The 144179-nt window shown below is 41.5% G+C and overlaps 1 protein-coding gene and 1 long non-coding RNA gene across 2 annotated transcripts; one reads left to right on the top strand and one right to left on the bottom strand.

Annotated features, from left to right (window-relative positions):
- Positions 1–32671: 32671 nt before the first annotated feature.
- On the bottom strand, positions 32672–83060 carry LOC140906585 (uncharacterized). The gene is made up of 3 exons (XR_012157159.1): positions 82976–83060; positions 35892–35917; positions 32672–33171 (listed from the first exon to the last, which is right to left on the bottom strand). It is a non-coding gene; the product is annotated as an uncharacterized lncRNA (long non-coding RNA).
- A 1607-nt stretch (positions 83061–84667) lies between these two features.
- On the top strand, positions 84668–141005 carry STMN2 (stathmin 2). The gene is given in 6 exon segments (XM_073330755.1): positions 84668–84880; positions 119715–119810; positions 120487–120659; positions 135573–135764; positions 139645–139678; positions 139681–141005. Coding segments are annotated over 6 exon segments (576 nt in total). The 5' UTR covers positions 84668–84861; the 3' UTR covers positions 139743–141005.
- Positions 141006–144179: the final 3174 nt, after the last annotated feature.

The following is a 144179-nucleotide window of genomic DNA, read 5'->3' as shown; positions in this document are numbered from 1 at the left end:
GCATGTTGGCAAGTGAATATAAATCTGTACTAGTCTAAGGGAGTCTAAGTAGGTATGATATACAGGTTGGAGGGAAGGGAAGAAGGTATAATGTACACCTGCATAGACTCCCTCTAGTTTTATCATTATAACTGTCTGACAGAATTTAATAGAAATGGAACTAACAAGGACCTACAGAAATATAATGTGGCTGTATATAAGTTACTGATAAATTCAATAGGTTTTAATAGATAATTATATTATTCTACTGGCTTCTTTAACCATCCTTTACAATTCTATACTGGGGATAGAACAGGATAAATGAATCTATAGCCTACTTTAAAAATACACACACATACTATAGACAGGTTATGTCCATTCAATTCTGTGGGACTTCTCTATATAGGTTTCTACATTCACTAAGGCAATGTCTACACTATGGGTATTACAGTGGCATTGCTGCCGTGCTGCAGCTGTGCCATAGTGTAGATGCTTTCTACATCGATAGAGGAACTTATTCTCTTTATGTAGGTAATCCAGCTCCCTCCCGGAGTGCCGGTAACTTGTTTCATGGAAGAATTTTTCCATCAACCTACCTGCCTCTACACTGGGAGTTAGGTCGGCTTAAGTACAGTGCTCAAGGATGTGAATTTTTCATACCCCTCAACGCTGTAGCTAGGTTGATCTGAATTTTATGTATAGATCAGGCCTTCGCTTCACCATTGAGTTTGGCCCATAGTCTGCAATAGAGACTTTCACTTATGTATCCTAGTCACACCCAGAGCGCCATTGTTAAGATGACCTAACCCCGGTGTAGAATTCTTCCACTGACCTAGCTACCACCAATCTGGGATGGGACAGAGGGGTGAATTACCCACATTGATGGAAAACCCCTTCTATTGATGTAGGGAGTGTCTACACTACAGTGCTATATCAGCACAGCTGCAGCACTGGTTCTGTAGTGCACACATGGCCTAAAAGTCTCCCCATACCTTTTCCCTAATGGAAGTATGTACTTATCCATGAGTAGGGTAGGTATTTTACTATGCCTGCCACATACAAAGCCATAATCATGGCAAGGTCCAGCCTAATCAAATTCATCCCGCAATTTTCAAATTTTGCATCATGAGTCTAGAACACTTTACAAGTCCATTTACAAATTAATAACCTTTTATCTGTCAGCGCTACTTTAATGAAATGTACATGAAAGTTTTGAAATTTAGACAAATTTGATCTATAATTTAGATGCTTTCTCCAATTAAATATGTTTTTGCTTATCAAATGAACAGAATATATTTACCTTTGTAAATATACCAAGGAAAGTGTCACAAGTCCCATCATTTAAAACTAAACTGGACAGAGCACTGGATAATACATCATAGGGAACAATACTGCCTTAGAAGGGGAATTAGCTAGATGATCAACTAGGTTTTATTTTATCACTAATTCTCTGAATCTCTGTCCATCTGCCTGCAGCTATCGCCATTTTTAATACATGCAGATACCTATATTTCCTCCCTAAAGACTGCAGTATTGTTGAACATATCTATTGTACAATTTATTTATTTTCACAGAAATGTAGGGCTGGAAGGGATCTGAACAAGCCACCTAGTCCATCCTCCTGTGCTGAGGCAGGATTAAGTATACCTAGACCATTCCTGACAGGTGTTTGTCTAACCTATTCTTACAAACTTCAAATGGTGGGGATTTCCCAGTCTCCCTATGTAAACTGTTCCCATACCTAACTATCCTTATCATTCAAAAGATTTTCTTAATATCCAACCTGAACCTCTCTTATTGCAAACTAAGCCATTTCTTTTTGTCCTATCTTTGATGGACGTAGAGAAAAATTGGTCACCATCCTCTTTATAACAGCCTTTTACATATTTGAAGACTGCTAATGTCTCTTCTCAGCCTTCCGTTCTCTAGACTAAACATGTCCAATTATTCATACTTTCCTCACTGGTCATGTTTTCTAAACCTCTTGTCATTTTTGTTGCTGTCCTCTAGATTCTCTCCATTTTGTTCATATCTTTCTTAAAATGTGGTACCCAAAGCTGGACACAAGTACTCCAACTAAGGCCTCACCAGTGTTGAGTGGAGCAAATCAATTACCTACAGTGTCTTACATATGACACTTCCGTTATACACCCCAGAATTTAGACTTACAGAAGAACTAAAAACGATACCATCCATATGCTCTAAGTGACCTTGACACAGTTTAAAAATACATGTGCTGGAAATTAACATAATCCACCACAAATCCCCTCTCCCTCCCTCTCAAATAATTCCCCATCCTTAGTTCCTCCCCCATTTTCAAGTGAGAAAAAGGATCAACCTTGTAATGAGCCCTGAAGATCATAAAATCATAAGGCACAAGTTGCATATGTACCTGTAAATTTAGTGGTTTCATCAACTTGATTAAAACACTGCACAATGCTTTGAAAATTCAATACTTTTGTTTCCTTCATTACTTTTATGAATATATAGAAAAAAAAGTCTGCACAAAAATACATGACCCCAAAAAACCATGACTCACCTGAATAAATTCCATTTCTGCGAATTACAAAAGCCAAAAATGTTTAACAGTGGCTAGGAAAGTAATTCACCAACATTTGCTGAGAGATGCATATATAATATAAAATGAAATTATATATAACATTTCTTCTTTAGAAGACATTCTGTGATTATGTAGCAAGATGTAGGTCACATAATAAGAACACTGTGGGCCAGACACTTAGCTGGTGTAAATCAGAAAAACTGCATGAACCCAGTGGAACAGTACCACTGTATACAGCTGAGAATCTTGCCCTTTGTCTTTAAATGTTTATTCCTGAACACGTACTAATTCCAGGGCTTTGTCAACTGATCTATTATATTATCTTAGTTCATCTCACAGCCAGTATATGACTTTTCCATGCACTATGTCCTTCCACTTTAAGCCCAGCCTAGCTTAAAATGCAACTAGCAAATGGATTTTCCACCACTTCCTTTGGGAGTCTCAGACTTCATTGTTAAAAATTGGTTCCTAGTATTCAGTCCAACTTTTCCTTTACTCAGTTTCATCTCACGCCCTTAATTATGTGTTCAAAGTTAGCACATCTCTTTAATAATAGGGATATTATTTTTGCTGCCTTTCTGTAAAAGAAGGTGTATACTACAACTAAGTGGTTTACACATGAGCTGGGGAGGAAACCATTTTCTCAGCTTATGACACTTTAATTTAGAAGAAGGATGAAACTGAGACTTTTAGAAGTTTTTCATCAAAAAAAATCAAGAGATAGACCACCACCCCAGAAAAGCCAAGAGCTGAGCACATTTACTTAATATGTGGGAGACCCAGGTTCAAGTCCCTGTTCTGTTTGAACCCAGGTCTTTGCATATCCTAGGTAAGTGCCCTAACCAATTGGTTATTGTGGAGTGGGTCTCTCCAGTTGGAGATGTTCCACTTTGTATTAAATATTCAGCGGGCCACAAAAACAGAGAGGCTGACTCTATACCCCAGATATTATGGCACTCACTTGGAATGTGGGTGTAATGGGGTGCACTCACCTCTCACAAGAACTCCCTTTTTCAGTGCAGTGTGCCTGTACACTCACTCCATTTGTGGTGGGTTTTCGCTGACTCAGCCCTCCAGCCACGTCACACATAGTCTGTTGTGAAATAAAAAATGAAGCAAACCCCTTCCAGAGTACAAGTCCAACAGGGGCCTCACTCCGTGCCCTCTGTAACATCTCTCTGAAGTTGTCTCTGCTTCAAAAAAAATAGTGTGGTGCCCCAGGGCTCCCTCCCTGGGGGCAATGTCTTCACCCTCTCAGGGTCTTTCTGGCTGCAACTCTCCAGCTGGGCCACTATAGTTCAGTTCCCCTTCTGGGGTGCTTAAAAGTCCAGGCCACTTTCCCAGTGGCTGGTGGGGGGGACCCAATCCCACCCTCTATTCCAGGACCCAGCCAAGGGACCCTACAGATAGCAGCCATGCCATGTCCCTTTCTCTAAGTTGCACTGCTATTCTAATTCCCTGGGACACTTCCCTATGGCTCCAGCACATTCTTCACCATTATCTCAGGGCCTTGTCCTGGTGAAGTCCCAGCAGCCAGCCCAGAGCTCCATCTTGCTCTCCATGGCTTCTGACAGCACTGCCCTGTCCAAAGTTCTGCAACTCCCTCAGCCAGCCAGGTGCACCATCCACTCTCCTCCAGGTCTAGCAAGGAACTGATCTCCCACTGCCCCTGCAGCTCTTCTTATACTAGCCTGCTGTGCTCTGATTGGCTGCTTCCCCCACAGCCACTGTAGGCAGCTTGAAGGATCTCTCTACTGCCTTTTTCTGGGAGGGGGTGCAGCAGGGGGCTTCCAGATCTAGTCCACCCCATCACACATGGGTTCAAGTCCTGGTTCCAAATCAAGCAGAGCAGAGACAAGACTTAAAAAAGGTGAATGCTCGACTCACCAGGATCTCTCTCTCTCTCTCTCTCTCACACACACACACACACACACAAACACAATCACTCTCATTTGGACCAAAAACTCCATCCTGGACCTGAGAAACCTTTCCTAGATAAAGTTTAATTGAAATTGGTAAATTCCCGTAAAAAGTTTGTTTTGATGAAACAGTATTTTCCAACTAAAAACCATTTAGTCAAAGACTTTCCAGCCAGCTCTATTCACAAACTGTGAGTGTATGTGTTTATAAGCTCATTAATGACAACAATTTTATCAGAAAGCCACTAAGTAAGAATGAATATGCAAACTAATTTTAAATGTCAAGTGAACTCTAAAGCATACACAGGTATCGATTTTATATGCTGACAATGAGACAAGTACTAGTCGGTCACTGACAAAGACTAGTATATAATCACAGCGCCTTACTAAATCTTTTAATTGGCCTTTTGATAGTTATAAGTCTCCCTGATGATGTTCTGGAAATTATCCAGGTCATCAATCTTAGTGAGATGATGCTGAACCTTCTTCCTACTTAGGTGCTAGGTATGTAAGCTGGGGAACAAATGGATGATTCCGCATCAAAAATTATTAGGGGATTGGACAGACTGGTACATGAAGAAAGATTAACGACCCAAACAACTTGGCTTAGGGGGGACTAAGGGAGTTAGAAAATAATTGATTAAAATATTCGAAGCATGTAAACACTATGAAGAAGAGGAAGAAGAAGGAATTATTTAGTTTTATAGATGAAGATGTAATTTGATCTGCAGACATTAAGTTAACAAAAAGCAAAATGAGGCGATATATCAGAAAGAACCTTCTGACAAAGAGATCTTATAGTCTCCTAAATGTAGCAGTGAAAGTCCAATGCCTTGAGTCATTTAAAACTGAAGTGGACAAAAATCCAGAATATACATCTGTAGATCAATCCTTCACTAGGCCAGGATGTATTAGGTATCCTGAGAGGCCTCTTCTCTCTCTAATGTCTTCCATTATGTGGGAGCACATTTGTTTTTAGGGTGCTTTAAATGTAATTTATTTCAAAGACTAAAGCTGATCTTGTGCATGCCTTGCCTTTCCTATCATATAGGTAGATAATTGATTGTGAACAGTTCAAATGGAATTTCCTTGACATTAAAGGTGGGGTTTTCAAAAGCACCTAAGGGAGTTAGATGCCCAATTTCCTTAGGCATATTTGAAAATCCCACCTTAAATCCTATACAAAATTTGAGAGGCCACCTAAGAAGGAGCTCTTGAGCTGATGTTACTAAATAACAGGTAAGATTGCATGCAATACCTACTGCCCCATCTGCCATGATTCACCTTATTATGACTTTCAATTTGTCAAGGAAGAAGTCAGATTGTGCGAATGTTTTTTAAAATCCCATAGAAGTAGTTATGGTAATATTGCCATTTTACCTTGAAATGAAACTCAAGGAAAATTATTCACAGCACAGGCAGATGAATATTCACTGATTTTATAATTGCACATTTTGCTGAAGCACAAAGTAGATTTCTCTTGCATTACATTTCTTTCACTGGAAAAATGGCAAACTACAAAAGATATTCACCCATCAGAAGTAATGTCGCCTTCCCTAGAAGCAATAGCACCCTCCTCTTTTTTGCCTCAAAGCACTGTTTATAATGAGAGCAATGGCTTGACAACTGTCAAGGTTCCTCCCCCACTCTGAACTCTAGGGTACAGATGTGGGGACCTGCATGAAAAACCTCCTAAGCTTATCTTTACCAGCTTAGGTCAAAACTTCCCCAAGGTACAAAATATTACACCCGTTATCCTTGGACTGGCCGCTACCACCACCAAACTAATACTGGTTACTGGGGAAGAGCTGTTTGGACGCGTCCTTCCCCCCAAAATACTTCCCAAAACCTTGCACCCCACTTCCTGGACAAGGTTTGGTAAAAAGCCTCACCAATTTGCATAGGTGACCACAGACCCAAACCCTTGGATCTGAGAACAATGAAAAAGCATTCAGTGTTTTACAAGAAGACTTTTAATAAAAAATAGAAGTAAATAGAAATAAAGAAATCCCCCCTGTAAAATCAGGATGGTAGATATCTTACAGGGTAATTAGATTCAAAAACATAGAGAACCCCTCTAGGCAAAACCTTAAGTTACAAAAAAGATACACAGACAGAAATAGTTATTCTATTCAGCACAATTCTTTTCTCAGCCATTTAAAGAAATCATAATCTAACACATACCTAGCTAGATTACTTACTAAAAGTTCTAAGGCTCCATTCCTGGTCTATCCCTGGCAGAAACCAGCATACAGACAGACACAGACCCTTAGTTTCTCTCCCTCCTCCCAGCTTTTGAAAGTATCTTGTCTCCTCATTGGTCATTTTGGTCAGGTGCCAGCGAGGTTACCTTTAGCTTCTTAACCCTTTACAGGTGAGAGGAGCTTTCCCCTGGCCAGGAGGGATTTCCAAGGGGTTTACCCTTCCCTTTATATTTATGACAACAGCTTTGACTCTTTGCACTTTCAGTGCATGCCAAACAGCCCTTTCATAGTCATGTATGTTGCATGTGGTCCTTATAGTCAAATGTTACGACCAAGAATAATTTAAGAAGACATGATATGTCACTTCAAAAACATCAGGAATCTATTGGGACCATGAAAGGATACATCTTATTGTTATTGAGGTTCTCGCATACCTATTTATTTTCCTAAAATCTCAAATAGTATTGCAAGAACTAAAGCATCTAACAATTCCCAGTGTGACTAATAGATTTCCATATCTTCCAGGATTACAGATTGAAAGCAAATCATAGTAAGAAGTTTTCTCTGGTAAAAAAGAGAAGCAGCATACAAAGACACAGTAAATATAAAAACTCATCACATTCACAAAGCACAGAGACAAATTCCACATCCTACAGGTTAAGAAAGCATGTACTATGGAACTATCATTTCAGTATTGTCATATTTTGTGAAACTATATGTGTGTAAAGTGTAAACTAGTGGAAGAGCGGAGTGGAAATCAGGTCTCCTGGGTTCCATTCCTGCCTTTCCCAATTACTCAGCATGATTTTTTGGCAATTCTTTCATTTTGTCTCTCTGTATTTCAGTTTCTTTTTACACAATGGTTATAATACTGTAATAAAAGCTAATGCTGGTGATGTGCACATAAATGTTTGTAAAGTGCTTTGAGATCCTTGGATAAATGCCAGTTATTAATTATTATGTTAGGTAGGTATTAAATAAAGCATCCAAGCCACAAACCTTTTCATAAAAAAAGTGAATGGAAGGGGATAGATTGCATCTTCCAGCTCCCTATTCTTTGATAAATTAAGCCAAATCTAGGGCTCAATCCTCCAAAGACTTACAGAGGTGAGTAACTTCACTGCCAGGTTACTGCCAATTTAACCTTTGAAGGAAAAAAATGAATATATTGTTGATAGACATTTCATAGTGCACACACACACACCACACACATACCAGATTCCTGCTGTGAACCAGAAAGAAACAAACCAAAAGTTTCACGTCTACAGGGCACAATTCTTCTTGTTTTCTGGTTGGGATTTTTGTTTCTCCTCAACTTTAAATGTAACTACTGAAGGATGGAAGTGCTAGTGACAAGGAGACAACAGGTCTGAATTTACAAAATCGCTAAGCCTATTTGTAAGAATAAATCAAAGCTTAAACATTTTAATAATCCAACACAGGATAAAGTAAGTGCTTGATCCAGCTCCCATTGAAATCAAAACCAGAAGGTAAATAATTTTTGAGGTGGTCACATATTAGTAAATTGTAGCTGCCCTTTCTACTGGCAAATAATGGAAGTTCTTACCAACTGACATTCTCGCAGTACATTTCAAATGCACACATTTCCAGGGCATCTTAGACATCTGTTCAAGCCCATTTTCCCATCCCTAACTGACAGTAAGAGTTTTACCTTCCTGGTCATGTTCTGTAAGAAGACAAGCAAGCAGTAAAGCAGTTTCTGTGTTTGGCAAGACAAGGTGCAACTTCGGCATGAAGCAAGCATCACATTTTTCTAATGACAGCTCTTGGATACACTGCATCCCTGTGCAAGCATTGCTCACTTAGGAGAGGAACTGAATGAATGTGGGGATGAAAAACAATTTGTCTGTCTCCATGGCACAGCAATGCAACCCAAAAAATCTACAGGGCTGCTTTCCCACAACACCAATAATTTGCTTAGAAAAATATTTCCATGCGTCGTCTTGTGCCTTTGTATTGGACAAAATGTCAACAAGTGTGAATATTTTCGGCTTCCCCATCCAATTCCATAATAACAAAAGAGAAGAGCACTGAGTTCATTATTCCAGTGACATGTAAAATTTGCTTGTGTCTTCTCAGTACATGTCATGAATATAATTGCTGTAGCAAAAGCCTGATGTGACAAAATAGCTGAAGAAAAATAAAAAGAATGTGAAAGCAATGTTCAGCCTGATAATCAAACATGTATTTTACTCAGTGTTTCTTAGCAAACTGTCTGCAAGCATAACTGACAGTTAGGCTATTAGAAACTTTACATACTGTAATTATCTTTCCCTTCAAATCCTTATCGGAGAAGATGTTAGCTTGGTACTGGAATTTGGTTTCTATAAGTTTGAAACTAATTTAGTACCAAAGGAAACTGCTGGATCGACAGCCCCAACAAATGAAATCCTCTCTTCATCTGTAGTATCATGTGCCATACATAACAGGCAGAAGCAGTATACGATTCCTCAGGCTGTCATGGCAGTGGGTCTCACTTAGGGGTGAAATTCTCATTCGCCTTTCTGTGGAGACTGCCAAATGGAGAGAGTCATCTGTAGTGGAGGCTGTAAGTAACACAGCATATAACTGAGTTCATATAAGATTCTTCAGATGGAGCTCACATAGCATATTATAGTTGGCCATGCTGAGAATCACAAACATAAAGGCCTATTCAAAACTCACTTAAGTCAATGGGCGTCTTTCCATCAACTTCAATACGCTTTAGCAAGCAACAAGCTTCCATAGATGCTGATATTGCAAAGAACAGGATAGGTACTCTCAGGTGGCTAAGTCCAGCTCCAAAACCTAAAACACTGCACAGAAAACTCCCTGCACTTATAGCAGGGGAACAGACATAGCGATACCAGATTACTAGTTCTGTGAATTTCTATCCGATTTTGTTTTCTGCCTGTCCCAGGGGAAATCCAGTTCAATTAGAGAATGTAAATGGGGTCACCTCTCACCTGTGCCTTAATGGAATTGCTCAGCAGGATCCCAGAAATATTTGTGTGCCCTTAAATGTGTCAGTTTGAACATTTTCTAAAGAACAGTGAAATACCTGCCCTGAAGTGATTAATAAATGTTTGAGATGATTCTCATTATTAATGCACTCGGGCATCATGGCAAAGTTTTGTCTTGAACAAAGTTACCAAGCAAACACTCGGAGGAAGTAAGCAGGAAAAGAGGTTGTCAAATAATTTAGCTGGATGACATCTTTTTACACTGAGCATAGTCCTGTAAAACATACAACCTGCTCATAACAATATAAATATATTTTAAAACCTCCATTAAAATAGTACCAAGGGATTGATTTAAAGTTAATTAACACAAGCAAAACATTTCCAAGTTAAGTCTTTCATGCCATCCTTTATCGTTGTTCCTGGGTATTGCTACATGGTATGACTGGGAACCTCAAGAATCACTCTGAGACCTCTCTAGTATCTGTGCACAGAGCAGGTGAAGGTTAAGGCTTTAGCCATAACTATGATTTTAATTACTTGCAATAGTATAAGTCAAATCCCAAGCTTCATTTCACTGTAGCTTTTAAAGATTTAATTTCCCTTTTCTTTTTAAAGCTAATACAGCATTTTTAAAAAGGGATTATGACCAGCATTTTCCTTAGGACTTGTCTACACAGTGCCTTACGCTCACCCGAAAGTGCATTTTAATGGCACATGCGGTTTTCACCCCAATGTCATTCTAGCCTAAACCCAATTCAAAATAAGGGCATTCTTAGTGTCTACCATGCCACTGGCCTGGAACACCAGATAGGTGAGTTTACCCACTTCGTTTTTTACTACTACAAAACTGGGTCCCTATCGTTAGGAGTTCATACTGTCAGAGAGACAATCAGGTAGACAGAGGTTAAGGGAACAGGGTGCAGTTAGATCAGCGTACATGGTGCCGCACCCGGTAGGGTGTAAATTCTAATTCACAGTCACTGACCCTGCTGGCATGCACTGAAAGTTCCCTAGTGCATGTTACTGTAGTGCGGTTTGAAACAGGACTACAATAATGTCCACTAGGGAACTTCTAGTGCACAGCAGCAGGGCCCACATGGGCCAGTTATTGCACAACACTCTGGTGTGCATTAGAATTTAAACAAGCCCTTAGTCTATGTTCCACCCACTTCTGTTCAGTCTCTATAATAGTGTTTGGAGCTATGAAGCAATGCAATGAGACAGTCATACTACTGGGCAGATGCCATTGGCATCTATATGGCTGCAGCAGTTCCATTAAGAGGAGAACTTGCCCATTAATGTATCTCCAGATGTATATCCTCAACAACACACACTGGAAGCAAACAATATAATGGACTCTTACATGCATTGGGTCAGTGCCTGGCAGACAGCTCCTGAGGGGCACATTTTCAAAGGAGACTATAACAAATGTTCACACATTGTGCGGGGACAGTTGCCACTGTTATATAAGGGAGCTGGGGTTGGGAAGTTTAGGGAGATCACTCTTCACGTAGCAATGATGGATTCTTGACTGCTGATCAGAACAGAGAGCTGCCTGCTGCAACTAGGAGCTCTGGGTTTTGCGGTTTAAGGCGTTTGCAAAGTTAAAATAAAACAACTTATTTAACATAAGCTCCCCTGGCATTAGCGTAAAGAACACCACACACTGAACCCACATATGCTGGCAAGTGCACAGACTAGGGACAGATTGTGACAAGCATCCCCACATTTAAGGCCTGCAGAAGACCATCCACATTTGCATTCCCCGCACTCAGAAGAGAGAAGGGCCTGTTCCTACAGTGAGCTCCAGAGGAGCAGCGCACCCCAAAAGAGGCAGAAGGGTAGGGAAGAAAGGGGCCAAAGGTCCAGCCCACTCCACCCTTCTCAGAGTGGTCTGGCTGCACTAAAGACAGTGTAGCCTGTGACATCTCCCTATTCACCAGGCTTCGTGGAGAGGGATCATCTCCCCCAGATACCATCGTATCTAAGCACCCTGTGAGTAAGAGCTGCAGAACTGAGCTGATATTATAGACAAGGCCTTGGTTTGAAAGCTAATTCTGTTCTCTGCACATTCCAGTTAACAATCATTATGGTCTCCCATCCAGATTTTAATTTGGGCCTCCTGATTTTCTTTTACATTCTCCCACTTGCTAGCAGGTCTTTTTTTACTGGATATTAGATACAAATGCTGTCTCTAATGTTTCCTACAATCTTTTAAAGCCCTGTTACCCCATTGTGACAAACACCTTGTAACAGAATGAAACAAATGGATGAGCCACTATTATATAGAGTTTGGTCAAAAAGAAAATTACCCACTTTCTTCTAATGTCTTTTCAAACCTCCTGTAATTACTGGGCCATGTGCAAACTTCATCATTTTTGCTTGTGTTAATCTGGGCCTAAAGTGAAACGTTAATTTTCATGGAAATTACACAGGAAATGGAATGCTGTCCCTGGAGCCAACAAGGAATCGTGCAAAAGAAAATAGCTTCTTATTTTGGGATAAAACAAAGAGGGAGCGAGAGGAAGAAGGACGTTGCAGACTGTCAGAACCTTATCTCCTACATAGTGCTGATCTGCATTGCCATTCTCACTTGGCCAGATTCTGATTCCTTTATTCATGTTGTGCAGCCCCTGATTCCAGGAATGGTTCTGCTGATTTCCGTGGGCCCTTAGCTTCAGTAAGTGTACCAGAATCTCAATCATTTTCTTTGCCTTTTGCTGTAGCATTATGACAATATGACCAGTGGGGAAAAAACTGTACTGACTGACACCTTAATATCTAGCTATTGAAGGAAACAAAGAAGAACATGTTTCAGAGTAGCAGCCGTGTTAGTCTGTATTCGCAAAAAGAAAAAGAGTACTTGTGGCACCTTAGAGACTAACCAATTTACTTGAGCATAAGCTTTTGTGAGCTACAGCTCACTTCATCGGATGCATGCAGTGGAAAATACAGTGAGGAGATTTATATACACACAGAACATGAAAAAATGGGTGTTATCATACACACTGTAAAGAGAGGTTTTAGTTGGGGTTCTACTTGCACTATATTGATGACATCTTCATCATCTGGACCCATGGAAAAGAAGCCATTGAGGAATTCCACCATGATTTCAACAATTTCCATCCCACCATCAACCTCAGCCTGGACCAGTCCACACAAGAGATCCACTTCCTGGACACTAAGGTGCTAATAAGCGATGGTCACATAAACACCACCCTATACCAGAAACCTACTGACCGCTATTCCTACCTACATGCCTCCAGCTTTCATCCAGACCACACCACACGATCCATTGTCTACAGCCAAGTTCTACGATACAACCGCATTTGCACCAACCCCTCAGACAGAGACAAACACCAACCAGATCTCTATCAAGCATTCTTACAACTACCGTACCCACCTGCTGAAGTGAAAATACAAATTGACAGAGCCAGAAGAGTACCCAGAAGTCACCTACTACAGGACAGGCCCAACAAAGAAAATAACAGAACGCCACTAGCTATCACCTTCAGCCCCCAAGTAAAACCTCTCCAATGCATCATCAAGGATCTACAACATATCCTGAAGGACGACCCATCACTCTCAGAAATCTTGGGAGACAGGCCAGTCCTTGCCTACAGAAAGACCCCCCAACCTGAAACAAATACTTACCAGCAACCACACACCACACAACAGAACCACTAACCCAGGAACCTATCCTTGCAACAAAGCCCGTTGCCAACTGTGTCCGCATATCTATTCAGGGGACATCATCATAGAGCCTAATCACATCAGCCACACTATCAGAGGTTCGTTCACCTGCACATCTACCAATGTGATATATGCCATCATGTGCCAGCAATGTCCCTCTGCCATGTACATTGGCCAAACTGGACAGTCTCTACGTAAAAGAATAAATGGACACAAATCAGATGTCAAGAATTATAACATTCAAAAACCAGTCGGAGAATCATAGAATCATAGAATATCAGGGTTGGAAGGGACCTCAGGAGGTCATCTAGTCCAACCCCCTGCTCAAAGCAGGACCAATCCCCAATTAAATCATCCCAGCCAGGGCTTTGTCAAGCCTGACCTTAAAAACTTCTAAGGAAGGAGATTCTACCACCTCCCTAGGTAACGCATTCCAGTGTTTCACCACCCTCCTAGTGAAAAAGTTTTTCCTAATATCCAACCTAAACCTCCCCCACTGCAACTTGAGACCATTACTCCTTGTCCTGTCCTCTTCTACCACTGAGAATAGTCTAGAACCATCCTCTCTGGAACCACCTCTCAGGTAGTTGAAAGCAGCTATCAAATCCCCCCTCATTCTTCTCTTCTGCAGACTAAACAATCCCAGTTCCCTCAGCCTCTCCTCATAAGTCATGTGTTCCAGACCCCTAATCATTTTTGTTGCCCTTCCGTTCTGTGGCGACCTAGAATCCTATTTTCAACGTCTCCAACTCAAGGAATATTTCCAACACACCTCTGAACAACATACTATTCCACAGAGACCTTCCTACCAAGACTACAAAAAGAAGGACTCTGGGTGGACTCCTCCTGAAGGTCGAAACAACAGACTGGACTTCTACATAGAGTGCTTCCACCAACGTGCACGGGCTGAAATTGTGGAAAAGCAGCATCACTTGCACCATAACCTCAGCCATGCAGAACACAGTGCCGTCCACAGCCTCAGAAACAACTCTGACATCATAATCAAAAAGGCTGACAAAGGAGGTGCTGTTGTCATCATGAATAGGTCAGAATATGAACAAGAGGCTGCTAGGCAGCTCTCCAACACCACTTGCTACAAGCCATTACGCTCTGATCCCACTGAGGGTTACCAAAAGAAACTACACCATTTGCTCAAGAAACTCCCTGAAAAAGCACAAGGTGGTGGAGTAGCATAAGTAATAAATATAAGTATAAGTAGCATAGAAATAAGAAGCGATAAAATGGATAAGACAGAGTCCGTCTGGGCAAAAATTACATTGGGGAAGAAAACTATTAGAGCCTCCCCTGGGATAGTGCTTGGGATGTGCTATAGACTGCCAGGATCTAATTTGGATATGGATAGAGTCCTTTTTAATGATTTTAATAAAGTAAATACTAATGGAAATTGTGTGATCATGGGAGACTTTAACTTCCCAGATATAGACTGGAGGATGAGTGCTAGTAATAATAATAGGGCTCAGATTTTCCTAGATGCGATAGCTGATGGATTCCTTTATCAAGTAGTTGCTGAACGGACTAGAGAGGATGCCATTTAGATTTGGTTTTGGTGAGTAGTGACGACCTCATAGAAGAAATGGCTGTAGGGGATAATTTTGGCTCAAGTGATCATGAGCTAATTCAGTTCAAACTGAACGGAAGGATTAACAAAAATAAATCTGCAACTAGGGTTTTTGATTTCAAAAGGGCTGATTTTCAAAAATTAAGGAAATTAGTTAGCGAAGTGGATTGGAGTGAAGAATTTATGGATCTAAAGGTAGAGGAGGCCTGGGATTATTTTAAAGCAAAGCTGCAGAAGCTATCGGAAGCCTGCATCCCAAGAAAAGGGAAAAAATTCATAGGCAGGAGTTGTAGACCAAGCTGGATGAGCAAGCATCTCAGAGAGGTGATTAAGAAAAAGCAGAAAGCATACAGGCAGTGGAAGAAGGGAGGGATCAGCAAGGGAAGCTACCTTATTGAGGTGAGAACATGTAGGGATAAGGTGAAAAAGGCTAAAAGTCAAGTAGAGTTGGACCTTGCAAAGGGAATTAAAACCAATAGTAAAAGGTTCTATAGCCATATAAATAAGAAGAAAACAAAGAAAGAAGAAGTGGGACCGCTAAACACTGAGGATGGAGTGGAGGTCAAGGATAATCTAGGCATGGTCCAATATCTAAACAAATACTTTGCCTCAGTCTTTAATAAGACTAAAGAGGATCTTAGGGATAATGGTAGCATGACAAATGGGAATGAGGATATGGAGGTAGATATTACCATATCTGAGGTAGAAGCGAAACTCAAACAGCTTAATGGGATTAAATCAGGGGGCCCAGATAATCTTCATCCAAGAATATTAAAGGAATTGGCACATGAAATTGCAATTTTTAATTTTTAATGAATCTGTAAACTCAGGGGTTGTACCGTATGATTGGAGAATTGCTAACATAGTTCCTATTTTTAAGAAAGGGAAAAAAAGTGATCCGGGTAACTATAGGCCTGTTAGTTTGACATCTGTAGTATGCAAGGTCTTGGAAAAAAATTTGAAGGAGAAGGTAGTTAAGGACATTGAAGTCAATGGTAAATGGGACAAAATACAACATGGTTTTACAAAAGGTAGATCGGGCCAAACCAACCTGATCTCCTTCTTTGAGAAAGTAACAGATTTTTTAGACAAAGGAAATGCAGTGGATCTAATTTACCTAGATTTCAGTAAGGCATTTGATACCGTACCACATGGGGAATTATTAGTTAAATTGGGTAAGATGGGGATCAATAGGAAAATTGAAAGGTGGATAAGGAATTGGTTAAAGGGGAGACTACAATGGCTCCTATTGAAAGCTGAGCTGTCAGGCTGGAGGGAGGTTACCAGTGGAGTTCCTCAAGGATCGGTTTTGGGACCAATCTTATTTAATCTTTTTGTTACTGACCTCAGCACAAAAAGTGTGAGTGTGCTAATAAAGTTTGCGGATGATACAAAGCTGGAAGGTATTGCCAATTTAGAGAAGGACAGAGATATCCTACAGGAGGATCTGGATGACCGTGTAAACTGGAGTAATAGTAATAGGATGAAATTTAATAGTGAGAAGTGTAAGGTCATGCATTTAGGGATTAATAACAAGAATTTTAGTTAGAAGCTGGGGACGCATCAATTAGAAGTAACACAGGAGGAGAAGGACCTTGGAGTATTGGTTGATCATAGGATGACTATGAGCTGCCAATGTGATATGGCCATGAAAAAAGCTAATGCGGTCTTGGGATGCATCAGGAGAGGTATTTCCAGTAGGATAAGGAGGTTTTAGTACCGTTATACAAGGCACTGGTGAGACCTCACCTGAAATACTGTATGCAGTTCTGGTCTCCCATGTTTAGGAAGGATGAATTCAAACTGGAACAGGTACAGAGAAGGGCTACTAGGATGATCCGAGGAATAGAAAACTTGTCTTATGAAAGGAGACTCAGGGAGCTTGGCTTGTTTAGCCTAACTAAAAGAAGGTTGAGGGGAGATATGATTGCTCTCTATAAATATATCAAAGGGATAAATACTGGAGAGGGAGAGGAATTATTTAAGCTCAGTACCAATGTGGACACAAGAACAAATGGATATAAACTGGCCACCAGGAAATTTAGACTAGAAATTAGACAAAGGTTTCTAACCATCAGAGGAGTGAAGTTTTGGAACAGCCTTCCAAGGGAAGCAGTGGGGGCAAAAGATCTATCTGGCTTTAAGATTAAACTCGATAAGTTTATGGAGGAGATGTTATGATGGGATAACATGGTTTTGGTAATTAAATATTCATGGTAAATAGGCCCAATGGCCTGTGATGGGATATTAGATGGGGTGGGATCTGAGTTACCCAGGAAAGCATTTTCTGTAGTATCTGGCTGATGAATCTTGCCCATATGCTCAGGGTTTAGCTGATCGCCATATTTGGGGTCAGGAAAGAATTTTCCTCCAGGGTAGATTGGAAGAGGCCCTGGAGGTTTTTCGCCTTCCTCTGTAGCATGGGGCACGGGTCACTTGCTGGAGGATTCTCTGCTCCTTGAAGTCTTTAAACCACGATTTGAGGACTTCAATAGTACAGACATAGGTGAGAGGTTTTTTGCAGGAGTGGTGGGTGAAATTCTGTGGCCTGCGTTGTGCAGGAGGTCAGACTAGATGATCATAATGGTCCCTTCTGACCTAAATATCTATGAATCTATGACTGCTGAATTGGAATTAATTTGCAAACTGGATACAATTAACTTAGGCTTGAATAGAGACTGGGCGTGGATGGGTCATTACACAAAGTAAAACTATTTCCCCATGTTTATTCCCCCCACCCACCCACCCACCCGCACTGTTCCTCAGACGTTCTTCTTAACTGCTGGAAATGGCCCACCTTGATTATCACTACAAAAAGTTTTCTCCCCCCCCCACCCCCGCTCTCCTGCTGGTATTAGCTCACCTTAAGTGATCACTCTCCTTACAGTGTGTACGATAACACCCATTTTTTCATGTTCTGTGTGTATATAAATCTCCTCACTGTATTTTCCACTGAATGCATCCGATGAAGGGAGCTGTAGTTCACGAAAGGTTATGCTCAAATAAATTGGTTAGTCTCTAAGGTGCCACCAGTACTCCTTTTTTTAAAGAAGAACATGGAGAATCTCAGACGCTGTTATAGGTCATCACAACTGCCTCTGCAAAAAGAAACAAGGCACTCTACAAATGGAGAGGTGAGAGCTGTGCAAGCCAAAAAGAGGGATAGGGACTAAGGGAAGTGAAGAAATAGCAAGCTTTTGCAAAAAAAAAAAACCCTGCTGATTCATGAATGAATAACATTTCTTTAAAACTAGCTGGTTTGTTAGTGAAAGTTGCTGCATGATTTCCAAGCAGCTTTAACTCATGTGACTGCTATTTCTGCAATGACTAACACCTGCACACAATGCTTCTAGCAGCATTACAAAGGTAATTCCCACAGGCACTTAGTAATACAGTTTTAGGTTTAAGGGTGACAACAGCATATGATGGGTCTGTGCTGTAAATTCTGACATGCAAATAGAACTGTGACTACTAAAGCCTAAGAGACGATGCAGTAGATTTTTTAAACAAGGGAATAGTAATTTTCTTACAATATAACATCTAGGTGTTATATTTTTCTTACTTCTCCTTCCTCCTCTCTTTCCTGCCTGTTTCCCCTCACCTCGCCCATTCCAGCTCAGCTCCCTTATGAGAGTAAATCTAGTTTTGTGGAATTTCCCCAGTTTCTTTCTTGTTTCTTTAGCTTCTCAGTCAAATGTGCTCTCCTGCAAACTCAGACATGATTGTTCCTCTTACTTTTTTTCTGTGTAAACCCAGTGACATCCAGTATAAATGATTAATTATTATACTGTTCAAGACGGAGACTTATTGTTCGCTTTGTAAATAGCCTTGCGTATTGGGGCCAGATTTTCTAAAGAGCTCAGAGCCAGATTTTTTTGTACTCTGAACTCACACTCATGATCAGATTTTCCTAAGACTCCAGCACACTGCTCATTTCAGTACCTAAAAGGAAGGTGTGTTCTTTGAAATGCTGAGCATGTTAGAAAATCTGGCCCAGATGGTCTCATATAAAGGCTCAGTGATGATACTCTGGTATTTTTATAACACCTTTCTTCCAAATGGATCCCAAAACACATTACCAACTTTACAGACTGGCTGTACATGTTCAATTATGGAATTGTGGTGACGGCTCTAGAGTTAGGGTGTTGGTCACCTTCCATTACTGTGTAACCACAGTTACACCTAACAGCTTCAAAAACCCTTAGAACTGAGGGACCTTAGAAATTTGGCTCCATCCTCATGACCCCCTGGAAAATCCATGGAGGGAACAGCCACCCTGCACCTCTTGAAGACACAGTTTGTGTGGAGGGTACGGAACCACTGAGGCCCTACAGCACAGAGAGGGTAGGGAATTCTGTCCCTCAGGTTACCTCAGTGGCATCAAAATTAAAAGGTCTGTTGTGGAGAAAGGCCAGCTGAGAACCTCAGCCCATATTTTATTAGGGATGTAATATGCCTCAGGTGGCAACTGAGCCAGTCATGAGTGACAGTCCCTATACGCCACTATCCAGTTGCTAGGGAAACTGCTATAACCAGGTACAATAGTATGTGCAGCATCTTCAGTGTGTACCCAGAGTCTGATCCCCTTTGGGGCATATGATTTCCCTCCTTCAAAAATAAATCACCACAACTCATTGATAATTTGCGCACTAATCACTTTTCCTAGGAGATGGAATCCTGGAAGAAGAGAAGGACAGCTGGCCACATGTCCATAGGATCCATAGTTCTATGTGTGTACAGCCAATCAGGCCATTGAGCTGAGATCTCTTACATATATTTGTTTTTCTTGTCTTTATTTTAAGCCATAAAACAGATGCAAACTAATCTAGTTACAATCACTGGGCAAAATATTGCCACAAGGTGTGCAATGCATAACTCTGCAAAAATGAGTAAGATCTGCGTATATTGACGAATATAAACACAAATGATTGAGAAATCTTGCCATGAAGCACAAAGTGTCTGTGTTAACATATGCAGGACTTTTACTTGTGAGTGCCTGGATATGCAAAAATATGCAGATCTAGGCCAAAAGTGGGCAGAGTTGCCAAAACAAATGAATTTAATCAGCACAGGCTGCCTTCACCAACTGATATACCACATCCATAAAGAAAATGAATAACTCTCTGCTGGCCCTGCCAGGTATATAATATTCACATCTGAACAATGCCTTGGGACTTGGCGTGACTGTATATACTAGTCCAGTGGTTCCCAAACTTGTTCCTCCACTTGTGCAGGGAAAGCCCCTGGCAGGCTGGGACGGCTTGTTTACCTGCCACGTCCGCAGGTTCGGCCGATCGCGGCTCCCAGTGGCCGCGGTTCGCCGCTCCAGGCCAATGGGAGCTGCTGGAAGCAGCGGCCAGTACGTCCCCAGGCCTGCACCTCTTCCAGCAGCTCCCATTGGCCTGGAGCAGTGAACCGCAGCCACTGGGAGCTGCGTTCGGCCGAACCTGCAGACGCGGCAGGTAAACAAACCGGCCCGGCTCACCAGAGGCTTTCCCTGCACAAGCGGCAGAACAAGTTTGGGAACCACTGTACTAGTCTATAAATATTTTTAGTAAAGAACTCTATACACACCTCCCTTATGCACTCCAACAACATGGTATGTTGGTAAAGACTACTACAAGAAGAAAATTCACCCTCGCATGTAACCAATATTGTATTATACAATCAAAACTTAAAGGGATTGCTCTAGCAATTCATCTTTTCACTAGGATGCTGATGTCCTCCTTAGAGTCAGTGCAACAGGCTAGATATCCCACATACACAGTGCATCAGAGTTCAATAAGGGACACTGTCCTTCTGTGAGATGTGTGGACGTGTGTGTATCTGAACTGGCACCTTGTAAATGCTAAATGCAGCCCTTTATATATTAGAATTTCTTGTATTATATTTTCTTTCATCACCGGGGTTGTATTTGGGTGGCTATACAGCATTCACCAGCTCAGACACAAACTAAGTTGAACCTGTCAAAAAAAGAAGCACATCTAGTAACTATGCTGAACTGTATGAAATAAATTCCTCAGAAATCATCTTCCTGCCAACCCTGCAGCGAATAAGTTACATATTATCCTGTTTTTGTGTTTCACAGAATGCACACTCCAAATGCGTAGCCTATTCTCACATCTGTTAGGGCAACTTTCCCTGGTTGCCTAGCGTAAAGCGGTCCTATTGCCAGCTCAGTCATCTAGTGGAGGATTCCCCATACCATGCAGAGCCACCATAGCAACTTCTATGGCCCCACTTCCAAATCTCTGGTGAGGGGATATGCTCAAGTCATCCCTATGTCCCAGCAATCCCCAGCTGCCAGATCCACTTCCAGGGGCTGTTAGAGCAAACATAAGCTGGAGTAGCCCTGAAGTTGCTCTAAGCTTTGCCAGAAACTGAACCAGTGCAGCATTAGCCCCAGGGTTTTTTAAACAGCCTAAGTCAACAATAGTGTTTCTGCCACATAGGCTACGTCAGAGTACATACACTGCACACACCCCAAGCCTGGGTATAACGAGCAGTGTAGACGGTGAGGCGCTATTCAGGCAAGTAGAGTAAAAACACTCCAGAACCTGTATGTATCTACCCTGCATGACTCTAGACCTGCCTGTAGTGGGGTGGCTGCCCCACTCCTGCAGAAAAGGGGTTAAAAGCAGCCCTGGAGAGGACAGCTTTACCAAGGCTTGCAGCCTGGTAAACCCCCAGGCTGCAGGCCTTGGTAAAGGCCCAGAAAGGTACTGGGGCTGCAGACGGGCAGCTTGGGAATAGGCAGAGAGAGCTCATCCTACCCCTTGCCAATGATGAGTGGCCATTATAGACTGCAGTCTGCCCCAGAGAGGGTGGTTAGATGATGACTGTCAGTAGCCACTGAGGCAAGGTGGGTTTAGAGGGTTGGGGGTTCCCGTGGGAGGGGAAACCCAGAGCGAGGGGGTACTGCTGAGGCAGAACCCCGAGGTAAAGGGCACCGGGGTCCGAGAGGGACATGGGGCCAGCAGCAGGCGAGACACCAGCCTGCGGATGGCTCTCCTTAAGCTGGAGAGCTAATTCCCAGGATGATTAGCAGGGGGTGCTGCCATGGTGAGTCATCTCCTCGCTACAATGCCCAAGCAGCGCCTTCCACTTCTACACGGATATTTGTAGCAGTGTAGTCTCCTGCAGGAGGTAGGCATCAGGGAAAGGTGCCCACCGGGGGACTTTTCACTGCCACTTGTAGCTATGCACAACAGTATGGACACAGCTGCTTTTCACTGGAGCATGTAGTGACAAGTACCCTACATGCAACCACCAGTGTGGACATGGGTAGATCTGCTCTAGGAGTATTTGGGGGATGTTCTGTGGCCTGTCTTATGCAGGAGGTCAGACTAAATTATCACAATGGTCCTTTCTGGCCTTGGAATCTATGAAACCCAAGAATAAATGCTAAAAGAATAGAGACTAGAGCCCAGAATATTAAAGTTTGTGAAAACGATAAAAAAATAACCATTTTATTTCTCTTTTCTCTGATGGCAACTGTATGCATATCACATCACTTTTTGGTTCCACAGATATGCAATATCAGCCAGTCAGTCTGAAGACATCACATGAATCTAAAATCAGATAGGTGATTTTTAGTTGCTAATTGAGTACAGGAAAAGTCAAGCTCTTAAATGTCTTTGTCAAAGGACAAATGGGAGGTGTGTGTAAAAGCAACAAGTTCAACAAATTGCAACCCTGGAGGGGTTGTGGTGATCGGCTGAAGAGTCATACAAATCTGGAGCTAGGACCGTATCACTTTACAAAGTTTCCTTTAAATTCCCCTTGTTTTTTCCAATCCTATCTGTGTATATTATACTTCGGCCACATCACCGCATCCTGGCTACTTGTTGCCATTAGGTTTTGCTGGTTTGTTTTTTCTAATGGAGATCTGCCAGTTCACTGTTGTGGCCTGAACACTGTGGGAGAGCGAAATAGCAGAGATCAGAATTCTCACAGAGTTATTTATATGTGTTGCATGTTCCAAAAACCACACTGCCTGCTATGATTTGACCTAGACTCTTTCTGTATACCTTGTACTTAGAGTACAGCATAGCTTCATGCACTGCGTTACTACTCAACCTAGAACCCTGTTAAAGTTACACTGTCAAAATGAAACTCCTCAATCCTGATTCTGTAATTGACTGTGCTTATGCATACCCTTGCACCTATACGTAGTCAACTGCAGGATCAGAGCTATATATTGGACTGTTAAAAATAACGACGTTCCTCTTTTTCATGTTCATAGTACTTCTGAAAAACTCATTCCATTGGTTGTTTTTTCCTGGTTCATTAAGAAAATCTATTTCCATTAAGTTTTTATCTCCCATATTAGGGTTTTTGAAAATAATTTTTAAATTTCTTTTACAAGATCTATGAAATTTTGAGCTTGCAACAATTTGACACTGTCCGTAATTTCCTTCTGGAGAGATTTTATGCCTCCAAAAACTAATGAAAAAGGAAAAATAATCAAGATGAATTATTTATACTCAAAGCAGAGATATTAAGAAAGCCTTCTTTTAAAAGGAAGCAAGAATAGTCGTGTGGGTTAAGGCAACAGTGTGGACATGAGAAGTCCTGGGTTCTCTTCCTGGCTTTACCACATACTTTGTGTACAATCTTAGACAAATCACAATCTCCCTGTTCCTCGTTTCTAAAATAGGAATAACAATACTTGCATACCCGTTGGTGCATAGGTGCCAAAACAGCTCAGTCTCTCTGTGTTCTCATTCCTTTTACTCACAATTTGCATTGTATTATGTGTTGCATTATCTGATGTGATACATTGTTTCTGTCTGATTTCACCAGCATCCGTGGCTCTAGAAATTCAGAAACAATAGTTACTCCTGGGGGAATTCTACCCCATTGCACATGCACAGAATTCATGTCCCCTGCAGATTTCTTTGCTCCCACACAGAAAAATTACTTTCTGGTGAGGAAGCAAAGTCTCTGAGTCTCACCCTCCCACACACACCCATACCCTCTCCTGCCGAGCACACTCCACCTGTACCTGGATCCTCTGTCCCACTTCTCCACCATCTGGACCCCCCCCACAGAAAGACCCCCCCCCCTGCCAAGCACTATTCCCCCACACCCAGATTCCCCACTCTTGCTGAGTTCCAACCACCTTCTCTTGGACCCCCTACAGAGTCCCATTACCCTTGCACCCAGAACCTGTCACAACAAATTCCTGTCCATCCAGATTCCTCCCTCCGTCACTGCACCCAGATCCCCCACTGAGCTGCCTGCACTCAGATTGCCCCACACTGAGTCCTCTTAACCCCACACCTGGATCCCCCAACACTAAGCCCCACCACACTTGATCCTGATGGGCTGAGCCTGCCTGCCCACACCTGGTGCACCTGACATGGAGGGGAAGGGCCCTGGGGTGTTTCTGTAGCAAGACTGGTCCTTGTACTGTGTCAGGGTTGGGTGCAGCCTGACCACTGAATCCGTGTTCCGGTGGTGGGGGCAGGGGGAGCTGAAGAGTGATCTCTGTCTGTGCAGACAGTGGCTTGTGCTCCCCAGTGCCATGCTGGAGCCTCCACATTTATCTGACAATTTGAATTTGCAGAATTTTGCAGTATTTTAAAATATTGTGCTCAGAATTTTTTTGTGTGTGTGTGTGTAGAATGCCCTCAGGAGTAAAATAGTTATCAGCCAATAATATATACAGATATCCAAAGAGGCCATTTAAAGATCTTTAGGTTCTTCAGTTTTAAAAAATGTAGCAGGAGAAATTAAAGTTCTCTATTAACCTTGTTCTGTGCCTTATTCACAAGAATAGTGTTTCCCCTTTTGGCCTGAGTGGCTAGCCAATATTCGGGGCTTTGCCAAATTGTTTCCAGGAGGAGAAGAAATTGACTGTATGAGTCATGTATTTCTTTGGTGCAATCCTGTTTACTTACAAAGGATGAACACAAAAATCCTGTTTCCCCAAACAAACCACAGAGACCATTTCCTTGCTCAGAAATCCATTTCTGCATTTCCAGCAAGTACCCAAAAGAAGCTTCCACCCAGGACTAATATCACCACTGCTCCTCTTGCTTTCTCCTGGCTTTCTGCCTCACACACAACCACAGCCGATCAATCCCCTATCCCCTCCTTTCCAATCAACCCTGAGAAACCTCTCAGCAAACACAGTTTAGCTTCTAATCAGCTTTGCCATGCACCCAGTGCCTTCGCACCCAGTAATTTCTTGTTGTTTCTAGCTATCACTACATAAAAGGGAATTTAATCGCACCTTCCATCTATCCTGAAAGAAGCATGGTTAGCACATCCGTCAGCTTTAACAAGGTCTGTGATTGTTTACAGATCAAAATACTGCTTGTATTTTACTGATAATATTCATTAACACCTTCCAGCATAATATTATCTTCTTAAATCTGCTCTTTTGAATGCCATAATTTGCAGAAGTAACACCCTCAGGAGTCACACCAGTGTTTCAGATGGATGAGGTGTCTCAGCATTCCTCCATTGTTCACTCACTCAGCCAACATGCTTAAGAAAATAGTGATCCTATAGAAAAATAACCCTTTGCATTATATTGTTGACATGAATCAGACGAAAGACACTTTAAGCTATGATCACAAATTCTCACTCTCTACCCTGACCTGGCAATGATGTTGGCTCATAGACAATGAAACCTACAACTAGATAAAAAGCTGAAAGGCTCTATTGGTGTTGGAGGGAGTCAGGAGATAGCTGTCTTCACATACACTCCCAGCCAGTGTATAACAGATGCAGCTCACAGTTGGAGACTGAGTCATTTCAAGAAAAAATCCAGACAGTTCCAAGCAAAATGAAAATATGAGATGGACTACCCTGCGTTGTTCACAAAAGATTCATATCAGGACAATTTTTAAGTTCAAATACTAAAGAGGACAGTTAGGGAGCTAATAACAGCTAAAATAAACAGCATCCATCAGTTTAATGTTATGTTTAAAAAATCAAAAAATCATGTTTGGACAACATCAGCCAGTCACTAATTGATCCAGAGAGAAATTTACCCTAAAACAAGTATAATCAACATGTGACATCCCACCAGATGCAGAAGGACATTGTGATGCAAAGTAGCGCACCCACCCAAATCAGTAATTACAATTTGCTGGAAATGTGCTCCTGGGTGAATCACCACCAGCTGACATTCACAGGATTATATTATCAGTGCAGCTCTAATGAGAAGAATGATTTCGCAACTGGAAACCCAAAGTAAGACATAGACTCTTGCTGAGGGAATTGTTTAGCTTTGGGATATTTTCCAGTCTAATATTCCACTTACAAGTTGCTGTCACTGTTGATTCACAGCTTCATAGAGTCCAAGAACAGAAAGGATCATTGTGATCCCCTAGTCTGACCTCCTGTATAACACAAGCCATAAAACTTCCCCAAAATCATTTCTGTTTGAACTAGTGCATATCTTTTTAAAAAATCTATGCGCAGCTCTATTTCTGGGAATGACTTCATAGCACCATATGTTGGAGAGTTTCCCATTTCTGGTTCTATAATTTAATGCTCCTAAGTCCTATCTTTTTCCAGAGACTGCACTTCTGAGAAAGATGATAACAAATACGTTCTTTCCCTCTTAGATTCATAAAGATACCAATATCCACATCCCTTCCATATTCAGATATCAGTGGGTAACACCTGTTTGTAAGTGGCCTCTGCAAAATGTTTAGCAATAGTATGATATCACATGGGATCACCAAAAATCACCCATTCGCTTAGCAGGATGCACACTACCTATTTCTAACCAAAGCCAGCCATCCTTTCAACATAACAGTATTGCTTTATGGTTTGTCAAAAAAAATTCTGACCTAAACAACCATCTGGGAAAGTTCACTAGTTCCACTGAAATCACTGTATTCAGTCAGGGTCCTGGACAAAATTAACCAAATAAATATTTATTCAAATGTTATGTTAACTAAGTAAGGACAGTGCAGACCGCTGAAAAGTAGCAGAGTCTCACAGGCTAGAGGAGTGAGATTATGTGTGATCTTGTATTTGATATCTGAGTTATGGCATTAATAAATGTATAGGATATTCTTTGTATTATTATATATTTGTTTTGTCATTGTTCCGGGTGCCCCAGTCATGGACCATGACCTTATTGTGCTACAAACACCTAACAAAAAAATAGAGTATACGATTCTTGAGACAGGAGGAACTAAGTATAAGGCTAAGTAACTATGTAAATTGCTTTCTGGAATCACTGGGTCAATTTGTGAAAATGAGGCTGCATTCATTTTTATGCTGTGGCTCCACTTTGGCTCCATTTCAGCAAAACACTTAAGCATATCCTTAAACGTCCTGCGTAAAGTTAAGTACATGTTAAACGCTTTGCTGGATCAAGGCCTTTAGGGCTCCAAAGGAACCATACTGCTAGAGGCCATAGGACCTCATGATAGATCCCCATGTGACTCTTACACATTTTGGAAGGAGGAGTAGGATGTTTGGGGGAATCCCATCCTTCCAATGGAAGAGTTCAGAGAAAACTCCACAAAGGGAAATTCATGGAGTTTTCCTCTTTTTCCTGGTCTGTTCCCGTGGGTTTCTCCAGGGCTTAGTAGTGGTAATTTGTCCTGGGAATTGTGAGATAATATAATCAATTGTTTTAAATTAAAAACTAATTTCACATTATGTCAATTTTCCTTCCTCTCACCATGTTATCATGACTACTCACGAAGCTCAGGCAGGCTACCAACTCAGCAAGTCTTCGCTTCCACAAACACTTCTCCGCTGACAAGTATTCTAAGGCTTGGTCTACACTAGAAAATTAGGTCAGCTTAACTATTTCACTCAAGGGTCTGAAAAATCCACATCCCTGAACAGTGTAGTTAAGCTGACCTCAGTCCCATGTAGACAGTACGAGTTCAACAGAAGAATTCTCCGTCGACCTAGCTACTGCCTCTCGGGGAGGTGGATTACCTACGCTGATGTACGGACCCTTCCTGTTGGAGTAGGTCGTGTCTACACCGAAGCACCACAGCTGTGCAAATGCAGTGATGCAGTTGTGGAACTATAGCATTTCAAGTGCAGACAAGCCCCGTTACGTTACACCTGCGTGCTATCCAAAAAAAAAATAATAATAATCACAAAGCACTTGAAACGGACCTCGAAAGATCAGGTTGGTGGTGAATGTCAGTAGAAGGGGTCAAGGACCTGCCAGTGCCGCAATGGGAGCACTGCATACATTTTCATCCTGTTAAGTGAAGATGAGTAATGGAATGTGTAGACCTTATGTTTTCATTGGGGCTTTGTAATCTTTTCTGATTTATTAGTCTTTCTGGTGTTTTTTCTTTCTTGTCCACAGTTGTACGTCCTTCATTATTTAGTCCAGAATTATCAGCTCTTCTCCAGATTTGGGAGTTTATTTGGTTTTTTTCTTTCTTGATGCAAGATATTAATGTGATTAAAATCACTCATATGTAAAGCAATCACAGGAATTTCTTTGGAGGGATACTAACGGCATTTCTGATTCTCACCACTGTCAGGAACTTCAGCTTCTTTTTCATTTTCCTTTCAAGAGTCTTGCATAATAAAAAAACTTCGCAAATCATAAGTGCATAGAGAAACAGAGGTTATTTGGTCAAAGCTTTGTAAATTTTTGCCTGCTTGGAGAATTATGGTAGTTATTATTTTAGTATTTGCTTATATTTCAGAGAGATAAATCTCAGTGGAGCCCAATCCTGGAATCCTGAGGAGTAAGAACAGCCCTATGAAGCCTGATTCAGCATAATTGAAGCCAATTTGAGTTTTACAAATTACTCTGGTGGATGCAAGACCAGGATCTTGGACTGGAGGTTAAGTTCATTCCAAATGAACCTACAGGAATTAAGATACTTATCTAATTCTTATCCAAATTGCTGTGACCTATTTTTCCAGACAATTAGGCTATAGATCTCAGAAAACTGCCTTTCTCATGCATTTGCCATATTGCCTGCTTTCAGATGAGCTAGAAATAATGTCAGAAGTGCCTTTTTTATGTCATTTTGGTCATTTTATTTCTGGTTCTGACTGAAAGCAGAAAATGCATGTGTATGCAATTTTAAAGAGAGAGATTTGGGAACTTATTGGAAATCAGAAAAGGCTGGAGGTCAGTTTGGTTCAAGTTTTGAATGAAGGCTCAGACAATTCTGATTTTATTAGAACCAGTTCATTCCTATCTGTGCTTACATTCCAGTTTTTATTAGCTTGGTCCCCTTTCTAATCATCAGCACTGAACGTCATCCTGCACGCGGATCACCCAACAGGGTTCTTCCATTGCCCCATATCACTGCCAGTACTGAAGATGTTGCCAGCCACCTTCTGCCCTTCATTACATGGTGCAACTCCATAGTCTTCAGGTTCTCCTCTGATACCTGTGTAACCCAGTTAGCCTTCACTCTATGGTAGGTACTTATTGGGCTTTATGATTTGAGTGTTTCACAGTCTTTAATTTGTTTATCCTCCCAATACCACATGAGCTAGAGAAGTACTATTATCCCCATTTTACAGACTGGGGAACTGAGGCATGGAGAGGCTAAGTGATTGCCCAAGGCCATAAAGGAAGTCTGCAGTGGAGCAGGGAATTGAACTTGGGTATCCTAAATCCCAGGCTAGCACCCTAATCACCAACTTTCTTCTTTAAAAATGGTTACAAAATTAACCAAGGGCAGAATTTGGCCTGTAGCATCTGTATTAGCAAAATGATGTGGGAGAAGGCAAGAATCCAGTTGACCCTCAGGGTATGTCTAGACAGTAATTAAACACCCATGACTGGCTCAGGTCAGCTGACTCCGGCTCATGGGGCTCAAACTGCAGGGCTGTAAAACTGCTATGTGGACTTTCAAGCTCGGGCTGGGGCCCGAGCTTTGGGATCCTACAAAGGGGGAGGGTCCCTGACCCCAAACCTCTACACAGCAATTTTTAGCCCTGCAGCTTAGCCCCATGAGCCAAAGTCAGTTGACCTGGGCCAGCCACAGCCATGTAGTGGGTCTTTCATTTCTATGTAGATGTACCCGCAAAATCCAGGGTAATTTTACAGAATGGACTTATGGGAAAACCATCCCTTTCTTTGTAAAGTGAGCACATCTGCTGAGAGACATAAGAAACAGGGATTTAGCTGAATCACATTTTAATTTCTCCAATCTACGCCTCTATGTCCCCATCTGTGAACTGAGAATAAGAATACTTACCTGCTACACAGGTCTGTGGTGAGGCTCAATGAACGGATCTTTGTAAAGCTTTGAGATCCTCAGATTGAATCAAACTGATCCGCAGGTTTTGTGTTTCACCCTGAACTAGTTAACAGTAAGCTTATTGTGAGGTTCTTCAAAGATTCTTCAAATACTAATTTAGCTTCTAATTATCTTACGTAATCTTTCTATCACTTAATATACTCCAAATACATTAAGGTACTAATTCAGTAAACTGATGATTCAGTAAGCTGTGCATGCTTAATATAGCTTATATCTTTCTACTGAATTTTTAGTCTATTATTCAGACAATATTGGGCTAAAGTTTAATCCTCTTCCCACTGTTAATTAGCTGCTTCAATAGGGAAAAGTCATGTGACCTAGAAACGTGTGAATTTGACCCACTCTTTCAGCCCATGTCTCTAAGCCCCTAATTTTTAGTTCCACATCATCTCTTTTGAGAGATTCTATCCCATCAGTAGCTTTCTCAGCAAACTCAGTCTTGCTTTGCAGAGCCCCTTAAAGATGTACACTATCCACCCAACCCCCAAAACTTGAGCGCTCAAGCTGCAATATCCACATTGCTATTTTTAGCATGCAAGCTGGAGCCCCACTAGAGCGAGTCTGTCTACCCAGGCTAGGAGGCTCATTCCCAGCTGCACTGTGGACACATCCTTAATATACAGCAGAGTAACAGGAGTCCAATTCTCTGTTGCTCTGCACCGGTTGTAGTCATTAACACCAGTATAAAGTGTAAAGGGGGTGCAAAAACACTACTAGATCAGAACAGTGGTGTTTTCTGCTGCTTTGCACTACCGTAAATGACTATACAAGCAGGGCATTTGAGAATAAGACCTTGTCTGCACTGCAGAATTTTGCCGAAGCAAGTTAGGCTGACGATCAAAACCCGGTATAATTACATCACTTGTGCATGTTCACACAATGCTCCTTCTGTAGGCAGAGCGCATCCACGGTTTGGTACTCTAGCATCAACAGAGAAAGCAGTGCACTGTGGGTAGCTATCCCACTGTGCTACTCGCTACCTTCTGCAGCTAGTAGTTTGGGGAAGGAAGAGTGGATCGCAGTGCATCATGGGTGCATGCTCAACATCCCATGATGCAGTTTTTTCCATCCCATCATTCCAGGGGTTTCTGACTGCATTTTCCTGCATTTTTCAATGGCCTCTGTTTACTGTGCGCCTGCCCTCTCTGTCTGAAAGGGCCAGATCCTGCACTGCTCTCTACTGTTGTGGTCACTGTTATGAACACATCATGGCTGGTCATGCATTATATCATGAGCACTCAATCTGAACAGGAATCAGAGGTGTCTGACCTGTTGTGTCATGGAAAGAAACAACACCAGATTATTTTTAGCATTCACAGAGCAGCTGCACATGGTGGACTTTTGCTTCTAGGCTCAGGAAACAAGCACTGAGTGGTGGGATCACATAGTTATGCAGGTCTGGGATAAAGAGTAGTGGCTGCAGAAATCTACCTTCCTGGAATTGTGTGCAGAGCTTGGCCCCAGCACTGCAGCACAAGGACACCAAAATGAGAGCTGCACTTTTGGTGGAGAAGTGTGTGGTGATCGCTGTGTGGAAGCTGGCAACTCCAGACTGCTACTGGTCAGTCATGAATCAGTTTGGAGTTGGGAAGTCCACTGCTGGGACTGCATTAATGCAAGGGTGCAGGGCCATTAATCGCATCCTGCTACAAAGGACTGTGACTCTTGGAAATGTGAGTGATATAGTGGATGGCTTTGCAGCAATGGGATTCCTTAACTGTGGTGGCGTGATAGATGGCATGCATATCCCAATTTTGGCCCCAGACCACCTTGTGACAGAGTACATCAATAGAAAGGGGTATGGTATTGCAAGTGCTTGTGAATCACTGTGGGCATTTCACTGACATCAACACAGGGTGGTCCGGGAAGGTGTATGATGCACGCATCTTCAGGAACACTGGCCTGTGCAGAAAGCTTCAAGCAGGGACTGTCTTTCCAGACCAGAAGATTCCAGTGGGGGATGTTGAAATGCCCATAGTGATCCTGGGAAACCCAGCGTACCCCTCACTCCCATGGCTCATGAAGACTTACACAGGAAAGCAGCAAGGAGCTCTTCAATGATAGGCTAAGCAGGTGCAGAATGATCGTAAAATATGTCTTTGGCAGATTAAAAGCATGCTGGTGCTGTCTTTATGGCAGGTTAGATCTAAATGAGGAAAATATTCCTGTGGTCATAGCATCCTGCTGTGCACTCCATAATATTTGTGAGGCTAAGGTGAAAAGTTTCCTCTGGGGTCGAGCACAGAGGCGGATCGCCTGGTGGCTGATTTTGAGCAGCCAGATACCAGGGCCATTCGAAGGGCACAACTGGGGACTATTCGAAAAAGGGATGCTTTGAGGCACCATTTTGACAATGAGCTCCAATAATGTATCTTTCTATATAGCATTCTGCCATGCTTTGTTAATTTGCCGTCTTGTCTGAATATTTTGATGATCCTGATCTGTACTCAGCAAATGATCAAATTGCCACTGTGTATTAATTCTAGCAGCAACTACCACGTGTAGGAGACAAATAAAGATTGGTTATTTTTCAGAGAGTATATTTTTATTAAATACCAAGTAACAACACACCCAAAAGGCTTGGTTGGAAAGGAGATAACAATGAAGGGCTGTGTGATAGCTCTATGTAAGTCCAGCTATCATTTTTGAAGCTGTCTGAAGGGGTGGAGTGAACAGGGTACTGAGATGGGCCAGGAAGTTGCAAGGAATGTGTGGGAGGGCATGGAAAACAGTTCCATATTGGCTGCAGGGGGGGAGCAACCACACATGAATTCAGCTGGCAGTGTAATTAGAAACTTCAACATCTCCGTTTGCTCCTCTATCACTTTTATCATCTGCTCCTGGCCATTAAAATTCACTCCTGGCTCTCTTTTCTGTCCAGACTATTTTATCATTTTATTTTAAAGTCCCTCTCCATGCCCTGCAGTCTTGTTTTTTGGCCTCTGAGGATTGTAGCACATCTCAAAACATGTTCTCCTTGCTCCTCCTTGTAGGAGGCAATCCACCAGTGTGTAAGGGGGTTCCCCTGAAGGTCACATCTGAAGAAGCACAAGAAAGAATAAACAGAAGCATGATTGTTAGTGCACACACAGCATTGAATCATTATAATAAAATGCACCTCTTTTTAAATATGAATCAGTTTCTCACTGTCCCTTGGCAAGCATACAACTTGACGAATGCCTTAAACATGGTGAGAATGGCCTGTGTGGGGGTTGGGCACAAAGGATCAAGATGTTTCTAAGGGGATCAGTGCAGGCGACTAGGGACAATATTGTAAATCCTGCCACCATTTTCCACAGGTGGGGGGTCACTGAAGCCGATATCTCACTCCTGAGGGTAAGCAAGGATGCAAGGGTGCATTTTCTGCATGTGTGCGGCTTCAGAAAGGATTTCTGTGCTGCTCTCCTATGTGCCGCTTTGGTCCCTGCACAAGTGATTGCTGATTGGCACAGGAATTCCTACAAGGGAAGGAACAAAGCAGTTTTGCGAAGGAACCTTCAGCAGAGGATTGGCGAGTCCCTCCAGGAAAGTTTCCTAGTCTTGTACATTTTTATCCCTTCATCCCCTTCTAGCATATACAAAGCAAAGGGCAGCTCTACCTCATATAACTGAGCAGCATCAACTCAAAAAGGTCACTTTCCAGAGCTCTCCTCTACTGCATCATGCCCATCAGAGACAGACTGCTTGGACTGACTAGACCCCTCTGGAGTGGAAAAGAAGTCCTGCCTTGCCACGCCACTGGATAACCCTGCTGTGTGCTCCACATCATTCTCAACTTGATCTCCTCATTAACAACTTCATCCTCGGGGTTGATTACACTGTCCACTGTCTCCAATCCTGCCAAAGTATCCACGGGGCTCTTGGCAGTGGAGGTGGGGTCACCACCACAGATGGCATCCATCCCTTCCCTTCAGTTATGCCTGACTCAGCTCCTTTATCTTCACATGGCACTGATGTGTGTCCTGTTCGTAGCCCTTATCCAACATGCCATGAGAAATCTGACCGAAGGTACCAAAGTTCCTACAGCTGTAGTGGAGCTGGGATTGCACAGACTCCTCTCCCCACAGTGCCCGCAGATCCAACAACTGTGCTCCGAGCGGGAGAGCGCTTGCTGTGTAGAGACACCATGGTCAGCTGGGAAGATGAGGTGTGAGCTGTCCATGCTGAGCAAACAGGAAGTGGAATTTCAAAAATTCCCAGGCTTTTAAAGGGGGTGGGGAGATGCCTGTGTATCTGGGTGCAGGGCAGTGGAGTTCAAACTGCTGACCACAGCAGTCCGAATGGGCATTGTGGGACACCTCCTGGAAGCCATTTACAGTGACATAACCAACCATGTTTTCTATACTGACACTTTGACAATCTAACTTTTCCGCAAAAAGCTCTATGCCTCTCATTGAGGGGGTTTTATTTTGTCAGCAAAGCCTGAGAGTTTTGTCGGCGGAAGGAGTATTGTAGCGTGTATACCTCCACTGTTTTGTCCATGAAAGCTGACTTTTGTCGACAAAACTCTGTAGTATAGACATGGCCTTAATCTCCAAAGGTGACATCCTGGCTCCATTTAAGTCAGTTGCAAAACTCCCCCTGGCTTCAACAGGATTAGGGTTACCATAATTCAGGTTCCCAAAAAAGAGGACACCACCAGGGAGCAGAGGGCTGGAGAGGGGTACAGTTGAGGGTGCTGGAGGGGGTACCTACAGTGGGGGTACTCACTGGAGGTGAGGGGCAATGCCACTCCCTGACATGGTGGCAGGGCGGCCAGTGCAAGCCCAGGATGCAGCGCCAGCCCATCAGCCAGTACCTTGCTGCGGGACCCCCCTTCCCAGGGCTGTGAGCCAGGGCCTGGGGAGGGCGGAGGGATCTGGCAGCTGTGGGACCAATTAGCTGCAGATGCAGGGGAGGGACCAGTCAGGAAGTGGACCAATTGGGGCTCTTTCTGAGCTGTAATGTCTGCTCTGCAGGCCATTTCCTGTTATTTGAAAACTTCCCCCAGACAGAACATGGAGACTCAAAAAAGAGGCAATGTTTGGGAAAACCTAGACATCTGGTAACCTAAACAGGGTAGGTGTTTCACCCCAAGTGTTTAGTGCTAAGGTTTGCACTATATATCCTCTCAGAGCTGCATCCTCCATTACAAGTGATAGATCTGTGTGCGCCAAGGGAAATGGCAATCACAAAGATTAAAACAGTCTCTTGCAATCAAATTTCAAACCCATTACATTACCTAACATTGAATTCAATTACTGTGTACAAAACTGAAATTCCAAAGCATCCCACAGAAATTTTACATGAGCCATTTTAATAGAAATTTGAGCTATTAACTTTCAGAGGGGTCTAAAACTCAAGTTGTTATTGCAAAATCTGTTATCTGTCAAGAAGCACTGAGGACGGGAGAGCACAGGTGAGATGGACAATATTGGTAATTAGCAAATGGATCAGATAGCAAATGGATCACAAATTAAAAATCATGAGAAACGTTGGCCAGACTATCCTGCAAAGAGACTGCCCAGAGAGAAGGATTATCTCTAATGAGATTATTCACTTGTGAATTTATGCTGTGAAGGTTAGACCTGAAAGACAATTCTAAAAATAATATAATAAAGGTTAAATTACAGAGATGGGTCTCCTCTCTCTACTTGCTTTTCAGATATTGTAGTGATCAAGAGGGGGTTGGTAAGAATGTGTTCGTACAAAACAACTGCATCAGAATTCAAAGCACAGTAGAACCTCAGAGTTATGAATATCAGAGTTATGAACTGACCTGTCAACCACACTCCTCATTTGGAACTGGAAGTATGCAATCAGGCAGCAGCAGAGACAAATAAAAAAAGCAAATACAGTACAGCACTGTGTTAAATGTAAACCACTAAAAATAGACAAATTTTAACAAAAGATTTGACAAGATAAGGAAACTGTTTCTGTGCTTGTTTCATTTAAATTAAGATGATTAAAAGTAGCATTTTTCTTCTGCATAGTAAAATTTCAAAGCTGTATTCAGTCAATGTTCAGTTGTAAACTTTTGAAAGAACAACCATAACGTATTGTTCAGTTACAAACATTTCACAGTTATGAACAACCTCCATTCCTGAGGTGTTCAAAACTCTGAGGCTGTACTGTAAACCTCCAATTAATTCAAATTTATTATCTTTCTGTTTTCTGAAGACAATTTTTAAAGGCTTCCTACCCATCTATGGATGATTTTTTGTGGGATTCACAAAATGACATGGGGTTAGGCTGCAGTGGACAATATTACTAGTTGATCAAACATAGTGACTCTAGTACAGTATATTGATCTGATGCATGTGATCTAAATAATTACTTCCTTTATTCATTTAGGCCCCAGTTTGGCAAGTTCCTTAAGAACATGCCTAAATTTACGCATGTGAATAGTTCAGGTGCAGCAATATGCAGAAGGTGTAGCAATCATTTCAAGGTTTAATATACAGCACTTGTGAGACTTTAGTTTTATATGGCAGGAGAATGCTAGTTCCTCAGAATCAGAAGTAGGTCTTGGACAACAGGTGTCTTGAAGGACTGGCAGCCAATAGTCTAGGGTTTCTCAACCAGAGGGTTGTGACCACCAACAAGGTCATGAAAGGCAATCAGGAAAATGGGAGGGAGGTCATAAAGCAGTGAAAATGTTATAACCTAACGCGAAGAAAATTCCACTGCCTACACTCTCTTACCCTTCAAGGTCAATTGTTATAATTCATATAATTTTTACTCTTATTTTGTAGTTAATGTAAGCAGGGGGAGGTCACAAAACAGGTTGACTTTGAATAAAAAGTGACCAACCTGAAAAGGTTGAGAAATCCTGTTCTACCCAGTGTCTGGCATCAGTATAATCTGATGATCTAAGAACTACCTAGCAAGTCATTATATAGAATAATTTTTTTATAGCTTGGCATCTGTGTTCTCCCATGAACAGAGAGGCTTAGATAGTCTGAATAACATCTCACGATCAATCCACAGCAGCCAGTGTCTTTATGGTATTTTTAAATATAAAATTAAACTATTCCAAATTAAACATTGTCACTTCAATAAACACAAATCTTAGTTATAAATCAATCTAGGACCAGATTTCAGAGTACCCACACCTCTTGCTGACTTTTGTGTTTATTTACTTTTACTGTTAAGGTGGACTACCGTAAGTAGATTTGTCTATGTAAGTGGTAAATGTCCAGTTTTCAATGCTTTATTCTGTTTGTACATATATCGCCTCCTTAATCCGCACAACATTTCTGTGAGGTAAACAGGTATTATTAATGCCATTTCACCACAGTGAAACCAAGAGAGAGAAGTCAAGCAATTTACCCACGACCACACAGAGATGCGCTGGCAGAACCAGGATTAGGAAACAGGACCTCCTCTCTTCCAACCTTGTACTCATTTCTCCAACCACAGAGCAGGCCAGTGCTCTGCTGCCTTCTTCCAGCTAAATGCTAGTGACCCTCATGGGGCTAGCTACTCACTGTTTGAGACCTGGCACACTACTTTATAATGGAAACATTATTCTTAGCTGAAACTGTTCAACACACTTTTACTCTGTGTTTATTCACTGCTACCCATTTTTTACACTAATCTATAGAAAAAGACATGCAATTATTTGGCTGATTTGTCTATATTCTGAGAGCCAAATCTTGACTCCTTCTACAGGTATATAAAGCTCTAAACACAACAGAAATTCTATGGTTCTACTGGAGGGGAGAGCAGAGTTCAGAGAAGTAGTGCAGGGGAACTCCACGCTCACTGGAGCAGCACAAATGGGAATTCAAGGGGTGAAACAAAGAGGGGCTGGGTGGGGTCAATGGGTTTGCTGAGATGGGAAGTATCAGTCAAAACTCCTATGAGGGAAGGGATGAGCAGTCATCACATCTGCTACTTCTTATAGGCTGCACTACACATCTGAAGTAACTGCTGGTGTCCCCGGTCCAACAAGGGGAGATCAGGCATATTCTTCCAGACCCCATGGAGTTACCATGCTCACAGCCTGTTTATTCTTGTTCCAGGACTTATGTGGCTGGGCCATGGGCCAGGTGAGACAGGTCTGTATCTCAGTGAGGGCCATGTGGCTCTGATTCTTGGGTCTTTTGATCAGCCCAGGCATTTGAACTTTCTGAATGGTTAATCACTCCCTGTTGTTGAGGGGGTAGAGACGAGCAGTGAGGCTTAGTATGTAAGTCAGTTGACAGGTGAACTCATGAGTAGCAAACAGGAGCAGCAAACTGGGGAGTTTCAGAGAGAGTTCAGATAGGGTATGTGTGACGCTCTCTTTCTGTGTACCATTGTACACTTAATATAAAGATGGAACAGGGTTCTGTCCTACAACATATTTCTCATGTTTTCTTTCCTAATGGAAGTCAAAAGGGATTTCCTCTGTATGAAGTGCAAGCTGGTAGCTATGCTTGAAGAAAAGATTCATGGTCTGGAAGGCCAAGTGCAGACATCTCAGAGAATCAGAGAGGCTGAGGAGTTCTCAGACCACCAGATTTGGGAAGCATCACCCTCCCAGATTCAAAAAAGAAAGGAAGGAACTGGCCACCAAGGGACAAAAGAGAGTGGAAACAGAGAGGAGACCTGGCAAAACATGCTTGGAATTTCTAAAAATTATAGATGAGAATTTTCTAACTCAAAGGTGCCGCAACCAACGTGGGGGAACGCTATGTTAGACCTCATCTTGAAAGATGAAGAGAAATTGATCACACAACAATATGGTAGTGGTTGCTTAAGTGCATGTGTGATGTCATCCCCGAGGTGCAACCTGGACTGTGGGACAGCTGGTCCCTCTATCTCACCAACTTGGGGCATCCTTCTCACTCTGTGATGCTGTTGCCAAGCTACAAACTCTGATGGGTGCTGCACTTACACAGCCATCCACAGGCAGGGACACACCCAACTGAGTTACATGAATGCTTTTCCAGCCACTCATGAACCAACATAGAGAGGCTCCAGCTCCCCAGCCTTGCACCCCAGAACTGTACTGTCTTGCTATGGTCAGAAGCCTGACAAGTGTAAGGTCATTACCCACACCACCCCTCTCTCAATGTGGAGTGGACACAAACTAGCCTTTGTAAACTGAGCTGAAATTTCCCAAGCACTTCAACCAAAACACACTGTTTTAGGTAAAATATAAAACAGATTTATTATCTACAGAAAGATAGATTATAAGTGATTATAAGTAGCAAGTGTAGAGATCAAAATTGGTTACCTAAGAAACAAAAATAAATTCACAGTCTGAGTTCTATACACTAAACAGGATTTGAATCAAGCAGTGTCTCACCCTGACAGATGGTTTAGTTCCTCAATACACAGGCTGGGACTCTCCAGTTCAAGGTCTTTGTCCTCCAGATGTTTCTTTCAGGTGTTGAGTTGGGGGGCAGGGAGAGAGGCCAAATCATAATGCCACTTCCCCTTTTATAGTTTCTTCCAGCTTCCTTGAAAGGTATTTTGCTATGATTTGGGTCAAGCAGTCTCCATTGTATATGTGCTTCCTCTAAGAATTCTCCATTGTATGCTGTTCTGGGAGAGGAGATCATTTCTTTGATGGGTCTTGATGAGCCATTAATGCAGTCTGGCTACTCCATTGTTGTATCTGAAAGGCTGGTTGTGGGTGTTCCCAACCTCACGACATATTTCAGTAATACACACACATAACAAAACTTTATAACTTGGAATACAATGATAGCACATATAATCCAACAGGATATTAATGTTCAACAGATCAAGACTTTTAAAATAATACCTCACAGGGCATACTTTGTACAAAACATATCATAATTATATGATAGTGGTGAATATGGAGATTCCATGGTGCCTTGAGGTGCAGAGTGCCACAGCGTGTAATCATGACTTGCTTACATTTGTTGAGTACAAACCAGTAATACTTATAGTTGCTGCTTTAAAAGGGCCAATTTTACAAAGCTGAAAACAATTATGAAAAAAAGACAGTTGATAGCAATTAATATAAATTATAAGCTAAGAATCACAGTAAATTGATAAGGGAAAGAAAAGGACACAAGGAGAACTCAATGGTCAGCAAAGTTAAAGATGATCAGAGGAGGTTTGATAAGTATGTTAGAAACAAAATGATTTTGTTCCTATTTAAATAGGAGAGGGTTCAAAGAAGAAACTTGAGAATAATTAAAAGACGGGAAGACATGCCGCATAGTAAAAGACTCAAGGAGCTCAATGTATTTAGCTTATCAAAGATAAGGTTAAATAGTTACTTGATCATGGTCTATAAGTACGTACATGGGGACGCAAATTTAATAAGAGAGGGCTCTTCAATCTAGCAGACAAAGGTATAACAAGATTGAATGGCTGAAAGTTGAAAGTAGACAGATTCAAATTCAAAATCAGGTGCAAATTTGGGGGTAATTAGCCATTGGAATAATTTACCAGAGGTTGTGATTGATTCTCCATCACTGTACATTTTAAAATCAAGATTAGATGTTTTTCTAAAAGATATGCTCTAGTTCAAACAAGAATGAATTCAGGGATTATCCTATGACCTGTGCTTACATGGGAGATAGACTAGATGATGACAGTAGTCCCTTATGACTTTATAATCTCTGAAAGGCTGGTTAGGGTTTGTTCCTAACACACTGTGCCAAAGTTTGTGCAAGGGCTTTCAGGATATCATTGTAATCAACTACAAAAATGAGTTCAATTGGTTTAAATTTATTTTCTATTATATTACACCACAAATGAGGAAATAGATTTCCCTTTCAATAAGCTCTTTAGAATAGTTGTTATTATACTCAGGAAACCCAAATGCATTATGAAAAGACTTCTTGAATTTCTTGGAAACTGTACAAAAAATGGCACTCAGGTGTGTTTTTAAAGAGCACATGTGCAACCAGCCCATGCTCCTAAGCTAAATTGGAGTAATTGACATCTTACAAAACGGTCACATGCTTACGTTTTGATTAAAACACAATAGGCATGATTTTTCCCAAGCTAAGAATGAATGAAGCCCTGAACCAAGGAGATGCTTGGCATTTCCTGTGGCATCCTGAGTACCCACAATCCCCAATGATATTAGCGGTTGCTGAGGACACATAGCACCTAGCAGCTGGGAGAAAGTCAGCATGCTGCAGGATCAGGTCCGAAATGCAGCACTATGAAAGCAGTAAATGACAGATACTGACTGAAACTCTCTATGATTCATGTATGATTCATGGAGCTACATGTATGAATTTATGCCACCATCCACATCAAAAAGGAAGAAAAAGAGAATAGGGAAACAAAACTTCTGTGTAGGCCCTTGAAAATGTTTCAAAGCAGGTTTGAAAGTAATCTTCAAAGCCTTTTGTGAGGATTACTTTATAAAGTCAACAAAGATGAAATAATGGACACTGTGCTGTCAGATTAACAGAAAAGTCTAAGTACACCCATGAAATAATGAAAAGGTAAGACTAGAATCTGACTGAAAGAAGTCCCAATACATGCCTTCTTACACAACCGTTTAACAAAGATCACGCCGGCAACGGTAAACTTTGGATTCCCTCCTTTCCTTTGTCACCTCTCTTTCTAACACTTCTTTTGTTTTGCAGCAACAAAGTTGTTGTTATTCAAGATCATCTCTATGGCACCATAAATTTACCCTGCAGTTTGTAGTCATGGATAAAGGCACATTCCTTGCCTCAAAGTGGAGCTGAGCAAATCACTGATTTTTCGGTTCCGTGGCTGAACTGAAAAAATCTGAAAGAAAATCACTTCACTTTGAACTGAGACTGAATTATTTGTCGGTGGTGTTTTTCTTGCCAAAATGAAAACCTGAAAAAATGTTGTCAGATCAAACCAAGTGTTACCCAAAAAAATGTCATTTCAAATCAACATTTCAAAAATGTTGTTTTGAAGCAAAATGTTGATATGTTTCATTTCAATACATGCTCATTTTGATAATACCAGAGGCTCATTTTTCCAGCCACAACTACTTGCTGACTTTGACTTGAATTAGTGCAGTGTTTCAGTGACCCCCAATTCTCAAAATGCATATTTTGGGAAATTTACAATTTGTCAAAAAAAAAAATCACCCAGCTCTACCTCAAAGATCTTATAGTTTAAGGACCACAAACATGAGCGAGGACATCCCTATGTGCACTGTAGAGACAATGGACCAGCTGCTTTGAAAACATAGCTGTGAATAGGATGGTGCAGGATGAGGGTGGGGTAGTCACAGTGAGAGAAGACAGAACTAAAAGACCTTGGAATGCAGGCAAAAGTCCGGGGTGAGGTATACTTACCGGAGGAGAAAAGGGAATAATTTACCAAGAGTTTAGTAATTGTCAGGGCTTCAGTGAAAGCCAAAGTTTAACCAAAAAAAGCCTTGAAAATTTCTACAAACCACCAGATAAAAAGGATCTGTTTTAAAGAGACTGTAATTGTTCAAAGGAAAAAAAATCGGCTAATGGGATTAATTCTAAACCCAGCAGTCCAAGGGTGAGTCCCAGTAGAATGCAAAAGGAAAGCAATCATGTCAGATTAAAGGCAACTTGTAGGAGAAAAATAATCTGCTGGGTCCCATCAAGCCAATTGTGGACTAATGCACATCTCTCATTTCTGTCAATAATTTAACAAATCAATCATTGTTATTATGTTATCTGTTTTAGAGGAAGGTTGAGCATACAGACAGAGGAAGAATTTGCCATTTTTCTTCCGTGTGATTACTCCTGTAGTGAGTGGAAAAGCTGTTGCCTCTAAATTTGGGTGATAATGTTGTGACTATACTGCTCACTAGACAATTTTTAGCAGTTGGATTTTATGTACCTGAACAAAATTAAAAAATCAGTTCAGCAAGCCTCAGTCTATATTTATTTATTAAGGACTCTATTCAGCAAGGTACTAAAACACATGTGTAACACTGACTGACGTAAAGGGAACAACTCACGTGCTTCAAGTTATGTACAGGTTTATGTATCTTGCTATATCAGGACCTTACTCATTGTTAATTGGAAATAACTATGGCTCCTCTGTTACTGTCTCAGGTAAAAATGCAGAAGGGAAAAAACTAGTAAAAAACCTTGTTGTGTTCCATTTCTCCCAACTCCGCACTACACATTATGGACACAGTCTGAAAAAAATCACAGAAGAGAGTAATCTATAAAAACCCCAATCCCAACTGCATGGCTCCATAGCAAGGCATGAGTATGGTCTCGCCAGTCATCCCTCCTGCCTTAAATTCCCCATCTTCTTGCCCCATTTTCAGACATCTTGAGGTGTTAGGAGTTAAGTATCAGGAATCAGGGGCCAAGGAACAGATCTCCTCAGATACCTGTCATTTGATCATGTCCTATAATGGACACTGTACTGATGGATGTGCCATTGACTACTTAACTATTATTCAGTACTTATTCTGTATTTTTTCAGTCTAAGTCATACTGGACTAGTTTGTTAATCTAAATAGCATCAATTCATCTGTTTTTTTCTGTGTATGTGTCGTTCTGTCCCCCGTCCATCTGTCCCCTCCCCGCCCCCCCACATTTTTCTTTTAAACAGAGAGGATATTGATGGATGGGAAAATAGCCACACAGCTTCTTTTCCCCTGCAGCATTTTCCACTGTTTTGTTCCTTTGCATGCCATGAAGTAGGAGGGGAAACACATAGTCCTGTATCAACATCCTTAAAACAATAGGGGATCTGGATAGGCCTAAAAGTGGATGTGTCTTAATGAGAGTGGCCTTTCCAAGGAAATGAGAGGAAGTAAAATGAGAAAAGGAGTAGGATATGAAAAAGAGGACCAGTTAAAAGAATACATACATGAAGTGTACATAATATTTTAACCTCTTTTCATATCTAAAACGAAAAATTTAGAGCACGATATTAAAAAAATAATGCTGACAGAGCGTGTTGCTTGGATGTACATTTCAAATTATTACAATGTGCTAATTCATTTAAGGGGAGATATACCTCAGTATGTCAAATAATGTATTCAAGCATAAAATAAATATATGCTCAGACTTCCTCTGACTCTTGCAGTGCAACCTGGAGTATATTACTGTGTATGACAACCCCAATAGTAAATGTGTTATATGTTTTGCAACAAAATAGTGTAATGAATTTTAGGACACTTAGGACTTCCGGGCTGTTACTATGCTGCATATCACAGCCACTTGTAACTTCCTGGAAACAGGAGGGATAGAACTCAATCTCTCCTTGCCATCCGAGCTACAAAAGAATCTGCTTTATTTCTTTACAATATAGGGGATATGATATGAAAGATAATGGAGCAAATAATTAAGCAATCAATTTGCAAACACCTAGAAGATAATAAGGTGATGAGTAACAGTCAGCATGGATTTGTCAAGAACAAATTGTGACAAACCAACCTAATAGCTTTCTTTGACAGGATAGTCTTTTGGATATTGAGGAGGTGATAGATGTGGTATAGCTTGACTTTAGTAAAGCTTTTGATACTGTCTCACATGACCATCTCATAAACAAACTAGGGAAATAAAACCTAGATGGAGCTACTATAAATTCATAACATTTTGGAAAACCATTCCCAGAGAGTAGTTATCAGTGGTTCCCAGTCAAACTGGAAGGGCATATCAAGTGGAGTCCCATAGGAATTGGTTCTGTTCAATATCTTCATCAGTGATTTAGATAATGGCATAGAGAGTACACTTACAGAGTTTGTGAACCATACCAGTCTGGGAAGGGTTACAAGTGCTTTGGATGATAGGATTAAAATTCAAAATGATCTGGACAAACTGGAAAATGATCTGAAGTAAATAGGATGAAATTAAATAAGGACAAATGCAAAGTACTCCACTTAGGAAGGAACAATCAATTGCACATACACAAAATGGGAAATGACTGCCTAGGAAAGAGTACTGTGGAAAGGGATCTGGGGGTCGTAGTGGATCACAATCTAAATATGAGTCAACAGTGTAACACTGTTGAAAAAAAAAAGCAAACATAACTCTGGGATGTATTAGCAGGAGTGCTGCAAGCAAGACACAAGAAGTAATTCTTCCCTTCTACTCCGTGCTGATACGACCTCAAGTGGAGTATTGTGTGGAGTATTGTGTCCAGTACTGGGTGCCACATTTCAGGAAAGATATGGACAAATTGGAGAAAGTCTGGAGGAGAATAGCAAAAATGATTAAAGCTCTAGAAAACATGATCTATGAGGATCTGGGTTTGTTTAGTCTGGAGATGAGAAGACTGAGGGCTGGTCTACACTACCGTGGTAAATCGATCTAACTTATGCAACTTCAGTTATGTTGAATAATGTAACTGATGTTGATGTAGTTAGATCCACTTACTGCAGTGGCTACACTGTGCTGTGTCAACAGAAGAGCATCTCCTGTTGACTTCCCTTATGCTTCTTGAGGAGGTGGAGTACACAAATCGATGGGAGAGTGCTCTCCCATCAATTTAGCATGTCTTTACCAGACCTGTTACATCGACACTTGCTGCATTGATTGCAGCAGTGCCGATCTACTGGTAAGTGTAGACATGCCCTGACTGGGGACATGATAACAGTTTTCAAGTACATAAAAGGTTGTTACAAGGAGGAAGGTGAAAAATTATTCTCTTTAACCTCTGAGGCTAGGACAAGAAGCAATGGGTTTACATTGAAGCAAGGGAGATTTAGATTGGACATTAGGAAAAACTTCCTAACTGTCAGGGTGGTTAAGCACTGGAACACATTGCCTAGAGAGGTTGGGGAATCTCTGTCATCGGAGATTTTTAAGAGCAGGTTAGACAAACACCTGTCAGGGATGGTCTATATCAGTGGTTCTCAAACCACAGCCCACAGGCTGTTTGCGGCCCAATCAGCAAACAGCTGCAGCCCATGTGACATGCTCAGGGCCATACAGGTAGCGTATATATATTGTATGGATCCAGCCCACATAACACATAGAGAGCTACATATGTAGCCCACAATGGTAAGTAGGTTGAGAACCACTGATCTAGATAATACTTAGTCCTGCCTTGAGTGCAGGGGACTGGACTAGAAGACCTTTCAAGGTCCCTTCCAATCCTACGATTCTATGATACACACTTTTTCAGTTCTGATTCCATTTAATAGGGGGCACCAGACACTCCATTACAGTAGATTAACCATGACTAATTATTAAATATTATTATTTGTGTAATCCTTCTGCCAGGCCAAGTTGATAGCAGCAAGGGCCGGGTTCAGTGCACAGGGGTTCCCTCACATCAAAGCAAATGCAAAACTGGCTCGAGCCCCCACCCAGTGACCTGGGAAAATTGTACACAACCCCTGGGTGCCTCAAAGAGGCAATACTTCCCCTCTCGCAAGCACAGAGTCTCGGTGTAGCAGAGAATCTTTAATAACAAGAGGTAAATGACATCAGCATTAAATTGGGAAAACACCACAACTAGTGTTCATTAACCAAACCATGAGCAAAGACCCACCCCAGCAAATTGGGCCACATCCTTTCCCTCGGGTTCTTGAGTCCCAGAACCCAAACGTCTCTTGAGTCCAGCAATCCAAAAATCACCCAAAGTCCGAAAAGTCCAGCCCCAGAGTTCAAAAGTTCATCTGCAGAGTGTTACTCCCCAGTCTGGCTAAAAATGTGCCTGTGTGGGGGGGGGAAAGGTAAAGGGCACCTTACATGACCTGAAGCTGATTGCCCCACAGCTCCACTCCGCTCCACCATCTCACGAACAGCTCCGCTACACTCTGCTCCACTCCGCTCCGCCAGCCTATCCACGAACAGCACCACTGCACTCTAGATCTTCCAGCTCCCCACTACTTGACACAGTGCTCCGTGATTTCAGCTCTCAGTGATTTTAGTTCTTCAGTGATTTCAGCTCATGGCAGTGGGAGTCTTAGTGCTGCTGCACTGTAAGGCCAAAGTGAATTCAGCACAGCACCTATAGCAAGACTCTTAATAGACCCAAAATTAGCTCTGACATTCCACAGTGGAGAAAGACAGAGGCGCAACTGGTGTTCCAGGCCCTCACAAAGGGGCCCACACCACCAAGTACTCATACCTGTCTCAAGCCTCTCTCAATTCACAGAGTTTTGGAACCCATGTCCCTTGCCTAGCGAGTGCTACTTAGTTGATGGTGAATCCCTCCATCATAACAAAAGGCCAAGTACAGTTCCACTGTCCTTGATTCCCATAATCAGGGTAATAACAATTTATTCTTCCTGCCCCAATAACAGAGACACTGGGGATCCCACAACAGCCAAAGTGACCATTTGGGATATGGCCTCATTCTAGGCGGGGTGGGTGTGCCTATGCAAATGAGATCAGCCCCGAAGTTCTTTTCCACAACTTGCCACACCTCACCACCAGATGTCAGGGTGGAGCTCATCCTGACTCTGCTTACATCTGCATTGTGGTAGTGCCGAGGAACAAACACAGACCAAAAAGATGGTCTCTACAGCACAGACCTTACACTATTTAATCAGAAAAACACAGTCTCTAATCCAAAGGGCTTATATGAAGGTAATAGGGGGATGAGACAAACAGAAGAGGAGAAGAGGATGAATCATAGAATATCAGGGTTAGAAGGGACCTCAGGAGGTCATCTAGCCCAACTCCCTGCGCAAAGCAGGACCAATCCCCAATTTTTGCCCCAGATCTCTAAATAGCCCCCTCAAGGATTGAACTCACAACCTGGGTTTAGCAGGCCAATGCTCAAACCACTGAGCTATCCCTCCCCTCCAATGAGGTAGCAATGAAACAAGTAAACTTTGTACAGTAAGCATCAGTTATTGCTCACCAACCCAAGGAGGATATAGAACTAATGCCCTACTGAATGATTGTTTTGCCCAAGTGAGATATCCCCTCATTGAGTTACAACAATGCCCAAGGCTACCAATATACAAATCAGTGCACACAATATTATCGTGATTTTGCATTTAAAATAGTCACATTGTTGATTTTTTTTTAATTAGGGGGCCCAGTCCCTGTACCAGTTGATGTTTTCACTATTTGCTGTTACTTCAAGGATATTTACATAATGGTTTGCTTGAGTTGTACGTATTACTGTAGCATCAGAAGTACTGTATGCCATGGTAACAGAAGCACAATTACTTTTGTAACCCTTGACAGCACTGCAAAAATCACAGGAGAAGCATCATGCCAGAATGGAGAAGAATTAAGTGAACCTCTTTGTGAATAATGTGAGCAGATTAACTGTCAATTTATAGGAGAAAGTATGGAGAATGATGGTATAAATACACAGTGTGCTTTTCTGTCTTAAATTCAGAAGCATCAGAGATTAACCATACATTGTAGCAGGTATTTGGAACATGTGAAAACACTGAGTTTGGGACACTGGCAATATGAAAATAGATATTTTTGGCATTACACAGTACACAAAGATGCTACCCTAGCAGAATTGTACTATAAAATATATCACAAAGGCAGCTTGCTGAGTTCCTCTTGAGAAATGTTAAGTGGCCTCAACTATCAATGAGTCAATGAGAGCAGAACTGACGTCAAAACACCCAATCCTGGAAGATGCTGATCACCCTCAGCTTCCATTGAAGTTACTTTAACACTCACCTCCCAGACCATCGCAGTCTCCTTGCAGTCCTAGGTTGCTCCTATTAAAGCTAAGACTTATATCAGTGACAAACTCACTGGATTCACTTTGTAGATGTTCCTATGAGCATTTTCCTTGGCCCATTCCACCTGGGTTTTCAAATCAACACAAAATCTCTAAATGAAATGCAGTGGAAATCATTGACTTTCACCCAGGTCTGCATTAAAATGAAGCAAAGCTGTGACTCAATGCAAGACCATAAATCAGCCCAGGTGGGCATCACAAAAAGTTCACAAATTCAAGCAATCCTTTCAGTGGATCTGTCCAAATTTCAAGTTAGGCATGTTCCACGTGCTTCTGGAAATTAGTGTGAACATTTCACAGCGCTAATATATATCACAGTGGTTTAACTCAAGACTAAAAATAGCATAGTCAAATTAAAATCTTTGGTCTAAAACTATAGTAGGTACTAATCACACTAATAACATGAGGCCTTGCAGCTCAGTCTAACAAAGAGGCTGATGAGGGCATTGAGAAGGCAATGCTAAGCCACCAGTGGAACTGCTGAGCATGGCAATTAATTACTCACAATTCATTAAACTGAGGAGGGAACACTGCAGCCTGGTGAATGCTGGGCTGGCATACCTCATGAGACATTGAGCAGCCAGCTAGGAGGAATGCTGTTGTCTCAGCACCCCCAAACACATTTCCAAGTCAGTGTTGGCCCTCGAGGTTCTTCAAGGTTCATCTCTGAAGCCCAGTCAAGTCAGCCACTACCTCTGCTTAGCAACAGGAATCAATTAAAATCCTAACTATGGTCACTACTCACATCATGTACAATGAGTGAATTGCATTATGTCCCGGTCACTCCCTATTTCTGCCCCCCATCAGACCCACTGTCACCTGCTCACTAATGTTCATTTCAGTGAGGAGGGAGAGGGTTGCTCACATTGCTGATTTCTCTGCACGGAGCAGAAGCCTGGCTCCGCATGTGTTCAGCACTAAGGCTACGGCTCTCTGTACTTATTTCGGTGGCCCCCTGCAGGATCGACCCCTGGCATGGGGCTCTTCACTGTCGGTGTGAATAAGGCTCTAAAACTAGCCTCACTAGCCCTGGAGTGAGGTGCTATTTGACATGAATAAGGGCAGCAGAATCAGGAATCGTATCCTACTCCCACTGAAGACAATGAATTCAGTGGGAGCAAGAGTGGGCTTCCCCATAGTAATATTAAAATCAAATTAGAGGAGAAAAAATACTAATATAAGAAAATACATTGACATGTAGCTCTACATTAGCCTCTATATAACTGAAATGTTACAACAGAGGCTATTATTCAAATATGGTTTCACCATAAAAACGATCGTTTTAAGTTGTGTCTTGGGTTGTGACATTTGATAACCATGTGATATATTTTATTACATATGTTTTTAATCAGGTGTTAATCTGCAAAACCCCAGGAATGCAATATAATACAATAAAACTTTTGACCTGAGATATTAATTAGGTGATTAAACTGTCATGCAAGATAAGTTTATCATTTGTAAACTGTTAGTCCAATCCTAACAATGTGTAATTAGAGCAAATCATAAAATAACAGACTTGCTTCACAAAAACTACCTCTAAGCTTTTGCACGAGGCCCAAGAAGCCATGGAAAATTGATTTATCACAGCTTCTACAGCCATGAATATGCTCTGCATTGCAGCAGACTTTTAGTGAGTCAAGCCAAAATTCATAATAAATAAGATCCTCTGTGAAAGACGTGTTTGCTCTGTTTATGTGAAAGGACACATAAAATGACACATAAAAGGAGGGAGAACACAAAGTTGTTTTAAAAATTTACCACCAAGTAGTAAAATGTTGCCAGGTCTAATCCAACACACACTGAAGTCAAATAGGAAGATTCCCTCTAGTTTCAGTGGTCATTGGACTGGGCCTTAAATTGGACTGGGTCAGTTAATTTTACCAAGTTTTTATAAAAGGAGTCTTTTTGGAAAATAAATGGTTATTATTAAAACACAGAATCACAGAAATGTAGAGTTGGAAGTGACCTTGAGAGATCATCTAGTCCAGCCCCCTGCACTGAGGCAGGACCAAGTATACCTAGAACTTCCCTGTCAGTTGTTTGGCTAATCTTTTCCTATAAACCTCCAATAGCAGGGATTCCACAGCCTCCCTTGGCAACCTAGTCCAGTACTTAACTATCCTTATAGTTAGAACGTTTTTCCTAATAGCTAACCAAAATCTCCCTTGCACTGGATTAAGCTGATTACTTCTTGTCCTATCTTTAGTGGACATGGAGAATAATCAATCAACATTCTCTTTAGAAGATATTTGAAGACTTATCAGGTCCTGCCTCAGTCTTCTTTTCTCAAGACTAAACATGCCCAGTTTTTTAATCTTTCCTCATGGGTCTAGTTTTCTAAACCTTTTATAATTTTTGTTGCTCTCCCCTGGACTCTTCCATTTGTGCACATCTTTCTTAAAGTGTGGCATCTCAAACTGGACACAATTTTCCAGCTGAAGCCTCACCAATAATGAGGAGAGCAGAACAATTACCTCCCCTGTTTTATGGTGTACAGAGTCGAACCTTGCACAAAAAATTAGCAACCTCTCCCCATCTCTCAGCAGATTTCACAGCAGATGCAGTAGTGAGATCTCATAGATTCATAGAGTCTAAGACCAGAAGGAACCACTAGCTCATCTGCACATCACAGGCCTTTACAGTTCACTAAGTTACCCCTGTATTGAGCCCAGTAACTTTTATTTGACTGAAGCATACGTTGTGTTTGGCTAAGCATCTCTTCCAGAAAGGTATACAGTCTTGATCCGAAGACACCAAGAGATGGAAAAATCCACCACTTCCCTTTGTTCCAATAGTCAATCACCCTCTGTTTAAAAATTGTGCCTAATTTCCCATTTTAATTTTTCTGGCTTCGGCATCCAACCATTTGTTCTTGTTAAGTCTCTCTCTGCTAGAACACTTTAGTACCTGGTATTTGCTCCCCAGGAAAGTATTTATGCACTGTAATCAAGTCACATCTCAATCTTCTTTTTGATAAGCTAAACAGATTGAGTTTCTCACGGTAGAGCATTTTTTCCAGCCCTCAGATAATGTTTGTGGTTCTTTTCTGCACCTTCTGGCATGATGCTTCTCCTGTGATTGTTGCAGTGCTGTCAAGGGTTACAAAAGTAATTGTGCTTCTGTTACCATGGCATACAGTACTTCTGATGCTATGGTAATACATACAACTCAAGCAAACCATCATCTAAATATCCTTGAAGTAATAGCAAATAGTGAAAACATCAATTGGTGCAGGGACTGGTCCCACTAATTAAAAAAAATACACCAATGTGACTATTTTAAATGCAAAATCACAATAATATTGTGTGCACTGATTTGTATATTGACAGCCTTGCGCATTGTTGTAATTCAATGAGGGGATATCTCACTTGGGCAAAACAATCATTCAGTAGGGTATTAGTTCTCTATCCTCCAGCCTGCTTCAGTTTCCCCTCTTGGACTATTCAAATAAAACTTCCATTTAGGCTTTCTCTTGGTCAAAAATACCCCTCTTTGGGGGCTGCAAATAAAACTCAAAATCCCAGAATGAAGTCCATTCCTAAATTCACACAACACAATGTTTCCTTTTCCTCCTCCCAAGCCTTCCTGCTTGGGGCCTTTGCCATCCCTTCTCTTCCTGTTCAGAGTCTCTTCCAGGCATTTCTGCCTGGGGCAACTCCCCTGGCTCAGGATCTTCCCTGCAGGAGCCTTTTCTCACTCTCTGCAGACTCTGTCACAGTTTCCTGAGCTTCCCCTGTAACCATAGCCACCTTCTGCCCTTTATAGGGAATTACCTGATTCAGCCTAGAGTCTGTAATCAAGGCAGGCAAGCCCCAGCCCTCAAAGGGTGAGCCACCCTGTTGCCATGACACCGTCTTCTGCATCCCTTGTGGTGAGTAACTTCGTATTATAGCCACAGAGCCACATTTCCCTTGTCGTTCTATGCTCACTATGTGTGACGAGATGCATGTATAGCTTTTCAAAGAACTGCAAGCTTTCTCTGATAGCACGACAATTCTGTAAGCATAGTCTGTCCATCTAGCGTAAATGATTTTATGGAACGTTATTGAAAGTTTGCTGCTCCCCGTGCCACGTGTTTCACGAATACCAAGAAAGTCCATGTAAAAGGGCACTTATAGCGTTTGTGCACGATACCAAGCTAGGAAGGGTTACAAGGGCTTTGGAGGATAGGATTAGAATTCAAAATGATCTGGACAAACTGGAAAATGATCTGAAGTAAATAGGATGAAATTCAATATGGACAAATGCAAAAAGGCTGTAGCTCTAGTTTCTAGTTCACCAATTAACATTCTGGGGTTCATATAGCATTCTCCTATTCTCTGTTCCAAGGTGCCTTCTTGTTTTGGTGCCGAACAATCTGTTATTTCCTAGCCAATTTTTTACTGCAGCTGAAGTTCCCAGGTGGCTGGCATGGACATTTTTAAGCTGGATGTCATCTAATCCAGAATGGATATTATTTTAATTTTGGGGTATGACCTGTCAGTAAGATCAGCTAGCAGGAAATCCACTCACGCTTTGCAACCCAGAACACAGTCAGTGGCTGCTTTGCCTCTCTCTTAGACCTAAAGGACACACCAGTAGAATAAGTCTGGGCAGAGTTACTAGAGATCATTAATGCCTCAACCAATGAGGTTATAGAGATGAGGTCATATCCACAAAGGAAAGACTGAGTGACACCAGAGATTGAAAACCTATCAAGAAGAAAAAAAGGAAGTGATTCAAGAACATCTGAAAGCTGAGAATTGCCCTGAGCAGAAAAACAAATACAGACAACTCAACAAGGAACTAAAAAGATTGGTTACAAAGTCTAAGAAAGAAAGGCTGAAGACAGAAAGCAAAGCACGTGAACAACACTTTTAAAAAAAAGTAACGTGAGAGTGCTTTTTCAGAAAGTCAGATTACTATCAAAGAATTTAACAGCAGTAACAAGTCAGCTACGCGATGCTCAAGGGAACTATATAGCAGATGAAGATCAAATGCTTAAAGGATGGGATGAATATTTTTATTGTCTGTTGAACATGAATAGTCAAGTTGACTCAGCTGTCCTTGAGAATATTAACCGAAAAGTCAACCACAAAAAGAAGAAAACCACATAAAGGAAGCAGAAATTGAAGCTGCAATGAGGTCCCTGAAAAACAAGACACCTGACCCAGATGTTATGCTGCCTGAAGTGTTAAAAATTGGTGGAAGAGGCATGGTCATGCTCCTTTGAAGACTATTTAACCTCATTTGGATAAAGGGTGAAGTCCCTGCAGACTGGCAATGCTCATTCATTGCACCACTCTTTAAGAAAGGTGCCCTGACAGATTGTGAGAACTACATAGGAATGAAGCTTATAAACATTCCTAGCAAGGTATTCTGCAAAGTGATTCTCACCTGAATGAAAAGAGTAGAGGAAATCCCTTCTGAGTCACAAGCTGGCTTTAGGCCTGGACATTCCACCATAGATCAAATATTTGTTTTTCTTTAAATCTTGGCGAGACAGAGTTCTACAAACTCTGCATCCAACTCTTTTAACAGAGAGGCTCTGTGAAAAGTTATCAAGTAGTATGGTTTAGTAACAAGTTGGTTCAAATACTGCAGAGTCTCTATAGGATAGCTTGTCACGGAGTATGAGTCAGTGCTTAGTTGACAGAGTGGTTTGAAGTGAAAACTGGAGTCAAAAAGGGGTGCATACTCAGTCCAATACTTTTTGGTTTATATTTAGAAAACATCTGGTCTGACTCCCTTAGTAATATTGACGGAGGCTGTATGATACTGGGGCAAATTATAAATCACCTTGACTTTGCAGATGATATCATAATAATAATGTCTATGAAGGAATACGATCAAGAAGCAGGAACTAATCTGTACACAACAGACAGAGAATGGGGATTAAAAATAAATGAACAAATGACCAAACTAACCAAGAGACAGGCTAAACTAGTCATTAATGATGTAGACAGCAAATAAGTAGATAGTTTCTGCTACTTGGCCTCCATCATAACATATATGATAAGCACTATGAAGATGACGTCAACAAGTGGATAGCTACTGCCAGCAGAATGTTCACATCCCTGAATAAAAATATTTGGAACCTTAAATCAGTGTCTATGACAGCTAAAACCAGATTATATACAACACTCATTGTACCCACGTTACTTTATGGGTACTGACAAAGCATCAGGAGCAAAAGCTGCACATTTTAAATGTGGCACCTGTTCTATATCCTAGGTGTCACAAGGCTAGATAGGAGAAGAAACGACAACATCCATAGAAGACTGAAAGTTCAGTGTGTGACTATAGTCAGCAAAAGGCACCTACTACAAGGGTTTGGTCATGCTGGTAGAATGGCCCCGTACCAACTGCCTAAAAATTTTCTCTATGGAAGAGTGCATGGTGAGAGAGACCATGGACAGCCAAGAAGACAGTTGTATAACACAGCATATAACAACCCCATCAGGCTGAAATGGCAGTTCCAAACAGACATGGATAGAATCTGCTCATATCTTTAGCCCAACCCAACCTTGGCACTGGAAAAAGTACATGATGATGTGTAGTAAACACAGCATTCAACAGTAAGTTTTTAATCAATTCATAGATATTAGTCCAGTAAGGATCATCTAGTCATTATTTATCATGCCATCATTTTTTGTGTCATCTGTGCATTTTACCAACAATGATTTTATATTTTCTTCCATATAATTGGATATTAGATAGCATTGGTCCCAGAACAACTCCCTGTGGGACCCCACGAGAAACACCCCACCACTGGATGATGATACCTCATTTACAATTACTATCTGAGATCTTTCAGCTAACCAGGTTTTTTATTCATTTAATATGGACTGAACTGATGTAGTATAGTGCTAATTTTGTTTAATCAAAACGTCTTTTGGGTCTAAGTCAAATTACAGCCTTACGAAGTCTAAATACTAATATTATTACTTAGATTTCTTAGAGATGTTAAGAGTAACAAGAAGGGTTTCTTCAGGTATGTTAGTAACAAGAAGAAAGTCAAGGAAAGTGTGGGCCCCATACTGAATGAGGGAGGCAACCTAGTGACAGAGGATGTGGAAAAAGCTAATGTACTAAACGTCTTTTTTTCCTCTGTCTTCATGAACAAGGTCAGCTCCCAGACTGCTGCACTGGGCAGCACAGCATGGGGAGGAGGTGACCAGCCCTCTGTGGGAAAGAAGTGGTTCAGGACTATTTAGAAAAGCTCGGACGAGCACAAGTCCAATGGGGCCAGATGTGCTGCATCCAAGAGTGCTAAAGGAGTTGGCGGATGTGATTGCAGAGCCATTGGCCATTATCTTTGAAAACTCATGGCGATCGGGGGAGGTCCTGGATGACTGGAAAAAGGCTAATGTAGTGCCCATCTTTAAAAAAGGGAAGAAGGAGGATCTGGGGAACTACAGGCCAGTCAGCCTCACCTCAGTCCCTGGAAAAATCATGGAGCCGGTCCTCAAGGAATCAATTCTGAAGCACTTAGAGGAGAGAAAAGTGATCAGGAACAGTCAGCATGGATTCACCAAGGACAAGTCATGCCCGATTAACGTAATTGCCTTCTATGACGAGATAACTGGCTCTGTGGATGAGGGGAAAGCAGTGGACGTGTTATTCCTTGACTTTAGCAAACTTTTTGATATGGTCTCCCACAGTATTCTTGCCAGCAAGTTAAAGAAGTATGGACTGGATGAATGGACTATAAGGTGGATAGAAAGCTGACTAGATCATTGGGCTCAACGGGTAGTGATCAATGGCTCCGTGTCTAGTTGGCAGCCGGTATCAAATGGAATGCCAAGGGTCAGTCCTGGGGCCGGTTTTGTTCAATATCTTCATTAATGATCTGGAGGATGGTGTGGACTGCACCCGCAGCAAGTTTGCAGATGACACTAAACTGGGAGGAGTGCTCAATATGCTGGAGGGTAGGGATAGGATACAGAGGGACCTAGACAAATTAGAAGATTGGGCCAAAAGAAATCTGATGAGGTTCAACAAGGACAAGTGCAGAGTCCTGCACTTAGGATGGACGAATCCCATGCACCGCTACAGACTAGGGACCAAATGGCTAGGCAGCAGTTCTGCAGAACAGGACCTAGGGGTTACAGTGGATGAGAATCTGGATATGAGTCAACAGTGTGCCCTTGTTGCCAAGAAGGCTAATGGCATTTGGGGCTGTATAAGTAGAGGCATTGCCAGCAGATCGAGGAACGTGATCGTTCCCCTCTATTCAACATTAGTGAGGCCTCATCTGGAGTACTGTGTCCAGTTTTGGGCCCCACACTACAAGAAGAATGTGGAAAAATTGGAAAGAGTCCAGCGGAGGACAACAAAAATGATTAGGGGACTGGAAGACATGACTTATGAGGAGAGGCTGAGGGAACTGGGATTATCTAGTCTGCAGAAGAGAAGAATGAGGGGGGATTTGATAGTTGCTTTCAACTACCTGAAAGGGGGTTCCGAAGGGGATGGATATAAACTGTTCTCAGTGGTAGAAGATGACAGAACAAGGAGTAATGGTCTCAAGTTGTGGTGGGGGAGGTTTTACATTGAATATTAGGAAAAAAAATTTCACTAGGAGGGTGGTGAAACACTGGAATGCGTTACCTACGGAGATGGTGGACTCTCCTTCCTTTGAGGTTTTTAAGGTCAGGCTTGACAAAGCCCTGGCTGGGATGATTTAGTTGGGGATTGGTCCTGCTTTGAGCAGGGGGTTGGACTAGATGACCTCCTGAGGTCCCTTCCAACCCTGATAGTCTATGATTCTATGATTATGTCAGCACAGTTACTTTTGTCAACCAAATTTGTAATTTCACCAAAAAATGATAACCAGTTGGTCTAAGAAAACTTATTTTCCTTAAAACCATGCTGATTGGCACTAATTGGCATCCTTTAATTCCTAACTGATTACATCCCATGTCAGCCTTTCCATGATTTTGCCCAGGGTCTAATTCTCAAAATTCAACAAATACCATAATTCACAATGGGTCTCCCAGATATTAGTATGGATCAGGGAAGTACTCTTATATTGAAAAAATAATATTAAACCCAATCTCAGGACCCAATTCAGCAATCCTTACTCTGACAAATATATTTTACAGGTGGAAGAATTTGAATGGTCTGATAAGAATTCTGAGCAGTGACTGAAATGCAGAATAATTCACTGCTCAGAAAGCACATCTCATTACTTAGAAGTAATCATTTCAAAGTAAATACAGCACTTTTGGAGAGCACAGACTATACTACATGTTTCAATTCAGTAATATATTTTAAATAGCATTATGAAATAGTGGTAATGCATTCTAAAATGAGAATTATGTCAGATCAATGTCTGCACAGTTTCACTATGTGTGAATTAATACAACACATGCTCTGTTTTGTCTTTGTGTTTAAATACATTGTCCTTATACCAATGGAATAATACAGTTTGCCCTGTCTACAAGGCAGTTCTGAGAGCTAAGGATTTTGTTTGTGTAGTTTATGTTGTACAGAAGGGAGAGATTATAGTGTAAAATTAAATTTACAGTGAACTCAAATATTATAGGTTTCAGAGTAGCAGCCGTGTTAGTCTGTATTCGCAAAAAGAAAAGGAGTACTTGTGGCACCTTAGAGACAAACCAATTTATTTGAGCATAAGCTTTCGTGAGCTACAGCTCACAAGTGTAAGGTGCCACAAGTCCTCCTTTTCAAATATTATAATTACCTGAATACATCAAGTATAATGAAAAGCTCTGTTGCTATAGTAATACTAACCATTTTAAGGCATTAATTGCCTCTCTCTCAAGGGTATGGAAGGTTAATTATATTTTGTTTCAGTATTACAGATAGGGAGACTGAGGCCAGGAAATTAAATGACTATTCTGAGGCCATAGTCTAACAGTCAGCATGTAGCATGCATGAATTCCTGGCTCTCACTTCTCTCATCTAAAACTCTGTATCTCTGGGATTTTCTTGTTCAATAATTAGGGCCCTACCAAATTCATGGCTATGAAAAACGCATCACGGTCCATGAAATATGGTCTTCCCATGTGAAATCTGGTCTTTTGTATACTGTTGCCCTATACGATACAGATTTCATGGGGAAGACCAGTAATTCTCAAATTGGGGGTCCTTACCCAAAAGGGAGTAGTGGGGGGGGGCACAGGGTTTGTCATAAATATAAAGGGAAGGGTAAACCCCTTTGAAATCCCTCCTGGCCAGGGGAAAGCTCCTCTCACCTGTAAAAGGTTAAGAAGCTAAAGGTAACCTCGCTGGCACCTGACCAAAATGACCAATGAGGAGACAAGATACTTTCAAAAGCTGGGAGGAGGGAGAGAAACAAAGGGTCTGGGTCTGTCTGTAGTCGTCTTGGCCGGGGACAGAACAGGAATGGAGTCTTAGAACTTTTAGTAAGTAATCTAGCTAGGTATGTGTTAGATTATGATTTCTTTAAATGGCTGAGAAAAGAATTGTGCTGAATAGAATAACTATTTCTGTCTGTGTATCTTTTTTGTAACTTAAGGTTTTGCCTAGAGGGGTTCTCTATGTTTTGAATCTAATTACCCTGTAAGATATCTACCATCCTGATTTTACAGGGGGGATTTCTTTATTTCTATTTACTTCTATTTTTTATTAAAAGTCTTCTTGTAAAACACTGAATGCTTTTTCATTGTTCTCAGATCCAAGGGTTTGGGTCTGTGGTCACCTATGCAAATTGGTGAGGCTTTTTATCCAACATTTCCCAGGAAAAGGGGGGGTGCAAGTGTTGGGAGGATTGTTCAGTGTTCTTAAGATCCAAGGGTCTGGATCTTGGTGAGGCTTTTTACCAAACCTTGTCCAGGAAGTGGGGTGCAAGGTTTTGGGAAGTATTTTGGGGGGAAGGACGCGTCCAAACAGCTCTTCCCCAGTAACCAGTATTAGTTTGGTGGTGGTAGCGGCCAGTCCAAGGATAACGGGGGTAATATTTTGTACCTTGGGGAAGTTTTGACCTAAGCTGGTAAAGATAAGCTTAGGAGGTTTTTCATGCAGGTCCCCACATCTGTACCCTAGAGTTCAGAGTGGGGGAGGAACCGTGACAGGGTTATTTTAAGGGGGCACGGTATTGCCACCCTTACTTCTGCACTGCCTTCAGAGATGGGCGGCCGGAGAGTGGTGGCCGTTGGCCAGGCGCCCAGCTCTGAAGGCAGCACCCCACTAGCAGCAGCCCAGAAGTAAGGGTGGCAATACCATACCATGCCACCCTTACTTCTGTGCTGCTGCCTTCAGAGCTTAGCAGCCAGAGAGTGGCAGCTGCTGACTGAGGGCCCAGCTCTGCAGGCAGTAGCACAGAAGTAAGGATGGCAAAAACATACCATGCTGTCCTTCTGCACTGCTGCTGTCAGCGGCTCTGCCTTCAGAGCTGGGATCCCAGCCAGCAGCTGCTGCTCTCCAGAACTAAAGGTAGCAGTACCACAACCCCCCCGACAAGAACGTTGCAACCCCTCCTCCTGCCACAACTCCTTTTTGGTCAGGACCCCTACCCCAACACCATGAAATTTCAGATTTAAATAGCTGAAATCATGAAATTTACTATTTTTAAAATCCTATGACCGTGAAATTGACCAAAATGGACTGTGAATTTGGTAGGGCCCTAACAATAACCTCCAATCCTCTAATTCAAAAACCCCTATACAAAAACCCAGGAGTGGTCAGTTCAGGCATGGAAGTCAGTTCAATCATGAACTGTAAGTTTAGTCATGGCCCTGGTCATGGTCAGTGGTAGTGGAAGAAAGGTAAAACCCTGGGGGTGAAATCCTGGTTCCACTGAAGTCCCATTGAGAGGGGAGTAGCAACCTCTGTATACAGTATTGGGGAGACTGACACTGGAATACTGTTTACAGTTCTGGTGTCCACATTTTTAAAAGGATGTTGAAAAACTGAAGAGCGTGCGGAAAAGAGCCACAAAAATTATTCAAGGGCTTCAGAAAATACGTTACAGTGAGAGATTTAGATGGCTCAATCTGCTTAGTTTATCAAAAAGAAGATTGAGAAGTGACTTGATTACAGGATATAAATATCTTTGCAGAGAGAAAATAGCAGATACTAACGGGCTCTTTAATCTAGCACAGAAAAGCATAATAAGAACCAATGGCTGGAAGCTGAAGCCAAATTCAATTTTGAAATAAAGCACAAATTTTAACAATGAGGGTGATTAACCTTTGGAACAAACTATCAAGGGAAGTGGTGGATTTTCCATGTATTGAAATTTTCCATCTATTGATATTTTCAAATCAAGATTGGATGCCTTTCTGGAAGATATGCTTTAGCCAAACCCAAGTTATTCGGCCCCATACAGGAGTCAGACTAGCTGATCGAATGGTTCCTTCAGGTCTCAAGCTCTTCGAATCTATGATCATCAGCAGGGCCAGGATTTCACCAAGGGAGAATTACAGTTGTCTGAATGAATCTCTTGTGTCAAAAACAGAATGCTGAACAGGCCTGTCAGTTCAGTCAGGCACCTAATTAATGACGCATATGAAAGCCCACAAGAACAACATCATTAAGGACTGGAACTCAATCCCTCCCAGTCTACTGACTCCAGACTGTTAGTCTACCAAGGGTATTATGGCACAAATTGACAGAAGCAAGGAATTTTACAGTTGTCTTCCTGAAACTCTTATTGTTATATTTGTAGTGTACTCCCCATATTGCATGATCCCATTTAAGATATGGTGGGCTGCAGTATCTTAATGTAACAGCACCAGTTGAGATGAGGTCACAGTCTTCATTTCCTTGCCTACATAATTTTGAGACGGCACCGAAATGTTAGTTAAATTTTATTTTATGCGTTAAGACCCATCCTGATTCTAAAGGGCCTTGGGAGTATATGACTGTGACAGAATGTTCCCTGTGTCCACAGCCTACACACTGTTGTAATAATCTTGGTACAAAGTATGCCTCATGAGGTATCAGCTGAAAACTCATAATTTCGCAGCATTATTGTCCTGGTAAAATATGTGTGGCAACACTGTATATGAAATTATAAGATTTCCCTGAATGATGTTATTAATTCATGTTCCAAACCACAGCCCTACCCAAGCAGAAGTTGGCAACCAGGTCTGTCCTAAACAAAGGAATGTGTACTCTGCTCAACTTGCATTTAACAAGTCATACAGAGTCAACAAGCCATACAGGGAGACAAAGGAAGCTCAAACAGGTGAGAAAAAAGCAGCAAGGAACATCCTTCCACATAGACTTTTTGTTTCCTGGTATCCAGCTAGAAATGTTTTTCAAAAGGGGGACTGAAACTATCAAAACCAGGGGCAAACATACCAAGACATCCCTTCTTTCTCTCCCTGCCCATCACATTTATAACACTTTTAGCAACAAAGGAATCATTGGTTGGATTCTGGGAGAATGGGTCCTGACCTAAGAAGTCTGGTCAGTAAGACTGCTACAGCATATGGTGAGAAATCTTTGTTTTGAATGTAACATAGTTAGGGCTCCATGACTTCTGCAGCGGCCAGTGTGGCTGACCCTAGGGCTGCCCAAGCAGCTGGCCCTGGGGACTGCCTGAGCAGCGTCCAGTGTGGCTGGCCCGGAGACTGCCTGAGCAGCGTCCAGTGTGGCTGGCCCTGGGGACTGCCTGAGCAGCGTCCAGTGTGGCTGGCCCGGAGACTGCCTGAGCAGCGTCCAGTGTGGCTGGCCCGGGGACTGCCTGAGCAAAGGCTAGTGCAGCTGGCCCCGGAGACCAGAGCAACCGCTACTCAGCAGCCCCAGTAGCTGGTGCCACTGGCCCTGCCCCCACTAGCAGTGGGCCACCCTGAGCAGCAGTTGCCTGCCGCCCCCCCCCAGCAGCAGCCCACCCTGAGCAACCGCTGCTCAATGGCCCCCAGCAGCTGGTGCCGCTGGCTATGGGCCCCCACAAGCAGTGCCCTCTCCCAGGGTGACTCCCCAGCAGCACCCCCACTAGATTTAGTCAGGGGTATTTATAGGATAAGTCATGGACAGGTCACAAGCCATGAATTTTTGTTTATTGCCTGTGACCTGCCCAGGACTTTTACTAAAAATACCCGTCACTAAATCGCAGCCTTAAACATAGTTTGTTAAGTTAGGCACCAGTTGCATTTTATCTTTACTTTTCTTGTAATCATTTCTGACTTTTATGCCTCATTACTTGTACTCACTTAAAATCTCTCTCTTTGTAGTCAATAAACTTATTTTACTGTTTTATCTAATCCAGTGTGTTTAAACTGAAATGTTTGGGAAACTCCATTTGGAGTGTCAAGTTGTGTGCATATTATTTCTATTAAAGAAATAATGGACTTTATATAAACTTGTATTTTCCAGGAAAGGGCTGGGCACTACATGTCACACATTTCTGGAGGGAAATCTGAGACTGGAAGTTTTGTTGAGGTCACTCTGCAGGACTATGAGTCAAGGTATGGCTGGATGGCTGCAGCTCACATACAGACATAGCTGTGAGTGACTTGCATGCTGGAGGCTGTTTGTGAGCAGTCTCGGCTGGAGGCTACAGCAGCATAGCATCATAAAGGCCACCCCACATTAGAAGGTTGGGGTGACACAGCTATTCAGTCTAAATTGTACCAAGGCACATAGGTGCCGACTACTTTATAAACTCCGGGGCTGGAGCACGCACAGGGAAAAATTAGTGTGTGCTCTGCACCCACTGGCAGCCAAGCTTCCCTTCCCATCCCACCTCACCTCACCTCCGCCTCCTTCCCTGAGCGCATCGCATCCCCACTTCTCCGCCTACCTCCCAGCGCTTGTCGCCACAAAACAGCTGTTTCACAGCATAACAAGCTCCGGGAGGGAGGGGGGTAAGCGCACTCAGGAGAGGAGGCGAGGAAAAGGGGGGGCCATGGCAGGGATTTGGGGAAGGGGTTGGAATAGGGGCAGGGAGGGGGTGGAGTTGGGGTGGGGACTTTGGGGAAGGAGTTGGAATGGGGGAGGGGCAGGGGCAGGGGGTGGGGCAGGGGTGGAGGCAGATCGGGGCCGGGGCAGAGGTGGGGGCAAAGGGGGGTTGGGCACCCACTGGTGCCAGCAGAAGTCGGTGCCTATGCCATGACATATCACAGTGATGTCAGTTTATCAACTGCCTTGCATAATGACAGGTTTCAGAGAAGCAGCCGTGTTAATCTGTATTCGCAAAAAGAAAAGGAGGACTTGTGGCACCTTAGAGACTAACAAATTTATTTGACCATAAGCTTTCGCGAGCTACAGCTCACTTCATCTGATGCATTCCACTGAATGCATCCGATGAAGTGAGCTGTAGCTCACGGCTACATGGCTACGGCTATGCTCAGATAAATTTGTTAGTCTCTAAGGTGCCACAAGTACTCCTTTTCAGTTTATCAACTGTATTTCCTGCTGCATCCCAAAAAGGAATCCAAACATTTTGAGAAATAGGACGCATACCATGTCTTAAATGTTGAAATATAGCATTTGGAGGTGATACTTGTATTTCTAAAATATCAGTGTGAATAATGCTATGCAAACAAAAACAACTTTTCTTATGCCAAGATTTTTAAAACTGGGTTAAAGTTAGGCACCCAAGTCCAAGTTTAGGCACCTAAATAAATGGCCTGATTTTCAAGTGTGCCTACCATCAGGTAGTTTCCATTAAAGTCAATGGAAGCACTTTAGAAAATCAAGCCAATTATTTGGGCAGGTAATATGGATTTAGGAACCTCACATTATGCACCCAGGTTTTTGGAAATCTTGGCCAAAATATTTTTCTGAAAACTTATAAGTCCAACATTTCATATTATATCAACATGATTAGAGCTGGTTGGAATATTTTTGAGAAAGTGGTTTAGTTTTGTCAAAATATGCTGTTTTGTCAAAGCCAAAACATTTCATGAAAAGCTATCGATTTTGGCAAAGTTTTCAACACAAAGGTTTCTGAGATCCAGGGAGGACTCTCCAGTCTAACAGAGAGAGAGAGAGAGAGAGAGATTCCAATTGTAAACCTGACTTTTGAAATCCAAAAATGCATGTTTCTACACAATTCTGTTTCATGAAAATGTCCAGAAGGTTTTGCTTTCTTATAGACATTAAGGCCAGAAGGGACCATCCTAATCATCTAGTCCAAGGGTTCTCAAACTGTGGGTCGGGACCCCAAAGTGGGTCACAACCCCATTTTAATGAGGTCACCAGGGCTGGTGTTATACTTGCTGGGGCCAAAGCCGAAGCCCAGGCCCCACCATCTGGGGCTTTGGCTTTCCCCCACACACACCCTAGGTGGAGGGGTTCGGGCTTTGGCTTTGCTCCACCCTCCCCCCCCAACCCTGCCCCTGGGCAGCAGAGCTCGGGCATGTTCAGGCTTCGGTCCCCCCTCTGGGGGTCATGTAGCAATTTTTGTTGTCAGAAGGGGTTGCAGTGCAATGAAGTTTGAGAACCGATGATCTAGTCTGACCTCCGGCACACCACAGGCCGTAGAGCTTCACCTATTTATTCCTGTAATAGGCCTATAACTTCTGGCTGAGTTACTGCAGTCCTCAAATTTTGATTTAAAGACTTCAAGTTACAGAGAATCCACTCTAGTTCGAACCAGCAAATGGCTCACAGTCCATGCTGCAAAGGTGGAAAAACCCTGGCCAATCTGACCTGGGCAACAAAACAAATTTTGAAACCTTGAGAGTTGCCATGAAAGTTGCCATGAATTGTCTTCCAGTCAGCTCTAAATATGATACAAGGCTTACCTAGTATCATAACAGGCCCCTGAGACTCAAAGACCTGGGAAGCCTTCTTTGCCTATCAAGCATACTTTTTGTAATTGCTTGTGAAATTTGCCAGACTGAGAGCTGGGGAAACTGATGTCTTGCGTTCATCCACAGAAAAGGAATGATTCAGGCAACAGAAGTGCAAACTCTTCTTCCAATATGTCTCTTCTTCAGATATGAGCTGGTTGGACTATCTATAAAGGCAATAGGATGCTTCATTCTTCATGCTCATTATGTTCTCAGTCTGGGAGATGTAGACGCCTGTTCACTAGGAACTGCTCTGAGACCCCCTCATCTACTTGTGTTCCTATGATAATGACTTTATACTTCTACTGCCCTGAGGTGGATTAGAACTGGTAATCTGTAAATTTCCAATCCATGACCCATCCAGGCATCTATTTTTGCCAGTATCACTAAAGAAGCACAAATAAATTAAATCACAAAAGTCTGTTTTCAGAAAAAAATTTAGGCTGTTACTTGCACCCAGAGAATAAAGTTACAGAATTCAGAATAAAAACGCATGCCTACCCAACCCCGCTCAGCCAATGAATTGCCAGGATCACCAAACACATCATCATTTTACAGGTTTGAATCTTACAAACTCCATGGAGTAGGTGTTTGAGGAAGGCAGCTTTTGCCCTTTTTACTTTCAGACTAAAGTCAGAGTGCTTACATGATCAGAATATAATATTATTTGACTGAATATAAAATCAGAAGTTGAACAGGAATTTTTTAGCACCAGAAAAAGATAAAAGTGAGTTACTGCTTTAATTGGCTTGTTGAATTAGCTCACATGAATAATAGCTCATGGTCTTTTCAAGTTCTGTGGTTTAATAAGACTCTCTTTTGCTTCTTTTTCTGATGATTTACTGGAGCAGGTTCACTCCTTCTGGCCATAAAGATGACACTGATATTCCAGACTTGAATTCTAGATTTCAAAAGGGATGCAGCCATGCAACAGAGAAAACTGTGCACATTAAAGACTGATCATAACACTGGTCATTCTGGCCACTTCTCCATGGTGGGAAGATTCCATTATGATTCCATTAGGCACAGGGGGATAAAAGCAGAATTTGGAGTGAGCACCCATTGTACAGCATGGAGCACAGCTCCATGAGGGAATCATACAGAGCTGCATGCAAAGAATGTTGAGAAATGGGCACAAGGCAGTCAAAAAAAGGGCAGAACAAACACACACCGCTAGGCAGGAGCCTTGTCCATTGATGCCATAGAGTTGTTACACAGACAACATGGGGCTACTGCAGGGTCAGAGCTTCACTAGCAGACATGGGATAGCTCTTTCACAGCTCCACCAACTGGGGAGATGGGATGTCTTCCCTCCCAGCCGTACGTAGATAGAACCAGCACACAGCCCACTCCTGGGCACCTAGTGCATGCAATACAGCATTCAAATTGCAATCCAAGCCTTCAGTACTTAAGGCAACTACTTTTTGCTTTTGAACAATTATTTGTCAAAATGCAATAAGCCAGTTGCTTTATTTCATCAATGCTTTGCATATACCTTTCAGGCCAATGACTCCTTGGCACAAATTGCATCCATCTGATCAAACAAATTAGAACAACTTGCTCATTTGCACAGAGATGGAATGTTTCCCCAGTAAATATAATTCAGAAATAACATAGTGCTCCAGGGTTTAAGAGAGGAGATCAATCATATTGTTACAGCTTCAACAATAAAAATGTACCTATTTCTTCCCACAGCCAGCTTCTGGAGATCTCCAAAGTCTATGACTGAAGGAGTCCAATTTGTGTGTGACCCTCTAATGTGCAAGACAGGCCTGGGTGGACTGTGAGACTGGAGTATTATATTGCCTTCAGTGGGCTCCAAGCCTTTGAGTCAGGCCTTTAGTGCATTAAATTTAGCTAGCTCTGCCTACTCTTAGTGTTATAGACCATCATGGTCATCAGCTTTCTGCCCAGGTGACCCTCATTTGGGAGTGTATTACTGAAGGAAATGGGAAAGGAGAGAGGAGAGTAAGGGACAAGAAGAATAGATAGGGAGTGCCCCGAAATGCAAAAGCTGGCACTTATGCTCTACATAGCCTCCTCCCAATTTAAATCTGTGTGAAGAGAAGGAAATCTCTATGAGGTTCCCCTCACGGAGGTTCCCCTCCATATTGTTCCGCCAGGGACTAGAGTTACCTGTCATGGAACAGGCCATTGGATCCTGCCCCAATGGCTGCTGGTCCCCATGGATCAGCATGGATCCTGGGGAATCAATGGTAAACCTGTGACCTTCACAGCTGGTATTTGCCCCACACCTCACCCCATTAGAGCAGCAATACTAGGCATTCTCCTTGGCCACAGCTATCCCAATAGTACCTCCCTTAAAGGAGAATGCCTACCATGCATGAGGCTTAGCGGGAAGGTAACATAGTCCCAAGATAGTTTGTAATATTTTTCCTTGTAAACTTGGGTGATATAAAGGTCCATCCATCCCACAACCCAACCACAGGACCCTAAAGTAGTTTAACCACCATCTTCTATGGCCACTAATCAAGCGTAAGGACTCTTTACTCTTCACCAGGTACTAGCATACCACCAGGAGGCAGAGTCTGCTCAGGGGCCAATCCCAGGACATGGAACGAGGTCCCATAGGAACTAAGAACCATCACAACCCTCATCACCCTTTTCTCCAAATGCAGCAGCCTTTGTCGCCTCTGCCTTCTCTAATATAAACACATAGCAAGGAGGCCATAAAAAAATTAAATTAAACAAAAACCCTCTGCTAAACCAAAACACTACACAAACAGTTCTCCTCCTGGGGAGAGGATGAGAGATAGAATGAAACACATGGGACAAATGTTAGCCAAGTTGCTTAAGGCACCACTGGAAGGAACTTTATCATGATGCGAGCAGTATAAGAACCTATATAGAGCATTACGCACAAAAAATGCTTTAAAAGAGCATTTTTCAGGAGTAGTGTAAAGACTCTCTCTGTGGTATGGTCATATCCTGTTAAATAGAGAGATCAGATTATTATATTAGTGTATAATGTTTCTCTAAACAAAAGCTCACTGTGGTAATGATTATGATTTTGTCTCTGATATTTGCATGGCAAGGATTTGTAAACCCATTAAAACATCCCAAATAAATAAATAGTTTTTTAAAAGAGCATTGTTCAGGTTGCAAAGTCAAGCACTCAAAAGTTAGGAATAGCCAGAATTAAGGTGAACCTGAATTCAGTCCCTTTGTGTGCATTCATTATGGTACAGTCTTTAATTACACAATCACATACTATTTTTTCCCACAGGACCCACATCTTATTCGGTGCACATGATGGACAGGGCTCACTTAATGGGCAGCTACTCAATATTTTGTCTTATCCTCATTGTTCAAAATCTGGCCCTATGCTTTATTTACTGCACACTATTCAAACCCTGATCTGAAGACAGAAGTAATAATTTCCTCCTGGGTTTATCTGTGGCAGTCATCACTATAGCATTCACGTGATTCACAAACATTAATTCATTTATTTTCATAACACCCCTGTGAAAGAGGGGGGATTATTATCTCCATTTTACACATGGGGAGCTGAAGAACAGCAAAATTAAGGTAAAAAGTCTCCACCCCTTCTGGGTGCCCAATTCAAGACACCTAGAACCTGATTTTTCAGATTACTCAGCATTAGATAGCACTCTCTATCTTAAACGTATAGCATCCCTTGACTCACTTGCAGTCGTGAGATCTCAGCCTTTCTGCAAATCAGGCTCCAGGGTGTCAAGGTGGGCGTCCAAAAAATGAGGAGCACACAGCTAATGGCCACTTCTGAAAAATTTGGTGTAACTGATTTGCCTACCATAGCACAGAAACTCTGTGGCAAAGGCAGGGATAGAATCCACCTTTCTGAGGTGGCATTCAACTGCCTTAACTAGGACACCACCCTTTTCTCTTCCTGAAATCCACTGTCTCATTCACTAAACACCTTCTACTTCTTCAACAAATGCTTCAGAGTTCCACAGACAACAACAACCTTTATGACACAACCCTAATTCTACCCCAAGATGGTCCATCTGGTGCACAGAATGAAACAGGTGCAGGTTATGCTCGTGGTAGCCATACAAAAATAGAAGATTTACTTAGACCTCTATTTTGTCCTTTTCAGAAGAGTAAAAAGGACAAAAGAGCATTCCTCCTGAGCATTTACTTAAATAAAACTAAATTCCAAAGTATCTGACTAAAGCAACAAAATTTGCCCTCAGTAAAACATTGCAATCAAATTAAGAGATTAAGGACCAATCCAATACCCAGTGAAATCAGTGAGAGTCTTTCAATGGGCTTTGAATCAGGCCTTAAATGAAGAAAATGGAAATGTCATAGGCATGCTGGGGATTAAGGGTTACTTGGATAGTATCTTTGAGGATATTCTAAACTCTTTGCTTGGCCCTGAAGAAAAAAAAATCCCAAAAATACTTTGTTCTATTTCACACTACTACCAGGTGTTAAACCTGAACAATAAGATTGCTGGTTTTCATTTAGAAACCAGAGTTCAAAATGGATGCTCTGAAATAGCATGAGTGCTTAGTGTGGAATCTAAAACAATAATTGCTCACTGTCCTGAAATGGAAAAGTTATTTTTCTTGCACAGAAATCATGTTTATGGAAACAGACCTACATAGTGAAAATGGCATATAATATATGTGTAGGATCAGCAAAGTGCAGTCAGTTTGAAAGTCTGCCTCACATACCACATGTAGAGACAAATATTTCATATATATAATTCTCATTTTATTGTTAAACCATCATTTCCATATATCCAGAAGAAATAAATAGTAACTGTATAAGACCGTTATTCAGCTTCCTGATGGAGTCACTCTTAACTGTATGGAGGCCACTATGTGCAACATTGGCAGTATAAAAGCTTAACATGACCCAGATTCCATCCTGCTTTACTAGTGGTTTAACAACAAAACCTCAACATTCCAGCCTGTGACGTTAACGCCAAGCGGGACCTTTGGGGCTGGCTTATCTAATGATTATATTTCCAAAGTCAAACTGTGATCATGGTTCACTTATCACACAGTGTTACGCATGTATTCCTATTCTTTCTCCAACCTTAGAAATGCTGACAGCATGCACCTGAGATTTTTACCTCACTATGTTTGTTACTTGGACAGTAAGGGTTGATTTATAAGGGAAGATGAAAAGAAATTATATATGGACTTAACAACTCGCCCATTTTATTTTATTTATTTATAAAATGGATTCTTCTCTTTTCCTGGTTTTTATGCTGTATTATAGGCAGGGCTGGTAAAACAACCTATTATTAAGGTTGCCTCATACTTTCTATGATAAGACCCTGTTTCAAGTTGCTTATGACTTTAGCCAACTTAGCTGCTTTGGCTGAAATATTTTATAAAAATTCAGACTGAGGAAGACACCTAGCTTGAAAAATTTCAGCCCAAATGTTTCAGCCATTTCTGAGAACAAGTCTGGGGAGAAAAACACATTGTTTTGCTCACCTTAAAAAATTCTGGCATCCTGTACTTATTTTGAAAATCTCTATCACCCCCATGCTTTGGAAGAGGAACATGAAATAGGCACGGGGTGGTCTTTGTGTCATGACTGTGAAAATCTGCCCAAATTTGGTCAAGTTATAAACCTTTGAGAAATCAAAGTTCATACTTGGTCAATACTTAGATTTTAGTATCTAAATTCCCCCAAGATTCCGTCTGCAAAGGGCATGCTCCAGCCTGGGGCTAAAGGGGTGAAGTTGGACTTTCTCTGTAATTACAGCTCCAGGCTGCTGTGGGCTGTGTCAGGGCCAGGCACCTGAACTGACAGCAGGGACTTGTCTCTTCTGTGTTCTCAGTGACCTCCCCCACTCCGCTGGGGGCAGGCAGCAAAACAAATCTAATGAGGAGCTTGAGTGAATGGGGAGTGTGACATTCTGCTCAGGACACCCAGAACTGTAAGCCATTGTGTTACCCCTCTACCTCGGCAAGTGAACGCTTTGGTGCTGCTACACTGTCACTCCCTGACACTCCAGCTTATCTGCCTTGCCAGAAAACACCTCAAGACTCTGCCAGTCTAAACCTTGCCTTGCAGGTTAACAATCAGACATCTCTCTGCAGTGTCCAGTCCCTCTCACTGGACACTCACAGATATTATTAAGTTTGCTGCCTCCAAAGAGAGAGAGCACACACCAGACTGCTTGTCTAGTTGAGGACTCACACTTATTTCAATATAACAGCACTGAGAGTAAGTTCATTAACAAAGAACAGAGATGTAAGTGATACTAAGCAAGAGAAAAAGTGACAGGTATGGTTATAAACAAAACAAAGAAACATGCTTTCTAGTGCCTAAAACTTAATATGAGCAAGTTACAATCTTTGGCTAAGCAAGTCTCTTACCTACATCAAGTTACTGTCATTTCTAGACCTCAGGGCCAGAGGATCCAACTTTCACAGTATCAGAGGGTGCTGTAACTTATGTCCCCAAGGTGACAGATAAGTCTTTATGTTACCCAAAGTCTATTGTGTCTTCCTCAAGAGCCAGGAAGACTTCCTGAGGTGCAGATTCTGATCCCCTTTGAGCAACCTTAGCTCTTTCCTCCATTGCCTGTTAGCTTGATTGTTTTGTTTTCCTTATATGTAACTGTGTTTCCATTGTCTTCTGTTTGTAATCAAGCCAGTTAGACAGGGGAATCAACATTCCTGTGTCTAGGGCAGGCTCAATGTATGCACTGCCTCCTAAACTTATTTTAAGACCGTATTTCCAGCACATGCACATATAACTCTTTGTGCATCATTTACATCATTCAATGATTTTCAGGACCAGTATGTCACCAGTTTACATATGATACCTTACAAGACGTCATTTAGATACATATTATGACAACCATGTGTTGACAGTAGTGAGTGTGTCAGGCCTATATGAGCTACAGTATAGTGGGCCAGTGTGCATTGAGAGGGTCACAAAGAGAACTGGGACTGGCTGGGCACAGAAACTGGGAACAAGGAGCTGCGTCCCAGGGAATAGCTGGACAATGAGACTAAGACTGGAAGTGAAGGAGAAAGAGGAACTTGCCAGACAAGGATACTGGGATTAGGATGAGAATCCTAAGGAGTGGAGACTGGGACTGGCTAGGTGAAGAGAATATGACTAGGACAAGGAGCCATGGATGGGGAAGAGACAGGACTGGGACAGGTTGTGGGGAGCAGGGCAGAAGGTATCAAGCATGGGGGCAATAGGCAGAGGAGTCTGTGCCCACTAGAACATACTCCTTTTCGGAGCCTGGAATGGAACTCGAGATTCCTGCATGTCGCCATTCTTCTGGTATCAGCAGATATCTGTGAAACCACTGGCAAGGTATCCCAACCCTCTCTATCACCGGTCCATATAGTGGATGACAAACTACTACTCTTATCAGTTACTCCATTACCTCAAGTGGCAGAGGTCTGTGCAGTGGACCTAAAGGTTCCAGCCCGGCAGATGCCCCAGGTATCAGTGGGTATCAGTATGATGCCACATGATGGAATTTCTGGGTTTTTTCAGTTTTATTTTTTTAAAAAGATAGGAAAATACATATAAAAACAACAACAAAAGAACATTATTAAGATTACAAAATCAAGCACTCAAAAGTCAGGAAATGCCAGAATGCAGATTGCCTGTGTGACCTTGTTTTTGGAGAGAGCAAATTGATCAGCAGAGTACCTTACAGGTCTGGCCACTTCACGTCATCTCTCTTCTAGGTCTAACTGAGTTGAGTTTGTTGAGCTAAGTGGTAATGTAGGTTTCTGTAACAGCTTTGTTTTTGTTTTATTATTTTTAACAGGAATGGGTCATTAGCCCACTCCCACCCCTACCAGGAGGACCAGTGGACTGCCTTTGGTCTGGCTCCTACACTTTGACATGTCTGGTATGCATGGTCCTAATATTTATACTCCAGTAAGCACAGCTTTCAGGGTCATGACAGCACACAAGCTTTCCCACCACATAAAGGCACAGTCCATGGGGAAGGATAAATGAATGAATTTGCTCTCTTCTAAATCCATAACTAAAATTGATATGTGGAATGTGCAGACACTACATAGGTCTGATAAAATGACCCAAGTAACAAAAGAAATGGACAGATATAAACCAGATACACTAGGCCAACATGAAGTAAGATGAGTAACAACAGGACAAATAATTTTGTCAGCTGGACACATCCTATTATACTCTGGGCTAATAAATGCCAGTGATATACATAGAAATGGTGTGGGCACAGCTAAAATTTGATAGGATGGGCACCAGTTTTGGAATGGATTATAATGGCATGATTTACATCCAAGTTCCAGAAAGTGTCCATTATTCAGTGCTATGCTCTAACAAATCAATCTCACCAAGAGGAAAAAGAAAACTATGAACAGCTAGAGAGAGTAGTAGACAAAGTCCCAAAAAGGGATGTCCTCCTATTAACTGCAGACATGAATTCTCAAGTATGAAGCAATCGCACTGGCAGGGAAATAATTATGGGGAAGCAAGGCCTCAGTAAAATGAATGAAAATGGTGAAATGTTTACTGATTTTTGTGGAATCAATGACCTAGTCATTGGAGGAACAATTTTCCCTCACCATACTATTCACCAGATAACTTGGAGGTCACCAGATCACAGAACCAAATTAATTGTGTTGCAATTTGGCACAAATGGAGAAGAACTTTAGAGAATGTAAGTAGCAGAAATGGGGCAGACGTGGGAATGGCCTATGAATTAGTGGTAACTTAAGTGAGAATAAAAATAAGAACAAAAAAGAGAGCTGAACAACAGAGATGCCCACGTTAGATTATCATCAAGCTAAAACAGATGACAACACAACAAGAGTTTAGAATTGAACAAACAGATACTAGGCACTTGAAGATGTAGAAAACGGACCAGTAGAAGGCAAACGGAAATGTGGAAAGGAAACTTGCATCAAAACCTGCAAAGTGGTGGTTCAGAAAAAAACACCACAATGAACGGTTGTTTGAGGATACACTGCAGAAAATAGAAGACGTAAAACTAACTCTGTCCAGAACAAGAACAGTGATCTGAGGAGGATTATGCCACAAAGAACAAGAAGATCAAAAAAGTGAAAGGAAAGACAAACAAGATTCTATAGACAAAATGGCAACATATGCACAGAGTTCTGCAGCACAAAATGACATGAAGACACTATACAACATCGCTAGACAGTTGTCAGAAAAAGAACAAACACAAGTCCATTACAATGAGGGTAATTGAACAGCAAAGACAACAGAACAAATAAATATATGAAGTAGTATTTAAGTCAGCTACTGAGCCAGTGGACAACGCTCCAGACATAGAGGAAAAAGAATATCTGGATGTTGAATTAGGACCTATCACTAGAGTAGAACTAGAGAGGGCAGTCAAGTTGTTAAAAAGTGGAACAGCACCAGGTCCAGACCAAATACCAATGAAGGACTTTAAGGCAGACTCAAACAACATTGTAGGCATTTTGGTAGGCCTCTTACAAAAGTTATGGGAAAAAGAAACTACTAAATGAGTGGGGAAATGGTCATATAGTGAAACTGCCAGACAAAGAAGACTAAAGAGACATGGTGCGTGAGGTAATATCTTTTATTGGACCAACTTATGTTGGTGAGATAGACAAGCAGTCAGTGAAAAAATTGGGAAGTCAATTGCTGTCCATCCCAAGTAAAATACTTATATTCTTTATCCTAGACAAACTAAAGAAAGCAGCAGATTGAAGGCTACAACAAGAACAGGCAGAGTTCAGATCGGAGAAATCACATATAGATCTAATAGTAACCCTAAGTGTCATCATAGAACTGTCAATCAAATTTTAATCACCACTGTACATGAATCTCATAGATTTCCAAAAAGCCTTTCACACAGTGACTAGACAGTCTTATTAGAGAGGTGGGTGAGATAATATATTTTATTAGACCAACTATAGTGTGTCTCTAGTATCCTGGGACCAACACAGCTAGAAGAACACTGCAAAGAACAGTCTTCTGGAAGTTGCTACACCACTGTGGAATCCCCCAGAAATGTATGAATATTATTCAAAGCATCTATGAAAATATAACATGCCAAGTAATACATAACAGTGAACTGACTAAGCCATTCAAAGAACCTACTGGCATCAGACAAGGATGTCTTAAGTCACCCATAAATTCCTACTAGTAATGGATTGGGCAATGAGAAAGACCACACAACAGCCATATACAATGGACTTCCACACAAAAGCTAGATGATCTCAACTTTTCAGACAACATGAACCAGCTGTCCCATACCCATAGAGATATGCAAGATAAAACAAATGATCTCCAGAACTAGGTACAGTTAGCTGGGTTGAAAATCAACACTGAAAAAACTAAAACCATGAGAATCAACACACAATGAGAAACATCAATAACACTTTCTGGAATTGGCATAGAAAAGCTCCAACACTTCCTATATCTTGGCAGCATCGTAACCAAAACAAGTGAAACAGTCAAAGACAGTGAGTCAGAACGCTGAAAGTCAGACATGTCTTTGCAACCCTACAGCCAATTTGGAGAAACAGAAACCTTGTTCTCCAAACTAAACTTTGAATATGTAACACCATTGTAAAGTTAGTCTTACTATACGGTACTGAAACTTGGAGATTTATAAATACTTTATTATCCAAACTCCATTTTATTTTTTAATAAACAGCTGCTTTAAAGAAATCCTCAGCATCAGGTGGCCAGAAAATTACCAATAAAAAGCTTTGGTGGAGGATGAAATAAAAACACATAGGACAGGAAATTTTGGAATATAAATGGAGATGGCTAGGACACACATGCAGGAAAGAATTGAATGATATAACAAGCCAGGTGTTGGACTGGAATCCCTGAGAGTCAGGGGGAGACCCCTTTAGAAAGCAATAGTTTATGTGAAGAACTAATCCCATGAGAAAAGAAAGAAATCATGGCTGTGTTACAAAGCTAAAAAAAGTGGGGGGGGGTTGTTTAACAAACCTGGTCTAACTCAAGAGCTCCCCTGAAAGTGGAAGCTATTTTGAATGGGCCTGTTCCTAAAACATGTCCAACCTCTCACAGGTTTCATAGCAAATTTTTGCGTGGTTTCAGTGACATTATCATTTCTATCGGCAGCCTATGTCAGAAAACAAAACCAGAAAAAGAGTTTTGGTCAGATGCCTGTCAAAAGGGTGATGACAGAGTGAAGCAAAATTTCAAACTCTCATAATTATTTTATGTGCTAACGAAAATCCTTTTTACATTTTGTATCAAATTATTTAGTACCCTGTATCTATGCAAACTAAAACGTTAATTGTCCTTCAATTGAACATAATGGGTAAAGGAAAATTGAAATCAGTAATGGAATGTGTGTAACCTTTTAACCCTGCTTTTTACTCTGACTTTACTAATATAGTCCAAGTGTCCAGGGAAAAGACCCCTCCAACTAATGAAAAATATCTATACATGTATGTTATAAACAAAACTAGGTGATTGACAAGGGATACTTATTACTGCAGATGGGTTCTGTAAAGGATGAAATAATAACCCATTGAAAGATATTTTAACTCATTAAGAACTGTCAGTTGCCACAGATGTTAGTAATAAAGACCAGATTAGAGATTCCTTTTTGCTTATCAATCAAGTAAACTGAGGACTACAAAAGAAATTCTATTATTAATTAGGAAAACAGAACACTTGGTAAAATTGATCGTGGAAAAGTATTTTTCCCTCCAAAAAGGAGTTTCTTCAAGAAAAGATATATGGGAATTGGAAAAGGTACAGAAATGGGCAACAAAAATTATTAGGGTCTGGAACAGCTTCCATATGAGGAGAGATTAATAAGACTGGGACTTTTCAGCTTGGAAAAGAGACAACTAAGGGGGGATATGCTAGAGGTCTCTGAAATCATGACTTGTGTGGAAAAAGTAAATAAGGAAGTGTTATTTACTCCTTCTCATAACACAAGAACTAGGGGTCACCAAATGAAATTAATAGGCAGCAGGTTGAAAACAAACAAAAGGGAGTATTTCTTCACAAAAAGCACAGTCAACTTGTGGAACTCTTTGCCAGAAGTTGTTGTGAAGGCCAAGACTATAACAGAGTTCAAAAAGAACTAGATAAGTTCATGAAGGGTAGGTCCATCAATGGCTATTAGCCAGAATGGGCAGGGATGCAAAACCATGCTCTGAAGTGTCCTTAGTCTCTGTTTGCCAGAAGCTGGGAATGGGCAACGGGATGGATCACTTCATGATTACCTGTTCTATTCCCTCTGAAGAAGTTGTCATTGGCCACGGTCAGAAGACAGGATACTGGGCTAGATGGACCATTGGTCTGACCCAGTATGGTCATTCTTATGTTCTTATATTCTTTGTCTCATGCCCTATAAAAGGACAGGAAAGTTTGTAAATTATTTTGGGGTGTGCAGGCTTCCAGCATCCTGCCAGTTACAGAGAAGAGATACAGATCCCAGCTCTTTACCTTACACAAAGGGTGATAATGTAACTATTCTTTCTGTACTCTGTATAGTGCTATATTACTCTCTGATTGACAATCTTTGATTAAATAATTCTATTCAAGTTTGTTATTTGACAATCTCAAATCATTATTAAATTCAAACAAGTTACAACACTGAGACAAATCGAAATTGAAAAGCACATCAAGTCAGGAAGGAATTTCTCTACTTTGATCAACAATGAGTCACCCTGTACTGAGAAGGAAAAAAGGAAAAAGCCAGCAGACTCGGAATTGACTTTGTTTTTAATCCAGAAGTTGGGAGGCAGTCTTGAGACAGGAGGTTACCATGAATGCTGGATCCCTCCTATCACGAAGGGGTGTGCTGTGATACTGATTAAGGCAATAGGTATCTCTTATTAGAAAAGGGATTTCATCTAATATGAAAGTGTAATGGTTGTGCTTTATGGGGGGTTTTTGTGTAACTTGTATGTGTTTGCTTTCCTTACTATTTCGTCTTTGAATCTCTGTTTTTTTCTCTATTAAATACACTTTTTTGTTTATTTTTATCCCACAGAGATCTGTAGTGTGCAAACTATGTGGAGTGTATATGCCAAAATAAGCTGCTTTTACATCTCTGGGGATGATGAACTGGAAGGGTCCGAGCGTCTGTTAATCAAGAACTCAAGGAGGCTGTATTTGGGGAGACTCAGAATGGCCAGGTCTGTTGGTGTTACCCTGCAAGGTGTAACTAAGCTGATGAGAACCAGGGTGAGATCCTATGCTTGCAGGCGGGTTACTGGTGTTGGGGAATTGAACCACAACTGCACAGCATTAAGGTCTCCAATGTAACAGGGCAGGTGGTGACAGAACCCTTTACTGGTCTGGGTGGACCCCAAAACATTACACAGACAAAGGAGAACATGGAAACACACAACTGAAGCAGAACTGAAAGCCATTAAAATGATATGGGAAGAAGCTAAGACTACAGCAAGAGACCAACAAAGATGGTAGGCAGTAATGAAGGCTCTATGTTCTGTATGGAATAGAGTCATAAATCAAGTAAAGTGCTATCTTGTGTGTACACATTATGATACAGTTTTTAAATACATGATCACACACTGTTTTTTCCACAGGACCCCTGCCTCATTCAGTGCTCTGGGGAGGAATCAGGGTTGTGTACTGAAGGAAACTGTTGTCTATAGGACCTCTGCCTCATTTGCTGCAGAAATTGGAAGAGTGAATAAGGTGATTGCAGGAAGAGAAAGGACAGTTTCATGATTAAAGCAGTTGAATGCTGACCTGGAGAATTGGATTCTATTCCCCCCACCACCACCACCACCACCGAGATCCTATGTGATGCTGGGCAAGTCACTTAAACCATACTTTTCAGACATAATCACTACTTGTATGTTTTTAATTTTCTAGATGCCTCACTTGAGGTGCTGGGGTCCGATCTGTAGAAGTGCTGAGTACTCATAGCTGCAAATGAAGTCAATGAGAGTTGCGCTTTGAACATATAAAGTGCTATATAATGTTAAGTATTCTGAAAAATCAGGACCTAGACATCTCAAATTGTGTGTCCAAAATTAGTGGATACTTTTGACCTTAATCTTTCTGTGCCTTAGTTAAATTAGGGATAACACTCCTCCCACTTACCTCACAGAGGTGTTGTGAAAATAAATTCAGTATGAAGTAAGTGATGAGTGCCAAAGAAAAGCCCATGAGAAAATTATTAATTCTGTCCTCAGAATAGGTTTGAATGGTCTGCAGCAAATAAAGCATGGGGCCACACATGGGGAGAAAACACAGACATCATAGATGGAATTGGTCCATGGTTTTATGTAGCATCAATAAGTAATCCATATATTGCAGCCATAGAGCAATGTGGTGATGACGACAGCATGGTAAACATCAATTTCTGTTTGCAGTTTGACACCCTGCTTGTTCCAGAGACAACACTGAAGGTTTCCAAAGGCATCGCTGGCTGCACCAATGTGCTTCATATTGTCATTGTCAAACACTGCATCTTGAGAAATGACACTGCCTAGGTAGCAAAACTTGTCAACAATCTTGAGTGGTTTATTATTAATGGACACAACTGGAGTAGTTGCACTACTTCCTGTCTTCTTTAGTCTGATCATTAAGCCAAAATGTTTTGCTGTACACTCAAAGCAGTCAGTGAATGTCCCTGAGGTTATGGGCCAATAAAGCACAATCATCAGCAAACAGTAATTCGCTAATAACTGTCTTCATAACTCTTGTCATCACATGCTGATGATGCAGCCTCAAGACATCTTCATCCATACAATACTGCATATAAATGCTACAGTCAATGTCTCTGAATGCATCGATTAGAACAGCTGCAACACGATGCTAAATAGTGCTGGAGCAAGAACACAGCCTTGTTGGTGAGAGAAAAGGGAACTGAGAAGCAGCCTTGGTCAAGGACACAAACCTGTGATAATTAATTAATAATAATGTTCTGATATCAGGTAGATATAAAAACCATGAAGAGAGAATTATTGGTTGGGGTTGTCAAAGGGCTTGGAAGTGGCCAAAGGTAAATTTAAAATGTTTTAAATGAGGCCTAACAGATTTTCTACTAATGATGCCTATTAGGCTGTATAAACGTCTTCCAAAAGTAAGTAGTGGGAGTCCCAGATCTGGAGTTATTTAAACTAGGTGAGGAAACTCTGAAGAATATACCACAGGGAATCACCAAGCACTGGCAGGACAATGGACAGGATGCCCTAATATAAATCTCTTCCATTTCTTAGCACTTCTCTAGCACCAATATTCTTTAAAGTGCTGTGTAAACATCTACCCACTCAACACCACCCAGAGGCACAATTACTATTAGGGGAAACTGAAGAAAGAGGTTCAAAGACTTGGCCAAGGTCACAGAAGAACCATGCCTTCAGCCCATGCCTCTCCAGCCATTTGGAGGTAATTAAGAATGACAGTGTGCATTAGGAAATCAAGATGCAGGCATGGTTTCCAACAACACACTCATATGAGCTTCAGAAATCCACATCCTTTGGCCCACATCTGAGAGAAACTTCCCCTGACAGAGAAGGATGAGCTTGGCTTTGCTAGGAAAATCCCATTTTCCTCTAAAATGCATGTTGAACTCACCATAAAAGGCCTTTGGATCCGAAATGATATATGGAGTGTCCGATCACTACTCCCCAGCGATAATTGTCCTGTCAAGTGCTAGAGGTGACATTGATTGTCATGTAATTTCTTGGGCCAGTTTCTGGGCAAAGAAATCTCTCTAAGGCCCAGTGCCCATCCCCCTGTCCTCTGGGGAGAGCCAGCTTTTCTTCACATGCCTGAGAGCACAATAAGGGGACCTGCTATTCTGCAACATGCATTGGCTCAGAAATAGAAAGGGGGAGAAAAAGCTTTCCCGATTTGGCTCAGGTCTCCTCATCTATCCCTGCCAGGGGTGAGGGGCGGGAGGCAGGGGAGCGGCAGGGGCTGGCTCTGAGCTCTCTCGCTCTGTCTCCCCTGATGGTGGCCGGAGAAGAAAAGACACCAGCAGCCCCACCCTCGGACAGGCGCCGGAGTGTCCGTGATTCCGCCCCTTCGGGCAGCCCGCATAGCAAACCATCGGCTGCACGACTCAGCGCCTCCTTTGCAAATCACACTGGGGGGCTCGCTCTCTTCCGGGAGTGGCGCGGGGGGAAGCTTTGGGGTGCGGATGGCCCAGGGGCAGCAGACAGGGTTCCCCCGGGTGTGTCAATTGCAGCCTGGAATCACTGCGCTGGGGTGGGAGGGGGCTGTCTGGAAGGGAAAGCAGCTTCCAAGCGGCACGGTAACAAGCCAGCTGCAATCGGAAGATCGCTGCTGTCCTTGGCAGGGGGACTGCAAGAAAAAGCCTCCGCCCGAAGCCCAGACACTGGCAGCTCCTCTGAGGAGCCATTAACCTTCCTCTTTCCCCTTACAAACGACAACTCCCCTCCCTCCTGCTCTGCTTGGTGACCCGGCTGCTCTGCTTAAAAACAAAACCAAAAACCCTCTTCTGGGAATGGGAAAGGGCAAGGCTATTGCAAAACGGAAGCGGAGCTTGTTTTCGGATTCGGTGCAGAGAGCCCAGGGGTTGCTGGGTGCAGGGGATTCGGTGCAGAGAGCCAGGGACAGTTCATTAGAGTCAGGGTGCATCAGGGCAATGCAGCCCCCAGCCCTTCCACCCCAGCTGAGCGTTGGAGACAACCCTCCCGGGCTCCCTGCTGCAGCCAGAGAGCTGAGAGCGGCTGGATGCCCTGGCTGGGGGGCGGGAGTAGGTTGCAGGCTTATCCCAGCACGCGTGTGACCTAGGGGGTGCCTAGCTATTGCTTATTAATTATAATTATATTTATTATTAATTAATTATTAATTATTATTATTATTATAAAATGACAGTAGGAAGAAGCAAATCCAGATTTATCCAGGCCCTGTATTCAGCATCCGCTGCTCTGGGACTGTCCCCGCTGTGGTGACACCGGCCCTTTCAGGGCAGGAGCAACTAACCAGTGTGGGGATCTGCAGAGCGCCCTGCCTTTCCTCCCTCCCCGTTTGATACAGCGGGCCTGAACTGCGCTGTCCTAGCTGTGTCTGTAATATTGGGCGGGGGGGCGGGGGGAGAGGTTGCGAGGGGCTATTCCACAGTCCTTTCGAGGCCAAGGGAAGTTTCAGCACCCAGGAGAGTTCCAGCCGCCTTCCTGGGAAAGGGGTTTCTATAGGAAACAGCTCGTTGATGACCCAGATGAAGGCCTCGAAGAATACAAAATAAGCCCCTGCAGACTGGAACTAGACACGGCTGCATTAGTACTGCGCGGGGGACCTGCCCTGTGGGAAGCTAAAGCGGGAGTGTCTGGCTTTCTGGCTAGGTCCCTCCATGAGTTTCCACAGCTCAAGACAGCGCCCTTCCCCTAACTCCAGCCTCCCAGCCCCTCCGTAGGAGCAGCAACCCCAGGCAGACCCATCCCAGCTTCTCCTCATCCCAGCAGCACCCCCAATTTCACTCACTACCCGCCCCCCACCAATCCTCCCCACCTCCCAAGACCGCCACCCTGCCTTCTAAATTCCTCAACCCACCTCATAAGGGAAAAGATGGCCCTCTGACCCAAATCTTTGCACTCACAAAGGATGGTTGGCCCTGGGAGCCTGGGGACCGTTTTCCTACCATGTGTGTGGCTGAGTGGTCTTGGGTCGGGCACGCTGGGAAATAAGCTCTTCACCACATCCCAGCAAGCCACCTCATCTTCCCACCATCAGTAGGCTAATAGACTAAAACTGTCTTGACAGCTCACCTCAAACAGCCCTGACGCTGCAATAGGTCCACACTGAGGAGTTTATGTACAACCCACACCCTTCAGCCTGTATTTCTCCGCCTGTGGGAGGTTTCCTCTCCCGCAGCCTACTTCCAGGCTTCTTGCTTTCATTAACAAAAACCAACCACCCTGCAGATCGAAACTGACAAACGCGAGGACAAGGGGGAAAGTGGCCACAGCGTCACCTCACCCTATGAGCCCCGCTTTCAGAGGGGATGCTGCATTTCTTAGCATAATCAGCCGCACTGGATAATGACACGGGACTATTGTCCAGCACAAGGAACACCACTAAACTGTGGCAAATGTGATAGTGAACGGGACATCTGGAGGAAGGAGAAGAATACTGTTGGCCCAAGCACGTTCTGGAACCCCATCATCGCAATGGAGAGAGAGAGAGACCTTGGAATGGCCCCATGGGCCTTCCTCCCCAAAATTCGTTACCCCGACTAGACATTTTCCAGATGCCTACATCTATGTGTGCCAGTGATGTAATACTTACCACTGTTATTTTCTGATGCTGGGTAGAGCTGAGGATACATAAATACAGTAAAGGATGATGGGACAACCTATCCGTCACGTAATCCCATACCATACTTTGTTCATTGCCTATACCTGGACAGTGACTTTCTCCCAACTAGAACATATATTAGGGTTACACCATATTTCCATCCATAGCTTCAGGTCACTGCCCAGATTTCTCTTAAATTGTTTCCAGACACTTCACTGGCTTTCCCCTGAATACAATGAAGGAAAACGTTTTCCCCTTCGATTCTTTCTTTTTCTCCCTCTCCCTTGCCCACAAAACAGGTTTTTCTTCATCATGTTCCAAAACTGATAAATACCTTATAAATTCTCAAATCCCAGGAAATCCCCTTTCAGGTGATGTTTTTGAGCATTCACTCATATTCCACACTCTTCTCCCAGGCAGGTCAGGTTACCCACATTTCCATTGTTGTTTTGATGGTACGTCAAAGAGGTGGCTAGTGCGATAATGAAATAATAATAATTTTCACATTGAGACAGCTTTGCATTTTCTACAGCACTTTGCAAACAGTAATTAGTATCCCTGCCATCCTGTAGGTTTTACCACTGAATGCGTAATTGATGGATGAGCCTGGGAAACATAAAATAAATATTGAAAAGCAAGAACTTGCAGGACAAGCATTTGTGTGTGTTGCAACAGCCAATATACAGTAATGCAATGTACAGAGGTAAAATCATGTAAACTACTATGTTATTGCTGAAACGGCTCAGAGAACCTTTGAATTATTTCTCCCTTTGTCATATCAGTGTTCAATTGTGTTAAAAATGCATGTGTGCCTATTTTCCAGGTAGCAACAGGAGAGCTTTCAACCCCAATAGGCTTTTCATGTAAGACATAAAACATTTGACATGGACTGTACTATTAAAACTAAAAAAAAGGGGGGGAGAGGCATTCAAGGACTGATTTCCATTTCAAACTCCATTCTAGCACTTTGTACTCCAGCACCGTTGGTGGATCAATATTTAATGCTTGGAGATTCTAGCTGCGCAGGAATCATGTCAGGGGACCTCTAGAGCCAATCTGCTTGGGTAGAGGAGTGATAATTATTCATGGGCTCCTGCCTCTTGCTCCTTCTCTTGCACAGCCCCACGCTGCTGACTCAGTGCCTTATTCAGTCTTCTCTCTCCCTCTCCACTGCTGTAGCTGGACCCCTTTGCCTTCACAGCCTCTGAGAATCTGCACATCCATCCCACCATGGCTAAAACAGCAATGGGTAAGAAATCGTATCTCTTTTTCTTCAGCCAATGCAACAGCCGCTATATCCTAGGACCACCGGCTGTCCTGGGCGCTCCCTTAAGAGGCCTTAATGTTTAGAAAAAGCCAAGACAATGTTAACTCTTTTTGTTTAGTTTTTTAAGATCAAAAAGCAGGGAGGAGGGTTGGGAGCCCGGGGTTCTTTGGAAGTCTTAGCCTGAGATCTGATGGCAGATTGCTCTGGGGTGATTAAGGCAAATAAGTTGAACACTCATTTCCAGGAGATACATTTGGTTTTAAAGGGAGTTTTTGTGAGTGGCACCAAAAAAAGTGCCCTTACCTATTCTGAAATGTAGTATGTGTGTGTGTTTTTATAACGCCCCTTATCGCCAGGTCTCAAGATATCGCTCGCTCTTCATTTCAGCTATTTCTTAGCGATGATCTGTTAAAAGCAAAACACTTGCACGATGAAACTGACCAGTTTCGTGGCTGAAAATGAAAGACACCTTCATCTCCCCAGCGACGGGATTTAGAGGGAGCCTTTTCTCTTTTGCTAATTCGATGCATAACCCGATCGCCTTGCAAAGAACAGGGTCCGCCCTTTGTTTTAAGGGGGGGGGGGTGACATTGGGTTTCTTTGTGTAACGCTCTGCGCCGCTCCTCCCGGAGTTCCTGAGGAGAGGGCACCTGCAGAGCCCAGCCCCACAGACTCCAGCTGCCCAGCACAATGCAGGCAGACAGACCCCACCCATACGGCTGCTGCAGCTGTCTCCTCCCGAGCACGCCCAGGGAGCCCTCGCCCAGCCGACAGTCACCTCCCCGGTCCCCGTAGACATTGCGAAGTGGGGCGGAGGGAGGGATATCAACGCAAAGGCTGAGTGCACAAACCCAAACTGCTTTGGAAAGAGCCCACCTCGTTCCTGCTCCAAAGCCTGGGATCTTGTACCCCTGCAGTCTGACTGCACACACAAAAAGTAGGTCATTGGATAATAAAGGGTATCCTCCTACCGGGATTTTTTTTTCTAGGTAACGCAGCAGCTTCTCTCCCCACCCCCGTCCTGTTTTGTCGGGAGTGCCACGCTTATTTATTTATTTACTTACTTTGTCCCACTAGAGCCAAGGCAAACTGTATGTGTGGACTCGGCAGCCCCGCCCCATCCATCCCCCTCATTCTGGGTGCGGGTGTAGTTAGCGGAATCTCTGGTTCCGTTTGATACCTGAGAAGCAAGAAGGCGAGATGTCCAATGATCGCAGGGGCTCGGAGCCACTATTGCGGTTTTGTTTAACCTTCTGGGGAATCGCCACTCTCTAGGGCTAAAATTCAGAGGCACACGCAGGACATCCTCCCCCGACTCCTTTTGTTTCACTGACTGCGGTTAACTGCTTTGTGGTGCGAATGGGTGGAAACCGAGGTCGCAGTGGAGGGAGTGGAAAGGAGCGAAATGCATTAGCCACCAGACCAGTCTTTTAAAGGATCTCCCTATCATCAAATTCCTTTCTGCTTCCTTTGGAAAGGGGGAAAATGTGGGTGATGCCTTAGAAATCAAAGTGTTTCAAAATATTTCCCTATCAAACTCCCCCCACGCTCACAACAGCCACCCAGAATAAGGAAAGCAAGGTTTAAACGCCGTTATCTGGTTCTCAGAAAGAAGCTAAACCCACGTCCTCACTACTGAATCTCTGTGGCAATAATAATCCTGTTTCATTCTTGATCATTTGTCCAAAGTTAACATGAATCCTCCAGACACTTGCTCTGCCTGTAAAAACAACACTGGGATTCTCTTTCTTTGATCTGAGAAATAATCCCTGTGGGTGGAAACCATTCTAACCTGGCATTGTCACCTGTAGGGAAAAGGCATGAGACAGCTGTATATGCAAACAGACGGAGACACAAGCTGTGGGAGTCTGGCCAGCTCTGCAGTGCTGAGCAAGCCATCCCCTCCCCATTGCAGCAAACTGGTAATCAGTATTGATAATTTGTAGTCAGTTGGAGACTAATCACTGCAGAAAGCCCCTGTTAGGAATTCTGTCGCCATAGAAGAAAGGGCTCTTCAGTCTTTGATTAATGGTCTTGGCCTTCTTCAAATATAAAGGTTTCTGCAGCAGGTTGAAATCATTAGATTCACCCAGAGACTGACTGACTAAATCTCCCCAGCTTGCCTATTAATTAGGTCCTGATTAGCAAGCCTCTTATTTGCTCTCCTAAAGATATACAGCTACATATTTTTAAAAACTTCTTTAAAATATTAATTGCATTGCAATCTTTGAAGAGTTGTTTTTTTAACTATTTGATTAAGGATTAAACAGCTTCTGTCTATAAACTCCCAGACGAGTAATGGCTCTATTGTCCACTTCTCTAGTATTACTTTTAAGAGATTTGACTTTAGAAGGTATTTCAAGTGCTAAAATATAACAGGACCTTTTTGTCTATTCCAAGGGTTTGCTTCTATAGAAATGTAATGAAAAAGGAATGTGTTTTCTTCCGAAAATAAGCTTTAGTTCTACCTGGGAAAAAGAGGGTTATTTCCAATCTTGCAAATCTCCCATTGCTGGTTAAATAAGCCACATTGGTTCTGGACCAGCGCATGCTGCTTTTACCCACTTGTCCATTGAGGGGAATCACAGTGGTTTAATTCATTTCCTACTGTACACTGTATTATTACAAAGCACTAAATAAAGGCTAGATCATGTCAGCACTGGAGTCAATAGCAAAACTCTCATCAGCTTATGTTGTGCAGGATCAGGCTCCCCATACTGTTTATGGCCTCAGTCCAGCAAAGTACTTAATCACATGCCTAATTTTAAGCATGTGAATAGTCCTATTGACTTCAATGGAATTAAACATGCTCAGATAGACACGTGCTTAATATTCTGCAACATTCAAGTAACACAGGGCCTCACTCTGAACTCCTTAGTCAAGCAAAATTTCCTTTAGACTTCAACAGGAATTTTGTCAGAATGAAAAATCTAGGCCTCAAGATGCTTTTATTAATGGCCAATTAGGTTTCAGTTGTTGTTTTTGTTCTATATGTGTGTGTGCATTAATCACTAGATTTCATATAACCTGACTGCGCAGGGATTGCCATTTCTTTTAATTTTACCCTAAATCTTCTGAGCTTCTGTGCAGTATGTGCCTCAGGTGGCACATGACCAGGATTCATCACCGGATTTGGTCCGCTGGTTGGATCACTGTCTTCCCTGGCTTGAGCTGGGTACTGATGGGGAGTGCAACATGAACGCTGATCCATGCCCCCCCTTTACTCTATATGATACATAACTTTTGACCTTTTGTTCCAAATAAAATCTGAATACATATGATGTGTTTATTCATATACCTACAATTCATTATATATATCTGAATGACCAGGGTGGAGGAGACACCAGAGAAATAATGGGCTTTCCATATCCCACAGTTCTTCTGGCATCCTGGTAATGGGAGGTTGAAGCTCAGGTGGCGTGTAATGTCATTAGAACTCAGAAATGGCTTTGAATAGCCTAATCTAGTTTCCCTATATTATGTCTTGTACATTTAAAGGCTATTTTAACATGAAAACATGTTCAGACAAAACTCTTACACAAAACTATCCTTCTATCCCAGTCCTCCTATCTGCTTAATTTTGATAAGATTCTGTCTCATAGAACTACACTGACAAATTGTAAATAATATTTTAAAGTATTGTTCAGTTTAATTTCAAAATTGTAATGAACAGTGGAAGGGTGACAGGAAGGGTAGGCAGGATAGTGAAGCTCAACCAATCATACTTTAGCTCATTTGCATATTTCAGTCCTATTGATTAAAATGCAATAAAAGTGGTTCCGAGTTTTTCCTCTATTAAAAAAACCCCTAATTTCTTAGCTATTGACTCAGAATTGGATAGACATCCTGAAGAATATATAATAGCTGTTAAATATGTGTTCCCCAAAGACCAGCATATAGCATTATTATTATATCCAGTGAATAAATATAGATGTGAAGCTATTAATCTGTGTATTGTTATTTAATGTAACTGTTTACATCATATTGGATAACATTTTAATAACTAAGGGTTTGATCCTACAAAGTGCTGAGCACTGTGGCCCTCAGCCAGCAAAGCACTTAAGTGGGTGCTTAACTCTAAGCATGAGTAATCCTATTGATGTTAATGGGACTATTTATGTGTATAAAGTTAGATATGGGGTTAAGTACCATGCTGAACTAGAGCCAAAAATATGTTCCTATCCATTATTATTCAGCTTCAGATTGTACAAACCTACTAAACCTTCATGTTCTTCTTCCTTCTTATAAAAGTGAATCTAACTTTTTACTAACCTTTAAAGTCAGAAAATTAAAATTAATGTTCAAAGTAGCAGATCAAGTCAATGGGAAATTACCTTTAAATAGTAAGAAAAATAAAAGAACCTAGGGTCCAGTGAAGTTAAGAGTTTTGCCTGAATTGAGCAGGAGCAGATCCTATGATTCTAAACTTTTGTTGAAGCATTTATTGTCCAGCATTAGAAACACTTTCAAGTTCTATTATTATCAGAATCAAATTAGTGATTTTTGGTCACCAATAGCACAGGCTGAGATTTTAAAAATCCCATTTTGTATGGAAACTTGGATTCAGGATATTCCATAGGATATTTTAAACAAAAGACTTCCCATCAGTTTGGGAAAAAAAAGAAAAAAGATTAGTTTGGATGCTTGTGTACGCTTCCAACTGTCATATGTAAGTGGTGTATTTAAGTGATAAAAGATATGTATTATAGCATGTTAATTAATAATTGTATTTTAAATATGTATGCCAGAAGAAAATAATTAATGACACATTATAGCAGACGATGGTAGCTAGTGAAGGCCACAGTTGAGTCTTTACTTACACCTGGTCTATCCTAAGTTTTGGTCACCAAAAATCTGCTGCCAAACACTAGTCATTAGAGAAATTAAGACTTCATATTGTTTATATTCACTTCCCGTTTTTAAAAAATAGGTGAGTCTTACTTTTCATGAAAATTCAGTTGACAATTTGAACAAAAACAGCTCATATAGTCAAGAAATTACTGAGTTTCATACTACTTGACAGCACTTCTTCACCTGCCACCTGATGCTTCTGGGCATGAGTGTGACCTCATATATTACATCATTTTATGCATGACATCACATTATTTTCTGAGAAAATAAACACAAAATGCAAAAGAGTAAAAACTTTTAAGATGTCCATCCATCCCCCAGCTTTCATACCAAAGGCTTTTCATTCATCTATATATAATTCACTTATCAATTTTGGCAATTAACATCTTTTTCACCAGCAACTAATTTAGGATTTCATTTTTTGCTCATTTCTTTGTGTTTGCAGTTTAATGCTACATTTCACTAGATTTTGTTTTACACAGATATTCTTTATTATTAAATAATGACTGCATCAATAGCTATAGTGCAAAGCGGCTAGAATATAATTATTTTCCTATAGTAATCAGCCTCTAGGTGGCTTAAAATTGTCACCCAGAAATAGAGTCATCCAAATTTAGTCAACACACTAGAAAATATTTTTCTTAAGTGACCTGCCAAAGACCAAACAGCACGTTAGTGATAGATCCACACTTAGAACCCAGGAGAACTGAGATCTGACCATTAGGCAATTGCCGTCTGGAATCAAAAAGCCCAGACAGGATTATCTTTTCACAGAGGTACCCCGGAAGTCCCCTTGAATGATGAGTATTTTGCCTTCTGACCTACATTTCTTCAGTATTTTGAATGCTGACATTCTCAGAAGCTCTGCCTCCAAAAGAAATGCTTCCTGGAAGAGCAAACATCACATCATCAATCAGTGTTACAGGCTGCTTCTGTGATATCTATCTTCATAAAAACTAAAGCCAACTGCTCATACAAATAATACTATAAAGAAAAACTGTTCTATTGCTATTATCTGACGTTATATATGAATATATATATATATATGTAAAAGATTGACTGAGGAGCGCTCTCAACCATTAGCGATTATCTTCAAAAACTCATGAAAGGCGGGAGAGATTCCAAAGGACTGGAAGAGGGCAATTATAGTGCCAATCTACAAAAAGGGGAATAAGGACAACTCTAAGAATTATAGGCCAGTCATCTTAACTTCAGTACCCAGAAAAATAGAGGAGCAAATAATCAAGCAATCAATTTGCAGACACCTAGAAGAATGATAAGGTGATAAGTAACAGTCAACATGGATTTGTCAAGAATAAATCATGTCAAACCAACTTAATAGCTTTCTTTGAGAGGGTAACAAGCCTGGTGGACACCGGGGAAGCGGTAGATGTGGTATGTCTTGACTTTAGTAAGGCTTTTGATACGGTCTCTCATGACCTCATAAACAAACTAGGGAAATACAACCTAGATAGAACTACTATAAAGTGGGTGCATAACTGGTTGGAAAACGATTCCAAAAGAGTAATCATCAGTAGTTCACAGTCAAGCATATCAAGCGGAGTGCTGCATGGATTGGTCCTGAGTCTGGTTCTGTTCAATATCTTCATGAATTATTTAGATAATGCATAAAGTTTGCAGATGATACCAAAGTGGGAGAGGTTTCAAGTGCTTTGGAGGATAGGATTAAAATTCAAAATTACCTGGACAAACTGGAGACATGGTCTGAAGTAAACAGGATGAAATTCAATGTCAACAAAAGTAAAGTACTCCACTTAGGAAGGAACAATGAATTGCACACATACAATATGGGAAATGACTGCCTAGGAAGAAGTACTGCGGAAAGGGATCGGGGCTATATAGTGGATCACAAGTTAAATATGAGTCAACAGTGTAACACTGTTGCAAAAAGAGCAAACATCATTCTGTGATGGATTAGCAGGAGTGTTATAAGCAAGACACTGTGATGATAAGGTCTCAGCTGCAGTATTGTGTCCAGCTCTGGGTGCCACATTTCAGGAAGGATATGGACAAATTGAAGAAAATCCAGAGAACAACAACAAAAATGAGGAAAGATTGATAATGTTGGGTTTATTTAGTCTGTAGAAGAGAAGACTAAGGGGGGACATGATAACAGTTTTCAAGTACATAAAATGTTGTTACAAGGAGGAGGGTGAAAAATTATTCTCGTTAATCTCTGAAAATAGGACAAGAAGCAGTTGGCTTAAATTGCAGCTAGGGAGGTTTAGGTTGGACATTAGGAAAAACTTCCTGTCAGGGTAGTTAAGCCCTGGAACACATTGCCTAGGGAGTTTTGGAATCTCCATCATTGAAGGTTTTAAAAATCAGGTTAGATAAACACCTGCCAGGGATGGTCTAGTTATTACTTAGTCCTGCCCTGAGTGCAGGGGAGAAGACTAGATGACCTCTTGAGTTCCCTTCCAGTCCTACACTGCTATTATTCTAGTATAAAGAAAATGTATTCTACTACTTTATCAATTAAATGGATGGCTGAGGATTCAGCCTCGGGGATGTAGACTCTCCAGACCAGACCCTGCATCCATGGGAGTCAGTTGAAGCTCTACTACTGAACTCAACATGAGCAGGATTGAGTCTTTCCCTCAGGTGCATGGAGCCACTGAAACCAGGTAGTTGCTTTCACATGATCCGCTGCATTTCATACACACGTATCTGAGGGTACGCCTGAGCCCTAAGGCTCTGTATTCCTTTGATACTGTCTAAACTGTTGTTCTTTCTTCGATTTATAAACAACGCTAATCCAAGAGCAAGTATCCCTCTCTCGATAGACAGGAGCCAACATTTTCATATTTACGTGTATACAGTCATCCTCAAATCCATATTTAAGAACCTACAAAATAGTGGCCTGATTTTAAGAGATACTGAGCACCCACAACTCACCCTGGAGTTAATGGAGTTATAATTACTCAGCATCTTTGAATTTCAGGACAATTTTATTTAGATGCCTGCATATGGATCTAGGAGCCTAACTGTAGGAACACATCTTAGAAAATGGTGATCTGTTGAAACAGAATATACTTCAAAATGTTGTGTGTCTGAGCAGTACCCAGCATGCGTATCTGCTTTGTGATTATGTCATTCTTTGTTACATCTGTGTGCTTTCCCTTTCCTGTCTGCAATCTGGTAATAATATTAGTTAATGAGTGAAAGTAAATTTAAGCTACCCTGACAGGCCTGTGCAATTAAACTGGTACATAGCATTAACATCAAGTATTAGGCTTTATTGAACAATTTTTTTCATTGTTAGAGTATCACTCTAATCTCTGGCATGTATATATACAAAATAAATAATTATTCAAAAGTGAAGAATCTGTAATTACAATAAACTTATTTTGTAGAGAAAGGATGGTCTTGTGGTTAAGCCACATAACCGTGAGTCACAGGACCTGGGTTTTGTTCTCAGTTCTGCCACAGACATCTTGTTTAATTTGTGAAGTTGCTTAATTGCTTTGTGCCTCCATTTCCTCATCAAAAAGATGGGGATAATGCTATTCATTTACCTCTGAGATGTGATGTGAAATTCAATTTCTTAAGGCATGGAAGTGCTCTGAGATCCTCTGATGTTATACAATTTTAAAAAACAAAACAAAAACAACCCCAGTGATCAGATCAAGAAATCTGGCAACTTCTTTCCTGAAGCTATATTAGTGTTATATTGCCTAAAGGGGTCTTTAAAATCCTTAGGATAGCTTGTGGTTAAAAAATTATACATCTCTCTCTCTCTCTTTTATGTACATACTAAAAGACTCGTTCATGTTAAGATATAAATTTAGTACTTCTATATACATTCCCAGCGGTGACCCCATGGCTATCGCTTTCCATCTCAACCCAATTTTCCACCCTTTCTAAATTTCTTTAAAAAATAAAATGTCCTTTTGGCCTAAGATTTCTCCATGTACATTTATTCTATTCCTCTTGCTATGTACACTGGGCCCATTCCTGCAGTTCTTATACTGACAAAACTCCCATAAGTATCTAATGTTATTACTGGGAGTTATTACTTACATTTAAATTACAGAAACACCTACAGACCTCAGCCAGGTCAGAGCTCCAGTAAATGACACTCTGCCCGTTAAGGACTCGGCATTGCACTACCCAACATGCATGCATGAAAGAGTGAAATCTGTGTATCCCCCTAGGAAATATTTAAAATTAAAATGTAATACATGAATCAGACCCTATTACAGGAGTGGCCAAACTGTGGCTCATAAGCCACATGTGGCTCTTTTACCATAAAGCGCTGCTCGCAATCCCCCTTCTCTGCCCTCCTCCCCCTTCTCCACCTACCAGACTGGGAGCGAGGAGCTCAGGACCTCTGCCTTGCAGTGGGGTGGTGGGGTAGGAGCTTCTGTCCAGTGGAGAGGGGGGTCTAGGGGCTTCAGCACTGCGGGACGCACCTGCTGGGGCTGAGGGCTTCAGCCACAGTGGGGCTGAAACCCCGAGCTCTTGTTCCTGCCCTGGCTCTCAAACTTCTGAAGATTGAGAGATGCGGCTTGGAGGCCCAGTAAGTTTGGCCACCCCTTCCCTATTAATTCTCAAAGAGATTTTGTGGCAGTGACGTTTACAACCCATTTTAATTAGGCCTCATTAAAGATCACAAGTAGCTATTTTGTGTGTATTTGTTTTCCTCAAACCTTTGATATGAATCATAGAATATCAGAGTTGGAAGGGACCTCAGGAGGTCATCTAGTCCAACCCCCTGCTCAGAGCAGGACCAATCCCCAAATAAATCAAGTTGGGCCATTTCCAGCACAAATCCAGGGGGGGTGAGAAAACCTGGATTTGTGCTGGAAATGGCCCAACTTGATTATCATACACATTGTAAGGAGAGTGATCACTTTAAATAAGCTATTACCAGCAGGAGAGTGGGGTGGGAGGAGGTATTTTTTCATGCTTTATGTGTATAAAAAGATCTTCTACACTTTCCACAGTATGCATCCAACGAAGTGAGCTGTAGCTCACGAAAGCTTATGCTCAAATAAATTCGATAGTCTCTAAGGTGCCACAAGTACTCCTTTTCTTACTGGAAAAACAGTTTCTCTCTAGGAACTCACATTGGAATAAGACACTATGCAGAAGTCTGCACGTGACACTCCAAAGATTACATTGAAAAGATGTAACACAAAAGATTGCATTTCTAATTGAACAGATACCTTTCCTGATACCTTTAGATAATTTTTTGCTGTCAAGATTGCCGTCTGACAGTTTGCAGTATCATAGTCTGGTGGGGGGTTTTTAAATAAAAATAAGTAGGTAATTACAGCCCACACTCACTGTGGTTTATAAAGTGATTCGTCAGCATTTATTGAAGACTTACATGTTTCCAAGGAGAATGACTTTTTGCCAGGAAAGCAAGATGCTACATTTAAAAAATTAATGCATGCAATATTAACAATTCATTCTTGAAAACCATTAATCGTAAGATATTCATTTTAAATCTGAATGTAATTAGGGATGCAAGTTACTCCCTAATGAAGTGGAATTCAGTTTATTCACTATTAAAATGTCAGGAAGGCCAGGAGCTTATCTGGTGAACTTTAATGTGCACTGCAGTGAACTCCTAGCATAAATGACTTTGCCCTCTAGTAGCAGGAGGCCTGAATGGTAAATATACTAGTGAGAGTCAAATGCACTGAAGATGCTGTGAGTGCTGTACAAATGTATGACCTATACATCTTGTCAATGGTGCACTGGAATTTTAAACCACAAAGCTCTGGGCCTCTCCTACACAAAGAATATACTGCCAAGATGTGAGTGATGTTTGAACAACAACCTAAAAAAATGCCCAGCCACTGAACACAAGACACTGCACAGAACAGTTAAAGTAAGTCTGCAAGAAAATGTTTTAATATAATAATACATTAAAAAACAACAACAACAAAAATCAAACCTACATTCAATGTTGTTTTCAAATGTCATTACCCAGGGGTTTTTTTAAAAAAAGAACACTGAAAAAACAGCTCCATTCAGGTGCTAGAAAGAAGTGTGCTTTCATGGTCACAGATGTTTCTGTCCTTGTACCCCTAAGCGTGACCCCCTTCTTTTCATCCTCTTCAATTTATCCCTGTTCTGGTCCTGTCTCCGAAACCCCCAATATCTCCTGGTTCCTCATCCCAGTCTCCCTGCCCAACCAGTCCCAGACTTTTCCTCAAAGCTCCCCATCAGAATCCCAATCCCTCTCTTACCTTAGCTCCCAATCACAGTCTATATCCCAGATTTCCCATCTTAGTATCCTCGTCCCAATCTGCTTGCCCAACCAATGTGTCTCAACCATACCCCTTGTCCCATCTCAGTCTTTCCACACCCCCAGCTGGCTCCCACTGCCCTCTGCCCTCATTTTCCCCAACAGTTCCTAGTCATTCCCCCTATTACTAGCTCCCAGTCCCCATCTCCCCTCTTTGCCCCCCTCCCCAGGATGCTCCTTGTCCAAATCTACTCTATCTGCTGCCACTTACGTGCAGCTATTGTTCCCTTTGCATTTCAGGAAGGCTGCTTCCACCTCCTTCATGCTGGCTGGGTGCCAGCAAGGGGAGAACTGAGAACACAAGATAGCCTCTCTGCACTCAGTTCCTGAGCCTGGCACTACTGTGTCCTCCAGAAGCTGGGAGGAGCTGTGCAGGAAAAGTCCTGCTTGGTCCCTGCAGCCCTGGGATGGAGAATGTAGCCAAATGCTAACACATTTCTACTCAGCATGTGTGGAGATTGAGATGAGATTTTTCAAAGGTTTATAACTTAGCCAAATTTGTGAAGCAAAAGGCACATTTCTGACATAACAGCCACCTCCCTGCCAACTGTCAAGCCCTGGTACCAAAGCATGGTGGTGTTATACCGTCTCAGCTAAATGGTTGCAAGAATTTTAAAATGGGCAAAACAACATATGTTTCCCTAGTCTTACTCTCAGAAATGGCTGAACTGTTTTTGCTGAAACTTTCCCAGAAAGTTCAGCCTGAGGCAGACACCTGGCATAGAATATTACAGCCCAAATGGTTGAAGTTTGGCAATGTTATAAGCAATGAAAAACAGCCTTATAAATGAAAACCGTTGGGCAACCTGCAAAACTCCATATTTTCTGATGTGGTGGCCGAGAAAAATAAATAGTGTTAGACTTTGAAAAATATAAACTAATAGTTTTAGTACTATTAGTTTGTACTGGATACATGTTTTAATATCTGAAATGTATTAAGAAATAAATACTTTGGCCAGATCTTCAGATGGTGTAAATTGACTTAAATGATTATACCAGCAGAGGTTTAGCCACATTAATCATTAGATACTAAAATAATCATTGGGCCAGAGAAAAGGAAAGAGAGCAAGGGAATGACCCTGTACTCTAGTGGTTAGGGCACTCACCTAGCAAGTGAGTGAGCCAGAGTCCAGTCCCCCAGTTCCAATCACTTTCATTATTTATCCACACGGGAACAGCTTCACAAGGAAAGACAGAGGGACCACAACATGAGAACACACTATAACTCAGTAGCTGGAGCACTCACCTGAGAGTGTTCAAATCCTTTCTCCCTCTCTGGCAGAGAGGGGGAATTTGAATCTGGGTCTCCCATGTCTCAGGTGAGTGCTCTAAACTCTATACAGAGGGACCCATTACTACCACCTCCTCCTCAGCTTTGTGGACCACCGCGTTCCTGTGATTTCTTAGGTTCCTAAAATGTAGACATTCTGACATTCAGCCTTCCAACGCCTCTGTCCCTTTGTGGATCCCACCCTCAGTAACTCCACCCCTGTGCCAGTGTGGAGCCCCATTCAAGTCAACTGAGCCCAAGGGCCTGGGTGCAGGGATCCATCCATGCAGAGTCATCTTCATATGGGTACCTTTACATACATGGGTAGTCTCATTGAACTTGACAGAAGAACTCATAGCATAAGTGTTTCCAGGATCAGAGCCTTAGGGATGATCACTAATTTTCAATAATCAGAAATCCATTTCTCAATGCCGTCTTTAAGATTAGGAATTGATCTATAGATATGACATATAGTCTGTGAAGGAAGGCAGAAAGATACCATGAAAGCCATGGTTAAGAATTCCCACCAAATTTAAAAAGTACAGTATGCATGAATTGTAATAGCTCATACATTTATGCATTGATTTGAGATCTGCAGAAAATCATTGCAGTGCTATTATGTAAATCTGACCAAAGCTACTTGTAATGTGGGAAGCTTCTTCCAGACAGTTGCCCTTATTCTAGTTTTATTACAGTAATGTTACAATTGAAGGTCTCTCTCCAGCACTCACTTGTCTTCTAGTCAATTAAATAAATTTGTTTGCTCCACCAGCTAATCAGGACTCAAGCAAAATTGTCATAGGGCAAAATCAATCTTTTTCCCCTAAAATTTTTCATTTTTCATATTTTCTGGTTAAAGAATTCAATAATGTTTCTAATGTTTCTGGTTCTTATTACCGATACAGTCTAGCAATATACTATTGATTTAGTTTCTTAACAGTGGCAATCAAAATACTTTCATGTATTTATAAAGAACTGGGAGAATGCACTAGTTGAAACATAAATCAAGTAATTATTATTAATAAAGCATTATTTTGGTTTTAAATCCTACAGAAGGAAGTGGGAGCCATAGAATGACATTAACATTAGAAATAGGTCATAAATGTCACATTATTAGCATTGCCTCCTACTATGCTTTCCAGTACATTGATTAAATATTGGGTGAAATCCAGGACTCAAAGTCAATGGTAGTTTTGCAATTGATGTCAGTGGGGCCAGGATTTCATCCATTAATAACTTGATTGCCAATTAAATATAATAACTCAGTTTTAGGAGTTAGAAAAATTCAGACCTGCTTTAATAGGAATGAGGATGAATTTGTGATAGTAGAATAGTGCAGGACATGGGCCACATCAGGTAGGTGGACTTGTTATTTGTGGTCCACACCCTGATGGAAGCTTCTTTCCTGACACTCTTAATCTCATCATATACTTTAACTGAATTGCATTACAACAGCTTACATACACTGCAATCCTCCCCAGAGTAACAGATGCAAAGGATTTAACCCTTTTCATCAGTATCACTCACTTCCAGGAAAATCCTTAAAACAATCACCACCATTTCTCTGCCAGATTCCATTTGATACTGAAGGATTCCAGTGACTCCATTTGCTCCAGATCTAGTTTCCTTCTCAAATAGCATAATAAAGGTGTGACACACAGGAGTGCTAGTAGGAGACAAGCCTTTATTTTCTGGCCCAGTCACCTGACGTGGGTCAAGGTTACTGAAATTTAGACCAATCACATGGCAGGGGTAAGCACCTACTCATGACAGTGACTATGGTTACTCCCAGTATTTTGAAATTGCCAGCTTTACTAAACAAAGAAAAATAAGTTCAACATGCAAATAAAATCACTCAGATTTTCATTTGGATTTGTTTTCAAGTTTGGTCTATGTAGACGTTTCCAAATATACTAAGCTCTGGTTCACACATTTGCTCTAAAATCTGCACACCCTGCTTCCAGTATTATCTCATGTTTTTGTTCAATAGCAGGATCCATTCAGCTACACCAGCTGAGGAATAGGCCCTGTGTTTTATTTGTGACTCTTCCCAAACAGATGCTCCCAGCTGACCTGAAGGCATCTGATCCACTAGAGTGTTCACACACTTCCGGTTTACTTCCACTAAGTATGTTACTGGGCTAATAGTTACAAAGACTGTTACAATTATTCTCTTTACTACCCTTGTAAATATTTTCCTCTATCTCCTCCTCCTCTCCACTCTTCAAGCAGTATAGCTGGCTTCATTAGCAAGGGCACTCAGATGTTTGGACATCTCTAGGCAATCTTGAAAGTGTGCCCGCCTGACTATATTCCAAGGATGCCTTACAGTGAATAGAGAAGATGCATGTTCTTAAATGCTCGGAAAATGCCTCCTCACTGTGAACACAACTAACATTGAAGTTCCAGGTGGATGCTCCGTTTTCAATCTGACAAAAAAACCAAAAGTTAAGATTTTTATGGCTTTGCTGTCTGGTTATTCTCATGCTTTCCTTAGAAGGACCTGTGTTTCCCTGAGAACAAAATCTGCTCTGTAGATATGTGGTGGGACTTGACTATATGTACATCTTTGCATACTTTGTGCTGTGCTTTCAAAGTTATTCAAAACAGCAAGAGTTTTGCACCAAAAGTAGTTTCCCCTATTGTTAAATATAAGCATGTGCTTAAGGGTTTTCCTTAGTTAAGATGCTTTCCTGAATCAGGGCCTCAACTTGTCTACCCCCAAAAGTTGTACTGCTTTAACTATACCTTACTGTTAAAGCAGTGTCACCCCACCCCACCCAGTGGGGATGCAGAAACATCAGTATAAAAGTATTTATACCACTCGAGCTATTCCTGTACAGGAAGGAGAATAAACTATGCTTGTAATAACGCCCCTTTATACCAGTATAACTGCATCCATATGAGAGGTTGTAATAATAGTAATAAAAATCACACCCCTCACCAACATAGTTCTCTCAGTACAAAAATGTAGGGTAGACCAGGTGTAAGTAAAGACTCAACTGTGGCCTTCGCTAGCTGCCATAGTCTGCTATAATGTGTCATTAATTATTTTCTTCTGGCATACACATTTAAAATACAATTATTAATTAACACGCTATAATACATATCTTTTATCACTTAAATACACCACTTACATATGACAGTTGGAAGCGTACACAAGCATCCAAACTAATCTTTTTTCTTTTTTTTCCCAAACTGATGGGAAGTCTTTTGTTTAAAATATCCTATGGAATATCCTGAATCCAAGTTTCCATACAAAATGGGATTTTTAAAATCCCAGCCTGTGCTATCTATTGCATTCTGATATTTAGTCAGCAGTGGGGGAAAACACAATAGTAATTGTGGAGTACAAAAGAGGAAACTGTTACACATATTTGGCTTTTGGATTAAGTATGTTTCATGCAGAATGCTGAAAATTATACTAATCAAAATTATGTCAGATAACAGAAATCATTTTCTGAAAATAACAAGATCCTGCGTGGTAACTGTGCTTTTTTAAGACACTCTAAAATAGTAGTTTCTTTAGATGACATATCTAGGTTAACCTGAGGCATTGCTTTCACAGCTCTTACAGCAATATATTATCTCTAAAATGGATTCTCAAGGTAGTTATAATGTGAGAGTAACAGCAATAGGTTTAGCCCTCATTTTAATGGTTCAGCAAGCACTGAACATCTCTAATTATGCAAAAATAAAAATCAAGAGCCTGCCTGTATTGCAATTTATAATGTCATTAATTCTACATATTAATAGAAATTTCTATTTAGCTGATTTCACTCAGGGCTAAATTTGTCTAAAACAGACAGAGAAATACACCATGTAATTTAATTTAGGAGCTCATTTTCCGTGCCTGATGTTATGATGAAGTTGAACTCTTGCAATGGTGCCTTCAAAGCACAATTTAAAAAGTACTAAAAAAGCAGTCTAAGATATTTTAAAATATATTCTTAAGAGTGGAATATGATGTCTATTAATAAGAAATTTGGATACACCTATTCATCCTACGACATCCATTCTCATTATCAAACTCATTTTCTATACCTGTGTTCCAGTTGCAGATCAACTAAAAGCAACTATTTGGATCTGGTTTCTGACCCAGATCCTCAGCTGCTGTAAAATGCCCTGGGTTCATCAATGGAGTTATGACACTTTGATTGAACTATGCCAGTTTACACCAGTTAAGGAGGTGGCCCTACAGTTTGAGAATAGCAATTGAGCAAGAACAGTATTATTATTACTTAGTAGCATTATTTATTTGTATTGCAATAGCACCTAGGAGCCCTGCTCATGGACCAGGAGCTCATTGAGCTAGCCACTGTCCAAACACAGAACAAAAAGCTGGTCATATTTCACAATATTTCGGTAATACAGCTAATTTCATGCCCTCTTGAGAAAGGCCACAGAGTGATTTCAGTGATTTGATAGTAATGTCAATGCAAGTTTTGCTGGGAATGTAAACAGAGATATCAAGTCAAACTAAAAATAAAGATGCTGTGATGCCAAGATGAAATCAAACAACAGTGTGAGTCTTCGGAACCCAGATTACAATGGCAAGACAACCAGTGTATCAGGATTACATCACTACAGTCTAGTCAAGGTGTTGCTCCGTCAACATGAAATAAAATGACATCCGTTTGTCAATAGTCCACACAAGATCAAGTGATGAATCATCAGAGAAAGTCTGTCCAGACCACATTAAGATATCAGGGTGATCCCAAATGGAAGACAATATCATTATCAAAAATAAAATTACCATAATGCTACCCTTCCAAAACACATGATGCTGAGGTTGAGATGTAAAACTTGAGAAGCAAAGAAATTCTGAGTTAAGTCTTACACAATGTCCAGTGCCATCAGCATAGCCCTGTTGTGCTAAGACATTGCATACAATCATCCAGGCCTCAGGACAAGGATTTATCCCACAACGAAAGTATTGTTTTAATCAAAAATGGGTTCATTAGATAGGCAATAACAATTATACTTTAGTTAGCTTTAATCTGCAGGAGCATTGTGTTGAACAGTATTTGGCCAACCAGAATGCATAACACCCCACTATGTTAGAAGCGAGGCAGTGCGGTTGTTGAACTGGGAGTCAGGAGACCTGTGACCCGGGCAAGTCACTTCACCTCTCTGCCCCTCTGTTTCCCCTCCCAGCCTTTGTCTGTGTCTTCTGCTTAGACTGTAAACATTTTAGCACAGGGATTCCATGGGCGTAGGGAGTCCATGGACCTGACTCTTTACTGCCTTACCCTTAGCTTTGTCATTAACACTGGAGCAAAGTGATTGCAAAATGCTAGCCCCTCAGAATTCTCCACTCAGTTCACCAGTGGCAGCAGTTTACACCTCTTGTGACTTCATTTTGCACAGATGTAAGTCACGGCACAAGAGGCAAGACAATGGAGAAGCAGATGAAGCTTAGGTGGTTTCATAGACACTATACGGCCATGGCTGGGGACAAGATAGAAACCTCAGGATGAGAGTTTGCTTGTGCAGCTATGGCAGTCCTGAAGATTCCACACTACGTAGGCACCTTGGGCAGGAATTTGAGATTTTTGACACAGGGTAATACATAGTATAGTGCCTAGATACAACGGGATTGAGGTAAGTGGACTGTGGCAACTTGTAGAGAATCCATTTGCTTTCACATCTGAACCTTATAATTACTTTAAGATACTTTATATACTGTGTAGAGATTAAGATTCTGGTTGCATGCTGATTATCTTCAAAGCCACATTAGTAACTATATTCTGACACTGGAAATGCTGGAGTGAACTGTTTGGCTTTAAGCAAATTTTTAGTAAGCCGTCTGTACATATTGCATTAGACTACTGATAGTTTCAAAAAGCTTTTAAAGCCAGAGCTAATTATTTCTTGATTTGTCTTTTATTTACCAAGTCACATTGAGGGTACATCACACATGGGGAACTAGTCTACCAAATACTGCAGTGTCAGTGTTATTTGGTAATTCACATATTACCTTATGCTTTTTGGAGACCAATAGTCTGGCTGCTGTGTGCGATTTGTATAAGATGCTGAGTCTCATTTTTGTTGGGACTTCAACCAGCTCCTATTTATGTACCCACAACTTTGCATGCACACTGTTGCAGTACTAACACCTGTCACAGAGGTGGCAGATTCTAACCCATGTGTGCAGGGGAAAGAATTTGAGTGCGCAAAAACTATTTGAACAAACAATATGAAAGATACACCTTAAAAACAATGACGTTTTGGGAGGGCTGCAAATCCATCTATTCAAAAACCCAACCCATCTATGAAGACCTGATCCTGCAATCCTCATTTGTGAAACTCCCATTAGCTTCCATGAGGGTTTTGCCTGAGCAACAGAGTAATCAGGTCCATGTTGATATATGTTTCTAACTCAAGCACTTGCAGGTTTGCATAACAATATAAAAATAAAGTTATGTGGCAGAACGGATGCAAAGACTGCCACAGAAACAGGGCTCTGTTTCTTCTCAGAGTGCCATAATATAATAAAAGCCCCATTTAGCTAAAACCTCAGGCAGCTAAAGCAATCTCAGAATGAGTGTCATTGCATTAGAACTACACTGAGTAGAGCTTTTAAACTGTGGGCTCCATTTTTATTTTCTAAAGCATAAAAGAAGAAAAGTATCTGGCTTTCTTACATAAAATCAGGGGCTGGCCTGAGGGAGACTGTAGCAGTTGAGAATGTGAATGGAAGCTACTCTGCTAATTTCCGAGCATCTCTGCAATTCTCATTCAACGGGGTGTGACCCAAAAGAGGGTGGCAATGGGATACTCAGTGCTTTGTGCCCCTCAGCTGAGAGCTATAAAATCTCTGGGTCTCTAAGACCTTATTATATTATGGCACTATGAGAAGAAACAGAGCCCTGTTACTGTGGGGGTTGACAGTAGAGGAAGGAAGCTCACTCTTTCCTCCTGCTGCAGCCTCTGCCCACGCTCCACCTCTTCCTGCCCAGCACCGGACTGAAAAGTTTCTCCTCCATCCCCTCCCCATGCACGGTATTCAGCATCAACCCTCAGAGCAGAGTGTTTTACAGGTGGCCAGAAACCCCAAGAGCATCTACCTCACCCCAGCAGCACATGCCCCCAAATCCTTTTTACATCTGTCACTCACATCCCATGACCCAAATCCCACAGTCCTTTGCCACATAAGGGAGTGAGTGATATGGTGGGTTGTAGGGTAATATTTTGTGGCTATTTTCTGGGCTGTGAACCCAAAAAGGCTGTGAACCACTGATGCAGAACTAAAACACACAACTGCCTTGCACCATGTTTGTCCATTAAAGATGGTCTAAGAGAGTGGGGGTGACCTCCTGAGAAGTGAGATGAGTATCCTAAAAATGAACATCCCCCTTGGTCTTCTGCAGGGCGGCATTAGTAACATTCACTTTCCTAGAGGCACCAGTGACAGGCAACTATAAACCATCATTAAAGGGGAATGCTGGGAGCACAGGTAGTTGGAAAGGAAATAGAACCACCATAGGAACACTGAATCTTTGAATTCACTCCCCAGTTTAAAAGGCACCTCTGGCTCTTTCTTTACATAGTCCATTGCAATGGCTCAATCAGACTTTCCTGTGTGAGGGGAATCTGTGGGAGGAAAGCTCCAAGAGGATCCTCTTGCAGAGATAACCACTTAAAGTACTGCTGGGGAGGGAGGCAGAGTTTGCTCCCTCCAAAGAAAAAGCTTTGGAGCCTATCCCAAATATCTGGCAGATTTCCTGGGATCTGAATGGATGCTAGGGATGCACAAGAAACCGCAATGCCTATGCACCAGCTTTGACACCCGTTAAGAGTCCCCTCAGTCCTACTGGAGTTGAGCTACCAGAGGCTTCTCTGGCCAGGGTGGCCCATCAGATACCTGGAAGGGCTAAGCAGAAGAGAGAATACAGGTTGTGGCTTATATTATCTTAATTGCTGAGGTTTTGCAGAGCTGGTGAGGGAGAAGATGCATCTCCCCCAACCCCATCCTGCCCCCTCCTGTACTGTCATATCCATATCTCCCCCAGCGAGGCCCTTATATCACACTGAGGCCCCCATGAAGTTCAGGGTGGAGACAATGTTGTGGAGACAATAGAGTCCCTCTTCCACACAGGCGAGAGATTTGTACATGGAGTGTCCCCTTTCCATGCACAGAGCTAGGGGCCCACAGTTAGTAACATCCCAACTCCCAGTGGCTTTTTATAACTGCTTTGATCTAAAGCCTGGACAGCATATGCATTTCTGTTCTCAAATGCACTGTGAACCACTATATGATTTTTTTTTCTTCTGGGACAAGAAAACAGCATTAAAATATCATTTTGACAATATGGTTGCATTAGCTCAACAAAATAACCCCATTAACTTGTGTCACAAGTGACCATAACGATCAGGATTCTACAAATTGGTTTTTCATAGCTTCACCAAGCAGAATTATGGAAACAAAAATAATATAAAGTGGTAAGTTAACAACTTCCAGAGCATTAACCTCGTGGCATCAGAAAATAAAATGAACAGGAATATTTGAATCCTACTATGCACCTTAAATACAAATCATACCATTGCCATATAAAGTAATTAATTTGGTGAGAATACCCACTGAAGTGATCACTGATTAATTTGAACATTATGGGTAAATGTTCAGTTAAGTCTGTCACCACCCTTTGTATCTACATGCTCAAAATTAATTATGCACATATTTGTGCCTACATACTGCAGATGCAAAAAAACTAGACATTTGTGTGCACCCTTTAAATAGTCTAACATCTGTTTGTACAGGGCTCCAAATGGGTTTTGTGGGTCCATATGCTATGCTGCTGCACACTGGTGGCATACTGCAAAGCTATCCAATTCAGGGGAAAAACTGGGCTTGCATTTAAAGGGCATAGTTATGTGCAGGTGCCATTTTGCACATGAACAGGTGAAGGCCGAGGGCTAAAACCTGGTCCTTAACATTAACTGTTTCCAGTGCTTTGGGGAAGTATTCCACGATGCTCATTGATTGCACTACCATTCTGGGTTAACTTATGAAGAACATTTGACATTAATGCTTGATTCCATTAAAATTAGGGTTTTGTTTTGTTTTTATAAAAAAATCTTTGGAGCTAGAAAACATCACAAATACTTCTGCTCAAGCCTACATAACTTTGTTGATATAGCCTCCAAAATGAGCTGCAAAATTGCAAACAAACAAAAAACTTTAATTGCCATGAGAAGAGATTAGATTTGTACCATTTACTTTTTTCACACTGGGCTGGACGTCTGCTATGCAATTCCGCATTCTTATTAGAATTATTGTCCAAAAAAGACAATCAGAATTGTAATGCTTCATATATTTTCTAAACAGAATGAGCAGTTTTTCTGGATTGCCTTTTCTTCATTTTCCCTCTTTAGGTTTATTCTTCAGTAACGCCAAAGGTGGTTGTCGTCATCATTTTGTCCTGCAATAATCAGGCCATGAAGTTTGCAAATGAATTCAGCAATTCATACAGGGTCCTTTGTAAAGGCTTGATCCCTGGTGTCCAATCCAAAAACCTTCCCTTATTTCACAATAGCTTCCCTGGGTAGACAAGTCCTTAATTACACTTGGTTCATATTTCTGTGGTTTTCTTTTCAACTGTAACAGCTAGAAGCTTACTCATTTTTTTAAATGAAAGCTAAGATTCTGGAGAACAAGGTAGTGGTTTCAGAGAGGTGCTTGTATGACGTCTGGTGAATACCAGTTGCTTCCAAGCCCTGGTCATTGGATATTGGAATTCTGGTGTCTAATGTCCAAGTCAAACAAAGCTGGTAGAAAATGAATTTGTTTGAATTATGGCTGATTTTCCCACACACAGGATTCACAGAGAGTCCAATATAAAAATCAGTGAGCCAAATCTTTAAGTGAGAGAGAGCTGAGTCTGTGTACAGTCTGTGTGAAAACTGAGCAGGGATTTCAGGAGTTGGTCAAATAGTTTTGGGTTTTTTGTTTCAAGACTACAGGTAGCACAATATTGCACTCAAAAGCATGGGTGGGTGGTAAAACCTGCTCCCAACACATCTTTCAGATTGGATATATCTTGGTCCCACCTCTACTGATTTTCATTCCTGCAGTGTGCCCCATATGCCATCTCACAATACCAAATGTTATTTTCCGAGATGCTTGTGATATGAATCAGAAGATTAATCTTTTTACCATTTATTTCAGCTAATATTTCCCTTGATAGGGCATCAATATCCTCAACTGTTGTCATTCCAACCTGAGTTTCTGATCTTTCAATTTTGGCAGGTCATCAGTTACCTTGCCGACGTATACACCAATGTGTGATGGATTCCTTAAAAACTTCATCTTATTGCCTTGCTTTCTGATCCTCTGAGCCTGCTTATAAATTGCACCATTGATAGCATTCTGGTTTCTTCAAAAACAACTGAGGATCACTGCCTGAGAGTCAACAAAACGTATACTATTAATGGTGCTTCTCCCATGATCTACAAAAATTCATTCAGAAAACAAGGAGAGATTCTCCCCTGCACTGAGCTACTTTGCACTATGCCACACTGCATGGCAGCTGTAAAGCCAGCAGAGTTGGCCACAGTGTGGCTCCTATGCCATCTCTCCCACCAGCCACAACAGGGAACATTCCTAGGGGCAAAAGGGGAGATAGCCAGTGCTTTCCTGCATACTGCTGATCTCTGTGTACCATACCAGAACCTTCAGGTCACTGGCAGTGAGCATAATTTAGAGCAGTCTTTAGGCTGATCTAATTTACAATGGAGAAACCAGTCCAGTACACAGATAGCCCAGGAGTGGGGTAGTGCAAGAGTGGCTTAAAGTGATCTTTGTGCTCACAACACTCCATCCTGAGTTGTGCTATGCATTCAGTCACAGCCAAGGGTAAGATTGCATAGAGCAGTGTTACTCAAAGTGGTGGTCCGCGGACCGGTGGTGGTCCGCGAGCCATTGGCTGCTGGTCTGAGCGTACATTGGGAAAAAATATTGCCAGTCCCCCACATCAGATAGCTTGAGAAGCACTGGCCTAGAGGGAAAGGTGATGGCATTCTTCCACGCTCCACCTACAAAATAAGCTCTGTGATGTGAGTCACCAAAACTGGATGCTGGTAACTATAGATGGCTCAGATATAATAGTGTGTGCTCCCCCTCACTGGGACTTCAATAAGCCTGTGACTTTCCTAAACTCTCTAGACTTCTTCGTGACTGGGGGGAAAATTAGTAGGATTCCCCAAATGCCATCCACTTGTGGCATCCAAGTGAGCTGTCACTCACAATACACCATGCAGCTCTGTGAGCCTCCCTCGAATTTCTTGCACAAGGAATGAAATAGTTAACTGTTGACATTTCAATTACATGGCTGGGCAGCTGAGTTAATGAATGGGGCAAGTCACACTCCTCAGTCAGAGCTATTGTTCCAGGCTCGCTCCAGACTCAAGCACACTTCTCTGTATCAGGGCTTCTCTACACTGGGAAATAACCTGTAACTGCTAAGTGTGGAATGATTATTAAATTAATAAGTATGATTTATAATACTTATGTGTGTAATTATTATTAATTAATTTTAATTATTGTAGAAAAGCTATTCTACACCAGCTCTTCATGTAAACACTAAGAGTGCCTTTGCGTGGTTTAGTTTAATCCATTTTGGATTAAGCGCAGAATAAGTGTCCTCATGGAGAACTAGTGCAGAAATAGCCATTCCACTTTAAATCCACACCCTACCTTATTCCACAATTGCTTCCCTGTGTAGACAAGTCCTTAGTTACACTTGGTTCATATTTATGGGGTTTTTCTTTTCAAGTATAACAAGAGTAGAAGCTTACTCTTTTTTTAAATGAAAAAAGTTTGTAAAGTTTTTTAAAAAGCTGAGATTCTGGAGAACAAAGTAGTGGTTTCATAGAGGTATTGTATGGCATTCAGTGAGTACTGCTTGTTTTCGAGCCCTGGGCATTGGATATTAGAATTTTGGTGTCTAATACTCAAGTTAAACAAAGCTGGTAGAAAATGAATTCATTCTCATTCTGACTGAGTTTCCCCACACACAGAACTCACAGAGAGTCCAGCATAAAAGTCAATGAGCCAAACCCTGAATGTGGAGTGAGCTTAGTCTGAATAAAGTCTGAGTAAAACATGAGTAGGGATTTCAGGAGTTGGACAAATTGATTTTGTTTTGTTTTGCTTTAATAGTTACAAGACTACAGAGAGTACATATTACTTCAGCCCTGTGTCAATACTTGTCACCAGAGTGAACACACTACAAACAGCACCCATTCTCATTCGAGGACAATACATTGGATGCAATCTATGGGCTTCAATTCATTGTCCAGCCCTGTCTCCACTGCTGCGTCCCCACAAGTATTTGTTCATCTAGGTCCCAATCCTGCAAATGTTTATGCATATGATAACTTTATTTCCAATAGTTGAAATCAATGGGGCTACTGATGACAGCAAACAAGTGTTTGCATGATCAGAGCCCTCAATTTAATTCATCCCTAAAAACTCACTTCTGCAGCATCATCTACAAAAACAAAAAAGTACATTTACACATAAAAAACCAAAGCCAAAATCTTTCAGCCACCAAGGCTGATGCAGAAAGCCCACATAGCTGTATTTCTGTTACCTGTTGTGACCCCAGGACCTCAATGCCAACTGGCAAGGGGGTGCAGAGGGGTTACAGTAATCTCCTGAGTCTTTGGTGAACTAGGATATACACACCAGAGAGTCAGGTGATGTCTCAAATAAAATCTGGTGTGTCACCTGTCATCAATATCATTGCCCAGTGCATGTACAGGTGTTGTGTAAGGATTCATGTATATATACTGCAAATATGTTCTCAAAGTTTGTATCTGGGGGGGCTGGTCATCAGCAAAGATGAAAAACAGGTTTTCTGTCTGACAAGAGATGTCTATCCATCTAGCTGTTTAATTGAGCATTGTCTCGTTCACAATGGGTCTTCTATCACGAGTCTGAACTGAATGCAAATAAAGGCTTGTAAGACCTTCAAAACGAAAGTAACTGGAAAAGAAAATAGTGGGAGGGGAGAACCTGATCTTGAGGTGCCCCTTTTTGGCTGTTTGGAGGGCAGAGCAGGCACCCCTCACCTAGGAAGTAAAAGGATAGCGGATTTGCTTCATGATCATGGGATCTCAGCTAGGCTTGGTTGAAAATGCTGGCGAGAACTTTGGATGAGATAGGCTTCTTTAGACAGCAGGTTAACCTGTTAGCTAAGTTTAGTCTCTAGAAAGCATGCTATGATTAGTTGTATATGTAATCATTTGTTTCTAATTTTCTTACTCATTATAACCTGCATCTCTATTCTTTGATAATACACATTCTTTTTTTTTCCACTATAAGTCTATCTAAGTGCTGTGGTGCTAAGCAAAGTCCTGGTCCTGAGTTGACTCTTACAAGCTGGTGTGTACTGTTCCCTTGGGAACAGCAAGCCTGGTAATTCAGTGGGCAAGGGGCTGAACACTACAGGGATAGCTCAAAGTATTCAGGGGTTGGTGTGGGCCTGTTGCTAGCTGTACAGACAGAGCAAGGCCTGCAGGGTCAGGAAGATAGTACCTATGTTGCCAGAGGGTGGTGGTTTCAGGGAGCTGATCCACAGCAGGCACAGACAAGACTGCTTCACGCTAAGGGGAAGGTAGTAGTGAGATGTCACACCACCTTGGGTACCATCACACCCATATCCTTCTTCTTCCCTTTTCATTCCTGGTGGATGTTATGGTCTCATTTCTCTGTCAAGTCCATTATTCACACAGGGAGATCTGCAGCACAGAAACCAGTCTCTTGTGCTCTCTTTCCAGCACCAAGCACGCTTTCAGATGCTATAAAACGATGAATAATGATGCTAAGGAAATAGTCCCTTAAAAATCACTGGGGATTTTTATAAATGATATTGTGAGTTGCCTATAATATTGCCTAAAAGAATGAGAAAACACAAAATGTGAGCCAAATACAGATATTAACCTTTCCACGTGCTTCTGCTATATTTAAATCCATCAGAAATCAATCACAATTATGATCATATAATCCCTGTTTCATTTGACAATAAGGATGCAGCACATTTCTGTGGATTACAAAAAGAATTACCAGCTAAAAGATGACTGAGTTTGGCATTCAAAGGAATAATACAACCCTCACCCTGACAGTATTTCTGTTACAAAGCAAAAGGGCCCAGCACATCAAAGTCAGTATAAACAAAGTTAACCTTCAGAATGTAACAGTGTTTTTGTCAGTGAAGTCCCCGAGAAATCAATATAAATGTGGTTATAGTATACCACAGTGATATGAACCTTGTGTATCTTGCATTTCATGCTTCATCTAATCTGATCTCTTACCTTTCTGCCTAGCAGTCTTTTCCAAAGCAGACAATAAAATTGGATTCAGGTTCAATAACTAGAATTCATCCCGGAAGGCTGACGATTTGACAACAAGCTGGAGAGCAGAGATGCGGGGAAGGAAGTGGACTGTGTTAGGAGTTGTGCTTTGTGACAACTAAGAAATAGCACAGTGGTAGTGCATTAGTCTTTGTCCTTTGGAGACGTACAGTACCACGGGGCACTGATTAACTGACTGGGTGTGAAGGAAGAACTTGGCCAAGGTCCCTGATGGGTTATTATTTATGGACCAGATTCAGCAAAGGGATAATGAACAGATATATTTTCATTTGTCAAATGTCAATGAATAAATAGCATTTATATTCCTTATTAATCTGCTTTCAAATGTAAACAAATAGCCCAAATGATTAATAGGAAACTTTCTGTGGTCTATGTTGTGACATAACAATCTGCCCTGACTATAGGGCAATGAGCATGCAATGAATTGTGACTTTGTCCTAAGTTGTTCCCTGGTTTCTCTGCTTTCTCCAGACAGGCAGTAATCTGTTGCTGGTTTATACCAGTAGCCAATTATTTATTCCTCCATGTCAGTTCACGGCACTGGCTGGTGTGCTGTGGGGAGGAGGGTGGCAGAGTCATTCCTCCCCTCTTCACAAATCCCACCATCACCACCTGCACAGAACAGAAGGCCCCCATGGAGGCCCACACTGTGCTCTGAAATGCAAGGGACTTTTCAACCTTCTTCACACAACCATGCAGGTCAAGAATTCTGTATTAATAGAAAGTCAGCATATATGCATGTAACAGCCCACTTTGAGAAAACAGACAGTGTACACTATATTATATTCAGAACATTTCAAAAGCTGATAAATGGATGCCATTTAATCACTAAGTCTAGGATTTTTGAAGGAGTCTATGGGAGTTAGGTTTCAGAGTAGCAGCCCTGTTAGTCTGTATTCTCAAAAAGAAAAGGAGTACTTGTGGCACCTTAGAGACTAACAGATTTATTTGAGCATAAGCTTTCATGATGCATCCGATGAAGTGAGCTGTAGCTCACGAAAGCTTATGCTCAAGTAAATTTGTTAGTCTCTAAGGTGCCACAAGTACTCCTTTTCTTTTTATGGGAGTTAGGCACACCATTCCCACTGAGTTTCCAGGGGATTTAGTCAACTAAGTCCCTTAGGTTCCTTTGAAATTCCCAGCATATTTTTTATTTTCATATTTATCCCTCTAATTAACGTAACCCAATGGTCCAAAGAAACTGCACTCCATTAGATACATGTCTGTAGTGACCAGGACAGTCATGCCTAAGAGTTAGAATCAGGAACCAGAAGCAGAGTCGGGTGCCAAGCCAGTCCGCATCAGGGCTAGGAGCAGGGACCTGGAGAGAAGCAGGAAAGCAGGAACTGGGAACAGACTGGGTCTGAGATAAGGAGGAAAGGAACAGGCTGGGAGGCAGGGTTCTGCAGTGAGGCAGGGTCCATAGTAGCCCTCCAGGGATTCACCTAGTTGTTCAATTTCCTGAGCCTCTTTCTGGCTTAAGTAGGGTGTCCCAGCCAATTGATGGGAGCGGGGGAGGGGAGAAGCTGGACATCTCCACTAATCAGGAACTTCATGGGCAAGGCCCTTTGTTAGCTAGTGCTTCACTAGCCCCCTTCTCAAAGAATTTGACTGTGCTGCTGGGTAGCAACAGTCTGTGCATAGCCTGGAAACCCACAGGCCTAGGTTCAAGGCTTCTGAGCCCTCACGCTGCCTTAGTAAAGTACACTAAAAAATGCTATTTTCAACATTTATTTTGAATTGTACCATTATCCAAGTGATTTCCCAGCCCTTCAATATTGCTTCATTAGCAAATATCTTTTAACAGCAAAATTGACTATCCTATTCATTTTAACCTATTTTCAGCATTGCCAATGACAAACATTCAAAGGCCCCCATAAATCATGAAATTAGCTTAAAAATGAGATTTTTTAAAAAAAATATATAATAATTTTCTGGTTTCTCTGCCTTGAGTGTACACTTGGGTTCATGTTGACAAGCTTTTCTCCACAATCCTGAGGGATAGAAATTACTTTTGTTTAAAATGAAAGCTGAGTGAGAGTCTCATGTAATCCCATGACTCCTGGTCTTGGGGACTGAAGAAAAAACTCCAAATATCATGAAACTCCCAAGTAAATCAGAAGAGCTGGAAACACTGCTATTTTTTTTTCTAATACGTTGACTGATTTCTGAAGCATCTGTTTCTTGGCAGAGTGTCCAGAAAGCTCAAAAATATTGAAAGTAAAATTAAATTATACCTCAGCTTAGAGATACTAGACATTTTCCTAAACAAACTAGACAAAAGGGAATAATCCAAAGAGGAAGAGCTGGTGGGAAAGAGATATAGCAGAATGGGCGGAGATATAGCAACCTAAATAGAAGCAGCTTGGGGGCAGCAACGGAGTGATTCTTCACTGAGGGAATTCCATAGATAGGATTCCTGATCCAAGGTAATTTTGCTGATGGTCCAGTTTGAGCTACAGCCTTGGAATTCAAGAACAGTCTGTTTCATGTCAGTTGCCTGACATGCCTGAGAGGGAAACAGAGTGAGATGAGTATACAAGTAACTCAGACTCAAACGGTGGTTAAAGCAAACTGAAACCAGATGGGAAGTTCTCACTGCACCAGTCCAGAAGAAGGGGGATCAGTCCAGGAAGTTGTTTACCTGAGCCAGGGAGAGGAGGGGGCGCTTCCAGTATTGCCAGCCCCAAGTGCTCAGAATTATGAGTCAAGCCCCCAAAATCATGAAATTGACTTTAAATGATTTTTTTAAATAATAATAATAAATTTGGCAATAAATTTTAGTTGTTTTCTGAGCCTTCAGGCTGCACACACAGGTCACAGTTTTCTCTACAACCATGAGAACGAGAAACTTACTTTTTAAAAAGAAAATTGAAAGCTGGGATTCTAATATATTCACATGATTCCAGGAGCCAGGGCATTAAGAAATACACTATCACAAGACTCCCAGTCAAATTGTAAGAGTTGGCAAGGCTGAGCTCCCCTCTGCTTTTAGCCAATGGGTAGCACCAGTGCACCCCTGCTTTCCCCCTTGTCCCCCGCACCGACTTTAATACTAGATCTAGACAATTAAAGGCCTTATATGCTGTAATTGAAACTATAAGTCTGGGAAGGTTCTATTTCCCTCATTAGTCAATATCATATTTTTTTACTAGTCATTTCCTTATCAAAGATCATTGCAATCTCAAGATTATCATCATTTACTACAGAAGTAGTTAACACAGTTATGTGCACAATATGCAACTGAATGAGGATCCGCACAATTAGCAAAGCCAGTTGTAAAACTGATCCTGGAAAATACACCTTGTTATAATCATGATTTTCTTTACAAGTTTTAAACGAATCAGCAAAAAGAGCCATCACTTTTGTGTATCTATATTTCAGTTAACACATTATTTTAAATGATAAAATGAGATGGCTGAAAATCTTAACCAAATGTTGATAGCTAATCACGGTCATTATGACACACAGAGGAAGATAACTGGCATTCATATATGGATACAGCGTGTGAATGAGTGGATGTCACTTGCAGTATCATATTCTTCTGGGATCGGAATTTAGAATGTGGTTGTAGGAACGGAGGGTTCATTCACAGACATGAAAGCAAACAGGAAAAGCATCTTACTGGGAGAGCGATTATATGAAATTAGCGGTCACCACCCAGAGGTTGCCCACGCAGCAATTTTTTAGCTGTAGGTAAAGAAAACGCTAAACAGAACGGTCCCTCTTAATTATGACAGCTCATAAAAAAAATGCATAGAAAAGCTGAAAGTACAATACTATTAAGATAGTATTAACACTTTTTCAGTGCTTCTCCCCCTCCCCCACCTCTTTTCCACAAAGGGCATTTTGCATCGTGACACATTACATCAATTTATGTTGTTATCTAGCCTATGAAACATAAAACAGATGAGACATTCAGCACAGAACAGCTTAGTGATCCAGTTGTCTAGGCCTGGTTCAAAGTCAAAGAAAAAAAGTCCTGTGGACTTTAAATTATGCCCATCTTCCTTCCCATCTCCTTCAATTTCAAAATTCAGAACAAATAAAGTTAAATTTAAAAAATCCCTCCCCCAACTTTTGAGTTTGCACCTGCCCCATTGCTAAAATATGCTCATTGGTTTTACTCTAATTCTTATAAATTGTCATGATCGGTATCATCTACCACTTAGAGCATTGTGCAGGGTTTTCCACCAAACTGAATCACTACTGTTAGTGAACTTCTTCTTTCCCCTTCACTAAATTAAAGGATGGTTCTTAAATTCTATACCTGGTGTGGACTGCCAGAGTAGTTTAAAAAAAAAAAAAAAAAACAAGCCACAGGGTTTTGGCAAATACATGTTAAATAGGTTCCTGATTTGAATTTAATGGAGAGGGATCAAAAAGGGTTTGCTACATGACATTTCACCTGAAAAATAAAGTGAGTTATTGTCCCTTACACAGTCATAAACATTGTGTCTCCAAATATATGGTTTTACCAAAATGCTCTTTGAATTAAAAAAAACTGTTTTTCCATGAAGGATGGCTCAATGGCAAGGCAGCTAACCTAAGACTTCGGAGACTCAGGTACAATGCTCTGCTTTGCCACAAACATCCCATGTGACTTGAGCAAGTCACTTAGGTTACATCTATACTATGAGCTAGGGGTGTGATTCCCCTGCTCGCATACACGTAGTCACCCTAGCTCTCATCAAGCTAGCGTGAGTGGTGGCAATGGAGCCATGGCTGAGCTGTGCCAAATACAGATCCACTGGTTTCTGTTGGGTCTGTGTTCTGTCCAGCTTATCTGTGCTTTCGTTGCTTCTACCCAGGCTACTGTGTCTACTGCTATTTATACTTCCGCTAGCCGAATGACAGCTTGTGCAAGTAGGTATACACAAGCGGGGGACTTACATCCTTAGCTCATAGAGTAGACATAGCTGGAGGGCCTGTACACACTCACACTTACTTCAGTATAACTTGCTCAGGGGTGTGAAAAAGCCACCCACTGAGCAGCATAAGTTACACCTCTCTAAGCACCAGTATGTCGTGGGAGAAGCTCTCCCTCTGTCATAGCTACTGCCACTTGGGGAGGCGGAGTAATGATGCCGACGGGAGAGCTCTCTCCCATGGGTATGAAGTGTCTACACTAGCAGCGCTATAGTGACACAGCTACATCGGTACAGCTGCGCCGCTGTAGCGATTCTAGTGTAGACTAGCCCTTAGTCTCTCTGTCCCTCAGTCCCCTCTCTGTATAATAGCACTTCCCTACCTCACAGGGTTGTTGTTGTGAGGGTGGATACATTGAAGAGGTTGTGAGGAGCTCAGATACTACAGTAATGCTGGCCATCAAAGTACCTAAAACAGAACAACCTTTCCTGTAATATGCTATATTACCTGTATGTTCAGCTGATGGTGCTGTAATGGCCTCTTGGATCTGGCAGGATTATTCAGCCAATTTACAACTCTGACTGAAGGTCTTTTTAGGGCAAAGAGTGACTAAATCAATACAAAACAGAGCATGGTACTTATATAGCTGGCAAATCATCTGAATTCTGTCACTGCCCAGGATGAAAAAGGAGAACCGCCCCCAAGGTGCTTTAAGTGCAGCTACAGTACTAACAGGAATGAGATCAGAGCACAATGTTCTTATCTTTCAAGCCATGTTCTGTAGATGACAAGCTGGAAAGACGAAGACTTTTTCTGATTGTTTTAAATGTTTTTAGAAAATGCAAATATCAAATACCTGGCAAAGTTGAAAAACAAGAGTCAGGATTGCTAGGAGACCTAATTCATACACACATATACAATGATATTTTGTAGCCCTGATCCAGCAAACCACTTCAGAGTGCTTAACTTTAAGCATGTGAATTGTCACTGAGACAAGTGATTTCACTGTAAATGTCATTTGGACATAAAAAATTCCTTTTCAGATGTGAATGTCATAATGATGGAATGTTCTCAACGACTGCCATAATTCCAAAGATTCCTACCAGGGCAAGATAGTTACTTTAACAGCAGCAGTGCAAAAAATGTTTCTGGGGTCCTTTTTTGTGCCTTTGAAAATCTTAATACTGTTTGGTTTAAATCCTGATTGGGATCCAGTCAGTGTTGTTCTTGTTTTTACAGTGTTTTGTACGTAACTGAATTCTTTCACCATCTATAAACAGAACCACAAAGACTTGCCAACCTCAGCAGGCAGGCACTTAGATCTCTATGTGCAACTTTGTGCTGGGGTATTTGGTGATCAGTATTGGTTAATATGAGGCATACAGTAGGTCATGTGTGCTCTGGGCAGATTGATTGGTGTCCCATGATCAAGATCTGTAAGTTGCCCCTAAGCAGTAGTCTACTGAATGCTGATTTAAGACCTTGCCCTGAAAACTGCTGAACTTGTGCATCCCTAATTGCCATTGCCTTTCATGAGAGCTGAGGGCCCTCAGCCCCTTGCAGTAAATGCTCAAACTCCTTGAGTACAAAATGTCAGAAAGAGCAAGCAACATGCATATGAAGGACTGAATGGAAGTTTTATAGTTCTATTGATTTATATTAATTATTTTAAACTTAATATGTCAAATCCATCACTGGTGTAGCTTTATTGATTGGTGCAGTGACATCCAGATTGAATTTGTGCTTATGTCAATTATAACAACATCAGTAATAATTATATTTTAGGGCATGTTTTCATACTCCAGAGGCTAACTTGTACCTGCCTCTGTGTGTGCAATTAGATAATTTCTCATTCTAAGAGGCACTTCTCTGTGCAGATGTGGGTTTTGAAGAGACACGTGCATGCATGCACTTTTTGAAGGTACATGTGTGCAGGCACTTTTTGTATACTGTAAGAGTGGATGGGAGGCAAATTTTCAAACCCTGGATGCTCAGCATTTGCCTCCCATCCATTCTTACAGGATACATTTGTACAGTATGGACCAGTGGCTATAGCACTGGACTACTATTCAAAAGACGTGGATTCTATTCCTGGCTTTGCTACTGGCCTGCTGGGTAACCTTGAGCAAGCCACTTCACCCTCTCTGTGTCTCTACTTCCTCATTCATAAATTGTGGATAATGATATTTACCTGCTTCCTAAAGTGTTTTGAGATGTATGGATGAAAGGCACTATATAACAATATATAATATATATTATTATTATTAGCCCAAGTGGGCTCCAATCCCTGACTGGGGTCTGTAAGCCCTACTGTAATACAAAATTATAAATAATGGTAATTACTGTCAGGTAGCAGCCATGTTAGTCTGTATTCGCAAAAAGAAAAGGAGTACTTGTGGCACCTTAGAGGCTAACAAATTTATTTGAGCATAAGCTTTCGTGAGCTACAGCTCACTTCATTGGATGCATTCAGTGTATTTGGTATATAGATTGGTTTACAATGGAACTGGATGTGGAAGCTAACTAATCAATTCAATAGGACAGCAGGTTAAAACCTTTTAGGTTTTGCGTATTAAGGGTATTATTTCTAAAGAGTTTTGCCGAGAATCTTGTTACGAATTTATCCATATTTCTGGGTTTTTTTTAATAATTATTTGGATGACATTTGCATTTGTATCAGACAACGCCTTTAGTATCTGCCAGTGGCAATCCATGAACCAGAACTTCAGAGATCTTGATGAGAGTTGCATTTGGAGGAACTGTAAAGTTTGTGTGAGTGTCACTTGCCTCTGGCTGCAGAGAGAGAGAGAGAGACTGGATTATGGCACGATTCCAATATTAAAATACATTGCTGATCAGCCATCCTCAGCTAATATAAGTCAGAGACACCCAGAGGGCATTGGCTCTGAAGTTAAGACAATGTTGTAGGAGACATGGGGGTCAGAAGCAGTCTGTGCAGTCCAGGGTGTCAGACATTCGCATACTATTAAAGATTCCCATATTCAGAAGCAATGGTCAAAGGCAAACATTTCGGAGAAATCTTTCAGGCTGGGATTCAGATGTTCTATCAGACATATAGCTAACTATTGTAATTATGATCTAAATTAAAAACTCACGGTACGAAATTTGGGAAACTGATGTAAATTAACACTCTCTTATTTCAGCCTATAAGGAAAAGATGAAGGAGCTGTCCATGCTGTCTCTGATCTGCTCTTGTTTTTACCCTGAACCTCGCAACATGAATATCTATACATATGATGGTGAGTAACCTTCACTGGAAACCATCCTGCTTGTTAAATAATTTGGTAGTGCTGGGATATGACTCATTTCACTTTCACAGTTTCTAATATTTAGTCAATACTTTGCTGATTTAGCAATTCACTTGCTATTTCTGGCTGTTAGTTCTTACCAATTGCCTATTGCTCACTGGGGTGATTGTTTGGCCCTAACAACAACATATTAAAATCTCATTTTAAAAAGCCCATGGCTGGCTATTTTATAATTAGCTATACTGTACTTAGTACCCCAAGAAATGCTACTCATCCAGGAATTGCAGATATTCACAGCTGATGTAATTCTCAGGAAAATCAAGAAAATATGCTTGCATTTTCATGAAGCAACTACCAAACATGGCAAGGGCTAGTGAAAGACAATTTTTCACACCAGCTTTACACATTTATTTGTCCACATAAAGCTTTCTTTACTACCCTATAAATCCCCACATACACATATACACATGCTTTTATAGCCTTCCAAAATGACATGCATATTTATCTTTATAGGATGAATTTGTACTTACACTGTTACTAACAAATGGGAATGTACCTCTCACGAGAGCTGTTTTCAACACATGCTTGACTGTTTTCCTTACATTGCCAAAGTATGCTATTTCTCTCCTCCGATGGTGGGTTTAGCATTTTTAATTTTATTTACTAGATATGGAAGTGAAACAAATCAACAAACGTGCCTCTGGCCAGGCCTTTGAGCTGATCTTAAAGCCACCATCTCCTGTCTCAGAAGCACCACGGACTTTAGCCTCTCCAAAGAAGAAAGAACTGTCACGTGAGGAGATCCAGAAAAAGCTGGAAGCTGCTGAGGAAAGGAGAAAGGTATCTTTGCTTTTTAGAAGAAATTAGTAGCTGTGCCTTGCCCTATGCAATTGCAACAAAGTTTCCTATAGTTTCTGATGAAAAATCATCTTGCAGTGAGGAGCCATTGTGGGCATTATAATAATAATACTGGCATTATTTCCACTGACATTTATGGCTGACAGTACACTCATTGTAAGATGATTTTTCATCAGAAATGTGAAAAAATTAAAAATGTTGAATGAAACAAACTGTTTTTTTTCTTTCTACCTTTTAGCCAGTCCCCGCTGCCCCCCAAATTCAACCAGCTCTAATGGGCAGGAAGTATGTGTTATTTAATGAAGGTATCTCTGGACAGGAAGTCTTATGGAGCTTTAAATTCACAATCTTTGCTCCATGTTTATAGTGCTAGAACTATGTAGGACCCTATATGGAATAAAGCTGTTCCCCTTTATGACTTTATTCAGCATTTCAGACTTCCATGTGTGTTCATGGTGTACATTGTACAAAGATGTCAGACCTTCTAGCAATAAAAAAAGACAAATGCAGGGTACTTAGAGCAAGCAGACAGAACTATACCTCCCCTCTCCAGCTTCCACTCTGATTGATGGGCCAAAGAAGTCTTCCCTTGTCAAACATTTTCAAGGACAGATTTAGCTATTCTATAAATTTAAGATTAGGTCAGACTATATTTACTATGTATATTTTAAGTCTTATTAAAACAGGATAAAAGGCCAGATTCTCAGCTCTGGTCAATGTGCATAAGTCAGGGGATGGGTACAAAGTGATTTAAAGCTCATCTTTGCTTGCCTGTAGCACTTAGGGCTGCTCTGTGGAGGACTAACAAGACCTGTGCTATGTTAGAGCATTCTCAGGGCTGCTCTAAATTATGCCAAGCTGCAATGACCACAGGAGGCTGAAAATACAGTGGAAGACTGGAGATAGTACTGGCCACTCCCCCTTTCCTCCTGCCAGGCTGTCTTTTCCCTGCCACACAGAAGGAGAGTGGAGTAAGAGCTTCTAACCTCTATGCCACCAAATGATCTATGTTATCTTGGGGTGATTTTGCCTGGGCCCGTTAAGCTGGCATTAGACTCACATTTCACTGGTGAGTTGATGCAAAGTGACTACACCTCACAGAGAATCTGAGGTGTTGTTTTTCCTCATGGGGGAGGGATAGCTCAGTGGTTTGAGCATTGGCCTGCTAAACCCAGGGTTATGAGTTCAATCCTTTAGGGGGCCATTTAGGGATCTGGGGCAAAAATTGGGGATTGGACTAGATGACCTCCTGAGGTCCCTTCCAACCCTGATATTCTATGATTCTAAGGTGCCTGAAAGTAAAACAAGCTCAGCTGTCTGAGCCTTTAGTCTGCCTCTTTTCAGAGTAACAGCCGTGTTAGTCTGTATTCGCAAAAAGAAAAGGAGTACTTGTGGCACCTTAGAGACTAACCAATTTATTTGAGCATAAGCTTTCATGAGCTACAGCTCACTTCAGATGTATGCGTCTGATAGCTTATGCTCACAAAAGCTTATGCTCAAATAAATTGGCTAGTCTCTAAGGTGCCACAAGTACTCCTTTTCTAATCTGCCTCTTGAATCTTGTCATTTGTTATAAATTAAGAGCACAGTTTGTAGAATTTTGTCAAAAGGTGGAAGAAAATAAGCAAAGAAATTAATGAGCTCATGCTGCAGCCTGTAACCACATGCAGCAGCTTCCAGACTGTTTCTTTTCAGAAGAATGAAATAAAAAAACCCTCTCCCCCCTTCCCCTTCTCCACTCAGTTACTGACTAGTCTAAATCAGGAGTAACTCCCCATCCAAGTGAATGGAGTGGGAGGAGAATTAGACCCATTAAACTCAATGGGACTAGGCTGATTTACACCACCTGAGGATCTGAGCCTTATGTCAATCCATTTAGAACACTGCTGACATAAAGAGACAGAAATGGGGATGAAATGGCAGCAGTTAAACTTGATAATTTGTGCATATTTCACTGTGAAATCTAAACCTTCGTGGCCAATTTATTTTACTGATCAGAGTGTGTATTTCTTCCAATATAAAACCTAATAATTTAATTAGACTGGAAATTGGCTTAAGAGTTGCCAACATTGATGTCTTCTTTTCCCCTACCAATATGTTCATTTTGAATGATGATCTCCACATATCCTTTCTAGCTGGGTTATTGTAACCTATGAGATCCACAGGATCCGCATCATCCTTTTCTACCCACACGCTACAGTTGTCAGGCATAATCATTCTAGATCATATCTTTTGGATACAGTTTTAAATAAAATCAAGTATAACTAATTGATTGCCTTTGACAAAAGTCATTAATTGATTTCACACCATTTTGGAGTTAGAGTGGACTGTGTTAATTTGATTAGTGTTCATTAATAAATTGTCAAATTCATATGAAAAATGCATACATTTCAATGACTCCTTATATGTGCTCTAGGTTCCCTAGTTTTTTGATTATCACTCTTTTTATCACTGTATACTCATCCCTTTATCATTTTCCTTCTTTTCTTCTCCCCCTTTTCCTCCCCTCCTGTGGGCCCTACCAGAATACAAATTATAATTAACATGTATTGCTGTTTGAGGAATTTTTAAAAAATACTGCTTCTCAAAGTGATATGCACTTTAAATAGCAATGGAGTTCTCCATTCCATGTACAGACTCCTCCATACTGCATCCCATTATTTTAACGGTGTGAGGGGGTGCTGTGTTTTCCTCCCCAAGTAGGTAATCAGAAAGATCTCATCATCCTTTCCAATTAAAAAATGAGAGCTCATTATCTCTGTGAGAAGCAGAAGTTTATTTCTTAACAGTATGGAACGCTCAACCAAATCTCTAACATGATGCAACAATTTATACCCATTGGCCTTGGAATATTTAGCTATCACACCAGATTTCTACGCTTGAAAAGCCCTAGGTTGAATTATAAATTGTGATCACCATTAATCAGCATGAAAATTAGACACTAAAGGGATTTCTACTAGTTTTAGGATTAGAGTAGAGAACTCCTATTTAATTAAATCCTCTTAATGGCTTTGTATTTGGATGGAAATTAATTGCACTAGTCCCTAATGCATAACACCACAGCGGATGCAGAATAATGGTAATATTTTCTAGCATTCATGCTGTCAATTATATAGTAAAGCCAATGTGTCTTTTTAATACCATTATTATTAATGTTGAAGGATAAGCTCCCACCCAGGCATCACAGCCTGGGCAGTGTCTAAACCCTGTTGTATCGAGTGGCCGGTTTTCCTAGATTTGCCTCTCTATCTGCTAACACCATTGCAGTACTCACCATCTGGCTGTGGGAGTGGAACACATTACCTCCTTTGAGGCCATCTTTCATGCTGCTTCATTCATTGGCAAAAGGCATTTGATCCTCCTCTTCTCTGGCAGTATCACTAGAGACAAAGGCACCTGTTTTCCACTCCACTGCATGCCACAAAGTCGAGCAAAGCCTTATTAGACATGCTGCCAAGGACACAAACCTCAAAGGAGTCGGCAAATAGAAGCTGGAGACTACTACTTTCCTTCTGTGCTAGGCCAACAGAAGCCCCTTCGCCTCTCACATGAGGTGATTGGCCAGTTGAAGTGGGAAATGAAGCCAGGTAGCAGCCCACTGTGCAGCATGTTTCCCTGCCAAAGCTGGAGATTTTATTGTGAATTTCCCCTTGGGAATTATTTTGTTCTCCTTGTAGCAGCCTTAACTTTCAAACCATGGCTTCCACTCTCTTAGGAAGAGGTGCAGAGGTTAGTTTCACCCAACTGAGTAAGGCTTATTAGCACTAGGGCCACGCAGTCAGCAACACTGTGATGGGGGAATGAGACTGGGAAGCACTGTGGAGGAAACGCCAAACAGTGAGGAGGTGGGGGATATGACAGAGACAAGGATTCTGCATGGATTCTTGCATTATTCCTCGTGTCTAAGAGGTCATGCCCTTGCCCTTCCACACAGCCACTCACCCCACACCCTGAGGAGCTAATGAAATCTCTTTAATTTTTTGCAGCTTTGAAGTTATATACATGTTGCGCTGGTTTGGCCCCTTCCAAATGCTTTTGCATGCAACAGCATGGGAGGTCAATTCCAGAAGCTACCTTTTGCAAACAGTAACTCAAAGACAAACAGTGATACTAAACAAAATTCAATGGCGGGAAGCTGACTCTAAACAAACTGAGACTAGAAAAAAAGGGCATTTTTTTTTAACAATGAGGGTAATTAATAGTTGGAATAACTTACCTAGGGGGTTGGTGGATTCTGTTACTTCAAGTCTTCAAAGGTAGGATGTGGTTGGAATTATTCTTAATTTATTAATACAGGATATTGCCAGACACTAATTCAACCACAAATTCCTTTATTCAATCCAAAAATCAAATGATATTTATACAATTGCTCTAAACATGCCTAAAAAGTCTAAATAATAAGCTTCTTATTACACCCACACAGTAACAAACATTCATAAGCATTTGATCAGAGTACTCACGAAAGGGTTAGACAGAGGAGTGCTTAAACTCATGTTGGCTGGCTCCAACTGGCCAGGCAGGTATTAGTATTGAACCTTTAAAAGTTCATCTTTTAAAACTCTTTAACAAACAAATGATGTCACTTCTAATTGCTAACTGTAGCTTAGAACCAGTTTTGGGCAGTGTGATACTGGGCCCCTTTCTCCAATATAAACACTGGTATGTCAGAGTTTACTACCAGTTCACCACAGAACTTTTAACCAAATTGTCACCATCTTCTATAATTTAGAGGCTTTTTTCAAGGACTTTTCCTCCTATCTTATCAGCATCCTTTTAGGTCCATTTTTTCCAGTCAAGCCACATTCCAAGCTTTGCATTCGCCCCAAAACTTGTCTGGTTAGATGTCACATTCCTTCCACCTTTTTAAGTTATTTTTTTTCAAGGCCATATTACATATTTTTCCTTTATTTTCAAAGCCTTTCTATGGCTGATAAACCCCCTTTATTTTACTTAAACTACAAAACACATATGTTCCTTCACTCTGACAGATGTCTTTCTAAAATATATGCTATAGCTCAACCACAGGCTATAGTAGCAGTTCTCAAACTGTAGGCTGCAATCCCAAATGGGGTTGCATCATCAGCAGATGGAGTTGCAGTGATCTCTACTATGGGAGGACGCCAGCTTGCTCCACACAATGTGACCTCACATGTATGACATGTGCAAGGACACAATGTATGGAGGATGTGATTTTGCTCTACAAAATGGCATCCTCCATACAGCGCGCCCTCACATGCATGAGGTCATACTGTGTAGAGGAAGCCATTTTGTAGAGCAAACTGGCATCCTCCATGCAGAATGACCTTACATGTATGATGCGTGCGAGGTCACATTGTCATGCCATTTTGTTCTTCCATGTTGTTTGGGGCCCTGACAGGAAATACTTCATTAAAATGGGGTTGCGCCGGCAAAAAAGTTTGGGAACCCCTGAGTTATGGCCTTGATAAAGCAATCACTGGTGAAATTCAGTAGCCTGTGTTATATAGGAGGTCAAACTAGATGATCATTATGGTCCCTTTTGGCTTTAAAATCTAGGAATGTATGAATCAAGACGCAGGAGTCCCAAGGTTATTCCTGAGCTCAGATTTCCAGCTATCAGTTTATTATGACTGGCACAACATGAAGTCTGACAGCATGACTATTAATTATTAAAATTATTCCTATGGGGAAAAAATAATTTGTGAATAAACAAATGCAGAAGGGGGCCTCTCTATTGAGTGTGTGTGAAAGGGGGTTTTGCTTTTTTTCCAGTTAAACAATTCTGATGCCAAGAGCTTGGAAAATAACGGAAAATTAAAGATTTGCACTACATCCACAAAGAGAAATGATAAAATACCAAGACAGCTTAGCTAATTGATTGCGTGTGCAACATTGGGGCCTGAAATACTCCCTTTCCCAGAGATCTCCAAGGCGTAAGAGGCTACATTTGTTTTCCACTTACAAACTTTTAGAAAGGTCAGTAGGAAGAGAAATGGGAAAGCGAACAGCGGGCACATAGACGGTCTCAGCATTTGCCACTTCTCTCCCCCATCTAGCTAGTTTTCCTTTCCGTTTTGCTTCCTTTTGTTTAAAAATCTTTACTGTCCTTTTGGCTGCTCTGCATGGCAGCTGTGTTTGTTTGGAGACAGAATACAAAATGAAGGGCAGTTCTATTACAGAATGAGCCCTGCAGTGTAATGAGTAATATAGCTCCCACTTATGGTGCGTCTATATAAGTTACAGCACATTCTAGTGTACTGTTCTCCCATCTGCTGTTAATAAAGTCCATTGACAATAACTCTGTGTATGCCTCACACAGCAGTTTCTCCCCAAGAAAGCATAAGGAATAAAGGTGTTAGAGGTCTGCCTATTGGAAGAGGTACGTTATTTACAGGGTGGAGCTTGGGCACTAGATATAAAGTTCTGACAGAGGGTCAGACATCTGAGTTAGCTCTGGAAGAATCATAGAATCATAGAATATCAGGGTTGGAAGGGACCCCAGAAGGTCATCTAGTCCAACCCCCTGCTCGAAGCAGGACCAATTCCCAGTTAAATCATCCCAGCCAGGGCTTTGTCAAGCCTGACCTTAAAAACCTCTAAGGAAGGAGATTCTACCACCTCCCTAGGTAACGCATTCCAGTGTTTCACCACCCTCTTAGTGAAAAAGTTTTTCCTAATATCCAATCTAAACCTCCCCCACTGAAACTTGAGACCATTACTCCTTGTTCTGTCATCTGCTACCATTGAGAACAGTCTAGAGCCATCCTCTTTGGAACCCCCTTTCAGGTAGTTGAAAGCAGCTATCAAATCCCCCCTCATTCTTCTCTTCTGCAGGCTAAACAATCCCAGCTCCCTCAGCCTTTCCTCATAAGTCATGTGTTCTAGACCCCTAATCATTTTTGTTGCCCTTCGCTGGACTCTCTCCAATTTATCCACATCCTTCTTGTAGTGTGGGGCCCAAAACTGGACACAGGACTCCAGATGAGGCCTCACCAATGTCGAATAGAGGGGAACGATCACGTCCCTCGATCTGCTCGCTATGCCCCTACTTATACATCCCAAAATGCCATTGGCCTTCTTGGCAACAAGGGCACACTGCTGACTCATATCCAGCTTCTCGTCCACTGTTACACCTAGGTCCTTTTCCGCAGAACTGCTGCCTAGCCATTCGGTCCCTAGTCTGTAGCGGTGCATTGGATTCTTCCATCCTAAGTGCAGGACCCTGCACTTATCCTTATTGAACCTCATCAGATTTCTTTTGGCCCAATCCTCCAATTTGTCTAGGTCCTTCTGTATCCTATCCCTCCCCTCCAGCGTATCTACCACTCCTCCCAGTTTAGTATCATCCGCAAATTTGCTGAGAGTGCAATCCACACCATCCTCCAGATCATTTATGAAGATATTGAACAAAACCGGCCCCAGGACCAACCCTTGGGGCACTCCACTTGATACTGGCTGCCAACTAGACATGGAGCCATTGATCACTACCCGTTGAGCCCGACAATCTAGCCAGCTTTCTACCCACCTTATAGTGCATAAGAGAGGAGAGCTGGTTAAAGCCATTTTTCATTTTTGTTATATTTCATGTATCATTATTTCATTGTAGTCTTACTCACACTATGATCCCAAGCCCAATAGAAATATCAGGCCCTAGTGTTGTACCAATAAAATAAAAACCAGCAGGATATTATTAAAGGGAAAAAGGCAAAATACCACATTTATTGTGAATACAGAAAGAATCATAGTAAGCAGTTAGTTATAGTTATAACATTCCATTCAATCTCATATTTAGTCACACATTCATTCATACAAACACACACACACACAGGTTCTGCAAGGTTGTTATCATAGTTACCAGCCTTAGAGTTGCTCATGCCAAGCCACTGGCCAGGTGGCCTGGACATGAGGAGGGAGCAGGGCCTTGTCAGATGCTCATCTGATGCTCCTGGAAGTTGGTTTGCAGAATCAGACCCCAAAGTTCTCACTTTTTAGAGTCTATTTTTATAGGAATTTCTTCCTATGCCAGTCTATGGGAATTGCTTCATCATGCTGTTGCTGAATCAATCAGCAGATAGCACATTCCTGACGGCTCCAAGATGTTATCTTGTTCTTTGGTTCTCCCATTCTTGAGGCTGTTGGGTGGATTCCAGTCTGCCCTCCGGGTGGGGTCCTCTGGTTATTTCCACTTGACGCCTTCTTCAGCCGATGGACACTGGATTCTTAGGCTGGCACCTCCCTGATCATTCAGTTATTATCCACACCAAGCATCCATCCACATACATCCTCTATCTCTATTTTAATCACAATTGTTAATACAACAAAAGGGTGGGGAGTCTCTGGGTGCTGTTTCTGTTGTTAGAGTATTGCTTTGGGTCTCTCTCTCTGTGAATTGCTTTGAGAACAGACTCTGTCTTAGAATGTACTAACACAATTAGCAGCTTGCAAGTTTCACACATAGAGGGAGAGAAACAGTACCAAAAACCAAGAGACCTCTTAATTAGTAATACCCTGGAATTTAAACTCTGGGGAATCAAACTCATTTGTGATTTTTAATACAGAACTTCTTTAATATGATCCAACACTAGAACCATATTTTGCATGAAAATTCTCCCAAACACAGTGTGGTATACTCACAAATAGGATGTTGTTCTTTAGTACCCTCCCCTTCACCGCCAAACACTGACACCTTGGCTTGTAAAAGGAGTCGAACAGCAAGAAGGAAAACCGGAGTCTTAAAATTGGACTTCTGTTGAAATAGTTGTGGAAATGGCTTTATTTTTTTCAAAATAGCAATACGTTTAACATGGGCCCTTTATTCGGAATAGGGCTACATGGCCATGTGAAATCAGAAGCAGCCTATAAGTCCATTGTATCTATGCTATTTTGAGGACAGTGCTGTCCTATATACTCCTAAACGTTGCATGCCATGGGAAGACAAACACATTGTTCTGCATACACATAAAAATCCAAACTGAGGCGAAAGAGCACCTTAACTGAGAAATCCTGTCCTCACATCTCAAAGGGAAATCAGCTAATGCCAAGCACAACTGTATTATATAGCATTTGAATGTATCAAACTCCATGGCTCCTTATGACATTTCTTTTCATATTATAATTGCCCCACCCAAAGGGCTTAGGCAATGCCATTCTGCTAAGAAAAGAGTTGTCACCGACTGCAGTAACTACTCTAGGCCTTCACTCTGCAATGGGATGCCTGTGGATGACCCCTTATGCACTATGAAGTCCCATTGACTGCTATAAGGGTTATATTGGTATTTAAGCTTTAAAAAAACCAAATATTTAATTACAGACAAAAATATGTGTACATTAAGGGTGAGTACACCCAATTCCTATACATTTCTAGTGAAAACTGAACATCTAAATCCCTTAGCTTTGAAAAATTCAGCCTCAAAATATATTGAATTCCCTCCAAGCGTGATATTTCTCTTTTGACTCAAAATTAATGCTAAGAGCTATTTACAATTTACTTAGGGTACCAGGGAATATCCTTAATTTTCTTCAGTAATGTGGTATTAGAGGAAGAAGTAGGTTACATCAACATATCATGGCAAAATATTTTCCCTTAAAGCACATTAAATGAAAAAGTAGCTATATGGATCCAGTTAAGTCCAAAATTATTCCCTACAGTGTTCTAAAATAGGGGAAATCAAAAATGAAATGTAAGGGACTCAGATGTAGTAAAGCTCCTGGTTAGCTGTATATTATCTGTGCCAGTCTAGAAAACAATTAACTCAAATACCACACAATCAAATAGTCAGTTACAGAGAAGCCAGTAGAAAACTCAAAAAAATGTAGTTGCACTTTCAAAACTCATGTATACCAGCAAGTCTATTCTCATCCCCATACACCTCATTAATGTTAATGGCAGTTCTATGCATTTTGTCTAGTCCCTAAGATGCTTCATGGAAGGCACACGGTTGTCAGACTGCTAACCCACATTTTCCATTAATATACCAAACATCAAGTTTGCTTTAAAAAAAATTTTCAGACCAGATTCAGACACTTTATTATACCAATTGTAATCAGATCCAGCCAATCAGTGGGCTAGATGGATGGCATTTAATTATCAGTATAAATCAAAACTGGAGTAATTAGAAACAGACTTATTCAGAAAGATGCATTAAATACTGAAAATAGAATACTATGGCTCAAGGACTTAGTAAATGAGCTATGGAGCTTTTGATATCTAGATGGTTGGTTCAATCAATGATTAAATGTTTTGTTAACATCAGACAATTGGTTCATGGCCTCCATGAAATGTGCTGGTGGCCTCAAAACAGTTCCCAAAAAACAGCTGTCTCCATTGTAAAAACTACCTGCTGTCAGTGCTAACTGTTCTGCCCCACCACTGTCTTTTGCTAGAGAGGAAAGGATTGAATGGGCCTGGAGACTGTCCCATGCTCTCAGTGCTAGAAATGATCACTCCAGGATTAGGCTGAGGTGTGCTGGTGGGTTGGAGAACTATGCATTGCCATTACCAATGCTGTGTGACTGTTTTTGAACAGAGAACTCTTCTGGGTGGTAAATCCAGCTCCTTTCACAAATCTTCATTCACTAGTACAAATCTAGAGGGGAAAATAGCAGGACTTTTATTATTATTGTTTAAAATAGCTAAAGAAGAAACAAGCCTCATTCTGAGTCCGTCAGATACAGATGTTCACAATTTACAGAGCCAGATTTTCAATGCATGGCCTCGCTTTGTGACTGTGCAGCGTTGGGAACACAACCATATGCACGTATTCACTTAATGTATGTGAGCTAATTATAGACCTCACATGCACAAAGCCCAAAAGCATGCATAAACTCTGTGCAAATGTCTTTCACACATATCAATTATATGCAAGAACTGTTCATAAAGCTGCATGAGAGCAAATGATAGTCTCAACAAGACACCTCTGAAAATTTCTCCACATTGCAAAACCATGACACAGTTTAGCACTGTTGGCTTAACAGGGGATACAGACTAGAAAACAGATGACAGAAAGGGTGTGCACTAGTGAGATGGGCACTAGACAAGGCCTCAGAAAACCAAAGATGAAAAGTGGGCCACTTAAGTCATTGGGAATTTTTCCTTTGACTTCAACAGAGGAAGGATTTTATCCATGGATTCCACCCCTAGCTCTTCCACTGATCTATTGCGTGACCAAGTCACTTCACTACACTGCATTTGTTTCCCCTCCCACTTTTTGTCCATTTTGTCTATATAGATTATAATTTCTTCAGGACAGAGTCTGTCTCTCAAGTGTGTTTGTACAGTGCCTAGCACAGTGGGGTTTCTATCGCAGCTGGGGCATCTAGACACTATTGCAATACACATCGTAATCCATACTGTGTCCCATGTGAGGAATGAGATGTATTGGCAACAATCTATGAAGAAGCCAGTGCTGTGCAAGCCAGCATGGTGTCTAGTTCTACCCCATTCCCTCACTTTGATGTGCAACAGCAAGAAAACAACTAAATTAATTTCCCCTGAAAATGTCATTCCTTGATCTCAATGTTGTTTTTCTATAAATGCTTGGTCTTTACTTTGGCATTTACACTGCAGGAGGAGACCTTTATCCTGTCTTAACATTCTATTCTATTAACATTATCTTTTCAATATACAATACTCTGAGATACACCAAAGTTAATGCAATTCCCACTGAATGTGTTAATAAAAAAAAAAATCCAGCAACTGGATTAATTCTGCAGCATCAAAGTGAAACTTTCATAATTGGAACTTTCCCCCATATGTCCTTAAAACTAATACAGTCATGGTGTGCATTCAAGTGCAAATTTCAACTTTGAAAGGAATTGTTCTCCTAGTTCACTTCCTGCTATTTGAGTAATCCTTTCTTTTTTTCTCTACAGAGCTGATTTAATATACTTTTGGATGTGCTTGTCACAGGAAAGTAAAATCTGGGAAAATAGAAAATCCTTGTATATACACACAGCTGAACCCAATTTTCAACTTGAATGTCTTAAAAAGAGACACCTCCATAGTCTGCATTTGCAAGCTCTACAGGCACTTTGACATTTAAAATGGGCATTTAGTTGACTATATGTCTATGTAAGCGTCCAAATGTGGGATTTGGAGCTCCTATTAAATAACCCCTTAAAACTGGGGTCAGAGTTGCTTTTTATAACATCCACTAAAAAAAAAAAAAGGTCATAAACAAGTTTGCTGCATTGGCCTCTTTTTCAGTATACTTGAATATCAGCATGAGCTGAAGGATCTGTGTCTAGAGAGCCTTACAACATTTGTAAGCAGACATTGTGAGGCAAAATAATGTTGCAAGTCAAAAAAGCTAACAGAATGTTAGCAACCATTAGGCAAGGGATAGCTAAGAGGACAGAAAATATCATAGTGCCACTATACAAATCTATGGTGTGCTCACACCTTGAATACTGAGTGAAGTTCTGGTCTCACCATCTCAAAAAAGTTAGGTCAGGACTGGAAAAAGTACAGAAAAGGGCAACACAAGTGATGTGGGGTTTGGAACAGCTTCCAGATGAGGAGAGATTAACAAGATTGGGCTGTTCATCTTGGAAAAGAGACGACTGAGGGGCGCTATGATCAAGGTCTATAAAATCAAGAATAGGGTGGAGACAGTAAATAAGGAAGTGTTATTTACCTCTTCACATAGCACAAGAACTAGGGGGTCACCCAATAAAATTAATAGGCACCAGTTGTAAAACAAACATAAGGAAGTACTTTCTCAACACGCAGTCCACCTGTGGAATGCATTGCCTGGGGATGTTGTGAAGGCCAAAAGTATAACTGGGTTCAGAAGAGAATTACACAAGTTCATGGAGGATAAGTCCATTAATGGCTAGTAGCCAAGATGATCAGGGATGCATCCCCATGCTCTGGGTGTCCCTAAACCTCTGACTGCCAGAAACTGGGACAGGATGACCAGGGGGCTAACTTAATTATTGCCCTGTTCACTCTCTCTGAAACATCTGGCACCAGCCACTGTTGGAAGACAGGATACTGGGCTAGATGGACCATTAGTCTGACCCAGCATGGTCATCTGATGATATTTATAAGTATGCGAGAAAGTTGTTTGTGCTCTAATGTGGAATGTTACGTCTATGAATTAATAACCAGATCACTGCCAAAAAGTGTGCACAGTAGCACATACAGGAAGAGACAAATTATGTAAACTATAGACTTTCTCCTTCTGTTGGAATTATATGTATGTTACTTTCGGAGCCACTGAATTCTAACAGAAATAACGAAGGAGCTAGTTTGCTAATCACAGTCATATTAGTCGTAATCACTCTTTAGCTCAGTGGTGGACAACCTGCAGCACACAGTCCATCAGGGTAATCTGCTGGCAGGCCGCAAGACAGTTTGTTTACATTGACCGTCCACAGGCATAGTCGCGCACAGCTCCCAGTGGCTGCGGCCATTCCAGCCAATGGGAGCTGCAGGAAGCAGCTGTCAGCATGTCCCTGCCCACCACTGCCTTAGCTACTTCAACGTCTGCTGCAGACTTTGATCAGACATGGAGGAAATGTTCTTTTGCCATATGTTTTTGAGGCAGATACCATTTCACCTCTACAGTGCGAAAAACAATTTGGCTTCCCTCCAAGTCTTGCTTTATTAGGCTATGATGGTGATCTGACCATTGAAGGCCAGATTCACAGCTGCTGTAAAACTGAAGTCAATGGAAAAATTTACATTAGCTGAGGCTCTTCCCCTGGTACTTTTCCATTTATTTTGCACCAGCCACTTCATGTAGCTAGACTAGTGTTCATCTCACAATGGAAATCGTCCATTCAAATTCCTGTCCCATTCCAGGTTGCTAAATCCTGGGGTATTTATGGAAGAGTTTATAAACATACCCAGGCCATTTATATTGAGAGATCAGAACTCTTCATAATGTACAATATATGGCAAATACCCAGACTAACAAGTTATCAATATAAGGCCCTGTATATACTGTATCTCCTGGGACAGTCTTAACATTGCAACCTCATTGACTTGCATCAGAAGATCAGTGGTTTCATTTTGTTTTAAGTGAACTTCAGTGTCCTAAACGTAATTCTAAACTAACAGCAAAGCTCATGTTTCTAGCAATTGTGCTCATAAGTAAGGATAATAGAATTCAGGGTGCAGATTGCATGCATTTAAGATCCTCTGTAGATTTCATGGTCTTTGCAGAATTTAAGCTTTTGATTAAAAAAATTATTGTTTTAGGCCTTTTGTTTGGAAAAATAACCTTCTTCCTGTTTACAGAAACAAAATGGAGCCAGATCAGATCTGAACTTCCTCCAGTCATCTTAAGGCAATGTTAACTTTAAAGCCTATATGTGACCATTTCAACATATACTTCTAAAGATAGCTTGAGGAAAACAAAAAAATTCATAGCTCTTGTTTCTGAAGCCCAATTATAAAAGAGTACAACTTTTTAGACTGAAATCCCATATAATTTTGAAATAAAATGCTCATGCATAAATGACTGCATCTCTTACCACTGAAATATTTAAGGCAGGTACAGTGTCACATGGTAGCCTTATTAATCCAGAATTCTCAAATACTCTCCTTCAGATGTTTCCTTATTTGAATTCCTCACATATGTTCAGTATCTTCATACCTCAGTTATTGAAATGGGCCTTGCTTATAATGGATGTGGGAGGAAACAGTTTTCCAGAATGTCCCTCAGATATATTGCCACTATTAATAAGTGTATTTATTTCTTACTCTACATATATTTTATTAACTTAGTTTTACCAAGCATTTCGAGAAAAAACAAAACAGCAGATCTCACAAAAATCCAGACTCAGTGCACTTGCCCTTTCTAATCAAAGACTTGCTTATTAGTGTTTTTTATTTACTCAGAATGCCTTATCCACTGTCTTCTGACATTCCCTAGACTATTGCCTCAGCAGGATGTGTCTTTTTCCCAGTCCCAGGAGGCCCAGGTGCTGAAACATCTGGCAGAAAAGAGAGAACATGAGCGAGAAGTCCTTCAGAAGGCTTTGGAGGAGAACAATAACTTCAGCAAAATGGCAGAGGAAAAGCTGATACTGAAAATGGAACAGATCAAAGAAAACCGTGAAGCTAATTTAGCCGCTCTTATTGAACGTCTTCAAGAAAAGGTAATCAAGTCATGACTCCACACCACAGCCTGCAGCAAGAATTAGGGTCAAAATTTTCAAAAGTGACTGGTGATTTTGTGTGACTCCATTTTTAGATCCCTTAACTTGAGGCACCTTAAAGGGGGCCGATCTTCAGAGGATGAGTGTTCAGGGCTTTCTGAAAACCATGTGCCATTAAGATGACAAGCCGAGCACTCAAAATCACTAATTGCTTTTGAAAAATCTGGGCCTCCTTCTCAGACTATACCAGCTAGTTCTCTACTATCCCCAATTCTGATATGCTTTCGGGCCTGTTTATCTGTTCCCTTTTCTGGCTGAGACCTGCACCTTTACCATTATGGGCAAAGAGTCTGTGTTTTTGAAATCAAAGGCCCCAGGTTCAAAAAGAGAAAAAATGCCAAAGAAAGTTTGTTTGGGTTTAATTTCTGGCTTCTAAGCGGGATTTATGAACAATGTGGAATAAATCATTTGTCTCATATTTAACCACATACATCCATAATGGACTGTGTTGCAATCGCTCTCCTAATTGAGGGAGATCAGATCTATTTTTTGGACCCCTTCAATAGACATCCCCAGGGGCTGAGCATACTTACCATTTCTAATGCAACCCTCCCAGCCTGGAGAGCAAAAGCAAAAGAGGAAAAGGAACCAGATGTGATAAAGTCCTTTTAACTTGTTCTGCAGAGAACGTTAACTTTTCTCTGTTGGGATGCAATACGAGCTGCTATTTTGAAGCATCTAATATGTCAGCAGACTAGTGTATATACCTCTCAATTGTCCCTTATGAAGAGGGATGTCCATTGTAGATCTACGCTTTTCTCCATCTTACACTCATCTTACGGCCATCTCACCTTGTTAACTGTCGATAATTGGAGTCAGAGATGTCACATCAGGAAGCAGAGCTGGACAAGAAAGCGAGGGCAGCATCCTGTGTTATATCCTAAAGACAGATGTAACAGGCTGTTTCAACCAAGCCTCTGGGAGCCCCAGGATTGTGCCTAACCTCCCTGACAGTGTTTTAAATAAGTTAGACTACAAAAACAATCAAGCTACCTCACATTATTTTCATTTACTTCCTATTACTTATAGGAGGAGGATGAAAAAAAAAACAAAGAAAGAAAGAAAAATGGGGGCGGGAGGAGATAAGAGAGAATGTTCTTTTTCTTGGCTGGGTCCCAAAAATGAAGCCGAGCACAGGGCCCCACTAACTCTAAATCCGCCACTGGCTCAAGCTCATCTTTGAAATACTCAGATTGCCCCTTCTCGGGGATCTCACCAATTTCAATGTAAGAGCTATCCCATGCCTATGTCAGCTGTAAAGCCTCTTGTCCTTCAGATAGTGTTCTTTGTGGTCTCCTTCACAGTGATGAGGCATGTCTGAATCCCCAGCTCTTCTAAAGAGGGTGGGACATTAACTCACTAACAGTTAGTATCAGTTGCAAGTGGGGACTCTCAATTCCCATGTCCCTGCTGAACCCTGAGGAGTTTCATACCTGGATACTGCCCCGGCATAATGGTGGTCTCGGAAAGTTATAGAAACTAAAGCACAGACTGCAGAGGAGGTGGCTGGGTGTCTGTCCCCTGCAGCAGCATCTCGTTTGGTACAAAGACTTATTCTAGGCATATAGAAGATACGTTATTGTCCCCAGCCATAGGACAAAGAACCATTCTCTGCAAGAAACTCTCCTGTTGAAATGTTTTGGCTAATGTGCAGTCTGATTCATCCAGATGACTGCTTCAGTCTGTCAGCAGCTCCTTTGGATGAGACCACAATGAGTTGTGACCTTTGAGACTATAGTTAGGTCTCTCCTTGCCTTTTGACTGTGAAAGTTGCAAGCTAGTTATGGAGTATATTTATGACTGGTGTCTTGTTTTAGACAAGGATGTCCAGGGTTCTCAGAAGCTCACTAATGCAGATCTGATTCATGTCCATTTAGGGTTGTTCTGATTCTTTTCCAGTGTTGCTGTGCTACCCTTACTGACAGGCATTGTCACCATGCGACATTCTGCCTGCATCCTGCCCAGATGCCTTTGTGGAGGGATTCTTAAGTCCTTTTCCTCACACTGCATCTGCATAGAATTTAGCCCTAAATTAGAATTGTTCCCTTTTTACTCCAAGTCTTCCACAAGTTCAGTGTCTGGATAGTTGTCATAAATATAAAGGGAAGGGTAAACCCCTTGGAAATCCCTCCTGGCCAGGGGAAAGCTCCTCTCACCTGTAAAGGGTTAAGAAGCTAAAGGTAACCTCGCTGGCACCTGACCAAAATGACCAATGAGGAGACAAGATACTTTCAAAAGCTGGGAGGAGGGAGAGAAACTAAGGGTCTGTGTCTGTCTGTATGCTGGTTTCTGCCAGGGATAGACCAGGAATGGAGCCTTAGAACTTTTAGTAAGTAATCTAGCTAGGTATGTGTTAGATTATGATTTCTTTAAATGGCTGAGAAAAGAATTGTGCTGAATAGAATAACTATTTCTGTCTGTGTATCTTTTTTGTAACTTAAGGTTTTGCCTAGAGGGGTTCTCTATGTTTTTGAATCTAATTACCCTGTAAGATATCTACCATCCTGATTTTACAGGGGGGATTTCTTTATTTCTATTTACTTCTATTTTTTATTAAAAGTCTTCTTGTAAAACACTGAATGCTTTTTCATTGTTCTCAGATCCAAGGGTTTGGGTCTGTGGTCACCTATGCAAATTGGTGAGGCTTTTTATCCAACATTTCCCAGGAAAGGGGGGGTGCAAGTGTTGGGAGGATTGCTCATTGTTCTTAAGATCCAAGGGTCTGGGTCTGTAGTCACCTAGGCAAATTGGTGAGGCTTTTTACCAAACCTTGCCCAGGAAGTGGGGTGCAAGGTTTTGGGAAGTATTTTGGGGGGAAGGACGCGTCCAAACAGCTCTTCCCCAGTAACCAGTATTAGTTTGGTGGTGGTAGCGGCCGGTCCAAGGACAACGGGTGTAATATTTTGTACCTTGGGGAAGTTTTGATCTAAGCTGGTAAAGATAAGCTTAGGAGGTTTTTCATGCAGGTCCCCACATCTGTACCCTAGAGTTCAGAGTGGGGGAGGAACCTTGACAATAGTACCTTGTCAGGCTGTTGATCCTGGTGTTTACTTTGCCAGTGACAGCAACCTCAATTGCTTGCTTGTCCACTTCTCCCTCAATCACCTCCGTGCTTCCTCACATGCCATCCCTGTGCATTGGAACATCTCCACATAAGTATAAATAAAACTGTCAACTTATCCTTAAAAGCTACCTCTGAAATGATGCCTATAAATTTCTCCTGCTGGCACCAGTTAGGGTAAATGATGATCTGCGATTTCTGCTTTTCTGTTCAACTCTGCTCATTTCATTACTCATTCCCACACCCTTCCCCATCATATATGTCTAGTTTTCCTCCTGTTGTGTCCTGTCATCTAGATTGTGAGCTCTCTGGCTACTTTGATGGAGCCATGATCCTTAACTGCAGCTCCTACGAACTACTGTAATACAAACAGTAATAATAACCACCTCTCACACACGAAGATATGGTAACCTGCTAGCAAGAAGGTAATTACCTAGAGCCAATTCACCTCAGCAGAGATTAAATTTAGGGTGAAATTCCCTCCTGTGCAGAGGGCATGCCACAGGGGCTATGTCACTCTTAAATCCTACTTAAGACCTCAAAATAGGACTTAAGTCAAATTTAGGTAGTGAATAGGCCTTGTGCTGGCCTGGTGAATTTCATCCTTTGTGAGCAGCACCCTCAAAAGATTGTTTTTCTACTGAGGCTATCTATGCACAGGTGACCTGTACACAGAGAGAAAGGGGTTTCTTTTAAGAATCTTCCTGGGCAGGTTCTACAAAGAAGAGGTTTGACCTTTCCTTTCTTGATGTTTTCCAGGAGAGGCATGCTGCAGAGGTCCGTAGAAACAAGGAGCTCCAGGTGGAACTGTCTGGCTGAAAAAGGCAACGGTGGATGAGACACCTCCCCACCATTAGTAAACTCCCCTGCCTATATTATTACGGATCATGCGATATCAGTATGGGAAATGTATGACATGGTTTAAAAAAAAAATCAAGAACTCAATAAAAAACAAAACAAAAACAAAAATAAAAACAATATGGTCTCTCTGCAGAATGATTTGCTTGATGTTTAAAAAAAAACTTGGATCTTATTTTGTAAATACTTACATTTTTGTTAAAAAATACAAGTATTGCATTATGCAAGTTATTTCATAATCTTACATGTCCTGTAACAGGCTTTTGATGTTGTCTATTTCCACTCAGTTGAATTTGCTAGGTCTGTTCATTTGAAGCAGCCCATGTCTAATTCCATTCTCTGCCATTTTAATTCTAACCATCCAATGAGGTCAATAGTAGGTCTATGGTGCTAGAGACCAGTCATCGCCTAATAACCCAGAAGGCTTTGTAATCAATAAGCTCTGTTAAAACAATAACTAGATCACAGGTATTGTGACTCCACATGAAGCTGTCCAGATAGAAAGCTCTTAAAACATTGTGTGTTCATAATTTATTTACACCTATCCTTGGTAGCATCAGAATGAACCAGAGATTAAACTGTTATTTGCAATGTTTATTTTGTCTGCCTTCATCAGATCAGAGGCAACAAATATTGCTTTTTTAATAAGAGTTATTGATAAGAAGGCAAGTGACATCCATCTGAGCCAAAGTTTAGAAGCTGAGTATCATAAACAGCTAGCTATGAAAAATCCTAAATGGTACACAATAGCCATAAAAAATCCTAATTGTCTCACAAGCTTAATTCACCAGTTGAAGATTTATTGATGGAGCAATTAATCAACATCAAGTGGCTTTATCTGTAGATGCCATGATCTAGGATATTCATTTGAAGCTACTATGTTACATGTGTAAAAATACAAGAGGCTTCTGAATATTTCTACCTGGAACCCATGAGCTGGCTGTTGTATTTTTTTTTTTTTAACACTGCTGATTTCCACTCAACATGACCTGTGCTCTTCAGTGTTAGTCAACCTGACCTACTTTAAAGACATCTAGAAAAAAAGAGGGCTGATGCGGCAGGAATCATTAGACAGGGTGCTTGTGCCAAGTACGATATCACCAAACCTAACATATCCCCTAAAAGAGCTGCCGTTTTGAAGTGGTCCCTACCCCCTGGAGGTTGCTGCCTGCATATTCTACTCTTCATTAGTGCTATTTTCCTGTATGTCATTGTGAGCAAGCTGTGATTAATAAAGAATTGGGGTTCTGTGAACTGAAAAAGGGCTTGTCTGTTCTCTTGCTCCATCACTTCTCTTACACATGCCACTGTGAAGTTAAAGTCCACTGACTTCATACCATATTATTACCTGTCTACGAGGCGGAGATATAATGCAATACTGAAGGGTGACTTTACAGAGCACAGAATGTAATAAAAAAAAAAAGAAACCACCAGTAAAAAGTCAAGTGGGGTTGCAGGCTTACCAATACGGTCATGTCCCACAACAAGCACATATCATGGCCCCAACCCTGCTATCTGTTAACACATTGATATTAGAGCCCAAGGAAACTCACTTCCAGGCTTAAATGAACAAGGCAAAATAGGTAGAGATGGTGGTGAGCAGCAGGGTTTGGCTGTAGCACTGGATCTGGACTCACACCATGTAGAGTCACAGGTTTGGTCAATCAAGAATAATTATTTTCAAATAGTTTCTGATTTAAATCCAGGAAAGCAAAGCTACTGAGAGAGGTTCCTGAAGAAAGATGGGCCAAGACAAATATTTATGCTAAATTCCCTGAATCTGGGGAGTTCCAAGCCCCAAAATCTGAACCAGCCCAGGGTTTGGTTTTGCAAAACCAGAATCCACCCAACAAACTCAGTCCGTGCAGCGCTTTTGGCTCATTTCTCAGACAATCAGCAAATGCCCACGCAGCCACAAGGACATGAGCAACATAACAGATTTGATGACACATGCATCACATAACAATAGGAGGGATTAAGCTCTTCACAAAAAAATTGTTTTTGTTGTTTAAATTCTTCTGTTTTTATGGCAGCAATAATAAAAGAGGAAATGGAAAACACTAGGAACTGGTTCAAATAGCAAACTTTGGATCTGGATTTCATACTCCCCAAAGTTGGCAGGTATTTCGATTTGGCATTTTGGTTGCACCCATTATATATATTCATAGATTCCAAGGCCAGAAGGGACCACTGTGATCATCCAGTCTGACCTCCTGCATAGCACAGGCCATTGAACTTCCCCACATAATTCGTAGAACAGATCTTTTAGAAAACCATCCAGGAGCTTACCTACGTTCACATCGACAGGTTTGGTGTGAGCATTTCTCAAGCAAAGATAATATACTGGCACCTGAGGATCCTTCAGAACCAAATTACTGCCATGTCAATTGGCTAGTAAATTTTGGCACCATTCCTATTACGCCATCACTGTATACTTTCTAGCTGATCCCCATTTATACATTTGGTGTAATGGATCTATAAAATGGGGTTGCAGATTAAAGATTTTCCTGAAAAGTAAAAACACTCAGAACACCCATTTTTAAAGCCTTTCTATCCCAGCCATCTTAAATATTTGAGCTTTTTGAAATTCTGTGGGATCTGTGGGTGTGCAGCACCTTCAACAATTAGGCTACTTCCTTAGGTGACTAACCATAGATTTGGGTGCCTAACGATATCTGCAGACTGATGTGAGCATTTTTAGCCCAAGTACTGAAACTGAACTAACTGAAATTGCTGGGAGAGCCTTAAACAGTGCAGTGCATGCTGGGGACACTGGAACACCAGAGCAAATGCCTGGCCATCTCAATGAGAGTTACAATGGACACAAATCAGATGTCAAGAATTATAACATTCATAAACCAGTCGGAGAACACTTCAGTCTCTCTGGTCACGCAATCGCAGACATGAAGGTCGCTATCTTAAAACAAAAATCTTCAAATCCAGACTCCAGCGAGAAACTGCTGAATTGGAATTCATTTGCAAATTGGATACTATTAATTTAGGCTTAAATAGTGACTGGGAGTGGCTAAGTCATTATGCAAGGTAGCCTATTTCCTCTTGTTTTTTCCTACCCCCCCCCCAGATGTTCTGGTTTAACTTGGATTTAAACTTGGAGAGTGGTCAGTTTGGATGAGCTATTACCAGCAGGAGAGTGAGTTTGTGTGTGTATGGGGGTGGGGGGGATGTGAGAAAACCTGGATTTGTGCTGGAAATGACCCACCTTAATTATGCACATTGTAGGGAGAATGGTCACTTTGGATGAGCTATTACCAGCAGAATAGTGAGTTTGTGTGTGTGGGTTTTGGGAGGGGGGTGAGGGGGTGAGAGAACCTGGATTTGTGCAGGAAATGGCCCAACTTTATTATCATGCACATTGTGTAAAGAGTTGTCACTTTGGATGGGCTATCACCAGCAGGAGAGTGAATTTGTGTGGGGGGGTGGAGGGTGAGAAAACCTGGATTTGTGCTGGAAATGGCCCACCTGATGATCACTTTAGATAAGCTATTACCAGCAGGACAGTGGGGTGGGAGGAGGTATTTTTTCATATTCTCTGTGTATAAATAAAGTCTGCTGCAGTTTCCACGGCATGCATCCGATGAAGTGAGCTGTAGCTCACGAAAGCTCATGCTCAAATAAATTGGTGAGTCAAGAAAGATAGAATCCTGAAAATCTTATACGTTTGCCCTACCACCTCAGAAATATTGGTGCAGTGGCGCCATGCAGTGGTTAATTTTTATTTTGTCAGCCTCCACTCGGGAGAATCTCTACAGCATGTAGTGCAAGCTCTTCTGTCAAAGGTTTTTCACGGAATCAGCATTATGCTTTCACTATTACACGTGTAAGAGATTTGATAGCTTTGGAGTCCCGTCACTTTAGCTCATGACTGTTTCACTGCACTGCGGTGTGAGTGACACAAAATCATATCCAAGTGCAGAACTGGAAGCAGTCCGTTTATTCGTAGATTCGTAGTTTCCAAGGCCAGAAGGGCCCATTTGTGATCTGATGTCCTCCATAACACAGGCCACAGAACTTCCCCCAAAATAATTCCTAGTGCATAGATATTAGAAAAACATCCAGATCTTTATTTAAAAATGGTCAGTGATGGAATATCCACCATGACATTTGGTACATTGTTCCAATGGTTAATTACTGTCACTGTTAGAAATGTATGCCTTATTTCCCTTCCAGATTTATCTAGCTTCACATTCCAGCCATTGGATTATGTTATATCTTTTTTCTGCTAAAGTGAAGAGCCCATTATTAAATATTTGTTCCCCATGGGGGTACTTATAGAGTGTAATCAAATCACCCCTTAACTTTCTCTTTGTTAAGCTAAGTAGATAGAGCTCCTTGAGTCTATCATTATAAGATGTTTTCTAATCCTTTAATAATTCTCAAGGCTCTTTATTGAACCCTCTCCAATTTATCAACATCCT

The sequence above is a fragment of the Lepidochelys kempii genome, chromosome 2 (assembly GCF_965140265.1).
Source record: "Lepidochelys kempii isolate rLepKem1 chromosome 2, rLepKem1.hap2, whole genome shotgun sequence".
Taxonomy (NCBI): Eukaryota; Metazoa; Chordata; order Testudines; family Cheloniidae; genus Lepidochelys; species Lepidochelys kempii.
Note: the sequence above shows the minus strand (reverse complement) of the source record. Positions and strands in the feature narration are given on the sequence as shown.